Source organism: Phoca vitulina, unplaced genomic scaffold (assembly GCF_004348235.1).
Source record: "Phoca vitulina isolate PV1807 unplaced genomic scaffold, GSC_HSeal_1.0 scaffold34, whole genome shotgun sequence".
Taxonomy (NCBI): Eukaryota; Metazoa; Chordata; class Mammalia; order Carnivora; family Phocidae; genus Phoca; species Phoca vitulina.
The window spans coordinates 1215106-1359284 of record NW_022589737.1 but is presented as its reverse complement, the minus strand read 5'-3'; the positions used below and the strand labels follow the sequence as shown (position 1 = coordinate 1359284).

At 40.7% G+C, this 144179-nt stretch overlaps 4 protein-coding genes across 10 annotated transcripts; 1 reads left to right on the top strand and 3 right to left on the bottom strand.

Annotated features, from left to right (window-relative positions):
* The first annotated feature begins 4676 nt into the window (after nt 1–4676).
* Nucleotides 4677–10349, top strand: ACRV1 (acrosomal vesicle protein 1). 5 transcript variants are annotated; one of them, XM_032426376.1, is made up of 6 exons: nt 4760–4811; nt 7132–7200; nt 7441–7485; nt 7561–7737; nt 9086–9205; nt 9954–10204. In XM_032426376.1, the coding sequence occupies exons 1-6, from the start codon at nt 4760–4762 to the stop codon at nt 10076–10078; spliced, it is 588 nt and encodes a 195-aa protein (XP_032282267.1). In that variant the 3' UTR covers nt 10079–10204. The 5 variants fall into 5 exon arrangements, with proteins under 5 accessions (XP_032282262.1, XP_032282265.1, XP_032282264.1 ...); XM_032426375.1 differs by having other exon boundaries at nt 7396–7485; XM_032426374.1 differs by having other exon boundaries at nt 4699–4811; nt 7132–7455; nt 7546–7680.
* Nucleotides 10350–36537: 26188 nt separating this feature from the next.
* On the bottom strand, nt 36538–68129 carry CHEK1 (checkpoint kinase 1). Its single transcript, XM_032426315.1, has 13 exons — nt 68068–68129; nt 67252–67336; nt 66218–66441; nt 65058–65122; nt 64894–64963; nt 48668–48856; nt 47925–48029; nt 45409–45504; nt 41763–41871; nt 41398–41575; nt 40997–41128; nt 38589–38690; nt 36538–37360 (listed from the first exon to the last, which is right to left on the bottom strand). The coding sequence occupies exons 2-13, from the start codon at nt 67314–67316 to the stop codon at nt 37265–37267; spliced, it is 1431 nt and encodes a 476-aa protein (XP_032282206.1). The 5' UTR covers nt 67317–67336; nt 68068–68129; the 3' UTR covers nt 36538–37264.
* A 2726-nt stretch (nt 68130–70855) lies between these two features.
* On the bottom strand, nt 70856–103196 carry STT3A (STT3 oligosaccharyltransferase complex catalytic subunit A). 2 transcript variants are annotated; one of them, XM_032426320.1, is made up of 19 exons: nt 103114–103192; nt 101806–101882; nt 100506–100632; nt 99370–99430; nt 95890–96011; nt 95388–95533; nt 94098–94188; nt 93147–93253; nt 91764–91928; nt 90159–90339; nt 89004–89159; nt 87603–87694; nt 86572–86727; nt 86153–86341; nt 85027–85143; nt 84805–84907; nt 75054–75242; nt 74118–74233; nt 70856–73515 (listed from the first exon to the last, which is right to left on the bottom strand). In XM_032426320.1, the coding sequence occupies exons 3-19, from the start codon at nt 100591–100593 to the stop codon at nt 73477–73479; spliced, it is 2118 nt and encodes a 705-aa protein (XP_032282211.1). In that variant the 5' UTR covers nt 100594–100632; nt 101806–101882; nt 103114–103192; the 3' UTR covers nt 70856–73476. The 2 variants fall into 2 exon arrangements, with proteins under 2 accessions (XP_032282211.1, XP_032282210.1); XM_032426319.1 differs by lacking the exon at nt 101806–101882 and having other exon boundaries at nt 103114–103196.
* A 6326-nt stretch (nt 103197–109522) lies between these two features.
* On the bottom strand, nt 109523–121972 carry EI24 (EI24 autophagy associated transmembrane protein). Of its 2 annotated transcripts, none has more exons than XM_032426389.1 (11): nt 121767–121972; nt 119410–119522; nt 116917–117062; nt 116362–116422; nt 115257–115323; nt 114648–114772; nt 114198–114317; nt 113726–113837; nt 112924–113035; nt 112461–112535; nt 109523–110659 (listed from the first exon to the last, which is right to left on the bottom strand). In XM_032426389.1, the coding sequence occupies exons 2-11, from the start codon at nt 119449–119451 to the stop codon at nt 110497–110499; spliced, it is 1023 nt and encodes a 340-aa protein (XP_032282280.1). In that variant the 5' UTR covers nt 119452–119522; nt 121767–121972; the 3' UTR covers nt 109523–110496. The 2 variants fall into 2 exon arrangements, with proteins under 2 accessions (XP_032282280.1, XP_032282282.1); XM_032426391.1 differs by lacking the exon at nt 121767–121972 and adding an exon at nt 119628–121588.
* Between the last annotated feature and the right edge of the window lie 22207 nt (nt 121973–144179).

The window sequence follows — 144179 nt, the reverse complement described above, 5'->3', positions numbered from 1 at the left end:
TAGGATGGGAGACCATGCATCATTTTCATAAATATATTAATATAGTTAACATAATACACTTGAAAAAAAGTGAGTAAAACTTAATTGCTTTCATTCTTCTGCATGTGGCTGTCCAATTTTCCCAACACCATTTGTTGAAGAGACAGTCTTTTTTCCATTGGACATTCTTTCCTGCTTTGTCGAAGATTAGTTGACCATATAGTTGAGGGTCCATTTCTGGGCTCTCTGTTCTGTTCCATTGATCTGTGTGTCTGTTTTTGTGCCAGTACCATACTCTCTTCATGATTACAGAGATAGTAGGAAGGGAAAAATGAAGGGGGGTAATCGGAGGGGGAGACGAACCATGAGAGACTATGGACTTTGAGAAACAAACTGAGGGTTCTGGAGGGGAGGGGGGTGGGGGATGGGAAAAAAACTTAATTGCTTTCTTGGTACAAATTACATAAAGCTTGATAAAATCATCACAGCACATGGAGGTATCAAAAAGCAGTCAACCCCCTTTCCATCATTGTCAAGGAAGTTTAAAGGAGGCCTCCTTAGGGTGTAGTAAGAATTTAGATGTTTACCCAAAAATCATGTGCTTTTTTTTTTTAAAGATTAAGAAACCTTGCTCAAATTTAAGACTGATGAATCACAGACCTGTACCTCTGAAACAAATAATACATTATATGTTTAAAAAAAAAAAAAAAAGAAGAAGATAGTAGGAAGGGAAAAATGAAGGGGGGGAAACTGGAGGGGTAGATGAACCATGAGAGACAATGGACTCTGAGAAACAAACTGAGGGTTCTAGAGCGGAGGGGGGTGGGGGGATGGGTCAGCCTGGTGATGGGTATTAAGGAGGGCACGTTCTGCATGGAGCACTGGGTGTTATGCACAAACAATGAATCATGGAACACTCCATCAAAAACTAATGATGTAATGTATGGTGATTAACATAACATAATAAAATAAAATTAGAAAAAAAGAAAAAAGAAACCTTGCTCAGATGCTTTCAATGAGTGGTTAAGGATGAAGGGGTAGAGGTAGGAATGAGCTTGACATTCAGCACTGGTCTCAGTAGACAGTGTCCCCCAGATCCTGACCCCCACAACCCCATGTGGCCGCCCCCCCCTCCGGGATGCCTCTGAAATCTCTGCCTTATGTCTTCCCTCTTTCCTGAATGCAGGGAACCAAGTAACTTGGGATCCTCCCAGCCAGCCCGGTGTTGCCCATAAAACAACTCTGCGATGCTCTTCTCTGTTCTGTGACATAAATATAAGCATGGGTACACACGGTGGTAACCTAAGGAGATATTGAGTCTGTATGCTATTGGCTAATATCCCTCCCTGCCCTCAGTTATAAGAAGGTGGCCTGGTTCCCTGGCAGAGTCCCAAGGAGTGAGAGGAGGAATGGCTGTGGGTGCATACAGTGAAGGCAGAGTCCTGGGCATCAGGGTTCCACCCTCTGGAAACATTCCAGAGCAAGACACTATACTTGGCACAAAGGTGGCAGAATTCCCAGGCTTCAGGAGAGAACAGGCCCTTGTATAAAGGTCACTAATAACCTTTATCAATAACCAGCATGGGGTGGGGGGGGCACCTGGGTGGCTCTGTCAGTTGGGCATCTGACTTTGGCTCAGGTCATGATCTCAGGGTCCTGGGATCGAGCCCCATGTCAGGCTCCCCGAGTCTGCTTCTCCCTCTCCCTCTCCCTCTCCCCCTCTCCCCCTCCCTGCCACTTGTGCTCTCTTGCTTTCTCTCTCAAAAAAGGAGAAAGTCTTAAAAAAAAAAAAATAATAACCGTTGGGGACAAAAGAGTGCAGAGATTGGATACAATCATTAGTTCAAACTATCATTCTTTTTTTTTTTTAAAGATTTTATTTATTCATTTGAGACACAGAGATAACAGAGACAGAGAGAGAGCATGAGCAGGGAGAGAGGCAGAGGGAGAGGGAGAAGCAGGCTCCCGCTGAGCAGGGAGCCCGATGTGGGGCTCGATCCCAGGACCCTGGGATCATGACCTGAGCCAAAGGCAGACGCTTAACCGACTGAGCCACCCAGGCGCCCCCAAACTATCATTCTTTATCTGGGTTCAACCCCAGCAGAATTCCTGGCTTCTAGTTTGATCAGTTGTCGTCCGGTCAGACAGGAGTTCCTATGCTGAAGAAGCGTGCAAGGTCTCAACGTCCTGACAAGCTGGCCATCTTCCCCAGGTTACAAGTACATGGGTTTAGCCCCCTGGTGTGCTGGTAAACGTTTAACAACTGGCTTGTGGGGCGAGGCTGGATGGGAAGAGTCCTGATTTGTAGGATTTGCAGATTTCCACGGTGCAAATGGCAATTTGCAGCTACCATCCTGACATCACTGAATAGGGAATTGAAGAGATGTGCCCACCATTATAGAGTATTTCTCGCACACAGATACAGCAGTACTAAATAACCTTATGAGCACAGATAGTAAATAGTAAAATGTCATAAAATTATTAAGAAGTGATGAGGTTTTGAGTATTTCTTACCTTTGTTTCTAATATAATCTGTCAGTTTATATGTTAATTTTAATAATATCTGTGTTCAACAACCAGATTGTGGAATTCCTGAAACTTTACCAATCAGCTGCCCTCAGCCAGTTCAAGTCAGTTCCCAGTACATCATGGATTAAGTCACCACCACGCAAAGAAGCTGGTCCAGTGAAAGGTTCTCAGCTCTCTATACATATGACTATTCCTAGGGAGCCTAGCTGCCTCTCTCTTTCTGTGTTCCCACTACAAGCCCTTGGGAGAAGACTGTTTGGCTCAGCTCATCTTTTTAAACCAGGCTGCAAACATTACCAGGGCTGACCTAGCAGGGTCTTTGCTTCGCTTTGGGCTGTTAGAAACTGGAGCTTCCCCTCATCTAGGATGGCAGAGATGGGCAGAAGAAGGACACAGGGACTGGAGCACCTCCGGACATCTTAGCTCCAGAACACTTCTGGTCCCACGGCAAATTCTCCATCACTCCATGTTTTTTTTATACAGTGTGCTCAGATACTCAGTGCAGGTTTGACTCCGAAGTGCCAGACCACTGGAAACAGGGAAAAAGTTTCCAAAGTAGAGCCTAAGGAAAGCCAGACTGGGTGGGATTCAGATACAGTCCCGTAACACCAACCTTAGGAAGAAGAGGGAGGAAAAGTTGGAGGCTGAGGTTTAAGGAGTGATCATTCAGGCTTTAGGTCCTGCCTTTCAATACCGTGACTCCTAGGGAGGGGTGAGGCTGCGATATTCCAGAAAGTTGCAAAAAAAGGGTGCCACCAAACTTAAACAACTGGTGGGTGGTATACATAGTGCCTCTCCCTTTCCATGCATTTCCACTGCTTCTATCAACAAAAGTCTAACTCAGTATGATCCCCCAGCTGTTTCTCCAGACTCTCTCCACATGGAGAAAAAATTATCAACAACATGCTCCTTCATGCATTTCTCCACTCCACAGAAGCCCAGCCTCAGACCCACAAATCCTAGTTTTGTCCTCCAACACATGCCAAGTAGGGTAGGCCTCCCTCTGCAACTTTTTTTTGACCCCTGGAAATCCCACTTTCTCCAGCTGACCCACAATCTTTATAAAGCCAGCCCACTCTAAGAGCTCTCTATAAATTTTCCTCTGTGAGGCAGAGAGAGGCCCAGAAAGGGCAATTCATCCATTCCTTCATTCAGAAAGCATTTATTAAGTATGTATTATGTGGCAAAGCAAAACTGCCACTAGGTAGTGGGGATACTACAGTGATCAAGACAGACAGGGACCGTGCTTTCAAGGAGCTTAGAGTCTAATGGAGGAGATAAATATTAAACAAATAATTAAAAGAGTGATAAATGCATCTATTCTGGATCCAGCTTTCAGTATTACATGAAACAAAGTGGTCCAAGGGAGGTGGGCAGGGAAGAAGTAGGAGGTAAGGGCCAGAGCATCTCTGCCATGCAACCCCCAAGAATTCTAGCTTTCTACCAGGTGGATGCCTCACTGCATCCACATTCTACCCCTTGAGAGAAATTACAGCTCAAGGCACAGCTTTCAGCAACCCCTTGTTGATCCCTTTTTGGGCCCATATCATGCATTTGTCATTTGTTTCCGGCCAAAACCAACATGTTAGCATAGCCTGGTTGAGAACAGGAGCCACAGAGGATAGGACACCCAACAGAAGCTTTGTCATGTCAAGACCCAACCAGTGTTAAAACCATGGCAGGAAAGAAAGTAGAATAAATATAGAGCAAATATTTTGATCTCAATCTGTGTGTGTGTGTGTGTGTTTCCCCCTCCAATCTTCCACTGGCTAAATCCAGTCTGAAGCCAAACACAACCAGCATTCAGGTGATCAAGTCAACAGAGATTAGGCTACAGGGCCAAAAAAAAAAACAAAGAGCCAAACACAAAATAATCAGCCAATCATACCTCACTGTCAAGAACATTTCAAAAAGAGAATAAATAGCTTTTAAATTTTATTACAAAGAGAATATGTTATTTTGGTAATAGGATTTTTTTTTATAGATAGGGCAAAGAGCCCCAATACACCATGTTATACATGGCAAATTTAGCCTTCACCTGCACCGTTTGCCCTGAGTTGTTAGAGAGCCATCCTGCCCAAACAGCCTGTATGAGAACCTCAGAGCTCAACCCATTGTGAGGCACATGGGTGGTCTCTGAGGTTCTAGAATTCCCAGGAGCTGTAGCTTAGCATTGGGAGCTTCTGCTCACAGTTTTCCTTCACAGCTCTTGGGTGCCCTACACCAGGGTCTCCTCTTTCCCAAAATCCAGATGAAGAAGTTTCTCTTACTAATGAGTCTTTATCTGATTGGATGTGCCAGAGGTGAGTCCCCTATCTTAGCTCTGGGAGACTTCTTTCAGGTCTTTGAGCCCTTGAAGAAGGAAGACCAGAATATTAGTTACCCAAACCAATCTAACTCAGAATCAGGAATAGCTAAACCAGTTCAACTCTGAGAACTCCTGAGCCAGTTGATTTCTCCTTGTAATGGTTTTACCATCAGAGAAGCCTGCTGGCTTAGCACTGTCTCATTCCTACTACTTTTTTAGCCACTCACCATTTGTACCTGATGCTCTGTGAGATGAGAAAACAGGTCTAAGGGTTCTGTGGAAGTCCAATGAAGGTTTGTCCCAATGAACTGAGTGCAAGGGATCCTTATGTAGTTAATGTAGCAAGGAAAGATAGAAGGAGATAGGAATGTGATGTACCCAGAAAGCCATCTCAGAACACAGCAGGGCTATGGGCAAGAGACCTTATGAGCCTCTCCTTCATGGCCAGGTTCTACCCATCCAGTTGTCTGTATTTCCTCTTTCAGGGTCCTCATTCATGGTGGGCTGTGTTCCCTCATTCCTCCTAGAGGAGAAGAGAGAGACCATGAGCTCTGAACTGTTGGCTAAATGACAAAGTGTTTTCTATAATGTTGGTTGTCCGAGATTTTGTTTTTTGCTTAGACTTTCAAAAGTTGACTCAGAAATTTAGATACATAGCTACCAAATGGTAGTATATGCCAGCCATGTGGCGAAGCAGTGAGTTGTCAACTCTAAGAATGACTAAGAAATGAGTATGCTTTTTCAAACCTTTCTACATCAGAAATCTCTTTATTATAACTTGTTAACTGTTAAAGAATCAATCAAGCAAATAATATTCAGTAACAACTTTTAAAAATAAAAACCTCCCCATAGCCTTTCCAAACCTTACCTTTCCTTATCAACATATTCTAAGCATAGTCTTTCAGAAAGTCATTGATTATAAGGACGGCAAATCACCCAGAATATACGTATCTATTGTAGGACTCTTACAGAGATAAGGGTAATTTGGAGCCCTAGGCTACCTTGTCCTCAACAGATCTTGTCATTCCTCTCAGCTTTTGGCTAGGATTAATAATTCAGTTCTTGTAGTCTACCCACCCTACTCTGGGTTACTCAGTCTAATCACAGAGTAATAATCAAATTGTTTGGTGCTACTTCAATAAAATGAAAAGTACTACCTAAAGAATATTTGTCTAGTAGTCATTGGTCAGATGGATTAAAGGTAGAAGGGACTGGCCAGAAGAGAATGACCGGCTAAGAGTTTTTTTAAGTCCCAGTGTAAAGTGGGGAGGAGAGAAAAATAAAATTAATTGAACACTTAGGCAATAAACTAGGCACGTCACAATTTATGTTACTGAAACCTCATGCAACTACATGAAGTAGGTATAATGGTACATCACAAGGAATCTCAATTCAGAAATAAATAAGCAAAGAATGCCTTTATCTTAATAACTGATCCCAACTTTGAGTCTCCAACCCACATGGATTGGGGACTGAGTGTAAGAAAGAACTTGAATTTGCCAAATAAAAATGTCTTAAATCCCGTCGAACATTTTTGTGGGTTCATTAGATATTTGTCATCTCTGGTTTAAAATTTGTCCTGTCCAAAGGGTAAAATCTTCTACCTTCAATTTCAGCAAGAATTACTTAGCTATTGAACCGAGTCGCTTTCTCTTCCCCTTTTGTATTTTCATCCTTCCTGCCTTTCACCCAGAGAGGAACTGGAGGGAGGGCTTGTGGTAGACTTCCGATCTTGTGATTGATGGCATATTGATTTCCTGATGCTGGCTTTGTCAGGGAGGCACACCATTTTCCCTCTGGATGCTTTTGGTACATGGGCTAGTGGGCTCCCCTGTACATTTCTTAATAATGTGGATCTTAAAATTCTTCCTTTAAATGCCAGAGGCGGTGGGAACACCTGGGTGGCTCAGTCATTAAGTGTCTGCCTTTGGCTCAGGTCATGATCCCAGGGTCCTGGGATCGAGCCCCGCATCGGGCTCCCTGCTCGGCGGGAAGCCTGCTTCTCCCTCTCCCACTCCCCCTGCTTGTGTTCCCTCTCTCGCTGTCTCTCTCTCTGTCAGGTAAATAAAATTAAAAAAAAAAAATTTAAATGCCAGAGGCGGTCTCCGTGTATTTCATTAACACCTCTGCCCTTCATGGTCTCTTGGGTAAGTAGTTGATTTCCTCCAACATCTGCAATATCTTCAGATGCCTGACCAGGCCCACAGGAAACCCAGGAATCCCACGTTAGCCTTATTGCATAAGAAAAGCAGTCTTTATCCCGGACATTCTTTCTCTCACCTTCCCTATCTCTCTTTTGTTCCTCTCCATCCCAGGAGCATCAGGTCAGCCTGATGAGCCTCCTGGCTCTATGGATCATCAAGCTTCAGTTCAGCAATTTTCAGGTGAGTACTTTTCACTTGGAAACCCTTCAGATGGTGAGGCTTTATATGAGACTTCTGCAGGCGAGAGCACTTTAAGTGAGCATACTTCAGGTGAGCACACTTCAGCTGAACATGGTTCAAGTGAACACACTTCAGGTGAACACGCTTCAGGTGAACGCGCTTCAGGTGAGCATGCTACGGGTGAACATACTTCAGGTGAACATATTGCCAGTGAGCACGCTTCTGGTGAACAACCTTCAGGTGAACAGCCTTCTGGTGAAAAGCCTTCAGATGAACAGCTTTCCAGTGAACAGGCTTCTGGTGAAAAGGCTTCCAGTGAACAGTCTTCTGGTGAAAAGCCTTCAGGTGAACAGGCTTTAGGTGAACAGGCTTCAGCTGAAAAACCTTCAGGTGAACAAGCTTCCAGTGAGAAGCCTTCCGGTGAACAGGGTTCAGGTGAACAAGCTTCAGGTGAACAGGCTTCAAGTGAACAGGCTTCAGGTGAAAAGCCACTGGGTGAACAGTCTTCAGGCATTCCACCATCAAGCACATTTTCAGGTGAGGCACATTTTCAGGGGAATTGCATCTGGATGGGTGCTAGTCCTTGACTTCAGGGGAGAAATAGGGAACACATCAAGAAACCCAACTTTTAAGGAGAGCATATAGAAGAAAGACTAGTTCACAAACACTTCACAGACAGCTCTCTCAAAGACATTCTTTACATCTCTTTACAGTAATACCAGGAGGCAGGATATAGGTTTTGTGTAGCCCTGAAGGTTAAACAATTTTGAGGGCCCTTTAAAAAAATAACACAAATACAAAATGCCAGCAGTGCCTCCAACTTCACTCTATGTAAGAAATTATAAATACAAATGCCCACTGCTCCCTTGGAAGGGGCTCATGGGACACTAACCTTCATGAGCTTCATGCTAAATCTGCCTCAACAAACTATGTTAGAATGCCTCGCAAACTCTGTAAGGAGATGACTAGCCCTCGAGCTGGTGGCTCCGTTTTGTTTGTTTGAACATGGAAAATAAAGCATGAACACACTTTTGTCTGTTAGATTCATAAAGAACTTCCCAGCACAACTGCAATTCTTTGGCTCTTACTAAAAAGGGGTTGTTCAAGGAAGGACAACAAGATCCAGAGTTTGATGACCCCTCAAGATATTACCGGACATAAGCACTTCATATTTCCTCCCATTGCCTAAGTAGTAGTATTCCAAATCTTCAGATGAGAGAAGTGGGGCTGACATCACATAGCTAGAAAGTAGCAATGCTTGGATTCAAACTTAAGTTGGTCTGATTCCAAAGCCCACATCCTTCCTATTTCTTTATGCTTCCTTAACTAGGGAATTGGCAATGGAGATAGTAAAAGAGGCAACATAGAAGCATTTCACAAAGAATGCCCTTTGTGACAAATTGACATTGTTGAAGGTCAACTTGAAAATGGAGAACGATCACTCTTTACAGAGTTTGCAACATTAGAGCATTCTAACATAGCTTACTAATCAGCCAGTTCTTACTCTAAGTGTGCCTTGTGGGTGAGAGTATGATGGGGGAGTAAAAAGGGAAGCCAGTCATGTGATTAAAGCTCTACTTTGCTCCTATGGAGTTAGACATGGCAGAAACCAGTGGGGGATATGAATTGGAGTAAACATCAGTATTATAGAGAGAAATTTGGGATTCTTCAGCAATGAAAATTATAGATGAAGCAGTAAGAATGAAGGAATTTCCTCTGGTCCAGAAGAGAGACTCTGCTCTATCAGATGCAGGGCCCTCAAATGCCCAACAAGAACCAAACAATGAAATGTGTTGTATCCAGGCCCATCATTCCTCTCCTTGTGATTTGTGGTTCCATGCCTGGTCCATCAGGAAATTTCGTCAGGCTTCTCTTAAATTTGCAGGCCCAATATTAAATTGCCACACATGCTCATATATGAATGATCATGGAAAATGTCTTCGTGGAGAGGGAGTCTGCTCCACTCAGAATTCCCAGCAGTGCATGTTAAAGAAGATCTTTGAAGGTATGTGGGGACTTCATAATACAGTCTTTGCCAGAGAAACACATCAATTAACAAGTACTCTTGGGAGCAGCTGGGGTGGTGGGAGCCTGAGGAGGGGTCAAGCTGTGATTTCCCGGGAAGTTGGAGATTCAGGAGAAACTTATCCTAAATTAAGAGCAGAATTCTAGCTACTGATGGGGAGGTAAAGGTCCTTCCCAGCAGGCCTATGATGTCTTAAAAGGAGACAGGGAGACTGGCTCTCTTCCTACAAAAGAAATGTATGAGTTGCACCTTGAGATGTTGAGACATTGACAATAAGCTCAGGACTGTGTCTGTCCTGTTCATGGTTATATATTCCTAGCACTTAGTACAATGTTTAGTACATGGTAGGCATTTAGTAAATCCTGAATAAATGAATAAACAATTGTCTATCAGTCAGTGTTCACAGGTTGCCAGACGTGTCTTGCTATATTCCCATACTCTCTACCCTTATACTCACTCCTCATCCCCAAAATAAAGGATCTTGGTTACTGCCATCCCGTGAACCACATTGCCTGACTTCCCTTGTGGTTTGTCTAGTCCCTCAATAGAGGCAGTGGGCAACAGATGTGGGGAAGGGCCCAGAAAAGACAGATGGAAGGAGAGGGGGAGGAAGAATACACAAGCCGGAGGTCTTGGTCATGCCTGCATGGGGACACTGGGGACCATGGTGAAGGCGAAGGTCGGAGGAAGCCTTCTGCTCACTACAGTCTGTCTCTGCTTCTTTCAGGTGGAAAACTCCAATTCATGGTTCAGGGGTGTGAGAACATGTGCCCATCTATGAACCTCTTCTCCCATGGAACCAGGATGCAAATTATATGCTGTCGGAACCAATCTTTTTGCAACAAGATCTAGAAGCCTGTGCCTTTGCTTCCTGCCCTGACTCAGGCAGCAGAAATTCTCCATCACCCTAAAGGGCTTAATTTATATTTTGTTTCTTCCCCAGTCAATAAGTAATCACGTCTGTCTCTGCCTGAGTGTCAGACAGGATGTTCAAATACCTCACCCTTCCTCTCCTATCCATGCCCTGTGACCCATTCTTCTCTGTCTTCTCTCTTCCCTTACCCCATCTCTCAACATGCTTTGCTTTCTCAATAAATTCTGCATGGTCAAGAATACAGACTGGAGATGGACTTCTTTTCCCATCAGCCAGTTGCAGGATCAGCCTGAGCCTGCTTCCTCCACATACTAAAGTGGATGTGTTTTAAATCACTCCACATTCGTCAAAATGGAGGGGTCCCCCAGGGCAGAGATCACAAGAAATGCAGGGTAGCTTAAACAATACTGTGGGACCTTCTCTGACCCCCCCATTTCCATCCCAATAGGAACCCTACCCCCTTCTACCACCCATGATGGTGTCCAAAACTCACCCCTTCTTTGGCTCTTGAGTTTTCAGTCTTCAAGAGTCTGCTCTTAACAAAATTATAACAATAAATGACTCTTTTTTATTTGCTATATAAATATGTAGTAGGTGATACTGCTTAAATCTTTTCCTCACACAATGTTACCAGATCATCTCAGTATAGAGGAGCAGGTGGAAATACTGTAATAGTCCCTCTCTCACCTTGTATTAGTGTTATATTCTTTAACGTATTTGCACATACATGGTCTCATCTGATCCTCAGAAAAGAGCCCGGTAAGGCAGACAAAAAAGACAGAATCATCCTTAGTTTACAAATACATAGAATTTATTTATTAATATACCATGTTGTTCCAAACTGGCCATGGTTACAGAGTTAACATTGAGCCAGGGCTGGATTTCAAAACCAAATCTGCATGATTTCAATTTGAGTTGCTTCTACCACATGATAAATATTAGGCAGAATGGTTCTTTCAAGACCAAAATCAATCCTCTCTTCCAACACAAGCCCATCTCCTTTTAGCCACTGCTCTCCCACACCTCTATTTAAAACTGCCTGAAACCAGCTCGGTGGTCTTAACAGTGTCTTGTGCAGAGCAAAAGCCTTCAATTTTAATAAAATCCAATTTATTTTTTATTTTATGGACAGGGCTTTAGATTTCATGCTTAAGAACTCTTGGAATACTACATCAAGAAACAGATTTTACAGGCACCTGGGTGGCTCAGTCAGTTAAGCATCTGCCTTCCGCTCAGGTCCTGATCCCAGGGTCCTGGGATCAAGCCCCATGTTGAGCTCTCTGCTCAGCGGGAGCCTGCTTCTCCCTCTCCCTCTGCCCCTGCCCCCTGCTTGTGCTCTCTCTCTCTCTCTCAAATAAAATCTTTAAAAAAAAAAAAAAACAACAGATTTTCTGTTTGTGAGATTTAAAAAATTATACACACACACATACACATATCATGGACCTCCCAAAAACATTGGTAATAGATTCTTCATTGGCAGTAACTGTTGGCTAGAAGACAATGGAACTTCTCTCCAAATTTCCTTTTTTTTTTTAACAATTATTATTTTTCTCAGTATATAATTTTAATTTCCATTGTCTATAACTCAGTGACGATTACATTCATATTTATTTGTTTTTATATGGGAATATCCAAATTGACAACGCATTAAACATTTTTGTACTTTAATAGAGAAATATAAGCTGTGGTTGATTTAGTATTTTCACCTATGGATTTAAGTATGTATTATTTGCTGAAAACCAAATGGGCTGGGACTTTGGATAACTATTTCCATGAAGACATTCATCATTGTGAAGAGAGTGGTAAGTAGCACTTACAGAATATATACTCTATGCCGTGTGATGCATTTAGCAGTTTTGTTTATACTTTCTTTTTTATTATTTATTTTTTTATTATTATGTTATGTTAATCACCATACATTACATCATTAGTTTTTGATGTAGTGTTCCATGATTCATTGTTTGTGTATAACACCCAGTGCTCCATGCAGAACGTGCCCTCTTTAATACCCATCACCAGGCTAACACATCCTCCCAGCCCCTCCCCTCTAGAACCCTCAGATTGTTTTTCAGAGTCCATCGTCTCTCATGGTTCTTCTCCCCCTCCGATTTCCCCCCCTTCATTCTTCCCCTCCTGCTATCTTCTTCTTCTTTTTTTTTTTTTTTAACATATATTGTATTATTTGTTTCAGAGGTGCAGATCTGTGATTCAACAGCCTTGCACAATTCACAGCGCTCACCATAGCACATACCCTCCCCAATGTCTATCATCCAGCCGCCCCATCCCTCCCACCCCCCACCACTCCAGCAACCCTCAGTTTGTTTCCTGAGATTAAGAATTCCTCATATCAGTGAGGTCATATGATACATGTCTTTCTCTGATTGACTTATTTTGCTCAGCATAACACCCTCCAGTTCCAACCACATCGTTGCAAATGGCAAGATTTCATTCCTTTTGATGGCTGCATAATATTCCATTGTATATATATTCCACATCTTCTTTATCCATTCATCTGTCGATGGACATCTTAGCTCTTTGCACAGTTTGGCTATTGTGGACATTGCTGCTATGAACATTGGGGTGCACGTGCCCTATCTTTTCATTACATCTGTATCTTTGGGGTAAATACCAAGTAGTGCAATTGCTGGGTTGTAGGGTAGCTCTATTTTTAACTTCCTGAGGAATCTCCACACTGTTTTCCAGAGTGGCTGCACCAGTTTGCATTCCCACCAACAGTGTAGGAGGGTTCCCCTTTCTCTGCATCCCTGCCAACATCTGTCGTTTCCTGACTTGTTAATTTTAGCCATTCTGACTGGTGTGAGGTGATATCTCATTGAGGTTTTGATTTGGATTTCCCTGATGCCGAGCGACGTTGAGCACTTTTTCATGTGTCTGTTGGCCATTTGGATGTCTTCTTTGGAAAAATGTTTGTTCATGTCTTCTGCCCATTTCTTGATTGGATCATTTGTTCTTTGGGTGTTGAGTTTGATAAGTTCTTTATAGATTTTGGATACTAGCCCTTTATCTGATATGTCATTTGCAAATATCTTTTCCCATTCTGTCTGCTGTCTTTTGGTTTTGTTGACTGTTTCTTTTGCTGTGCAAAAGCTTTTTATCTTGATGAAGTCCCAATAGTTCATTTTTGCCCTTGCTTCCCTTGCCTTTGGCGATGTTTCTAGGAAGAAGTTACTGCGGCTGAGGTCGAAGAGGTTGCTGCCTGTGTTCTCCTTTAGGATTTTGATGGACTCCTGTCTCACATTTAGGTCTTTCATCCATTTTCAGTCTATTTTTGTGTGTGGTATAAGGAAATGGTCCAGTTTCATTCTTCTGCATGTGGCTGTCCAATTATCCCAACACAATTTGTTGAAGAGACTTTTTTCCATTGGACATTCTTTCCTGCTTTGTCGAAGATGAGTTGACCATAGAGTTGAGGGTCCATTTCTGGGCTCTCTGTTCTGTTCCATTGATCTATGTGTCTGTTTTTGTGCCAGTACCACACTGTCTTGATGATGATAGCTTTGTAATAGAGCTGGAAGTCCGGAATTGTGATGCCGCCAGCTTTGCTTTCCTTTTTCAACATTCCTCTGGCTATTTGGGGTCTTTTCTGGTTCCACACAAATTTTAGGATGATTTGTTCCATTTCTTTGAAAAAAGTGGATGGTATTTTGATGGGGATTGCATTGAATGTGTAGATTGCTCTAGGTAGCATTGACATCTTCACAATATTTGTTCTTTCAATCCATGAGCATGGAACGTTTTTCCATTTCTTTGTGTCTTCCTCCATTTCTTTCATGAGTATTCTATAGTTTTCGGAGTACAGTTTCTTTGCCTCTTGGGTTAGATTTATTCCTAGGTATCTTATGGTTTTGGGTGCAATTGTAAATGGCATCGACTCCTTAATTTCTCTTTCTTCTGTCTTGTTGTTGGTGTATAGGAATGCCACTGATTTCATATCCTGCCACTTGACTGAATTCCTGTATGAGTTCTAGCAGTTTTGGGGGAGTCTTTTGGGTTTTCCACATAAAGTATCATATCATCTGCAAAGAGTGAGAGTTTGACTTCTTCTTTGCCGATTTGGATGCCTTTTATTTCTTTTTGTTGTCTGATTGCTGTGGCTAGGACTTCTAATACTATGTTGAATAGCAGTGGTGATAGTGGACATCCCTGCCGCGTTCCTGACCTTAGGGGGTAAGCACTCAGTTTTTTCCCATTGAGAATGATATTCACTGTAGGTTTTTCATAGATGGCTTTTATGATATTGAAGTATGTACCCTCTATCCCTATACTCTGAAGAGTTTTGATCAAGAAAGGATGCTGTGGGGCGCCTGGGTGGCTCAGTCGTTAAGCGTCTGCCTTCGGATCAGGTCATGGTCCCAGGGTCCTGGGATCGAGTCCCACATCGGGCTCCCTGCTCAGCAGGAAGCCTGCTTCTCCCTTTCCCACTCCCCTGCTTGTGTTCCTGCTCTCGCTCTCTGTCAAATAAATAAATAAAATCTTAAAAAAAAAAAAAAAAGGAAAGGGTGCTGTACTTTGTCAAATGCTTTTTCTGCATCTATTGAGAGGATCATATGGTTCTTGTTCTTTCTTTTATTAATGTATTGTATCACGTTGATTGATTTGCAGATGTTGAACCAAACTTGCAGCCCAGGGATAAATCCCACTTGGTCGTGGTGAATAATCCTTTCTGTGTAGTGTTGTATCCTATTGGCTAGTATTTTGGTGAGAATTTTTGCAACCATGTTCATCAAGGACATTGGTCTGTGATTCTCCTTTTTGATGGGGTCTTTGTCTGGTTTGGGGATCAAGGTAATGGTGGTCTCATAAAATGAGTTTGGAAGTTTTCCTTCCATTTCTATTTTTTGGAACAGTTTCAGAAGAATAGGTATTAATTCTTCTTTAAATGTGTGGTAGAATTCCCCTGGGAAGCCATCTGGCCCTGGGCTTTTGTTTGTTGGGAGATTTTTGATCACTGCTTCAATTTCCTTAGTGGTTATAGGTCTGTTCAGGTTTTCTATTTCCTCCTGGTTCAGTTTTGGTAGTTGATACATCTCTAGGAATGCATCCATTTCTTCCTGATTATCTCATTTGCTGGCATATAGTTGCTCATAATATGTTCTTATAATTGTTTGTATCTCTTTGGTGTTGGTTGTGATCTCTCCTCTTTCATTCATGATTTTATTTATTTGGGTCATTTCTCTTTTCTTTTTGGTAAGTCTGGCCAGGGGTTTATCAATCTTGTTAATTCTTTCAAAGAACCAACTCCTAGTTTCATTGATCTGTGCTACTATTCTTTTGGTTTCTATTTCATTGATTTCTGCTCTGATCTTTATTATTTCTCTTCTCCTGCTGGGTTTAGGCTTTATTTGCTGTTCTTTCTCCAGCTCCTTTAGGTGTAGGGTTAGGTTGTGTATTTGAGACCTTTCTTGTTTCTTGAGAAAGGCTTGTATTGCTATATACTTTCCTCTTAGGACTGCCTTTGCTGCATCCCAAAGATTCTGAACAGTTGTGTTTTCATTTTCATTTGTTTCCATGAATTTTTTAATTCTTCTTTACTTTCCTGGTTGACCCATTCATTCTTTAGTAGGATGCTCTTTAGCCTCCATGTATTTGAGTTCTTTCCGACTTTCCTCTTGTGATTGAGTTCTAGTTTCAAAGCATTGTGGTCTGAAAATAGGCAGGGAATGATCCCAATCTTTTGGTACTGGTTGAGATCTGATTTGTGACCTAGGATGTGGTCTATTCTGGAGAATGTTCCATGGACACTAGAGAAGAATGTGTATTCTGTTGCTTTGCGATGGAATGTTCTGAATATATCTGTGAAGTCCATTTGGTCCAGTGTGTCATTTAAAGTCTTTATTTCCTTGTTGATCTTTTGCTTAGATGATCTGCCCATTATTGTATTGTTGTCGATGTGTTTCTTTGCTTTTGTTATTAATCGGCTTATATAATTGGCTGCTCCCATGTTAGGGGCATAGATATTTACAATTGTTAGATCTTCTTGTTGGATAGACCCTTTAAGTAGGATATAGTGTCCTTCCTCATCTCTTATACAGTCTTTGGTTTAAAATCTAATTTGTCTGATATAAGGATTGCCACCCCAGCTTTCTTTGGACATCCATTAGCATGGTAAATGGTTTTCCACCCCCTCACTTTCAATCTGGGGGTGTCTTTGCATCTAAAATGAGTCCCTTGCAGACAGCATATCGATGGGTCTTGTTTTTTTATCCAATCTGATAGCCTGTGTCTTTTGATTGGGGCATTTAGCCCATTTATATTCAGAGTAACTACTGAAAGATATGAATTTAGTGCCATTGTATTGCCTGTAAGGTGACTGTTACTGTATATTGTCTGTGTTCCTTTCTGGTCTATGTTGCTTTTAGGCTCTCTCTTTGCTTAGAGGACCCCTTTCAATATTTCTTGTAGGGCTGGTTTCGTGTTTGCAAATTCTTTTAGTTTTTGTTTGTCCTGGAAGCTTTTTATCTCTCCTTCTATTTTCAATGACAGCCTAGCTGGATATAGTATTCTTGGCTGCATATTTTTCTCATTTAGTGCTCTGAATATATCCTGCCAGTCCTTTCTGGCCTGCCAGGTCTCTGTGGATAGGTCTGCTGCCAATCTAATGTTTCTACCATTGTAGGTTACAGACCTCTTATCCCGAGCTGCTTTCAGGATTTTCTCTTTGTCTCTGAGACATGTAAGTTTTACTATTAGATGTCAGGGTGTTGACCTATTTTTATTGATTTTGAGAGGGGTTCTCTGTGCCTTCCCCAAATTAGGGAAGTTCTCTGCTATAAGTTGCTCCAATATACCTTCTGCCCCTCTCTTTCTTCTTCTTCTGGGATCCCAATTATTCTAATGTTGTTTCAACTTATGGTATCACTTATCTCTCGAATTCTGCCCTCGTGATCCAGTAGCTGTTTATCTCTCTTTTTCTCAGCTTCTTTATTTGCCATCATTTGGTCTTCTATATCAGTAATATTCTCTTCTGCCTCATTTATCCTAGCAGTTAGAGCCTCCATTTTTGATTGCACCTCATTAATAGCCTTTTTGATTTCTACTTGGTTAGATTTTAGTTCTTTTATTTCTCCAGAAAGGGTTTCTCTAATAACTTCCATGCTTTTTTCAAGCCCAGCTAGTATATTTAAAATCATCATTCTGAACTCTAGTTCCAACATCTTACTAATGTCCGTATTGATTAGGTCCCTGGCAGTCGGTACTGCCTCTTGTTCTTTTTGTTGAAGTGAGTTTTTCCGTCTTGTCATTTTGTCCAGAGGAGAATAAATGAATGAGAGAACAAAATGCTAACAGGGTAAGAACGTCCCCAGAAAATACACACTAAATAAATCAGAAAAGACCTGAAACTGGGGGAAAAGAAAGGGAAAGAAAGAAAAAAGAAGAAGAAAAAGATAAAAACAAACAAAAACAAAAAAAACAGAATATGATCGAATATGATCAGGCTGGTGCAAAGATCAGTGCCACACACTACATTTTGGGTGTATTTTGGTCTGTTAGAAGAAAGTGCCTCCCAAAATTTTAAAGAAAGAAAAACTTATATATGTACAAAAATAAGGGTTAATATGATGAAGGGATGGAATATGACTATAAAGATGAAAATTATAAAAGATTTTATAAAAGGAATTGATAAGATAAGAAGTTGGTTGAAAAAAGAAAGAAGAGGTTTTAAAAAAAAAGGGGGGGGGAGAGATTGTGATCAGGCAGGAGACTAGAACAAAGCCATACACTAGAGATTAGGGTATATTTTGATCTGTTAGAAGAAACTGTATCTCTAAATTTTAAACAGAGAACTTATAGATATATACCAAAAATAAGGGTAACTACTATGAAGGGATAGAGTATGACTCTAAAAATGAAATATAAAAAATGTTTTTTATAAAAAAGGGATTGATAAGATGTTGGCTGAAAAAGGGAAAAAGAAAAATTCAAAAAAAAAAACAAAAGAAAAAAGAAAAGACAGTTAAAAAAAAATTAACTTTGAAAGACTAAAGAATCATGGTAAAAAAGCCATGAAATTCTATGTGCAGTATTCCCCTAGCGCTGGAGTTCTGCCGTTCTCATTGATCGGTAAGCTTGGTCTTGGCTGGCTGTTCTTGCTGATTTTCTGGGGGAGGGGCCTGTTGCCGTGGTTCCCAAATGTCTTTGCCGGAGGCAGAATTGCCCCGCCCTTGCCTGGTCGGGGCTAAGTAATCTGCTCGGGTTTGCTCTCAGGAGCTTTTGTTCCCCGCAAGCTTTCCGTACAGCTTTGGGGGACGAGAGTGAAAATGGTAGCCTCCCAATCTCTGCCCCGGAGGAGCCGAGAACTCGGGGCCCCGCTCCTCAGTGCGCCCCCAGAGAAAAGCAGTCAGTCACTCCCGTCTCCCTGGTCTCCGGCCGCACTCCGTGCTCACCCGGCCTGTGACTGAGCGTTTCCATCTCTGGCACCCGACCCCGGGTGGAGTCTCCAAACCCAGCAGATCCCTGCAGTGCGCTCCTGCGCCGCTCCTCCCGGTGGAGGAAGGGGAGTCTCCCCGGATCTGCTGCTTGCTGGGTCCCTGCTGGAGGAGCAGTGGCCCGACTGTGCCCTGGATCACGGTTTATGGCAACCCCGAGCTGAGAGCCCACGGCTCGACTCTGTCTCTGCAGCCGGCTTCCCCACTCCAATACCTGGGAGCTCTGCCACACTCAGGCACCCCCGGTCTTTCTGTGACCCCGAGGGTCCTGAGACCATACTGTCCCGCGAGGGTCCCACCCCCCGCTTAGCCACTGGAGAGATGTCCCTCAGCAGCCTACTTCTACAAGTTCCGATTTTGTGCTCCGCTGCTCTATCACTTGCCAGAAGCGGCCAATGGAGGCCCCCTCCCCCGCCGTCTATCCTCCCGAATATCACCTCGGATTCACTTCTCCACACGTCCTACCTTCCAGAAAGTGGTCGCTTTTCTATTCAGAGAGTTGTTGCTATTCTTTTCTTCGATCTCCTGTTGAGTTCGTAGATGTTCAGAAAGGTTTGATCCCTATCCAGCTGAATTCCTGGGAGCAGACGAAATCCAGGTCTCCTACTCCTCCGCCATCTTGCTCCTCCCCCCTATGCTTTCTCTTTTAATACTGAAAACAATTTTACAAAATTATTAAGATTAGGGGCGCCTGGGTGGCTCAGTCGTTAAGCGTCTGCCTTCGGCTCAGGTCATGATTCCAGGGTCCTGGGATCAAGCCCCGCATCAGGCTCCCTGCTCCGCAGGAAGCCTGCTTCTCCTCCTCCCACTCCCCCTGCTTGTGTTCCCTCTCTTGCTGTGTCTCTCTCTGTCAAATAAATAAATAAAATCTTAAAAAAAAAAATTATTAAGATTACAGGATCCTAAGCAAGACAAACTGGAGAGTTTTGTCATAAGCCAAAATAAATGGTGGTGGTCCAGACACTCCTTCAGGCTCCTTCTCAAATTTCTGAATGAAAATTATTTTGGATACACAGTACTATCCCTTCATTAACTGCCATTCAAAAATAAAGGCCCCAAACCTTGGAATTCCAAAAGAATTCTCAACTTGAAATATGGTCTACTGGGGTGCCTGGGTGGTTTAGTCTGTTAAGCGTCTGACTCTTGGTTTTGGCTCAGGTCCTAATCTCATGGGTCCTGAGATCAAGACCTGCATGGGGCTCCCCATTCAGGAGGAATTTGCTTGGATATTTTCTCTCTTCTCTGCCTCTTCACCTACTTGTGCTCTCTCTCTCAAATAAATAATAAAATCTTAAAAAAAAAAAAAAAAAAAGGTCTACTGAGGGCAAGAAGAAAAATGAAATCCTACTAACATTATTGCCATATTTTTTTGAGGGAAGGGGATAAATATTAGCTAAATCTGTTCTATAAATATAGCTACATATGTTGAGGAAATAAGTTCAAACATGTGGTTAAAATGTAATAGAAGGGAAGTTCTGGCTTCCATTAATAGTGGAAGAGTCTGGTTGAACTAACCCTCCTTTAGATAACAATTATAAACAGGGTGAAAAATAAGAAAGAACTATTTGAAAGTTCCTTGAAAGGTACTGGAAAGAAGTCACCCCTAAAAAGACAGGAACAGCGCCGAGTGAGATTTGCAAGTCTGTGGCCTTATGCCTGAGAGGACTTCTTAGTTCACATATCAAGGGAGCGCAAAAATCCAGAGTTTACTGGTTTGAGGATTCAGAGAACTAAGATTAGAGCAGGCAGGGAGTTGTAAAATTAGGGAAATCCTGGAAAGAAAGAAGCCACAATTAAACCTCAAAATGAGTATAAACTGTGACCAAATTCTTGGCTGATCACTGACTCCAGGAGGTCTGACAATAGCAACTAGAAGCTGAAAGAACTGAGCAGAGATGTGTGCTGCTGTCTATCTCAAAGAAGACAGAGTTTGGCCTACAAGTCAACCTAGGAGAACACAAGTCAACACTCTGCAGAGGAACACAGAGTCCAGAACTCTGCATCATTCACTATGCATCATTCACTATGTCCACTATATAATAAGAAATTAGTAGACATAGAAATAAAAATGTGACCCATAGTAAAGAAAAAAAGGTTAATGACCCCAAGATGTACCAGACATTGGAATTAGTGAACAAAAGCAATAAGCGCTGCTTATTAGAGATGTGTTCAAGAATCTAAAGGAAAATAGTGTCATATGAATGAAGAGATAAGGAATCTCAACACAGAATCTAAAACTATAAAAAAGAACCAAATGGAAATTTTAGAACTGAAAAGTACAATAACTGAAAAAAATCACTAGATGATCTTAACAGCATAATGGGGACCACAGAGTCAGCAATTTTGAAGAGAGCTCAATGGAACTTATCCAATTTGAAAAACAGAGGAAAAAGAAGTATTAAAGAAAGTGAACAAAACCTCAGTGACTTGTGGGGCAGTATCAAGTAATAGAACGTATAATTAATTGGAGTCCCAGAAGAACAGAAGAGAGATAATGAGACAGAAAAAGCATTAAAAAAAATAATGGCCAAAATTTTCCCAAATTGGGTGAAAAACATAAACTTACACATCTAAGAAGTTCAGTGAACTAAAGGTAGGATAAACACAATAGAAAACCACATAGGCACATAATAGTCAAATTACTAAAATTCAAAGATAAAGAAAAAAAAACTCAAAATTGGTCCAAACAAAAGATACATTGTAATATGTATATAGGAGAACACTGACACAATGTCAGCTGACTTCTCATCAGAAACAGGAGAGCAGAAAACAAGAGAATTATATGTTTAAGCCATAAAAGAAAAAAATCTGTCAGTCAAAATGTTACAAACAAGACAATTATCCTTCAAAAATGAAGGTAACAAAGACATTTTCATATACCCAAACAGGAAGAGAATTCACAACCAACAGACTTGTACTACAGGGAAGAAAAAAAAAAAAGGCGCTAAGGTAATTTCTTCGTGCTCAAGGAAGCTAAAGGAAAATGATGCCAAGGCAACTCTGATCTACAGGAAGAAATGTGGAGAACAGATATAATGTGGTAAATTTAAGACATGTATACTATTTCTTCTAATTTTAAAAGCCATGCCTGCTTAAAGCTAAAATTATTTTTAATGTAAAAAGATATATATAACAATAATAGCACAAAGGAAAGAGGAGGTAACTGGAACTATACTTTCAAAAGTTTCTTATTTTGGGGGCGCCTGGGTGGCTCAGTCGGTTAAGCATCCAACTCTTGATTTCAGCTCAGGTCCATGATCTCAGGGTTGTGAGTTCAAGCCCCATGTTGGGCTCCATGCTGGGCATGGAGCCAACTTAAAAAAAAAAGTATTTTTTTTAAAGATTTTATTTATTTATTTGACAGAGATAGAGCACAAGCGGGGGGAGTGGCAGGCAGAGGCAGAGGCAGAGGGAGAAGCAGGCTCCCCGCAGAGCAGGCGGAGCCTGATGCAGGGCTTGATCCCAGGACCCCAGGATCATGACCTGAGCCAAAGGCAGTCGTTTAACCAACTGAGCCACCCAGGCGCCCAAAAGTTTCTTATTTTTAAGTGAAGTAGTACAATATGAATTTAATTCAACTGTGAAGAGATATAGTAATCCTTGGAGAAAAATCATTTTAAAAAATACACAAAGGCATAGCTAAAAAGCCAATGGAAAAATTAAAATGGAATACTAAAAAGTATTGATTGACTCAAATAAAAGTAGAAAAGTGTGGCTGTGGGGGAGTGTTTTCCATTTTCTCTCTTGACTGGCTGGTTCCGCCCTTGGAGTACACTTTAATAAAATTTTGCTCTGCTTTACTTTTTTTTCGCTGTCCTGTAATTCTTTACTGTGGCAGTAAAAAGAACCGAGGCTTCTTTCTGTTTCCATCTCACTCTCGGTAACAAAGGGAAGGCTCATGCACTGTTGGTGGGAATGCAAACTGGGGCAGCAACTGTGGAAACAGTATGGAGGATCCTCAAAAATTTTAAAATAGAACCACCCTATGATCCAGTAACCACACTGGGTTTTTACCCAAAGAATATGAAAACACTAATTCAAAAGGATGCATGCACTCCTATGTTTACTGCAGCACTTTTTATAGTAGCCAAATTATGGAAGCACCCCAAGTGGCCACTGATAGATGAATGGATAAACAGGATGTGAGATACAAACACACACACACACACAGGAATATTACTAAGCCATAAAAGAATGAAATCTTGCCAGTTCTAACAAGATGGACGGACCTAGAGAGTATAATAAGCAAAATAAGTCAGTCAGAGGAAGACAAATACCATATGATCTCACTCACATTTGATGGTTACCAGAGGGGAGGTGGATAGGGGGATGGGTGAACTAGGTGAAGGGGATTATGATGAGCACTGAGTACTGTATAGAACTGTTGAATCACTATATTACACAGATCCAAAGAAGCTAAAAGAATCTCACACAGATGAGTACTGAAAACACCACCACAATCATCAAACTGCTTAAAACCAAAGAGAAAGAGCAAATCTTGAAGACATCAGGAGAAAAAGGCACTTTAAGTAAATTGTGTTAAATTAAAGGTGTACACCATAAGCCCTAAAACAAGGTATGTCTCTGCATGATAGGAGGGGATTGCTAGTGAGATCTACTTTGGCCACTATTTTATACTTTTTTCTAAATTGAATATTTTACTTATATAATTTAAACATAAAAACAAAAATTCCAAAACACCAACCTAAAAAGATACAGGATTTATAAGAAAAAAGCTACACAGTAGAAAGGGGGAAAGACTGAGGAAGAGTGTGTGTGTGTGTGTGTGTGTGTGTGTGTGTGTGTGTGTGTAACTGAAAGCCTGGTGAAGGAGTCCCCTCCAGCCCTAAGTTCTATGAGTAAGAGGGAGGAAAGATATTGGAGCCATTGTGACTCTGGTCAGCCTGGCAGAAAAGAAGCCTCTACACGAAGGCACATTGAGGGTCTGTTTTATTCACTGTTCTAAAATCAGCATCTAATTACAGGGTCAAGCTGGCAGAAAATATGCATTGAAGGAAGGAAAAGAGGGAGTGGGGAGAGCTTGCTATATGGCGGCCAGTGACAGGAGAAGGGAGGGAGGGATGGAGGTACAGAGAGAGAAATGGAGGGGACAGGAATCGGAGGCAAAGAGCAGCAAGGGCGATGGGAAGCAGAAAGCCTTGATCTGGTGGGTGAAGCTGTGCAAATGTCAATACCCAGAGCTGAGGAGGAGCAGGCTTCAGGGCTTGAACAATGCTGGGGCAGGGGGGCCCCATCCTTTGAGGCTACAGGGGCACAGAAAAGGGCTAAATGAGTAACTGAGCAGGTCAAAGAGGGGCCAACTCTCTACAATCGTTTACAGTGTCATGGTGGGATTCAAAACCAGTTTGAGCCCTTGGTCTCAAGAAGGGCACGGAGAGGTCCCCACGGTCCTGGTATCCATACAGGAGACTGTCATCTGGAGAGAAAGACAAGAAAAGAGGATCTCTGATTTGTGGCCTCCAAGATCAAGTGTTTCCCACATTCGAGATAGATGATACATATTTGTTGAAAGAATGAGTGATTCAGCCAATGGGAAGAAACAGTACATGGTCCTGAGGACTCAGGTTGCCAGGTAAGAAGGGACATCAGCCACCCTGCAATGAGAGAGGGGGGGCCCTAGTGGGCCATCTTCCCCTAACCCCTCACCTTGCCCCCAAGGCCTCAAGTTTCTTTCTCCATCCCCAGAACCCTCTCATATTTTCTGTCTGCCAGGCATCCAGGCTCCAACACCGGTGTGCCCTCAGGGGACACCCTCTGAGCCCTCCTTGCTCCTTCCTTCAAAAAACAGTAGAAGTCTGTGGGGATGCCCCTCTCATCTAATATTTTTCATTTCTTTGGGGACTGGAATCCTCATTCTCTCAGCCTCCATCATGGGTCAGACCCCCTTAAAGCCCCCTCGCGACATTCCTCTTGGATGTCTTATCCATAATATCCTTGGGCCTGACCTCCAGCATTAAGCCAAAAACATCTCATTTTCGATTGCAATATGGCCTGGCTTCAGTACGAACTAGATAATGATAATCGCTGGCCAAAAAATGGCACTTCTAATTTCCAAATATAGTGTGACCTCAGAAACTTCCTCCAACACAACAGAAAATGGTCTGACTGAGGTCCCTTATATCCAGGCCTTTGTCCACCTCTAATCTAAACCCTCCCTCTCTCTGTCAACCCTATTGCCCTGCCAAGTCCTTCTCCTCAAAAGAAAACCCCACTCCTCCCCCCTTCCCTCCCAAAAGAACCTTCTGCCTGCAATTTCAGGCAGACGCATAGCTCCCATTACCACCTCCCACTTCTCTGCCCCCATCTCTAGCCCATCCCTCGGTGCCTCCTCCCCCACCCCCCTCAAAAAAAATCTCATGCCCCTGCCAACATACTCCCCTCCTCAGGGAGGTGGAAGGGGCCAAAGGCATTGTCCGCATTCATGTGCCATTCTCCCTCGCTGACCTTTCCCAAATTAAAAAGTGCTTAGGCTCCTTCGTCACCAACCCTACCACCTTCTGAAAAGAATTCCTATACATCAACCAGTCCTATAATCTTACCTACTACATCTATGTCACCCTCTTGTCCACGCTCTTCCCCAAGGACAGGGAACATATCTGGGCAGCAGCTCAAATTCATGCAGACACCCTCTAGCAACAGGATGCCACCCACAACCCCATTGGCACCATCACTGTCCCCAAAATTGATCACAAATGGGACTACCTGCCCAATACACCCGATAAACAGAGGAGGGGCCACATGATTATCTACGTCCTGGCTGGTATGGATAACACTGCCCTCAAGGCCATCAATTATAAAAAGATAAAAAGTCACCCAGGGCCCTGATGAAACCCTGCCCCCTTCTACTCCTGGCTTTCAAAAGCTGTAACGAGACATACTACTCTCACTGCCAACACAGACAAGGAAAGGATCTATCTTCACTTACACTTCATTTCACAGTTGGCCCCAAATATCTGTAAAAACCCCAAAAACTGGAAGATTGCCCACAAACCCCACAACGGGATTTAATTAAGGTGGCCTTTACGGTGTTTGATAATAGAGAGGAGGAGCAAAAAACCCAAAAACCTCAAAAGAGATCAGGCAAAATATCAGACACTGGTGGCTGCCATCAGGCAAGTCTCCCAGGGTCCTCAAAAACCTAATGCCCCACACATAACCCCACCAGGACCACGCTTTAAATACAGCCAGGAGGGCCACCAGGCAAGAGCTTGCCCCAACCCCAAACCACCACCAAAGCCTTGCCCTATCTGTGGCAAAAAGGGGCACTGGAAGTTGGATTGTATTCTGCGAGACTGTTTCCCATCCAGCCACTTCCAACTCCAACCAACCCCCTCACCCAAATCTAGGCCTGCTGAACCTACTGGTTCTGGCCACCAAAGACTGACAGGGCCCGGGGTCTGTTGCCCCCACCACCATCACTGCCTCAGAATTCAGGGTAACGCTGTCAGTATCTGGTAAGCCCATCTCTTTCTTATTGGACACGGGGGCAACATTCTCAGTCTTACCAGAGTTTTCTAGCTCCTCCATCTCTACCGTTGGGGTGGATACCCTCCACACATAAACGACTGGCCCTTTACTCTGCAACCTGTTTGGCACTCCCTTCATTCCTTTTTAGCTACCCCACAATGCCCCACTGCAATCTTAGGGAGAGACATCCTAAGCAAATTCCAGGCCTCCCTCCAGTTTGCACCCTCCAATTCAACCCCCTTCATCCTACTTTGCCACCTAGACGCTTCTCCCTCCCCTCTATCTCCTCTATCCACCCTCCTCCCCCAAGTGGATCCCACCATATACTGTGGAACCCACTATAGCCACTCACCATATGCCTGTCACAATCAAACTCCAAAATCCCTCACTCTGTTTCATCAGCCACAACATCCACTAAGTCCTGCAGGCCTTCAGGGATTAAAGCCCATTATTTCCAAATTCCTTCAGGCTCACATCCTAAAACCCACCAAATCCCCCTACAACACTCCTATCCCAGCTGCCGTCAAAAATTCGGACAAGTCCTATTGCCTTGTCCAAGACCTCCAAATTGTTAATCAGGCTGTAATTCCTATTTACCCCATTGTGCCTAACCCCTACACCCTGCTCTCCCACATCCCCCATACCACTAATGTTTTTTCAGTGCTCAACCTAAAAGATGCATTTTTTTTACAATTCCCCTAGACCCCACCTGCCAGGATCTTTTCTCCTTTACATGGATTGACCCTCCAAAACTGCCTAACACCAAATCTCCTAACTACCCATGCTGAGGGAACATACACTTTCCTTTTTTTTTTTTTTTTAATTAAAAGATTTCATTTATTTATTTGACAGAGAGAGATCACAAGCAGGGGGAGTGGCAGGCAGAGGGAGAGAGAGAAGCAGGCTCCCCGTGGAGCAGGGAGCCCGATGCAGGGCTCAATCCCAGGACCCTGGGATCATGACCTAAGCCGAAGGCAGTCACTTAACCAACTGAGCCACCCAGGTGCCCCAGAACATACATTTTCCTAAAGGAGGAGTGCTGCTTTTATATCAGTAAGACTGGACAGGTCATCACTCACCTAAGTAACTCAAATAACCTCTTCTCAATGGAAGGGGTTCACGGATGGTGGGACTCATTATGCGGCCAACAGTTATGCTGGCTATGGCCCCTCTTGCCTTTTTCTGCATAATTCTGTTGTTGGGGCTTTGTTGCATACTTAACGTCCTATCTAGCTTATCTCCCAAGAACTAAATTCCTTTTAACAGACAGCTATCCAAAAACACATGGTCAGCGTCTTCCTCCCGTGCCAAATGAGATATCTTCTAAGCCAGAAAAACACCATAACCTCAATGCCCCCACTAAGCAGGAAGCAGCCAGATGACTCACATTGCCCTCAACAACCCAATCCCATTTCTTTTTTTAAGGAAAACGGACTGAAAGATTAGCCAAAGGCACGCCATTTTCTACCAGCTGCCACCTCAGACAACTGGACTGGAAAATTACCACCTAAACCCGGGGCCCAGAGTACATCCTGTGTGACAAAAAACAGTTTAACTGCAAAGCAGTCCTCCTTAGCAACTCTAGCAATGGCTAGCTGCAAAAATTTTTCCCACCCCAAGACAGCAGTACTCACCTCCTCAACGGGAACCTATAACTACCCCTAAGCCTTTAAGCAACACGGGCTCCAGCCTTAGCTGGTGACGCCCTCTGCAGGTTTCTGTTGCCACAATAGCATCTGAGTTTTCCATAGAGCTGTCGTCTCCCTCTCTCTCTTCTTCACCCCTCATCACAGGGGTTAACCTAACACGACCTAGCAATTACACTACTAGGTATTTACCCAAAGGATACAAAAATACTGATTTGAAAGAACACATGCACCCCAATGTTTATAGCAGCATTATCAAATAGCTAAATTATGGACAGAGCCCAAACATCCATCAACTGATGAATGGAGTAAGGTGTGGTGTGTGTGTGTATATATATATATATAATACACATATATATATGCACACCCACACAACGGAATATTACTCAGCCATCAAAAACAATGAACAATCTTGCCATTTGCAATGATGTGGATGGAGCTAGAGTGTACTATGCTAAGCGAAATAAATCAGAGAAAGACAAATACCATATGATTTCACTCATGTGGAATTCAAGAAACAAAACAGATGAAAATAGAGGAAGAAAAAAGAAGAGAGGGAGGCAAACCATAAGAGACTCAACTATAGAGAACAAACAGGGTTGCTAGAGAGGAGGCGGCTGGGGGAAGGGCTAAATGGGTGATGGGGATTAAGAAGGGCACTTGTTATGATGAGCACTGGGTATTACATGAAAGTGATCAATCACTAAATTCTACTCCTGAAACCAACATTATACTATATGTTAACTAGAATTTATATAAAAACTTGAAACAAAAAAGAAATCTACATTAAGAACCATCATAATTAAATGTCTAAAAACTGGGGCGCCTGGGTGGCTCAGTCGGTTAAGCGGCTGCCTTCGGCTCGGGTCATGATCCCAGGGTCCTGGGATCAAGCCCCGCATCGGGCTCCCTGCTTGGCAGAGAGCCTGCTTCTCCCTCTCCCTCTGTCTGCCTCTCTGCCTACTTGTGCTCTATCTCTGTTAAATAAATAAAAATCTTTAAATAAATAAATAAATAAATGTCTAAAAACTAAAAACAAAGAAAAAATATTTTAAAATTTTTTTATTTTTTTTTCAATTTTTTTTTTTTTTTAAAGATTATTTATTTATTTATTTATTTGAGAGAGAGAGAATGAGAGACAGAGAGCACGAGAGGGAAGAGGATCAGAGGGAGAAGCAGACTCCCTGCTGAGCAGGGAGCCCGATGTGGGACTCGATCCCGGGACTCCAGGATCATGACCTGAGCTGAAGGCAGTCGCTTAACCAACTGAGCCACCCAGGCGCCCAAAATTTTTTTATTTTTAATTGAAGTATAATTGACATACAATCTTATATTAGTTTCAGGTGTAAACATAGTGATTTGAAAATTATATAGATTATGAAATGCTCACCACAGTAAGTACAGCTACCATGTGTCAGCATAGACAGTTATTAAATTATTGACTATATTCCCTATACTGTACTTTCATCCCTGTGATTTATTTAGAGCTGGAAGTTTTGTACCTCTTAACCCCCTTTACCTATTTCACCCATCCCCCCACCCTTCTCTCCTCTGGCAACCACCAGTTTCTTCTGTATTTTTGAGTCTGTTTCTGGGCTTTTTTTGTTTTTTTACTTTCCACATATAAGCGAAATCATGTATTTGTCTTCCTCTGACTTATTTCATCTAGTGCAATACCCATAAAGGTCCATCCGTATTGTCACAAATGGCAAATTTTCTTTTTTTTATGGTTGAGTAATATTCCAACACACACACACACATACACACACACCTTATCTTCTTTATCCATTCATATATCAATAGACATTAAGTTGCTTCCATATCTTCTTGACTATTGTAAATAATGCTACAATAAACATAAGATGAATATATCTTTTTGAATTAGGGTTTTGGGGGGGGGTTTGGTAAATACTCTGAAGTGGAATTACTGGATTGTATGGTATTCCTATTTCTAATTTTTTGAGGAACCGCCATATTCAAAGAAAAAAAATATTAAAAACAGCCAGAGAAAAATGAAGCCTACGTATAGGGAGAAAACAATTAGAACTCCACTTTTGCACATGATTTGAAAGATAAATGCATAAAAATAATTGTAAATCTATGTTAGATGTAATTTGTGACATCAGTAAAATAAAATGGGGAAGGGTAGAAGCAAAGCTGTGGAGGACTAGAGTCCTTTCATGACAAAATTAAGATGGTGTTAATTTTAAATATATTGTTATAACTCTAGGATGGCAGGAATGTAAAATGGTACAGCCACTATGGCAAGCAATATGGAGTTATCTCAAAAAATTAAAATAGATTTACCATATAACTAGCAATTCCACTTCTAGATATATGCCCAGAAGAACTGAAAGCAGAGACTCAAATAGATTATTTGTACACCCATGTTCACAGCAGCATTATTCACAATAGCCAACAAGTACAAACAGTTCAAATGTCCATCAAAGGATAAATGGATAAATAAAATGTGTATTATAAATACAATGGAATATTATGCAGCTTTTAAAAGGAATGAGGGGCGCTTGTGTGGCTCAGTCGTTAAGCATCTGCTTTCGGCTCAGGTCATGATCCCAGGGTCCTGGGATCGAGCCCCACGTCGGGCTCCCTGCTCAGCGGGAAGCCTCCTTCTCCCTCTCCCACTCCCCCTGCTTGTGTTCCTGCTCTTGCTGTCTCTCTCTCTGTCAAATAAATAAATAAAATCTTTAATAAATAAATAAAAGGAATGAAATCTGATACATGCTAAAACATGGGTGAACCATGAAGACAAATGCTGATTGAAATGACCCAGACACAAAAGGACTAATATTATATGATTCTATAATATGAAGGACTAGAAGTTTTCAAATTCATAGAAATAGACAGTAGAATGGTGGGTGTCAGGAGCTAGTGGGGAAGGGTAAATGAGGAGTTACTGTTTCATAGGTACAAGAGTTTCAGTGCAGGAAGATGAACAAGTTCTGAGAATGGATGATGGTGATAATTACACAACAGTGTGAATATACTGAACACTATTGAACCGGCACTTAAAAATAATTAAAATGATAAATTTTATGTTGTATATATTTTACCACAATTAAAACTAAAACCCAGGGGCGCCTGGGTGGCTCAGTCGTTAAGCGTCTGCCTTCGACTCAGGTCATGATCCCGGGGTCCTGGGATCGAGCCCCGCTCAGGCTCCCTGCTCGGCGGGGAGCTTGCTTCTCCCTCTCCCACTCCCCCTGCTTGTGTTCCCTCTCTCTCTCTGTGTCTCTCTCTGTCAAATAAAATTTATGAAAAGAAAATAAAAATTAAAAAAATAAAAAATAAATAAAAAAACTAAAGCCCAGCAAATTTCTTTTTTTAGATTCAGACAACATTATTCTGAAATGTATATGAAAAGACAAAGGACTAGAATATCTAAACCAATTTTGAAGAAGATAAACTGGAAGGAATCAATCTACCAAATTCACAATATATATGCATAGTAATCAAGGCTGTGTGGTATTATTGGACAGACAGACAGACAGACACAACAATGAAACAGAACAGAGAACTCAGAAAGAGACCTACAAATACACCCAACTGATGTTTTTACAAAGGTCTGAAAGCAATTCAGTGGAGGAAAGATAACCTTTTCAGCATATGGCAATGGAACAACTAGATATTGAGAGGCAAAAAAAAAAAAAATAAAAAAAATTAAACTCGACCTAAGGCTCATACCTTACATAAAAATTAACTCAAAATGCATCATAGCCTTAAATGTAAAATGAAAAAACAAAAACTTTTAGGAATAATATAGGAAAAATCTTTGCGATCTAAGTCTAGACAAAGGATTGTTAGACTCTGTGTTTAACAGATCCCAAAAATGTCATTCATAAAATGAAAAATTAATAACTGGACTTCATTGAAATTTAAAACTTTTGCTGTTTTCAAACCTGTTAAGAGGATGAAAAGGCAAGCTACGGAATGGGAGAGCATATTTGCAAACCACATATCCAACAAGGAACTAGTATCTAGGACATATAAAGAATTTCCAAACCCAATATAAAAAATTCCAATTAGAATATGAATGAGATGGGACACCTGGGTGGCTCAGTCGGTTAAGTGTCTGCCTTTGGCTCAGGTCATGATCCCAGGGTCCTAGGATCAAGTCCCATGTCTAGCTCCCTGCTTTGCAGGGAGTCTGCTTCTCCCTCTGCCCCTCCCCCCACTCATTCTCTCAATCTCTCTCTCCCAAATAAATAAATAAAATCTTTTTTAAAAGTGTCCTGTAAAAAATAAGAACTGGAAATCTGAACACTGAATGGATATCAGGGGGAAAAGGATAATCTTTTCAATTAACCAATGTTAAATTGGATAGCCAAGTGGGGGAAAAAATGAACCTTGACCTCTTCCCTCACACTATACACAAAATCCACTTTCAGGTGGATTATAGATCTAAACATGAAAGCCAAAACTATAAAGCTTTTAGAAAATAATATACAAGAAAATCTTCATGACCTTGAAGTAGAATAGGAAACAAAGCTAGCCAGGAGAGATCTTAATGGAACTACATTAAAATTACAAACCTCCATGAAATTTGAAACAATAAGCCACAGAATGGGACAGTGTACATGCTATACATGCAGCTGACAAAGAACTAGTATGCTGAGCATATAAACAACTGAAATCATTAAGAAAAAAAAGACAACAGAAAAATGGGGAAAAGACTGGGGGAGGCACATCATAAGACACTCAACCTTATTTAAACTTAGGTATGAGCAAATTAATACCAAAAAATATGACACCAGTAACTTGGCAAAAATTAGACTGACAGCATCAAATGGAGGGAAAGTCTGAAATACTAGAAGCACATATTCTGCTATTAAAATTCTGATACTTTAATAGATCATTCCAAACTGTTTTTCCAGCAATTGCATCCTCTTTCATGGCAGTATAAATTGGTACAATCACTTTTGAAACAGTTTGCCGTTATTCTACTTAAGTGAAGATATGCATACCCTAAAACCCATCCATTCCACTCGTAGGTATACACACTAGTCTCCAGGACCTAGAGAAATTCATGGACATGAACAATGTTCTTAGCAGGTGTTAATAATAGTGTCAAACTGTAAACAACGCAAACATCCATTAGCAGTAGAGAGAATAGATAATTTTAGTGGTATGTTCATAAATGGCATCCTATACAGTAATTAAAATCAATGAATTCGATACATGCAAGCTATTCATGCTAATGAAAATAAAAAAGTAACACATAAAAATTACATACAGCATAATTTCATTTATATGAAGTTCTAAAATAGGCAAAAGTAAACTATGTCATTTAAAGATGCATAAATAGGGGCGCCTGGGTGGCTGAGTAGGTTAAGCGTCTGCCTTCAGCTCAGGTCGTGGTCCCGAGTCCTGGGATCAAGCCCCACATCGGACTCCCTGCTCAGCAGGGAGTCTGCTTCTCCCTCTGCCCCTACCCTGTGTTCGCTCTCATGCTCTCTCTCTCTCAAATAAATAAATAAAATCTTTTTTAAAAAATAAAATAAAGATGCATAAATAGCTGAGAAAACTAAAGAAAACCAAGGAGAGGATTATTATAAAAATAAATTTTATGGGCGCCTGGGTGGCTCAGTTGGTTGAGCGACTGCCTTCGGCTCAGGTCATGATCCTGGAGTCCCTGGATCGAGTCCCACATCGGGCTCCCTGCTCGGCAGGGAGTCTGCTTCTCCCTCTGACCCTCCTCCCTCTCATGTGCTGTCTCTCTCATTCTCTCTCTCAAATAAATAAATAAAATCTTAAAAAAAAAAAAAAAAAATAAATTTTATGATTACTTCTGGGGGAAAGGAATGGGTTCTGAGTGGGAAGGGGTACAAGGGAAGGCTTGTGAGGGTCCAGAAATGATCTTTCTTCAACTGAGTTTGGTTAAACAGATTAACTTTACAACTGCTTGTTAAACCATACACATTGTACGTATTTATATTTATCTCAACAATCATACCCACTTCACACACCACACTATGCATACACACAATGCAGCACGCATTGACTTTCCATCAAAATTTTAGCTGTTATCTTTGGGTTATAATTCCATTCCCCCCATTTTTACATTTTGCAAATTTTCATTGCTAAGCAAACATTACTTTTAATAATGGGAGTAAACACATTCTCCCAACAGTATAATGAACACTGCAGAAAAATTATGGCAGCTTATGTTTATTGAATGCCTTTTGTGCAACACTGTATACTATACTCCTTATACACATTAACTCATTTAAGATTAAAAACAACTCTAAAATGTAGTTATTATCAGTCTCTTTACAGAGGCGGTTGCCAATGCTCACGTAATTATAACTGTGAGAGCTAATCTGTCCAAGTCTGAATGGAACTTCCCCCCCATTCTACACAAATTCCAATAGCTGAGAAAGTTTGTTTACTATCCATCTATTCACCTTCCCCTTACAATATTCTGTAGCATTTTCTTCATCTGATACTTAATTCATTTATTCAACAAATATTTATTTAGGGCCTACTGTATTCTAGGTACTGTTCCACATACAAAATATACAAAGGGGCAGGAAGGAGGGGGGAGATATACAAAGGGGAAAAGAAATGACGAAGTCTAAGCTTACATTTTGGTGGGGGAGACAGACTGTAATTTCAGATAGTAATCAGTTCTATGAAGAAAACAAAACAGTGGGACAGTGATTGGGGATAGTAGAAACATTTGGGCTGAGATCTGAATGCTAAGTAAGTCATGCAAACTACTGGAAGGGATTCCAGGTGGTGGGAGCTGAAAACATAAAAGGCCTGAAAGGGGAATGAGTTTTGGCATGCTTAATGAATAGAAGAAGTAGAAGTAGAAGGCTACTCTGCCTATAGTATGACGAACAAAGAGAACAGATGGTGTATCTTGCAGTCCAAGCAAACAATTTAGATTCCTTTTTTTTTTTTTTTAAGATTTTTTAATTTTATTTTTTTGACAGAGAGAGACATAGCGAGAGCAGGAACACAAGCAGGGGGAGTGGGAGAGGGAGAAGCAGGCTTCCCGCAGAGCAGGGAGCCCGATGTGGGACTCGATCCCAGGACCCTGGGATCATGACCTGAGCCAAAGGCAGACGCTTAACGACTGAGCCACCCAGGCGCCCAGATTCCATTTTTGATGCAGTGGAAAGTCACTGGAGGTTTTTAAGCAAGGGAGTGTCAGAGTACAATTTATCTTTAAAAAAAAAACAAGTTAGGACCTATGTCAAGAAAAGACTTTGAGGGAGAGAGGGTTGGGAAATGGCAAGAGTGGAAGTGGGAAGACATTAGTTTTTAGTAAGAAATTTGGGGAGGAGATGAAGGAGCTTGAACTAGAGTGGCAGCAATCAAAATGGACAGACGTCTTCAGCTCCCAGATATATTCTGAGGATAGACCGGATCAATGGAGTGTCTATTTCTTCATTAAACAACTATTCATTGCACGCTGTAATACATTAGGCACTCTTCTAGGTGCTGGGGACACAGAACTGAACAGGACATATAGGATCCCTGACCTTAAGGAGCTTACATATTACATACTGCAATGAGGGAAATGGACATTTAATAGATAAATAAAAATATAATGTCAGATAGTGTTATGATGAAAAATAAAGAATGACAGAAGTGGGGTAACATTTTAGATAAGCCAAGGAGACTTTGCATAATGGGTGACACTTAAGCAAGGACTTAAAGTGAAGCACAAGCCACATGAATGTTTGGGAGTAAAGCACTCCAGGGAGAGGGAACATCAAAGGAAAAGATCTTGAGATAAGAATGTGTCTGCTCAAGTAAACATGAGCAGAACAGCAAAGCAAATGCAGCTAGGGTAGGATAAGTAGGAAGAGTGGCAGAGGAGGCCCAGGCATTGGTAAGAGGCAGATCCCATTAAGCCAGCAGGTGAGAGAGAAAATTTTGAATTTTGTTTGAAGTGTGATGAAAAGCCATGAGAGTTGAGAACAGGGGAAGGATAACTGATTCATTCACATTTTAGAAAGATCATTCTGATTGTCTTTTTGCACTGTTGTAGGGTAAGTAATAATGAAAAGAGAGGTAACAGTGCCTTCAACTAGAGTGCTTCTAGTAGAGGTGTGAAGTAGGATAGATTGTGGATAAATTTGCTAAATGGAACAGGATTTGCTGAATTAAATGTACAATATGAAAACCAGGTCAAGGAGGATTCCTGGGGTTTTGGCTTAAGGAACTAGAGAGCTGAATATAGCATTTACTGGGATTGGGAGAAATTAGGGAAGAACAGGTTGGAAGACAGGGACCAAAAGCTGGTTTTGGTCACGTGTTCACTATTAGTCAAGTAGAAATGTCAGCTTGGCTGTGTCTGTAAAGGTCTAAAGCTCACAAGAGAGGTCAAACCCTGAGATAACTTTGTTTTTGAGAGTTACTAAATCACAATTCTCAAGAACAAAATGTTTCATATTTGAGAATTTACTGGCTCAATTCTTAGGAGTCACCTATTGCTTCAAATTTATTTCTCCTATGGATATACTGCAGTGAACACAATTTACCAGTATATACTAATAAGCGATAAACTCTAACCATAAAATTTCACATGTTCTTAGCTTCAGACTAAAATGATTAATTTTATAAATTACCAAGAAAAAGGAATACAGGTCCCAATCTAATACGTTCAAATATTAATATAAATTTTATCAGAAGAACAAAGTCTTAGTAAATCTAATAGTAAAAGAATTAGGATCAGATCTATTTCTATCACAGCTTCCTTACTTCTTCTCCCTCCTCTTTTATTCCCTACTACCTAGAAGCTTGGTCACCAAGAAGTCCACAGAGTTAGCTATTCATTTTCAAAATAGAATTTATTTCTGTAATAAAGAATTAAAATATGGCTGTGAAAGTAGAAAATAATATAGAAAAATATTTAAAATGTGCAATAGTAATTTTAGAGTAAAGGTAGTTAAGGACTAGAGTCCATGCTCAACTTCTACTTGAAAGACAACCAGTATTTTATATATTATTAACTACAATGGAGAAAACATACCTACTTGCAATTTTAAGTAACAGTTATAATTCAAAAACAGATTTATATACTTGGTAAGGCCCTTGTGAAAATATAAGTACAAATCTTGGGGATATATTTTTTGAAGTTGGCTTCACTTTATAGACTGATAAATCTACTGTCCAAAAGTCACAAGATTGCTTTATTACTAATCCATCCATGTAATTAAATCAACATAGGAAACACCTACTTTTTGGATGAAACCAAATGTTTTGTTAACAATGCTACAAGAATATCATCTTTCATTACGTTGGTATAAAAGGTGGTAAGCTCATGTATCCCCAAAGCTTGATTTCCATCACATGGGTCTTTAGACACTAAACACAGGATGAAGAAATATCTAATGAATTCTATCCATCCGTTCCCCAAAGCTTTACTTACAATGAAGATATAGGTATTATTTGTATGAAGAACATACAAAAAGAATTGGAAAATGTTTGGCTAGAGGGAAGACAACTCTTCAGAGACTATTGTTTGCAGTTTGCAGAATAGGATAATCTTCTCTAGGAAGAATAATGTCAACATAGCAGCACTATATTCACCAGGAATCCAGTGGATCTCTCATGTGGCAGGAAGCCAAACCTTCTGGCTGCTCACAACATCGCTCAGCTTCCCTTTAATCTTCAGGAAGTGTCTCTTGAATTCTAATCCATCACCCTATATTAGGAATAATATCCAAAAATAATATCAAAAAAGAGACTGCCATAAAATCAAACTCTCTTTAGTGGTAAGTAGAGACAAACATCCTTAGCTATGTCCACCTACAATTCTCTTCAGGTCCTCTTCTGAGGACCAAATGTCTTAGAAGAAATGGCTACATAAGTAATTCCAACTTGCTTTTGGGCCCATCACAGTTCCCACCACACTGGGCTCAGAGAGCAGAAACAATGGCATCTTGTCTATTTCAAGCATTGGTATCTATGGACCTAAGTCACTGTTTTCCATAGGCACTGGGGGTTTGTAAACTAAAATTAAGCTACACGGCTACACTGAAATCTTGCCAAAATACTGTGGCAACAAAGCCAGTGATTCAGTTATGAGAAGAATTTCATTACACTAGGATCTTAATAATTTAATCCCATACTAAGCATCTAGACAATGGTAATGGAGCAAATTTCCAATTTTAGAATGTGACTTATTTCTCCAACCTCCTTTAGAGCCATATACAATCTCTCAGCAAACAGATAAAATGCTATTTTGGTCTTATATACCAGGGCCAAACTATAACCTCAGAATCAGTAATTTCTAAAGAAATAACCAGAAATGTGAACAAGACTCTACGTATATAAATATTAATCATAGACTTACTTATGACAGATAAATGTTCATTAATTATATTGTACACTTGGACAAACGTAATTGTTATTAAAAAGATATATATGGATTAAATAAGTTTAGAATGCTTTAAAATATTCAGGGTAATTACTGTTGGACAGTATAATTTAGGATTATTTTTATTTTATTTTTACTTATTTACATTTTCTACAAAAAAAACTTCTATATTAAAGGAAAATGTCATTTGAAAAAACTATGTTTTAGAAGGATAATGACAAAAAACAAATGTTCAGAAGATTGAATGAAATCAATGTTACCATATATTTACAAATGCCATGTATATACAAATATAATGCCATTGAAAAAAAATCTCTACATATAAGAGCATTTCCATATAGCACATACTAAAGAAGTAGTAAGACTACCATAATGAAATACAGTATAAAATAGGTCTCTGTTCTCTCTGGATGATTAGATTAAACTTGATTCATATCTTCTCCTTTATATGTTTTCATATTTTTTAGGTTTCTACAATGAACACGTAATACTTCTTTAATAACAGCAAAACAAAGTTTAAAACAAACAAACAAAAACATGTTGTTATATGTACCTTAGAAAGCCGGAAGTCAACCAAGATCTTCTCATCCATTTCTACCAAATTTACTTTGAAAATCAGTTTATTGTTTCTCCTATCAGTTGTTGATACAGTAACCTAAGACAATATAAATAAGTTTAGCCCAAATTACAAAAACATTTGTAATACTTCTCATTTCAAGGAATGACTAAAAAATACACTGGTATACCACTATTGTGCAAAACTGGAACCTCATGTTCTGGGAAAGTACAAGATGCTTAACACATACACTGCTGGTGGGAATGTACAATGGTGTAGCTGCTTTGGAAAACCACTTGGCAGCTCAAAAAGTTAAACAGAGTTACTATATGCCTTAGCAATTCCATTAGCAGGTATATACCTAAGAAATTGAAAACATATTGTTATGGGTTGAATTGTATTCCCTCAAAATTCATATGTTGAAGCCCTAACCCCTCAGAACGTGACTGTATTTGAAGACTGGGTCTTTAAAGAGGTAACTGAATTAAAATGAAACCACTAAGTGGGTCCTGATCCAATATGACTGGTATCTTTGTAAGAAAAAAAAATTAGGATACAGAGAGAGACAGGTAACAGGTACCCATGTGCACGGAGCAAAGGCCAGATGACGAGGCAGCAAGAGGACAGCCATCTGAAAGCCAAGAAAAGAGGCTTCAGAAGAAACCGAACCTGCCAGCACCTTGATCTTCGACTTCTGTCTCTATAATTGTGAAAAAATAAATTTCTGCTGTTTAAGCACCCAGTCTGTGGTATTTTGTTATGACAGCCCTGGCAAAGTTCGTACAAAAACTTGTACAAAAATGTTCGTAGCAGCATTACTCATAATAGCCAAAAAGTAGAAACATCCCAAATGTCCATCAACAGGTAAATGGATAAATAAAATGTGGTCTTCTATCCACATAATGGAAGATTATTTTCCCATAAAAAGGAATGACATACTGATAAATATAAACAATGCGGATTAACCCTGAAAACATTATGCTAAGTTAGAGAAGACAGACACAAAAGGCCATTTATATGATATTATATAATTCCATTTATATGAAATATCCAGAATAGGCAGTCCAAAGAGACAGAAAGTAAATCAGTGGCTGCCAGGAAATGAAGGGAGGAAAGAATGAGGAGCGACTGTTAATTGGTATAGTTTATTTTTGAGGCAATGGGATGTTCTAGAATTAAATGATGATGGTAGCACAATCTTGTGACTATACCAAAACCACTAAATTATACACTTTAAAATGGTTAAAGTGATGATTTTTAGGTTACATGAATTTCCCCTCAGTAAACCTACCTGATTAAAAAAATAAATAAATTACCTACACAAGTGAGAGGAAAATGAGGCTGGCCTCAGATTTCTGCATAGTAACAATTTCCCCCAACTTTTAATTTGGAAAGCTTACAAATCTACAAAAAAAACCCTGAAAGAATCTACAATAATAACTATATACCCTTCACTGGTCTTATCAACCTAGATAAGTATATGTTCACTTGTCTTTTTTTATGTGGTTGTCTTTTTTTTTTTTAGTTTTTCAACCAAGCTATAGAAGACAAACACTTCAACATGTTTCTCCTATGAACAAAGACATTCTCCTACAAACCACAATATTATAACACTCAAGAAATTTGGCACTGATACAGAAACATTATCTAATACAAAACCATATTCAAATTTCCCCAATTGTCCCAATAACATCCTTTATAAAGCTTTCTTTTCTTTAAATCCATGATTTAGTGAAAGATCACGCATTACATTATCAGTCTTCTTTAATAAATAATATTCACCTTTAATTGTTTTTTATGACATTAGATTTTTGAAAAGCCTAAAGACAGATTAGAATTTCAATGTTACAAATATGCTATAATAATATAAACAACAAAAACTGGTAGGTGGGAGCAGGGGAGATGGAAGAAATATGGGATTGTTAATGTATAAGGGAATCTTTGTTAGTTACAATTTAAGTATATATAGTTTTTAAGAACATAATGATTTTCCTCTCTTGATATTTTTAATAACCTTAAAGAAGACTTTCAATATTATTTCTTAAGGTAAAGAACATTTTACTTAAGTCTGTTCAATCTCAATTGTTTCTTTTTCTTTTTTTTTAAAGATTTTTTTTTTTTTTGGTCAGAGAGAGCGAGCGAGAGGGAGAGGAAGAGAGAGAGAGAGAGAGAATACACAAGCAGGGGGAACAGCAGGCAGAGGGAGAAGCAGGCTCCCTGCTGAGCAAGAAACCCAATGCGGGAAGCAATCCCAGGACCCTGGGATCATGACCTGAGCCAAAGGCAGACGCCTAAGCGACTGAGCCACCCAGGCATCTCCCAATTGTTTCTTTTTCAAAAATATACTGATAATGATCGTTTTTTACTTATTTACATTTTTCTTCAGGAAAATCAATGAAACATACCTGATTCATACAACTCTTTTTCCACTGATAGCCCAATTTCTCACAAGTCTCTTTTAGGCATTGATAAGATTTGTCTGCATCCAATTTGGTAAAAAATCGTGTCATCCTTTTAACCAAGCGCTGCCAAGGGTTCTACATGCCAAAGAGAGGAAACCTGAATAAATCTGGTATTACCAAAAGCAGTCATATCATAGCTATTTGTTCTGAAAATTCTTTTCTGTGACTTAAGATTCTTATACAGGAAAGCATCCTCTAATTCTCTCCTCCTTGTTAAAAAAAAAAATCTGTATACACTAAAGTGTTAATACTATATTTCTAAGATTTATACATTTAAAAAAATGGCTTTATGACAAAAACTAGAGGTTTTTCATTACTTACTTGAAAAAACTAAATTCCCTTACCTGTGAGGATCCTGGGGTGCCAAGTAACTGACTATTCAAGAGCATATGATCAGGACATGTGGGTTGGGAAAAACTGATCCCTTGTACCAGTTTATCAATATATGAAGGGCTGGTGTCCCATAAAGAAAGACCTGTCCGTGGTTCTGGCTGGGAACTGGAGTACTTCACATTTTCTTCACTGGGGCATTAAGATATGGGAAAAAAATATATCTTCAGATAAAATCAATCAGGCCCTTCTTATATGACATTACCATTCTCACACTGATAAAAATCACATTCACGATTAAGAAAAAATATATACATGCATTCTTTCTTATGGGAACATTACATTCAACAACTATTTGATCTTTATTGATTAATCTTACCTAGAGGCACTGTTCACTGGAGAGAAGTCCAAATTGGATTGAATGTGCTTAGAAAATCCACTAGGAGACTCTGATACACCACCTGAAGTGACTCGGGGCCTCTTTGCCCCTAAAAAAGAAAACATAAATACAAATGTTTTAAAACCACATCTAAATCCATTTATCCAAAACAAAATAGTTGCATGACAAATAGTGGCTCCTTGTACATGATTACCTAAGAAATGTGGTCATTATAAACTTAGGAGGACTCATTTGTCAAATTATACATTTCACAAATCCTGACTTGTAAGTATGTTCCAAGTGTGGGGTTTCACATAAAGGTCATAATTTTAATGGTACCATTTATAGTAATAGACAGTGGCCTATGAAGACAAAAAGACCTAGCTAAAAAATCAAAACTTTTTAAAATAAAAAATAATTTATGTTAATGGCAATAAACATTATGAATCTACTCTATCCAACATTCTTTGCTCCCCTGAAAAAGGTACCAAGAATAATTATTATATAGAAAATGATGCCACTATAAATTCATGGTTACTATCCTTAACTGGATCCTCAACACTGACAGTTAGTCTTGTGTTTCTCTAGTCAGTTTCATCTCTCTTTCTCCAAATGATTACTTCAAAACTTCTATACTCTTGTGAAATTCCCATAACTACCCATCCTTCCTTCCCTTCCATGCTCCTATCCAATGCCCATCCCTCTACTTGTATGTGAGCCCCATACCCGCCTTTCTCTTCAGCGGTCTTGATGCTCCTTCTCTCTTAGACCTTCAGCCTTTTCCTCTCAACTGGAACTGTCTCGAAACCATTTAAACACACTTTTATTTAGCCAAACATTTTATTTATTAATTCATTTATCCAAATATTTAGTAAAGCTACTATGCATCAGGCAGTAAGATGAAAGAACATCATGCTGGTATGCTGATGAGAAAGTAGGAGAGAGAGAAAAATTAATGATGCAGGAGGAAGACAGAATAATTGCCAAGGTCCCTGAGTAAGCAAAGGAGAACTGGGCATCGTGCACAAGACAAAGTTGGCTTATATCTGGAGCAGACAATTTATTCCTAGCAACTGAGGAGAAAGCAGAGTATATGAGCACAGAGGCAACTGGTTAGGTGAGTAGAGATGGTGATGGGAGCTTGTGGAAGTTTCCTTATGATTGTTTCTATTTCTCAGTGAAACAGGAAGTACTGTCACCAACTGAGAGTGAGGATGGAGAAGGAGGTATTAGAAGTTGAAGAAAAAAGAAAAGGCATACAAATGTGATTTAGGAGAGTGAGGTTGTGAAAGAAGTAAAGAAATGCATTATAATTGCCTGGCAGAATTAAGGGCTCACTTGAGATTAGTGAGCCTGAATTTAAAGTGAACACTGTTATATATTTTGGTCCAAATGTGATCAGCTATGCAGGTGTTAAGTGTAGAGTAGGCAGAAGACTGGATTAAACTTGGGTTAGGTTTTGACCAGTAAGCATGATGAAGAGAGAATAGGGCTGGAAAGCTGACGCTGAATGTAAAGAAGTCATTATAATGACTGACCTTGGGATTTAAAGTAGTGAGGATGGAAATGAGGACCTAGGGAGGGAGGAGATAAGAGAGAATGAAAAGGAAGTAGAATTAGTGGATTACATATCCAAGTAGGGTCAAAGGATTGCTGGAGTCAGGGTACTAGAGGAGGAAACCAGAAAAAAATATACCAGTAATCAAAGAAGGATGCTTGAAGAGAAAATCACTAGAGGAGAGAAGGTCAAGGAAATATGAGATCAGGATATTGGAAGGATCATCCAAATGAATATTTAAATCACCAAGAACCATGACAAAATGTACATCAAGAGTCATGTTGGAGAGAGTGACAATGTGGCAGGAATTTTAATTGGGGGTTCAGAACCTGACTGTAACAAGGATGGAACTGTGGGTGGTAATCTGATAATATGAGATTCAAAATGAAGCGGGGGAGAAATGTGGGAAAAAGGGAAAAAGTGGCAATGAAGAACAAAAAGGATGTCTGCCCCACCCCATGTTTCAAGGGTAGGAGCATGTGGGAAAGAAAACATCTACCACTGAAGAGGAAGCCTGTGTTCTCAGGAGAGAGTTGGATTCCTATTAGAACACAGTGAAAAGTAAAAAACACATTCAGAGAAGAGTTAAAAACTCCTCATTCATCTCTCGCCATTGTCGTCTCTCCTCCCATTCACAGCCACACTGCTTGAATGAGCTGTCTACACTCGCTTCACTATCTCTCTTTTAGACTATAATCACTGTACTTAACAATTACTCCCAGCTCTCCACCAAACCTGTTCCTGCCACAATCGTGAATAACTATTGGGAAATTTTAGGGTTCATGTTATTAATTCACTTAACAGTATTAGCTAGTATCATGCGTTTTCTTCTCTTAGCCTCAATTCCTCCATATTCTCCTATTAATCCTCCCATCTCTTTGGCTATTTTTCACTGTTTCTCTGGCCTCTACCTATCTCTTAAATGTTAGAGATTTAAGTTTCCTTAAAGTTTCATACACTCAATTTCATCTACCAGTTTAAATTACTGTCTATTTGCAGAAAACACCTAAATATCGACATCTCAAGCCTGGTCCTATCTCCTGAGTTACACACATACACACATCTCTTTATTAGACAGTTTTACTTCTCAAATTCAGCATGTCCAAAATCAAATAAAATTTCCCCCCAATTCTGTTTTTCCTGAGTTATATTCCAGTAAATGGCACCACCATTTTCTGAGTTGGTCAACCCAGAAAGGAGTCATCCTGGACTCCTCATCCTCCTTCATTTTCTACATATAAACAATCACCAGTCCTATCAACTCTAATTGGTAAATTTCTTTGGAATCTACTTCCTCCTTCCAATCCCACTGCCACTAACCTCATCCAAGGTACCATCTTCTCACATTCAGGATCAAAAATGTCAAAAACAATGGGGAAAAAAAAAGTAGCTAGAAAGATCTTTTAAAACCGAACATATGATCATGTATTTCCTGGCTTAAAATCTCTCAAAGGCTTCTTCAGTGGCCTCAAGTTAAAGCCCAAAATCCTTAATGTGGTTTACAAGGTCCCCCTCCACAATTTGGTCACTGTCTCCTTTCCACCTTCATCTCAAACCTCTCTCCCTCTCCCCCTTCTTTATTCACTCATTTATTCAATAAACATTTACTGAGAGCCTACAATGTACAACACACCATGCTAACCTCTGGTGACAACCGTGATGAATAAGCCAGACACGGTCCATGCCATACTGGCCTTCTTTCAAGTTCCTCAAATGTACCACCTTCCAAATTCCAAGACTCTCCAGATGCTGCTTCTTCTGTTCAGAATCTGCCACTCATCTTGCTAGTACTCATCTAGCTAGCTCCCCTTTAACCTTCAGACCTTAGATTTAATGTGATTTCCTCAGGAAGACAAGATTTCTCTGCCACTTAAGACTTGGTCAAATACTTAGCTATAGTACTCTGACTTTCCACTTTATTAATAAACTTCAAAATTAATTTTTGTATTTCTGTTTTCCCTACTAGACATTATAACCAACCTACATGAGGACTGAGACCACAGGTATCTTGTGTTGTTGACTTATAATACCGACTGCAAGTGTCTTTTCTTTCACAGAAAAAAATACTTGTATTTTTCATGATATTACCTTTCTTGAGAGGTTTGTTGTACCATCTATCTTTTTTGATGTCTGGGATGGTAATCCTTACTGATGGATTCTCAACTAGGATTTTATGCAGCAAAGCTGAAAATAAAATATTAATACAACATTTACAAAAGAGTCATGCAGATTAGAAACTTGTGCTGTGGAACATATTCTCTATTAGTCTCCTTATATCCAATATTTCTGGGCAAGAGAAAGAATAAAGCTACTACATTATTGCTTTAATTTCATGTAGTTGCTCTTTGCTACTGTCTATATCTTAGAAGATCATTCTCAGATCTAATTCTCATCTGTCTACAAATAAGTAGAACAAGAGCCTGGTGGAAATGTTTCTCCCCATGTGACAACATTAACAAAAAGATACAAAAACCCTCATCCATTTTCAATACCAAACTTCATTGTTCCAATATGTCATGTTACATCCTCATTCACACAGTTTTATAAGGAAAATTTACTTTCCAGTAACTTTTTAAGAGACAATAATGTAAGCAACTATCATCCTAAAGTATCTTAATTATCCTGATAAAAAATTCATACATCTCCGAAAGCCAAAATTATTTTCTAATGGACCAAAGATTTAAATGAAAAACTGAAGCTATAAAAACACGAAAACACAAGGAATTCTTTTCTAAAGTTAGGGGTAGGGAAGACCTTTCCAAACGTAACAATATAGTCAGAAAACCACAAAGAACAAAATAATAGATTTGAATAAAAATATAAAACTTCTGCATGTGAAAATAACATAAAATAAAAATGCACAGCAAATTGTGAAAAATATTTGTAACAAATGCAAAGATCTAATGACATTAATGTTAAAAAAAAAAATCATACAAAGTAGTAAGAAAACCTCACTGCCACAAGTGAGCAAAACAGATCATCCACAAAAATGGATAAAAAGCTAGCAATGGATGTACAACCTCACTGGTATTAAATTAAAAATAAAAATAAGAAAACAGTGAATACAGGGGTGCCTGGGTGGCTCAGTTGGTTAAGCAACCGACTCTTAGTTTCCACTCAGGTTGTGATCTCAGAGTCCTGAGACTGAGCACCATGTTGGGCTCCATGCTCAGTGCGGAGTCTGCAGAAGACACTCTCTACCCCTCCCCACTGCATGTATGCACCATGTGTGCTCTCTCTCTAAAATAAATAAATCTTTGGGGCGCCTGGGTTGCTCAGTCAGGTAAGCGTCTGCCTTCAGCTCAGGTCATGATCTCAGGGTCCTGGGATCGAGCCCCAGATCAGGCTCCCTGCTCAGTGGGGAGCCTGCTTCTCCCTCTGCCTGCCGCTGCTCCCCCTGCTGGTGCGTGCACTCTCTGGCAAATAAATAAATAAAATCTTTAAAAACAAACAGATAAATAAATAAATAAAATCTTTAAAAAAATTTTTTTTAAATATTAACTAATGAGATTGTGATGAAATGGTACAAACTTTCTAAGAAAGCAATTTGGGGGGGTGGGGGGATGAGTTAGCCCAGTAACGGGTATTAAAGAGGGCACGTATTGAATGGAGCACTGGGTGTTACACGCAAACAATGAATCATGGAACACTACATCAAAAACTAATGATGTAATGTATGGTGATTAACATAACATAATAAAATAAAATTTAAAAAAAAAAATTATAAAACACACAAGAAAAAAAAAAAGCAATTTGGCCAAGTAAACCATAATAATTAAAAACTGCATACATCCTGACACTTCTGGATTTTTTTTAATTAAATGATTTAAAGGTATGTGCATTACGTGGATGATCACCATATCTCTTTCATAAGTGAAAAATTAAAAAAATATATAAATCTCTAAAAAAGTGAATTGGATGACTATAGTAAAACATAACCACATAGCAAAATTCCATCACAGCCTTTAAAAACAATGATGTAGGGCACCTGGGTGGCTCAGTTGGTTAAGCAACTGCCTTCGGCTCAGGTCATGATCCTGGAGTCCCAGGATCGAGTCCCGCATCGGGCTCCCTGCTCAGCAGGGAGTCTGCTTCTCCCTCTGACCCTCCCCACTCTCATGCTCTATCTCATTCTCTCTCTCAAATAAATAAATAAAATCTTAAAAAAATAAATAAATAAATAAATAAAAACAATGATGTAGACCTACAATTACAGTCATGGAAAAATGTCCATGACTACAGCATTAAGACAAAAAAACAGGTTATAAAATAGCATGTGTACTGTGATCTCATTTTCTATAAAAACATACATACTTATAAATAATATACATACATAACAAACACATATATTTGTTATACATTTTTACAACAAAGTGTAGAACTGCATATCAAAATATTAAAAGAAGCTATTTCTGAGTGCTGGAATTATATGGTTGGTTTTTAAAAAAAATTAATATTTTCTAATCTCTCTGCAAGGACCACATATTACTTATGTGATTATTTAAAAGTTAAAAAGAAAAAAATATATATAAGAAAAAAATTCAAACATCACTAAGCTTCATTATCCAAGAAATCAGTACTTTCAATCAACATAACCCAGTTACCTAGAGGAGCTGAATCAATTTTTTTCCAAGGGTTGAGGTATGTCTTTTTTTCTTTCCAATCAGAATATTCCTGACAACTGTCACTGGGCTGGTCCCATGGCAATTCTAAAAAAGAAACAAGTCCCGGTTTTCTGAGTGTTCACATTATTATATAGTAAAGTTTTAAAGGAAAATAGTCAATGATACAAACCCATTAAAAGTTTCCTCCAAATTAATTCAATATGGTTTTCAAACTAAGAATCCCAACTCACAGAAATAGAGGCATTTCAAAGATAAACTATCACTTCTGCTCTACTGTTTCCAAAATTATTCACATGAATCTTAAGAGACTGCTATTGTGATATTTCATTTAATAGCTATACACACCTCATTTTTAAAGTTTTGGGATTCAAAGTTCCAACTTAGTTATAAATAAGTTCACTATTAAAATACAATCATATAGGGGATGCCTGGGTGGCTCAGACGGTTAAGCATCTGCCTTCAGCTCAGGTCATGGTCCCAGGGATCAAGTCCCACATCGGGCTCCTTGCTCAGCAGGGAGCCTGCTTCTCCCTCTGCCTGCCACTTCCCCTGCTTATGCTCTCTCTGACAAATAAATAAATAAAATCTTTAAAAAATTAAAAAAAAATACTATCATATAAATATGGATTTCCTTGGTTTGTTTCATTTATTTTGGTATAACAAATCTGGCTTTCCATAGGACAGGAGTTTCCATAGGACATGATTAATTAAATAGCTCTTACCTCCAGCCAACATTGCCGTAAGTACTATTCCACAGGACCAAACATCAACTGGTTCTGCATGAAATTCTTTTCTCTTTAGAAGTTCTGGAGCAACATAAGGTAAAGTACCACACATCTTGCTCAATAAACGTTCACGATTATTATGCCGAAACACTGTTGCCAAGCCAAAGTCAGAGATTTTGAGGTTATCTAAACCAAAGGAAAAATGAATGGCACTGGATAAAAATGTTCTATAAATAGATATACTTAAAGTAATTAAGTTTTATTGGAAAATCACTGGTGTTACTTAAAGTGTGTAGCACTTTTCTACCTTAAAATTACAAAAAAGAAGTTTTTTTAAAGATTTTATTTATTTATTTAATAGAGAGAGAGCACAAGCAGGGGGAGAGAGGCAGGCAGAGGGAGAGAAAGAAGCAGGCTCCCCACTGAGCAGGGAGCCCAAAGCGGAGCTCTATCCCAGGACCCTGGGATCATGACCCGAGTGAAGGCAGACCCTTAACTGACTGAGCCACCAAGGCACCCCAAAAAAGAAATTTTAAAAAAGGAGAAATAAAAGATATCATCACATAACTAAAACTAGAAAAAGGCCTCATTGCTTCTATTAAGAGAAAAATCATCAATACACAAAACAGTTTGGACCAGGTTCAAGAAAGACACTGGAGTCAAAAGGGGTTGCCCTTCTGGAAAAAGGACACTCTAGTCTTAGGTTGAAAGCAGAGCCAAGACCTTCATCAACTTGTACAGACGGCAGGAAGGAGACATCAATAACATGACAGGCATAATTTTCTCAGCAGCAAACAAACCCAGCTGGCAGGAAGAAAATACATAAAGATGTACCAAAGCTAAAGATCCACAAACCACTAGAACTTCTTGTCTAAGTGGCTAAGTTTAGAAAAGAAAGAGAACTCTGCACAAAAAATAAACCAGAGGAGCAAATTTCCTCTAACTTCCCATCTTTAACACACAATTGCAGGCAAAACTTTCAACTTATCCTGTCCTTAGTGCATATCCGCCATAACTGAGTGACACTTTGCTAGCCAATGCAGGTAAATAAATTACTGAAGATTAACAATAGCCAACTGCTACGAAAGTTATAAAAATACAAAGCATTATAAGATCTTATAGCAAGGGAATCTAATCTAATCTGAGGAGTGAGGGAAGTCCCCCTATTACCAAGGTGTCAAATGGTATAACCTTTTTAGAAGGCAATCTGACAACCTGGAAATTTGAAATATTCACTCTTTGAACTAGCAATTTCCATTTCCGGGACCACAAACACAGAAATACCCCCTAAAATTCACAAATATAAGGATATTCCTAGCAATATTATCTGTAGATAGCTTAAATATCCATCAATAAAGAAATGATAAAATCTTACTGCACATGTATACAATGAAAACTATGTTGGTAAGTTGTTATTTAAAAAAAAAAAAGAAAGAAAAAAGGGCGCCTGGGTGGCTCAGTCAGTTGAGTGTCCAACTAGTGGTTGTGTCTCAGGTCATGATCTTGAGGTCCTGGGATCAAGCCCTGCGTCCGCCCCACATTCAGTGCAGAATCTGCTTGTCCCTCTCCCTCTGCTCCTCCCCCTGCTTTCTCTCTCTCTGGAATAAGTAAAATCTTAAAAAAAAAAAAAAAATCTATCTATAGTACAGACATGGTATAGGGAGTAAGTGAAAAAAAAATGACAAGTGCCATAGCAAATATCCATTATAACATGACCCAATTTTTATATTGGGCCTGTGCACAAATTTATAGAACAGACATTGCTGTTCTAACTTTTTAAATCTAGAAACAACTTTAATGTCCTAAAATAGAGGATTGATTCTTTGAAAATCAAGTATATCCACACAATATAATATGTAAGGCACTGATGATGTTTACCTGCATTTGAATTGGGAGGTAGCTACTGTAATTATCCTTTTAATAGCTATACATGACACAATCTTGACAAACCACTGAGATTAAGAGTGCCAAGTTACCAGTGAAAATGCTAATGAATAACTGTAACATTCCTTGTATTTTGTTGTTTCCATAGTCTGCAACATAATACTCAGGTTAAAGACCTGCATATAATAAATTCTAAATTGAGGACTGTGGTTATCTCTGAGAAAAAGGGAATACATTTGTGAAGGAATACACAGGACTTGGACTACATTCATAATGTTTTCTTTTTTAAAAAAACTATTGTTAAATATTGAATAGGAACAAAAGAATATTTATATAATATGCAGGATATGAGGAATATAATGAACATCCACTTATCCAATACTCAATTTAAGAACATTCTATTTCCTTTGAAATCCCCTATAATTACTTCTCTCAATATAGTCCCTTCCCTACTTTCTCAGAAGACCACCATTCTGATTTTTGTTTTAATATGCTCTCTTTTCTTTGTGATTTTCCTCATATTTGTATCTCTAAATGATATATTCGATTTTACATATTTCTGAACATCATTTAATAGAATCATACTTGTATGAATACTTCTATGAAACATATCCATGTCATTACTTTCACTACTTGTACCTATCAACAACAGAATAGACATTTAGGTTGTTTCCAGTTTTTTGCTATTATAAACACCGATGCTTTGAGCAATGTAGATATGTATAATGTGTTTTGTTTTATTTTTAAGATTTTATTTATTTTTGCGAGAGAGCGCAAGCATGAGCAGAGGGGGGCAGGGAGGGGGCAGCGGGAGAAGCAGACTCCCCGGGGAGCAGGGAGCCCGATGCTGGGCTCGATCCCAGGACCCTGAGATCATGACCTGAGCCAAAGGGAGACACATAACTGACTGAGCCACCCAGGCACCCTAATGTTTTATTTTTTAAGCCAGACTGGTACACAGGTAGTTACTGTATTTTTATTTTATTATATTACATGTATTTTAAATAAATTTTTATATGCCTGAACTTTCTTAAGTAAGCTCTACACCCTGGGCACCTGGGTGGCTCAGTACGTTAAGCGTCTACATTCAGCTCAGTTCATGATCTCAGGGTCCTGGGATCAAGCCCGATATTGGGCTCCCTGCCCAGCAGGGAGTCTGCCTCTCCCTCTCCCTCTGCCCCTCTGCCAGCTTATGGGCTCTCTCTCTCTCAAATAAATAAAATCTTAAAAAAAAAAAAAAAAAAGTAAGCTCTACACCCAACATGGGGCTCAAACTCACAACCCAAAGATCAAGAGTAGCATGCTCTACCAACTGAGATAGCCAGGCACCCCATGCCTAAATTTTTTTTTTAAGTTTTAAGTAACCTAAATGTTTTTATACACTATAAATACAAAATAAAATGAAGTCCTGAAAAATAAAGTCCACATGCACATTAAAAAAGCATATATCCTATGGTCCATGCCATGCCAGGTCCCTAAAATTTGGAGTTTTAAAACTCAGCCAGCCTACCTGGGATAGAACACAGGTGCACTACAATGCCGGCAGGCAGACAGTCCAGAAACAGACAGGGTGAAGGAAGCAATCTGAGGGATGCCTGGAACACATGCTCTTCTGGGAGGGCTTCCAGGACAGTGGCGGGTACAAACTCCCCTCTCCAGGGACAAGGGAGGGGGCTGATGCCATTTCTCTCCCCTGCCCCTCAGCATAAACTAACTTCAGTAAGCAGCACAGCACCAACACTGGTGGCCTGAACTGCTTATACCAAGCCTCACCCACCCAGTGCTCTGAAGGTGCTGCTTTTCTCAGACAAGTATGCCTGAGAACTGGTGCAGCAGACCGCTCCCTCAGAAGACCACCACAAATCCCCCACATGCACCAAGGCTACTGACAAGAGAGTTCTGCAGAGCTTCAGCACTAGTGGAAATAGCATCAGGTCTCTTTTAACAAGCAGACCAGAACACACCTAGTTAAAACTCAGCACACTCTGGCCAAGGTCCAAATACTCCCCACTGCAGGCAAGGAGAAACTCTGCAGAGGACTAACCTGAGGGAAAGAGCAGCCAAAATACAGCCAGAGAGTACATACAACATTTAGAGACGCTTCTTAAAGCACCCGGCCCTAGACAGTGTAGGACCTCTTCTTTATAAAGCCATTACTCCCAGGAGCAGGAAACATAACAGGCTTTCCTAATACACAGAACAAAATAAAGACCTAGACAAAATGTCAAGATGGAGGAATTCATCCCAAAAGAAAGAACAAGAAAAGGTCAGAGCCAGGGATCTGATTGAAACAGATATAAATAATATGCCTGACCCAGAACTTAAAGCAACAATCACAAGAATACTAGCTGGACTTGAAAAAAGCACAGAAGACACGAGGGAGTCTCTTACCTCAGAGATAAAAGATCTAAAAACTAGTCAGGCCAAAATGAAAAATGTAATAACTGAGATTTGAAACCGACTGGATGTAATGACCACAAGAATGGAAGAATCGGAGGAATGAATAAGTGATACAAAAGATAAAATTATGAAAAACAATGAAGCTGAAAAGAAGAGGGAAAGAAAAATATTAGATCACAAATGTAGACTTAGGGAATTCAGTGACTCCATCAAACATAATATTCATATCATAGGAGTCCCAGAAGAAGAGAGTGAAAAGGGGACAGAAGATTTATTTGAGGGATTAATAGCTGAAAATTTCCCTAATCTGGGGAAGGAAACGGATATCCACATCCAGGAGGCACAGAGAACTCCCATCAAAATCAACAAAAGCAGGCCAATACTAAGACATAACACAGTTAAATTTGCAAAATATAGAGATAAGGGAAAAACTCCTAAAAGCAGCAAGATAAAAGAAATCCCTAACTTACAAGGGAAGACAAATAAGGTTAGCAGCAGATGTCTCCACAGAAACTTAGCAGGCCAGAAGGGAGTGACATGACATATTCAATATACTGAATGGGAAAAATATGTAGCCAAGAATACTTTAGCCAGCAAGGTTGTTATTCAGAATAGGAGGAGAGATACAGAGTTTCCCAGACAAACAAAAACTAAAGGAGTTTATGACCACTAAACCAGCCCTGCAAGAAATATTAAAGGAGACTCTTTGAGTGGGAAAGAAAGACCAAAAACAACAAAGACTAGAAAGGAACTGAGAAAAATCTCCAGAAACAACAAATTTATAGGTAATACAATGTAACTAAATTCATATCTATCAATAATTACTCTGAATGTAAATGGACTATATGCTCCAATCAAAAAACATAGGGTGTCAGAATGGATTAAAAAAACAGAATGGATATGCTGCCTACAAGAGACTCATTTTAGACTTAAAGACACCTGCAGATTGAAATTGAAGGGATAGAGAACCATTTATCATGTTAATGGAAGTCAAAAGAAAGCTGGCGTAGCAATATTTATGTCAGACAAACGAGATTTTATTTTATTTTATTTATTTTTTAAAGTAAGCTCCACACCCAGCCTGGAGCCCAACACAGGGCTTGAACTCACGGCCCTGAGATCAAGACCTGAGTTAAGATCTAGAATCAGATGCTTAACCGATTGAGCCACCCAGGCACCCCGAGCCAAATGAGATTTTAAGCCAAAGACTGTAACAAGAGATGAAGAAGGGCATTATATCATAATAAAGGGGTCTAACCAACAAGAGGACCTAACAAGCACAAATATTTATGCCCCTAACTTGAAAGCACTCAGATATATAAAACAATAACAAACATAAAGGAACTCATTGATAATAATACAATAATAGCAAGGGACTTTAACACCCCACTTACAGCAATGGACAGATCATCTAAGCAGAAAATCAACAAGGAAACAATGGCTTTGAATGACACACTGGCCCAGATGGACTTAACAGATATATTCAGAACATTTCATCCTAAAGCAGCAGAATACACATTCCTTTCAAGTGCATATGGGACATTCTCCAGACTAGACTACATACTGGGTCGCAAATAGGCCCAACAGGTACAAAAAGACTGAGATCATACCATGTATATTTTTTGACCACAATGCTATGAAACTTGAAGTCAACCACAGAAAAAATTTGGAAAGACCACAAATACATGGAGATTAAAAAACATCCTACTAAAGAATGATTTGAGAAACAAGGCAGAGGATCATAGGGGAAAAGAGGAAAAAATGAAACAAGAAGAAACCAGAGAGGGAGACAAACCCTAAGAGACTCTTAATCTCAGGAAGCAAACTGAGGGTTGCTGGAGTGGCGAGGGATGGGAGGGATGGAGTGGCTGGGTGATGGACACTGGGGAGGGTAAGTGTTGTGGTGAGCACTGTGTATTGTGTAAGACTGATGAATCACAGACTTGTACCCCTGAAACAAACAATACATTATATACTAATAATAATAAAAAAAAAAATTCAGCTCAGTCACAATAGGCATATTTTGAATGCTCAATGGCCACATGAGGTTAGCAGTTACTCTTTTGATGTACAGAGGTATAGAACATTTCGATCATTGCAGAAAGTTCTATCGTACAGTACATTAGTCTAAAGAAAACTCACTGCTATACAATTACAATAAATGAGGTATTTTTACTACTCATTTTGGCATATAAAACAAATATGCTACTAAAGAATGAATAGGCCAACCAGGAGATTAAAGAATAAAAAACCACATGGAAACAAATGATAATGAAAACACGAAAAAGCCTTTGGGATACAGCAAAAGCAGTCATAAGAGGGAAATATACAGCAACACAAGCCTGCCTCAAGAAGCAAGAAAAATCTCAAATAAGCAACCTAACCTTACACCCGAAGGAGCTAGAAAAAGAACAAATGAAGCCTAAAGCCAGCAAAAGAAGGGAAATAAAAAAGATTAGAGAAGAAATAAATGATACAGAAATAAACAAACAATCAAAAAATCCAGCAGAACAGATCAGTGAAAACAGGAGCTAGTTCTTCAAAAGAATAAAATTAATAAACCCCTAGCCAGACTTACCAAAAAGAAAAGAGAAAGGACCCAAATAAATAATGAGAATGAGAGAAGAGAGATCACAACCAACACCACAGAAATATAAACAATTATAAGAGAACAGTATGAAAAATTATATGCCAACAAATTGGGAAATCTGGAAGAAATGGATAAATTCCTAGAAACATGAAAACGTGAACAGACAAATAACAAGCAAAGAAACTGAATCAATAATCAAAAATCTCCCAATAAAAAAAAGTTCAGGGCCAGATGGCTTGCCAGAGGAATTCTACCAAACATTTAAAGGAGAGTTAATACCTATTCTCAAACTGTTCCAAAAAATAGAAATGGAAGGAAAACTTCCCAACTCATTCTACAAGGCCACCTTACTTTCATTCCAAAACCAGACAAAGAACCACTAAAAAAGAAAACTACAGGTCAATATCCCTGATGAACATGGATGCAAAAATTCTCAACAAGATACCAGCAAATTGAATCCAAGAGTACATTAAAAGAATGATTCACCGCAATCAAGTGGGATTTATTCCTGGGTTGCAAGGGTGGCTCAGTATTCACAAATCAATCAACATGATACACCACACTAATAAAAGAAAGGATAAGAACCATATGATCCTCTCAATAGATGCAGAAAAAGCATCTGACAAAATACAGCATCCATTCTTGATAAAAATCCTCAACAAAGTAGAGATAGAAGGAACATACTGCAACATCATAAAAAGCCATATTCAAAAGACCCACGGCTAATATTATCCTCAGGGGGGAAAAACTGACAGCTTCTCCTCTACAGTCAGGAACAAGACAGGGATGGCCACTCGCACTGTTATTTCACATAGTACTGGAAATCCTAGCCTCAGCAATCACACAACAAAAAGAAATAAAGGCAACCAAACTATCAAGAAATAGTCAAACTTTCACTATTTGCACGACATGATACGCTATGTAGAAAACCCAAAAGACTCCACCAAAACATTGCTAGAACTGATACATGAATTCAGCGAAGTTGCAGGATCCAAAATCAATGTACAGAAATCTGTTGCGGGGGAGGAGCAGGATGGCAGAGGAGTAGGAGACCTAAATTTCGTCTGCTCCCAGGAATTCGGCTGGATAGGGATCAAACCATTCTGAACACCTACAAACTCCAAAGGAGATCGAAGAAAAGAATAGCAGCAATTCTGTGAACAGAAAAGCGACCACTTTCTGGAAGGTAGGACGTGTGGAGAAGTGAATCCGAGGCAATATTCGGGAGGATAGATGGAGGGGGAGGGGGCCTCCGTCGGCTGCTTCTGGCAAGTGATAGAGTAGCGGAGCACAAAATTGGAACTTTTAGAAGTCTGCTCAACTGAGGGACGTCACTCCAGTGGCTAAGCGGGGGGTGGAACCCTCACTGGGACAGTGTGGTCTCAGGACCCTCAGGGTCACAGGAAGACCGGGGGTGCCTGAATGCAGCAGAGCTCCCAGGTATCGGAGCAGGGAAGCCCGCTGCAGAGACGGAGCCGAGGCGCGGGCTCTCAGCTCGGGGTTGCCATAAACCGTGATCCGCGGCACAGTCGGGCCACTGCTCTTCCAGCAGGGACCCAACGAGTGGCAGATCGGGGAGACTCCCCTTCCTCCACCGGGAGGAGCGGCGTAGGAGTGCACCGCAGGAATCTGCTGGGTTTGGAGACTCCACAGGGGGTCGGGTGCCAGAGATAGAAATGCTTGGTCACAGGCCGGGTGAGCACGGAGTGTGGCCAGAGACCGGGGAGACAGGAGTGACTGACTGCTTTTCAGTGGGGGCTCACTGAGGAGCGGGACCCCGAGTTCTCGGCTCCTCCAGGGCAGAGATTGGGAGGCCGCCATTTTCACTCTCAGCCTCCAAAGCTATACGGAAAGCTTGCAGGGAACAAAAGCTACCAAGGGCAAACCCAAGCTGATTACTTAGCCCGGCCCCTGGCAAGGGCAGTGCAATTCCACCCCCGGCAAAGACATTTGAGAATCACTACAACAGGCCCCTCCCCCAGAAGATCAGGAAGAACATCCAGCCAAGACCAAGTTTACCTATCAATGAGAACTGCAAAACTCCAGCACTAGGGGAATACAGCACATAGAATTCATGGCTTTTTCCCATGACTCTTTAGTCTTACAGTTACTTTTTTAAATTTTCTTTATTTTCTTCTTTTTCTATTTCCTTTTTTAAAATTTTTCGTCCTTCCTTATTCAATCAACATCTTATCAATTCCTTTTTTAAAATATTTTTTCATTTGCACTTTTACAGTCATATCCTATCCCTTCGTTGTATTTAACCTTATTTTTTGTATATATGTTTCTCTTTCTTTAAAGTTTTGGGATACAGTTTCTTGTAACAGACCAAACTATACCCTAAATCTAGTATATGGCTTTGTTCTAATCTCCCGCCTGATCACATTCTCTCCTTTTTTTAAAATTTTTTTTTCTTTTTTCAACCAACTTCTTATCAATTCCTTTGTTAAAATCTTTTTAAATTTTCATCCTTATATATCATCACTTCATCATACTTACCCTTATTTTTGTATATATGTAAGTTTTTCTGTCTTTAAAATTTGGGGAGGCAGTTTCTTCTAACAGACCAAAATACACCCAGAATTGAGTGTGTGGCTCTGTTCTATTCACCAGCCTGATCATATTCTTCTTTTTTTTCTTTTTCCCCTGGTTTCGGGTCTCTTCTGATTTGTTTAATGTATATATTTCTGGAGTCGTTGTTACCCTGTTAGCATTTTGTTCTCTCATTCATCTATTCTCCTCTGGACAAAATGACAAGACGGAAAAACTCACTTCAGAAAAAAGAACACAAGGCAGTACCAACTGCCAGGGACCTAATCAATACAGACATTAGTAAGATGTCAGAACTAGAGTTCAGAATGACGATTATAAAGATACTAGCTGGGCTTGAAAAAGCATGGAAGATACTAGAGAAACCCTTTCTGGAGAAATAAAAGAACTAAAAATCTAACTAAGTAGAAATCAAAAAGGCTATTAATGAGGTGCAATCAAAAAGGGAGGCTCTAACTGCTAGGATAAATGAGGCAGAAGAGAAAATTACTGATATAGAAGACCAAATGATGGCAAATAAAGAAGCTGAGAAAAAGAGAGATAAACAACTACTGGATCACGAGGGCAGAATTCGAGAGATAAACGATACCATAAGACGAAACAATATTAGAATAATTGGGGTCCCAGAATAAGAAGAAAGAGAGGGGCAGAAGGTATATTGGAGCAAATTATAGCAGAGAACTTCCCTAATTTGGGGAAGGACACAGGCCTCAAAAACCAGGAGGCACAAAGAACCCCTCTCAAAATCAATAAAAATAGGTCAACATCCCAACATCTAATAGTAAAATTTACAAGTCTCAGAGACAAAGAGAAAATCCTGAAAGTAGCTTGGGATAAGAGGTCTGTAACCTACAATGGTAGAAACATTAGATTGGCAGCAGACCTATCCACAGAGACCTGGCAGGCCAGAAAGGACTGGCAGGATATATTCAGAGCACTAAATGAGAAAAATATGCAGCCAAGAATACTATATCCAGCTAGGCTGTCATTGAAAATAGAAGGAGAGATAAAAAGCTTCCAGGACAAACAAAAACTAAAAGAATTTGCAAACACGAAACCAGCCCTACAAGAAATATTGAAAGGGGTCCTCTAAGCAAAGAGAGAGCCTAAAAGTAACATAGACCAGAAAGGAACACAGACAATATACAGTAACAGTCACCTTACAGGCAATACAATGGCACTAAGTTCATATCTTTCAATAGTTACCCTGAATGTAAATAGGCTAAATGCCCCAATCAAAAGACACAGGCTAGGGGCGCCTGGGTGGCTCAGTCGTTAAGCGTCTGCCTTCAGCTCAGGTCATGATCCCAGGGTCCTGGGATCGAGCCCCGCATCGGGCTCCCTGCTCCGCAGGTGGCCTGCTTCTCCCTCTCCCACTCCCCCTGCTTGTGTTCCTGCTCTCGCTATCTCTCTCTGTCAAATAAATAAAATCTTTAAAAAAAAAAAAAAAGACACAGGCTATCAGATTGGATAAAAAAACAAGACCCATTGATATGCTGTCCACAACACACTCATTTTAGACCCAAAGACACCCCCAGATTGAAACTGAGGGGGTGGAAAACCATTTACCATGCTAATGGACATCAAAAGAAAGCTGGGGTGGCAATCCTTATATCAGACAAATTAGATTTTTTTTTTTTTTTTTTTTTAAGATTTTATTTATTTATTTGAGAGAGAGAATGAGATAGAGAGAGAGCATGAGAAGGGGGAGGGTCAGAGGGAGAAGCAGATTCCCCGCCAAGCAGGGAGTCCGATGCGGGACTCGATCCCGGGACTCCAGGATCATGACCTGAGCCGAAGGCAGTGGCTTAACCAACTGAGCCACCCAGGCGCCCGACAAATTAGATTTTAAACCAAAGACTCTAATAAGAGATGAGGAAGGACAGTATATCCTACTTAAAGGGTCTATCCAACAAGAAGATCTAACAATTGTAAATATCTATGCCCCTAACATGGGAGCAGCCAATTATATAAGCCAATTAATAACAAAAGCAAAGAAACACATTGACAACAATACACTAATAGTGGGGGACTTTAACACCCCCCTCACTGAAATGGACAGGTCATCTAAGCAAAAGATCAACAAAGAAATAAAGACTTTATTTTTTTATTTTTTTTTTTTTATTTTTTTTTTATTTTTAAAGATTTTATTTTATTTATTTGAGAGAGAGTGAGAGAGAGAGCGCAAGAGGGGGTAGGGTTAGAGGGAGAAGCAGACTCCCCGCCGAGCAGGGAGCCCGATGTGGGACTCGATCCCGGGACTCCGGGATCATGACCTGAGCCGAAGGCAGTCGCTTAACCAACTGAGCCACCCAGGCGCCCCAGAAATAAAGACTTTAAATGACACACAGGACCATATGGACTTCACAGACATATTCAGAACATTCCATCGCAAAGCAACAGAATACACATTCTTCTTTAGTGTCCATGGAACATTCTCCAGAACAGATCACATCCTAGGTCACAAATCAGATCTCAACCAGTACCAAAAGACTAGGATCATTCCCTACATATTTTCGGACCACAATGCTTTGAAACTAGAACTCAATCATTAAGAGGAAAGTAGGAAAGAACTCAAATACATGGAGGCTAAAGAGCATCCTACTAAAGAATGAATGGGTCAACCAGGAAATTAAAGAAGAATTTAAAAAATTCATGGAAACAAATGAAAATGAAAACACAACTGTTCAGAATCTTTGAGATACAGCAAAGGCAGTCCTAAGAGGAAAGTATATAGCAATACAAGCCTTTCTCAAGAAACAATAAAGGTCTCAAGTACACAACCTAACCCTACACCTAAAGGAGCTGGAGAAAGAACAGCAAATAAAGCCTAAACCCAGGAAGAGAAGAGAAATCATAAAGATCAGAGCAGAAATCAATGAAATAGAAACCAAAAGAACAGTAGAACAGATCAACAAAACTAGGAGCTGGTTCTTTGAAAGAATTAGTAAGATTGATAAGCCTCTGGCCAGACTTACCAAAAAGAAAAGAGAAATGACCCAAATAAATAAAATCATGAATGAAAGAGGAGAGATCACAACCAACACCAAAGAAATACAAACAATTATAAGAACATATTATGAGCAACTATATACCAGCAAATTAGATAATCTGGAAGAAATGGATGCATTCCTAGGTATCAACTACCAAAACTGAACCAGGAAGAAACAGAAAACCTGAACAGACCCATAACCACTAAACCACTAAGGAAATTGAAGCAGTCATCAAAAATCTCCCAGAAACAGAAGCCCAGGGCCAGATGGCTTCCCAGGGAAATTCTACCACACATTTAAAGAAGAATTAATACCTATTCTTCTGAAACTGTTCCAAAAAATAGAAATGGAAGGAAAACTTCCAAACTCATTTTATGAGGCCAGCATTATCTTGATCCCAAAATCAGACAAAGACCTCATCAAAAAGGAGAATTACAGACCAATATCCCTGATGAACATGGATGCAAAAATTCTCACCAGAATACTAGCCAATAGGAACCAACAGTATATTAAAAGGATTATTCACCACGACCAAGTGGGATTTATCCCTGGGCTGCAAGGTTGGTTCAATATCCGCAAATCAATCAATGTGACACAATACATTAATAAAAGAAAAAACAAGAACCATATAAGCCTCTCAATAGATGCAGAAAAAGCATTTGACAAAGTACAGCATCCTTTCTTGATCAAAACTCTTCAGAGTGCAGGGATAGAGTGTACATACCTCAATATCATAAAAGCCATCTATGAAAAACCCACAGGGAATATCATTTTCAATGGGGAAAAACTGAGAGCTTTCCCCCTAAGGTCAGGAACATGGCAGGGATGTCCACTATCACCACTGCTATTCAACATAGTACTAGACGTCCTAGCCACAGCAATCAGACAACAAAAAGAAATAAAAGGCATCCAAATCAGCAAAGAAGTCAAACTCTCACTCCTTGCAGATGATATGATACTTTATGTGGAAAACCCAAAAGACTCCACCCCAAAACTGCTAGAACTCATACAGGAATTCAGTCAAGTGGCAGGATATAAAACCAATGCACAGAAATCAGTGGCATTCCTATACACCAACAACAAGACAGAAGAAAGAGAAATTAAGGAGTCGATCCCATTTACAATTGCACCCAAAACCATAAGATACCTAGGAATAAATCTAACCAAAGAGGCAAAGGATCTGTACTCAGAAAACTATAGAATACTCATGAAAGAAATTGAGGAAGACACAAAGAAATGGAAAAACGTTCCATGCTCATGGATTGGAAGAACAAATATTGTGAAGATGTCAATGCTACCTAGAGAAATCTACACATTTAATGCAATCCCTATGAAAGTACCATCCACTTTTTTCAAAGAAATGGAACAAATAATCCTAAAATTTGTATGGAACCAGAAAAGACCCCGAATAGCCAGAGGAATGTTGAAAAAGAAAAGCAAAGCTGGTGGCATCACAATTCCGGACTTCAAGCTCTATTACAAAGCTGTCATCATCAAGACAGTATGGTACTCGCACAAAAACAGACACAGAGATCAATGGAACAGAATAGAGAGCCCAGAAATGGACCCTCAACTCTATGGTCAACTCATCTTCGACAAAGCAGGAAAGAATGTCCAATGGAAAAAAGACAGTCTCTTCAACAAATGGTGTTGGGAAAACTGGAGAGCAACATGCAAAAGAATGAAACTAGAGGGGGCGCCTGGGTGGCTCAGTCATTAAGCGTCTGCCTTCGGCTCAGGTCATGATCCCAGGGTCCTGGGATCGAGCCCCACGTCGGGCTCTCTGCTCAATGGGGAGCCTGCCTTTCCTTTTCCCTCTGCCTGCTGCTCTACCGGCTTGTGTTCGTGTGCACCCGCTCTCTCTCTCTGTGTCAAAAAAATAAATAAAATCTAAAAAAAAAATAGATGAAAGACCTAAACATGATATAGGAAACCCTCAAAATCCTAGAGAGGAACACAGGCAGCAACCTCTTTGACATCGACAGTAGCAACTTCTTACTAGACACGTCTCTGGAGGCAAGGGAAACAAAAGCAAAAATGAACTATTAGGATTTCATCAAGATAAAAAGCTTCTTCACAGCAAAGGGAACAATCAACAAAACTAAACAGCAACCTTTGGAATGGGAGAAGATATTTGCAAATGACATATCTGATAAAGGGTTAGTATCCAAGATCTATAAAGAACTTATCAAACTCATCACCCAATAAACAAATAATCCAGTTAGGAAATGGGCAGAAGATATGAATAGACATTTTTCCAAAGACATACAGATGGCTAACAGACACACAAAAAGTGCTCAACATCAGTCATCATCAGGGAAATGAAAATCAAAACTACAATGAGGTATCACCTCACACCGGTCAACAACACAGGAAACAACAGATACTGGTGAGGATGCAGAGAAAGGGGAATCCCCCTGTACTGTTGGTGGGAATGCAAACTGGTTGCAGCCACTCTGGAAAACAATATGAAGGTTCCTCAAAAAGTTAAAAATAGAACTGCCCTGGGGTTCCTGGGTGGTGCAGATGGTTAAGCCTCCCACTCTTGATTTCCACTCAGGTCATGATCTCAGGGTCCTGAGATCAAGCCCCAAGTCGGACTCTGCGCTCAGCATGGAGTCGGCTTGCCCCTCTCCCAACCCCCCCCCCCACACACTCTCACTCGCTCGCTCTCTCTCAAATAAATAAATAGATAAAATCTTAAAACAGAAAAACAGAACTACCCTACGACCCAGCAACTGCACTACTAGGTATTTACCCAAAGGATACAAAAACACCAATTTGAAAGGACACATACACCCTGTTATTGATAGCAGCATTATTAACAATAGCCAGATTATGGAAAGAGCCCAGGTGTCCACCGGCTGATGGATAAATAAGTTGCGGTATATAATGGAATATTATTCAGCCATAAAAAAGAATGAAATCTTGCCATTTGCAATGAGGTGGATAGAGCTAGAGAGTATTATGCGAAGAGAAATAAGTCAGTCAGACAAATGCCATATGATTTCACTCATATGTGGAATTTAAGAAACGAAACAGATGAACATGAAGGCGGGGAGAGGCAAACCATAAAAGAGACTCTTAACTATAGAGAATAAACAGGGTTGCTGGAGGGGAGGTGGGCAGGGGGATGGGTTAAATGGATGATGGGTATTAGGGAGGGCACTTGTGATGAGCACTGGGTGTCATACGTAAGTGATGAATCACTAAATTCTACTCCTGAAACTAATATTACACTATATGTTAACTAACTGGAATTTAAATAAAAACTTGAAACAAACTACCTACCTACCTAATTAAATAAAACAAGATAAGGCTAAAGTCCAGGGTATTCCAACAGAAACTTTAATTCACTGAAAAGTCGTTTAAGACTATTCATACAGCTATTCATTTAGTGAGCATCTAGGTTAGATTTCTCTATCTCATCCACAACTATATCAGGAAGGACTTGTGAAGTCTAAATATATGGAGTCTCTCAAACTTCCTAGACTTTTCAGATTTTCTGCCCTAAAATTTCAATAATGCAAAAGCTCTGAACCTGCCTTGTATGGATTAAAATAATTTAGGCAGGGACGTCTGGGTGGCTCAGTCAGTTAAGCAGCTGCCTTTGGCTCAGGTCATGATCCCAGGGTCCTGGGATGGAGTCCTGCATTGGGCTCCTTGCTCAGCAGGGAGCCTGCTTCTCCCTCTGCCTGCTGCTCCCCCTGCTTGTTTTCTCTCTCTCTAGCTAAGAAATAAAATCTTTAAAAAAGTTAAAATAAAATAAAATAATTTAGGCAGTAGTGACAAAAAGCTCAACTTACCCCTTTCATCCAATAGGAGATTTTCTGGCTTAATATCCCTATGAGTTATCCCAATACCATGCAGATAAACCTAAAAAAGAAACAGAACGAAACATACCAAAATTTGGTAACTTACTTCATTCATAATAATTTTAAGCAAAAGGAAAAGAGACAACTGTACCTACCACCCCTGCCATGAGTTGATGGAAAAACCTCTGAGCATCTTGTTCAGGCATGCCTATGTCTGGCTCTGTAAGAATTAATAATGAAAGTTAGTTTGCCAGGTAAACATAATAAGGTATCAACCACAGTCTCCTAATTCAAAGGTTAGACTTTTGTGATGGTACTCTGGCAAACAGAATCTTATGGTAACAATTAAGACTCTGGTGTCCACTAACTCGTACAATATTTAATAACTCACATTTCCCCATCTGTTATGTGGCAAAAATAAATTAACATCACAGGAAAGTTACAGAGAGAAACAACAAACTACTATCAAAATCAAGAATGGAAGCCATACCTTGAAAACTTCTGCTTATCATACACTACCCATCATTCATTTGGTATCTTTCAAATTCTCCCCTAATTTCTTCCAAATGCTGACAATATTTTCCCCACCCCTGAAATGTAATTGCCAAAGTGTAAGCCTGGGCAAATATAAACGAATTTCACTAAATATTTAAATTTTGATCTCCCTCTTTACCTCTTTGTTTCTTTTACACTGAACTCTTTCCTGAGATACATACTGGAGATTCTAAAATCAGTTTTTAAATATGAACACAACAGCTTTAAATAATAAATTTAGATCCACATAATATTATTCTTATGTACTTCTCAGTGTCCTGCAATACCAAGCCTTTGAATCTACATAGAACACTGAAGTAGCAAGTACAGAATTTACTAAATACAGGCAAAGCAATTCTAGAAAATTCTCAAGTTAATTTCACCTAAATAAATAAAAAATATAACATGCTATTATTTTGGCTCTGTAAATGTATGTAATGATTTCATGTAACTGGAATGTCTATAAAGAAAAATCACTGTATAGTGAGTATACATTGCACTAATGATACTTCACCATAAGATTAGTTTATCATCCTTAAACTCTACAAAACAGCAATCCTAACCAAAATCACATACACAATTTGGGGAAAAGGTTTTCCTTGATGATTCCATATATGCTTTAATGTGTTAACATAACTTGTAAAAACAAGAAAACTTACTCCAATTTCACTGTTGTATAAGCAGTTCTGAATGGACAATGACCAAATAGCAGACCCAAGATTAAAAAATAAATTTAGAAACTTATTTAGTAGAATAGTTATCTTAAAGCTTATTTCCATACCAATTCTGTCAAAAAGTTCTCCTCCACTACAGTACTCCAGAAATAGATACTGGATATTGCCTTCTCTCCTGTGACCATAGAATTTCACTACATTCTCATGATTTAACATTTTATTGATACAGATCTCTTTCTTAATATTTTCTGGACAGTCTATGGCACGCTTCATGTCTACAATCTTGACTGCAACTGCTTCTTCAGTTCTTCTATTCACAGCAAGTTGAACCCTAAAAAGGAAAAGGAAGACAACTGAATTCTATTTCTTTGAAAACTTCAAAAGATTAAATATGACTCAACCAACAATTTTACCTTCATTACTTTCTCTACCCAGCAGAAACCAAGGAAATAGTTTCTGCCATGTTCTCAGCAGATACTACTCCTTTCTGAAATGTGAAGTATGATGAATAAAGCTCTAAAGAAGTCATTATGTGGTACATCCAAAGGTTATTTAATAAATACTTGACAAAATAAGCTAAAATGGAGTAACAGTAATTCCATGCCACATCACATATACACATGCTCTATTCATTTAATTTTAGTAACACTACTTAAGATTTATTAACCTCATACTACATATGTCTGTGGTAACTGTTCTAAGGGGTAGGTACTATTATTGTCACCTTAGAGCTGAGGAAACAGAGGCACACATGAAGAAGTTTGCCTAAGAACACAAACCAGTGTGATAAGTGAAGATCTGAAACCAGGCAGTCTGACTCAGAGTCCGTTCATTTGCTCATTTAACCACTATGCTTAAACCCCAGGAAGGAATATGTGGGAGGAGAAATTGACTTCACAGGTTTCTTCCAGCTCTTTACAGAGAAAATGTTTTTTTTAAAAAAAAGGGGGGGGGAGGGGATTAATCCTTACAAAAGTGCGGCTCTAGTTCCCAAAAATCTTAAGACTTCAAACGCAAAGATCTGTTCTCTAAGATGCCACTGTATTAGAATAAACAATTCCAAAACAACAAATATGTACTCAAGACAACAGATAGAAAACTAAAGCAAGTGTGAAGGCAGGGTAAAGGGACTCGAACTCACTCTCCATAGGCACCTTCTCCCAGGGTTTGCACCAAGTCCCAGTCTTCCACAAAGGGCACTGCCATGACTCCACGATGGACCACGGCTATAAAAGGCAGGAACCCAGAAAAGATGGGGGTGAGGATAAGCTTCAACCATCTGCCATGATCCCTCAATATAACTAACAGTTTGGTTTCCCCTTACACCTCACCCGTATTTTATCCAAGGCTTTAAACCACAAGCAAGTATTCTAAATTCTGGCATTCTGTGGTGTAAATCACCATCCCCATTCCTACGCAGAACGAAGCAGAAACTGCCTTCCTCAGGCCTCTGAGAAAAGGCAGCAGCTCTGCTGAGGAGCTGGGGGCACAAATGCTTTGAGGGGAATGACTGGGGACGGGCAGGGGGTGAGACCGGCGAGGGGCTGCGAGTTAGCGGAGAAGAACAGAGTTTAACTAGGACGCCTGCAGCCCCTCCTCCCCCTTGCTCAGCTCCAATACCCACCCCACGTCGTCCCAAAGGCCGGGAGGAGCCTGGGGCGGGGCCAAACTGCCCCAAGAAGCGGAAGGAAGGGTTGGCAGGCACTCTAGACGGCCGGCGCCCAAACCTCTGGGGTCCTCAGCCGGCAAAGGGGTAGTCTCTCCAATCCCCCCACAACGGGGTCACCCGGTCCCACACTCCTCCACCCTCCGAAACCGCCCCCCCCTCAGCGGGAGTCTCCCCGATTCCCTTCGCTCGTCACCGATAACTTTCTCTCGCTATGCCCCTCCCAACTAATGTAGACCCCGAACACCTTCTACAGGCTCCTTTCTCACCCTACCGGCCGCCCCTCCTCACCAGGCTGTCCTTTGCCCGCCACCACAGGAATCCAAATGCAGCGCTTTTCCCGCCAAAACTCTGCCGGCGTCACGCTGTCGCAAACCCGCGCACCCTTGCCGTAAAGCAGGAGAGCGCGCGTCCCTTCGTCCCGCCGCTTTAAAGGATGGCCACAACGCGCTGCCGGCGCCGAGAGTTTGCCCCCGGTGCGTTAGCCGGCCAGGCCCGGGTTAGTTTGGAGTGGAGGGGAGATCCAGGCTGGAGAGGTTTAAGAACTTTCGAGCGCATCAGCGCGAAGGATCTCTGGGCCCAAGCGCGAGCCAGTATCCGGCGCGTGGCCCGCAGCCTGGCGGCCCTCGCGCTGCTGGGCGGAGCCGAAGCCCCCTCCGACGCCGGCACACACTATGTGGGCTGCGGGGTCCTCGTGTGTCCTCCCCGCCGCTCTGGACCTGCACACCCCCCTGCCCGGCCCTCTGAGCCCCTTGCCCAGCGGCCTGGCAGCATTGTGCGAATCGTACTCAGAAATGCTGCTTCTGAAACTTTAAAATGCGGTACAGCTCAGAGCCGAAAAGCTAGGAACAGCTGTTGGCGAACCGATCCTGTGAAAAATGAAAGAACTTTGTGGCGGGAGCGAGAAGCACCCAAAAAAGACTGGCAAGACTGGCTGTGCTGCAGTGTGGGTGGAAGGCATCCAGCTGAAGCAAGCTAGTTTTTTGTAGTATGAGAGCGTGTCAGGATAACCAGTTTTGCCCTGTCTTGTGTCCAGGCTCCAAAACCATACCTTATCCCAACCTTTTTGAGGGAACAGCACCTCCATAGCCGAGTCCTACCCGCTTTTTCATTCTTAGTATGTAAGAAACAGGTGGAGGCAAAGGACTGTTTTGCCTCATTTTACGATGCAGATTTTAAACGCAGAGTAACCAGTTTAAATGGGAAAGAAAATTCTGGGGAAAGGGACTTGCTTGAGAACAAAATAATGTGGAAAAACTATAGGTATTCCCCCTTTGACAATGAACTAGACTGGGAACTCAAGGTGCAGTCAAGATCATCTCCATTAAATTCTCCAGTTCTTAAAATTGGGCCACATATCTTGAGTATAAAGCTCTTGATTGTGATACTAGTAAGAGAGTAAAATGAGTGTACATATTATCAAAAAAGCACACATTTGTTTTAAAGCAAAGTCAGGGACCAAAAAAAAAGGCCAGAGCACTTCAGAGTGCTTACTGGAGAAGTTTTTAACCATGATGTCAGCACTAGGCTTCATGTAATAAAGTAAGTTTTCCAGGTCATTTACTCCGTTTTCTCTCATTTTCACACTGTGCTGCAAGAATATGAAGAAAGGAAGAGGAGGGCCTGCACCGTTCCTGTGTCTGAGTGGAATGAAGGTATCTTAGCCTGAATAAAGAATAAGGTATACAGATTTCAGGCAGAACACCAGTTAAAGATGGCATGTGAGAGAATCAGTGCACACAAAAGCCTCTCTTCCCTTCTCAAACCTTACTAGAATAGTAAATATTAAAATAACGATTTAATAATAAAAAATAGTAAATTTGTAAAAGGCAATAGCCCACAAGAATGGAATATGAAAAACAAAATTTTGGAAATTGAAAAATTTCAGATAAATGATAACTTAAATGATGAATCTTAAAGCCATCAATAGGAAAGGAAAGCAACTTGGTTTATATCACAGAACTCCCAAAAGGCTCAAGTTTGATTAGTGACTCAGGTAACTGAATGTGGAGATGAAGGTGGGGCTAAAAAGAGGATAGGTTGAAAGACTGTGTAAGAAGCCTAAAGAACCTTGGAACGCCTCTCTCCTTTGTGTACCCAATGAACTGCTCCTCCCCAAAGCTGGTACAAGACTTCAGAGGGTAAACCCAATCCTAACTGGAGAGTATCAGGCACAGTTAAAGGCTTGGTAACCTTACTGAAAACAAAGGTATTAAGTTTATGTACTGAAGGCTGAAACTTGAAGCTTGCCCCACCTTACTCCCAGAAATCTGCCAGCTGGCCTTGTATCCCTAAGAGGATATACAAGCCTTCTTGAGGGAATCTTACCTATATAAAAGACCTAAAAATACTAATATCAGGAATTTCCTATGTAAACAATTATATAACAACAGAAATATGTTCCTATGTAACAATATGATAGCTCAGCCAGATCACAGGAGAGAGGCCCACGTTTAGTGAGCCCAACCCCAAACAGATCTTCCAATCCACTTTTTGGGCCCCACTCTCTAAGAAGAGCAGACAACCAAGAATTTGAAAAGGTCTTTAATACGAAAAATATTAAAGGAACATTTTTAAAAAGCTTTTGGACATTAAAAAAAAAAAAATAATGACAGCAGAAAAAAAGGAAACCAGGTTAGAAAAAAAAAGTTTAGGAAATGTCCCAGAAGGAAGGATAAAGGTGGAAAACAGAAAAGTAAATATAGACTATCAGGAGACTAACCCAGTAAGTCCAACATCCAAGTAACTTCATTTTCAGAAAGAGAAGCTGTGGGAATACACAATTAAGAAAAGAAAATTTTCCAGAACTGAAGAACTTGATTTTCCATACTTAAAAGTTTAAAGTACCCAGCACAATGGATGACCCATTTCCAAGTGCATTTTGGTAAAATCTCAAAACATTACATAGATAGAGAGGATCTTAATAGGTCTGGGGTGGGAGTTAGAGGAATGGACACATACAAAAAAATTAAGAATCAGAATAGCACTGCAGAGGCACCTGGGTGGCTCAGTCAAGAGTCTGCCTTCAGCTCAGGTCATGATCCAGGCTCCCTGCTTACTGGGGAGCCTGCTTCTCCCTCTCCTTCTGTCCCCTGGCTTGTGCTATCTCAAATAAATAAATAAAATTAAAAAAAAAAATAATAGCACTGCACTTCTCAACAACATTTAGAAGACACAAAACAATGGGCCAATACCTTCAAAATAATTCTAAGGAAAAGTTATCCCCAACCTGGAACTCTGTATGTAGCTAACCTATCATCTGAGTGTGACAAGGGACATGCAAGATCTCAAGAAATTTATCTCCCACCTGTTTTTTCTCAGGAAGGTAGGTAGAGGTGATAAGAAGGAAGTTAGGAGATTAACACAATATGCCAGTGAAAGGATACACCAACCCAACAGGTTGGGTAGCAAATCTAGAATGTAAACCAGTCCAAACTAGAACATATCAAAACAGAAGACCTCTCTAAGAATGAATACCTAACAAGTCCAAACATATTGAAAGGATGCTGTTACAAATGAAGGAGAGTTTGGGGAAAAATGAGCATCAGGTACAAAATACAAATGAAAAACAAAACAAAACAAAACAAAACCCTCCCCCAAAAAGCTATGTCAGAAAAAAAAAAAGAGTAACCACATGGCCTAGTTGTAGAAAACCATAAGGTAAGAAATACTGATCTAATCTAAATCGTAACTATGATAGAACCGTAAGATGGTAAGAATATGTGTGTCCATGGGAATCACAGACTGGTGAAAGAGCTACACCCTCAGTTTCCACACCACCAAGTCACCAGATGATACCTAAAATTAAAAAACCAACACATAGCAAAATAAAGCAAATTATTTAATGATATGGAGGTAAGTAATATGAGAATCAGCAGAGTTGAAAGTGGTTGTCTCTGGGGGGTGGAAAAGTGTTGCTTTTTTAGAGCGATGTGATTTTTCTTACACTAAATGCACTAGGACAATGAAAGTGAAAAGTAAATTTTTAAAAAAGATATCTTCATGTAGCCTAGAAGGTAACAAAATTAAAATCATTAAGACTAACAACTATAGTGATTATCCCATATATGCTTCTGAGGAAGATCACTAACAATCTTAACCTGGTATTGCTCATATTGGTTAAAAAAAACAAGCTCAGAATAACCTCTTCCACTAGGGAGAAACTCTGTATATAAATCAAGTAATGTATTTCCATATAGTAAATTAAATCTTACACCAATCTAAATCTCACCCACAGGTCAAGCACTTAGTATATAAATTGGTTTGGAAGGTTACGTTTCCTGGGTACACAAGAATACCTGAGCATACCCTTTAGGGGCACCATTATGACTTATCTAAAAGTCATGTAATTGCTCCTGTTTCTTAAACAGGTAACACTAAACAGTTATCTTGTATGTTTAATGACTTAGGGTTTACATACATCACTGATATATGTCTTATGTTGTAAAATACATAGTGTCCTGCTGTACTGAATATAAGGCTATTTGTCCTGACATTGAATATTGATGCAACTACTGTGCTTTGAGTTAAAATTTTTTTAAGTTTCTCTTCCCCCTTACTGCAGTCAGGCTAGCACTGTCTCCGGGTACTTGCTGATAGCAATTCCGCCCCCCTTCTAATTTGTAGCTTATTTGGCAAGGGCTTCAAAACCAGGTCACTGAGTTTATTAGTGGTATATAATAACAACATGGGCCACATATCTAGCTGAGACTGAGAAAGAAGCTCACCCTTAAATAATCACAAGAGTTTTAGCATATAAGCTAAAGGAAATGAGCAAAGAGATGTTTACTGTATCATGGATAAGTGAGTACTGACTGAAAAGCTGGATTTCAAATAGAAATGTATGATTATATTTCAGCTGATTCGAAAACACCTGACCATCAAATTCTATAAATAATATTGGAGGAGTTTAATCTTCTCCATTGAGAACAGTTTCACTGTCTGCCTTGAGTCTTCAAAACTTCAAGTGATTGAGTCTCACTTGATTTACTCTTGCTGAAAAAACAAAACAAAAACAAAAAAGCTAGCTAGTCCCAAAGAATACTGGTGACATCAGGTGTGGCTAGTCCCCTTCTGTCCCTCATAGAAGCAAAGAGCCTCTAATGACAAGAGATACTGAAACAGAGACATGATGGCAAACAGCGGACTTCCCTGCCCAGAAACAGCACTCCTCTAGATCCACAAACATTTATTCATTTAATAAAAGCTTACTGAGCACCCACTATATGCAAGGCGTTGTGTTAGGTGCTGCAATTTTTGAAATGACGAAACTGTTTGTACAAGTGGGATGTGAGCTAGTCCTTGACAGTGTTCCTGATTTGAGAGAGACAGAATGCCCCCACATGGCTCATTTAGGGAGCTAAAAGCATGGATGAGGTTTACTTTCTGTCCTTCTATCAGCCCAGCACAAATTTTTGCCTTTCTCAAATCAGTCATAAGTCAAAACAAATAAGGCACATTTGAAAAAAAAAAGGTCCCCCCTTTAATTGACCAAAGTAAAGCCATGACATTTCATTTGGTAACCTGCTCAGAATTATAAAAAATCATTCCATTTGGCCCAGCCCATACTGCCCAGGGCAAAACTTCCAGACAATACTAATCCCATCGTGCTCTGTTCTTATAAACTGCATATTTAAAAAACGTCTTCAGCGTCCTAAATGTGACGCTCAGTGCGAAGCATATCAGAGGTGGACGTAACATTTATGTCCGTGACAAGCCTCGATTATCCAGGTCCTTTACCTGCAACATAAAGATGTCATTTTAATATTTACAATCAGGTCAAGCTGGAAGAGCTTTACTAAGTTGGGGTCTGCTGCCTGATTTGGCTTTGTGACTAAATGAGCACTGGTTTGAGACTAGCTACTCTCTGCTTAGCCTTTTGGAGTACCTCTGAGGAGCAGTATAAATGATCTACCTGCCAAATATATCAAGGGTTCTCAATCTTTTCTTATGTAAGAGATATAACACACTTCTGTGTGACTCTATGCCATAAATTCTTCAGTGGGAGAGAAGAAAATGTAGCGTACACACGTGCACATACACGTGCACACACGTACACACACACACACATTCTTTTCTTCCCCCTCCAGGCCTGAAAATCACAACAAAATCAAGTACAACCCCAACTGGAAAAATATCACTGTAACCACAACTAAAATGACAGCAGACTAGGGTGTCTACTCTTGAAGAACAATCTAAAATAAAAATAGTAACATTCTGAGTTGTAAGCTACTTCTCTAACGTTAGAAATGTCCCTATATTAGAAATATGTGGCCCATTTTTTAGCACTAGAACCAATCCACAAACATGAGAGTTGCTTTCTCAGTGTAGCATCTACTCACCTTATATATCCTGACTAGCCAATGTTCTGTGGTATATGCTTCCTCCAGGACATCAAGTTCAAAGTCTTTATTCCCAATCTCAGCATTCCGGACACGGTCAAAGCCTGGTGGACGCTCTAGAAGGGACCAAAAAAAAGGAGAAACACTTCTTTCTACAGTGCTGATTTCCTAAGGAAAGAGTAAATCAATCTGGTAAATCATCTACTAACTGGAATGTTACTTCTCAGCCTGAAGTTTGTTTAGAGAGTAGGGCCTACAGAAAAAGACATCAGGTAGTTAGGACAAATCAAGTGTTACCCTGACTCAAGTCCTCTCCAAGCTGATGTTTGACAAAGACCATGGAGGCTACCTCTTCTAAAAGACAGGGGGCTGATCTCCCAGCCCCTCATTCCCGAGGATTGCTACCTAAAGGCCTCTGTGTTACACTAGTAACCCCTCCATGGATCAGAGAAGAACCCATCAGAAATCAGACCTGCATCCACTTCAAGCATTGTCCCTAATGCAATACCAAGAAATTAAAATCAGAAGGAAAGACTTAACCTAATCAGATTATTCTCCAGGCATTTATTTAAAGAAATGAAAAGACCTTTATATCACTGTATCCCCATTTCATTCCTCTCTCCACTGCAATACCTTTTACTGAGAGGCAATAAAATGTAATGGGTAAAATCACAGAATCTAGAGCCAGACTGCCTGAGTTTAACCTAACCCTGCCACTAGTTACGTGACTTTGGGCAGGTAAGTACCTTATTTGTACCTCAAATTCCTCATATATAAAATGGAAATAATATTCGTATCTATGTTTGGGTTGTTGTAAGGATCAAACAAGTTAATAGATGTAAAGCACTTACAGCAGTGCCTGGCATATGAAAAAAACTATAGGTATTAGCATCAATGTTCTTACTGTTATTACTAATGTTATCATGAGTCACTCACTGGCTTCTGTGTAGACCTGTCCAAAGCGGTAGTAACACATCTTGTACATAAGGCAGTTGAGCAGCACTGGAGAACCCTCACGGTCCACACGGAACTCCCCAGTTGGAGTATAATAATCGTGTTCCTTAATATGTTTGCCTGTGTCTGTGCTCCCTCCAATCCGGACCATCCACAGAAACTTGTTGATGTCTACAAAAAAGCAGAAAGAGAACGGCTGTGTCACAAAGGTTGCTAGAGCTAAATCACCTAATGAAAGCTATTATTTATTTCCTTCTTTTTTTTTTTAAGTATAGTTGACATACAATATTAAAGTGTACAACACAGTGATGTGACCTTTGAAAAAGTCACTATTACTAAGAATATCCCTCAAAATATTTTTCTAATGAGAAATGGTACTATTTAAGTCTAATTTTTTAAAATAGGAAATACAATGTGGGGGCAAAACTTTTCCCTCAAAATTTACAACTTTTCCTATAGACTTCTGAAAGCCTGTGCTGTTGGTCCAGACTTAAGTCACAACAGAAATTATTCCCAGGTATTAGTTGGTCTGAGCTGTCCAATATAGTAGCTGTATATACTAGCCACATGTAGGTACTGAAACTTGAAACGTGGCTAGTTCAGGGGCGCCTGGGTGGGTCAGTCAGTTAAGCATCTGCCTTCAGCCCAGGTCATGATCCTAGAGTCCCGGGATGGAGCCCCATGTGGGGCTCCCTGCTCAGTGGGGAGTCTGCTTCTCCCTCTCCTGCTGTCCACCCCCTGCTTGTGCTCTGTCTCCCTCCCTCCCTCTCAAATAAATAAATAAATAAAATCTTTAAAAAAAAAAAAAGGTGGCTAATCCAAACTAAGATTTGCTGTTAAGTATAAAGTTCACACTGGATTTCTAAGACTTAGTCCAAAGCCAAAACAAAACAACGTGAGTAAAATATTTTGGTTAAATAATGTTTTGGATATATTCAGTTAAATTATTAAAATTCACTTCTTGTTTCTTTTTACTTATTTTGATGTGACTAATAAAAATTTAAAATAATATATGTGGCTCCCATTGTATTTCTATCAGACAGCACAGACCCAGAAAGTAGCAACTTTATCAGAACTACCATGCTACCTTCTTGACCTACAGCTGTAAAGTTACAAACCTCCAAAACATATCTATGAGAAGTCAACATTTCTATGTCAAACACACTACCAGGGTCCATATATACTGACACCACCAGCAACTCGGGTTCTCTCTCTTAGAATGTCACTCTCTGTATCTCCTCCACGAGTGTTAGGGAAATGGATGGTTAGTATAAAAAGTATTATTGATCTGGGGGCGCCTGGTGGCTCAGTTGTTAAGCGTCTGCTTTCAGCTCAGGTCATGATCCCAGGGTCCTGGGATCGAGCCCTGCATCGCCAGGAAGCCTGCTTCTCCCTCTCCCACTCCCCCTGCTTGTGTTCCCTCTCTCACTGTGTCTCTGTCAAATAAATAAATAAAATCTTAAAAAAAAAAAAAAAGCATTATGGATCTGTAGGAAAAAAGGTTCCTACTGCACTACAGCAAAGGGTTCCAGGGGATATCTCACTGCTTAAGAACACAGACTCTGGATCTAAACAGCCTGGGTTTGAATTCTAGCATTGCCAGTTCTAGGTGGGTGACCCTGAACAAGTTACTTAACCTCTCTTGAGCTTCAGATAGAAAAATGAGAGTATGTACAACAGGGTTATGAGTAAGAGCATGTACAGCACTTCACGTATCATTTGTCACATAGTAAGCATTCCATATATAATACTGCTTTCCTCATGCACTGTAGTGTAGTGTCTGGAGTACTGAGATTGTAGCTTCCTGAACGTTATGTCTGAAGCAAAAACCTGACAGGCTGTAAGAATGCAAAAGTGCACAGCAAAAGAAACAATCAGCAACATGAAAAGGCGATCTATGGAATGGGAGAAAATATCTGCAAACCATGTATTAACATAGGGGATTAATAGCCAACATATATAAGGAACTCATACAACTCAGTAACAAAACCCCTAAATAATCTGATTAAAAATGGGAAAAGGACCTTAATAGACATTTTTCCAAAGATATTCAGATGGCCAACACGTACATGGAAACGTGCTCAACATCACTAATCATAACGGAAATACAAATCAAAATCACAGTGAGATATCACCTCATACCTGTTAGAAAAGACAAGAGATAACAAATGCTGCCAAGGATGTGGAAAAACAGGAAACCTTATACACTGTTGGTGGGCATGTAAACTGATACAGCCACTATAGAAAACAGTATGCAGGTTCCTCAAAAAATTAAAAATATAACTACTATATATATTTATCTCACATATGTAACATGGAATACCATCCAGCCATAGAAAAAAAAAATAAAAAGGAAATCCAGCCATTTGCAACAACACGGATGGGCCTTGAGAGCATTATGCTAAGTGAAATAAGTCAAACAGTGAAAGACAAATACTGTAGGATCTCACTTATAAGTGGAATCTTAAAAAAAAAAAACCAAACTTAGAAACAGAAGCCAGATTCTGTAGTTGCCAGAGGCTGGGGGTGGGGGATTGGGGGCAACTGGGTGAAGGTGGTCAAAGGTGATAAACTTCTAGTTATAAGATTAATAAGTTCTGGGCATATAATATACAACATGATGATTATAGTTAACAATACTGTATTATATATTTGAAGTTGCTAAGAGAGATTTTAAAAATTCTCATCACAAGAAAAAAAAATTTATGTGAGGTGACGAATATTGACTAAACTTATCATTACGTTGTAAACTTTAAGCTTACATAATGTCAAATGTCAGTTATATCTCAAAACTGGGGAGAAAGATAATACAGAAATGAATGGGTATGGCTGCAGTCTAATGGAGCCCTGGTCTACTGGATCATCAAAGATATGTATCTCATCTTAAAATCTCCATATAATGGAGTATCTCAGAAAACATTTAAAATCCCTCACTTGGGGGCACCCGGGTGGCTCTGTCAGTTAAGCATCTGACATCAGCTCAGGTCAAGATCCCAGAGTCCTAGGATCAAGCCCCAAGTTGGGATCCCGGCTCAGCACGGAGCCTGCTTCTCCCTCTCCCCGCTGCTCATGCTCTCTCTCACTATCTCTCTCTCTCAAATAAATAAATAAAATCTTTAGAAAAACAAAATAAAATCCCTTACTTATTTTCTTTCCTATTAAAAATTTCAAAAATTCGGGGCGCCTGGGTGGCTCAGTCGTTAAGCGTCTGCCTTCGGCTCAGGTCATGATCCCAGGGTTCTGGGATCGAGCCCCACATCGGGCTCCCTGCTCAGCAGGAAGCCTGCTTCTCCATCTCCCACTCCCCCTGCTTGTGTTCCCTCTTGCGCTGTGTCTCTCTCTGTCAAATAAATAAATAAAATCTTAAAAAAAAAAAAAATTTCAAAAAAAAAAAAAAGGGGGAAGTAAAAAGTAACAGCAACTGCATGAAGGACAGGCCACTGCTCAAAGATTCTGTTGCCTACACAAAAGGGGAAAGTTAAAGGGCAGTGCTGGGTCAAACTCGAACAAGAGAGTCTGAACTATCATCAGATCTAAATATTTTATTTTAGATCTGTATAAGCATTTAATAGAAAATGAGTAACATGAAATAAACATGACTTGCAAAAGGGCAAAATCTTGTCCATGACACAACATCTCAAGGAAGTTTAAATTAAGAACATTTAAGAAACATGAGATATGACCATGAAATAATGAAACTTTTAAAAAAAAGCAGTACATGGGGCACCTGGGTGGCTTAGCCGAACCTGCTTCTTCCTCCCCCTCTGCCACTCCCCCTGTTGTGCTCTCTCTCAAATGAATAAATCTTCTAAAAAAATAAATTAAATAAATAAATGCAATACAATTTTTATACCCAAATGCATGTTAATCCCTTTAGAAAATGTTGTTTTTGGAACTGGTACTCACTTAGCATAAAAATGCTCACAAGAGAGGTGCCTGGGTGGCTCAGTCAGTTAAGCATCTAACTTGGCTGGCATGATCTCAGGGTCCTGGGATTGATCCCCTTGTTGGGGGCTCCCTGCTAAGCAGGGAGTCTGCTTGTTCTTCTCCCTCTGCCCCTCCCCCTGCTTGTGCTCTCTCTGTCTCTCTCTCAAATAAATAAAATCTTTTTTTTTTAAGATTTTTATTTATTTGATAGAGAGAGAGAGACAGTGAGAGAGGGAACACAAGCAGGGGGAGTGGGAGAGGGAGAAGCAGGCTTCCCACGGAGCAGGGAGCCCGATGAGGGGCTGGATTCCAGGACCCTGGGATCATGACCTGAGCTAAAGGCAGACCCTTAACAACTGAGCCACTCAGGTGCCCAATAAATAAAATCTTTTTTAAAAAATGCTCAAAACATTTTAGAATCATCTTCAGTGCCCAAATTTTGTGTGCATTTTTTTTTTTTTTAAGATTTTATTTATTTGACAGAGAGAGACATAGCAAGAGAGGGAACACAAGCAGGGGGAGTGGGAGAGGGAGAAGCAGGCTCCCTGCCAAGCAGGGAGCCCGATGCAGGGCTTTATCCCAGGACCCTGGGATCATGACCTGAGCCGAAGGTAGACGCTTAACGACTGAGCCACCCAGGCGCCCAGTATGTGCTTTTTAAAAACCACTTTATTGAAGTATGATTGATATACCAAAAGCTGTACATATTTAACATATACAACTTGATGAGATGTGGTGTTTTATTTTTTTTTTTTTAAAGATTTTATTTATTGGGGTGTCTGGGTGGCTCAGTCGTAAAGCATCTCCCTTCGGCTCAGGTCGTGATCCCAGGGTCCTGGGATCGAGCACTACATCGGGTTCCCTGCATCACAGGAAGCCTGCTTCTCCCTCTCCCACTCCCCCTGCTAGTGTTCCCTCTCGCTGTGTCTCTCTCTGTCAAATAAATAAATAAAATCTAAAAAAAATCTTAAAAAAAAAGAGTATTTATTTATTTGACAGAGAGAGAGAGAGTGCAAGCAGGGGGAGTGGGAGAGGGAGAAGCAGTCTCCCCACTGAGCAGGCAGCCCGATGTGGGGCTCAATCCCGGGACCCTGGGATCAGGACCTGAGCCAAAGGCAGACACTTAACCGACTGAACCACCCAGGCACCCCATGATGTGGTGGGTTTTTTTTTTTTTAATAGACTCAGGAGAGGCAAGAATAATGACTGAAAATGAGTTAGGGCATGGGGGAAGAGAGGATTAGCCATCAAGGCAATACCAGTAGCTGTTCTGGGGCACATTTGTCCATGTGTCTGTGTGTGTTTGTAAAAGACTGAAAGAGGGAAAGAGAGAGGGAGGCAGGAAGGGAGAAGAAGGGAGGGAGAAGCTACTTTAAAAATGTTAAAAAGTATTCACAGAAGGCACCAGCTGGAATGTTACCATGTTTAAATAGTAACAATAATAGCAACAATCTCTGGATTTGGGGTTCACTCCTTTTCATCATACCTCTTGAGTTTTTCAGAATTCCAACTAATGCAGCCTAATCATTTGACCTTGAGAAATAAATTCAATATGAGAAAATTAAACAATGCTTCTTTCATGATTTTCACATGCATGTTTTCATAAATTTAGATAATGACAGTGTTCTTTTTTCAGTGGTTATCTTATTTTTTTTTAAAGTCTAGCTTCCATATATAGATCAGAGAAATTGTCAAATCACTACTCTTGCAACAATTCAAAAACATAGCACAATGTCCAAAGAAAGCTTTTCTCTGTTAAGGTGTTCTGAGTCTTTCTTTACATAAACTTAACCTATGCTATCATTCTCACAATTAGGCATCAATTTGACCTAACTAAATCTCTGATTGTCACGTTTTTATAGTCCCACATAACTAAGTGATTATGAAGGAACAGTTTCTCCATCTTCATTAGAACAGTTTCTTCATCTTCAATACATCTGTATTACCACCACATACAGGCACAAATGAAAAAGATTTGTAATACCGAGTGTTAGGCAAGAATGCAGAACAACCAACAACACTGTTGGTAGGAATGTAAATTGGTACTACCACTTTAGAAATCTCTTTGCCAGTACCTATTAAAGCTGAACACATACATTCCTTCTAAATTAGCAATTCCATTATTAACATTATATATATGTTCACCAGAAGACAAGCACAATAATGTTCATAAGAGCATCATTTGTGACAGCCCCAAACTGAACCCATCAACACTAAAACGCACACATTGGGGCACCTGGGTGGCTCAGTTGGTTAAGCATCTGCCTTCAGCTCAGGTCGTAATCCCAGGGTCCTGGGATCGAACCCAATATTGGGCTCCCTGCTCAGCCGGGAGTCTGCTTCTCCCTCTGCTTCTACCCACCCCCGCCCAGCTTGTGCTCTCTCTCTCTCTCAAATAAATAAAATCTTCATGAAAAATAAAAAATAGGGGCACCTGGGTGGCTCAGTCCTTAAGCATCTGCCTTCGGCTTGGGTCATGATCCCAGGGTTCTGGGATCGAGCCCTGCATCGGGCTCCCTGCTCAGTGGGAAGCCTGCTTCTCCCTCTCCCACTCCCCCTGCTTGTGTTCCCTCTCTCGCTGTGTCTCTCTGTCAAATAAATACATAAAATCTTTAAAATAAAAAATAAAATGCATATATTATGCTATATTCACACAATGGAATACTACACAGGAATAAGAATTAAGAAAAATTTTTTTAAGATCTTATTTATTGGGGCACCTGGGTGGCTCAGTCGTTAAACGTCTGCCTTTGGCTCAGGTCATGATCCCAGGGTCCTGGGATCGAGCCCCGTGTCCGGCTCCCTGCTCCGCGGGAAGCCTGCTTCTCCCTCTCCCACTCCCCCTGCTTGTGTTCCCTCTCTCGCTGTGTCTCTCTGTCAAATAAATAAATAAAATCTTTAAAAAAAATTAAAAAGATCTTATTTATTTATTAGAGAGAGAGAGAGCAGGGTGAAGGGCAGAGAGAGAAGCAGACTCCCCGCCAAGCAGGGCGTGCAATGCGGACTCAATCCTGGGACTCCAGGATCATGACCTGAGCGGAAGGCCGATGCCTAACCTACTGAGCCACTCAGGTGCCCTGAGAATTAAGAAATTATTATGACCTGCAACATGAATGAATCTTACAAACGCAATACTGACCAAACAAGCCAGAAACAAAGAGGGTACATACTGTACTACTGCATTTATAAAATTCAAAAACAGGCAAAACTACCCAGGTATGTATATATTAATGTCAAAACTTACCAAATTACAGATTTTAAATATATGCAGTGTACAATATGTTAAAATGCTTTAATAAATCTGTTTAAAAAACAAACAAATGGCATTAGAAGCCAAGATAGTGGTCACCCTTAGAAGACCGGGGGGGGGGGGGCAGATGCAGGATGTATGAAGAATTATTCTAGGACACTAGTAATGTTCTGTTTCTTGATGGGTGCTAGTTACATGGATATGTTCCCCTTGTGAAAATTGATCACGCTATATACTTACAAATCTGCATTTTTAAAAATGTTCAATGCAAAGTTCACTTTAAAAATGTGTACAATTGAGGGGCGCCTGGGTGGCTCAGTCGTTAAGTGTCTGCCTTCGGCTCAGGTCGTGATCCCAGGGTCCTGGGATCGAGCCCCACATCGGGCTACCTGCTCAGCGGGGAGACTGCTTCTCCCTCTCCCACTCCCCCTGTTTGTGTTCCCTCTCTAGCTATATCTCTCTCTGTCAAATAAATAAATAAAATCTTTTAAAAAAAATATTGGGGCACCTGGGTGGCTCAGATGGTTGGGCGTCTGCCTTCGGCTCGGGTCATGATTCCAGGGTCCTGGGATCAAGCCCCACATCAGGCTCCTGGTTCGGCGGGGAGCCTGCTTCTCCCTCTCCCTCTGCCTCTCCCCCTGCTCATGCTCTCTATCTCTGTGACTCAAATGAATAAATAAAATCTTTAAAAAAAAATAAAAAAAATATTTGTACAATTGAAACCTCTTCATCTTAGCACTTTCTTTTAATGTTAAGTTACTTTGTCATGTGTCTCACATGCTACTTTCCTTAATTTCACAGAAAAAAACTACAGTGTAATCCAAATAATGACATTCATTTTTATGCCAGCATTAAACATACTTCTGTGTACCTTTGTGGGCAATAAAAGGTTGACTGACTGAAAGTGGTTACTTAACAGTGGTTAGTGCTAAGATTTTGAGAAATTATCTCTTTCTACCACATATAATGTATATTCATATATATAAAAATACATATACATATATACATATACAAATACTTTTCTGTAGTATTTGGCTATATTGTGACTACTAGAAAAACCTATAAATGATTCTACACAAACAGTGCTGGTACAATTGTGCAAGTTTAAGTCTGTGGACACACGTCCCTACCATCATCATTCTTCCTCTGCTTGTACAAGACACACATGGAAACCAGTCTTCTAACTTTATACTTGGCACTTTATATGTACTGTATATAGAGACACATAATCTAAAATTTAAACATCTCTAAGAAGCAGTCATATATTCAAAGAAAATTAAGATAAAAATATGAGGTAGTTATTAATTGCAGGAAAACAAAAGTTATTTTAGGTGAGAATGTAACCATGGTATACGGGCTGACTCAGCAATGAATGTTTACATAGTCACGATTTTGAAAATACTTTATCTGGATTTAACCAAAAATTAAAAATTGACCCCACTAAGAAGAATCAAGAGCAAAAGGAGGAAGTGGGAAGTGATAAAAAGGACGAAATTTCTTCTCTACAATTGTAAGTTGATATGGCATATCTAAAATGATCAACGAATAGAGGAATATACGTATTTTTAGAAATAAGAACATAAGTACTAAAAGAAACAAATGAAGAAATAATTGCCTTTGGAAACTGATATCATAGGGAGTTTAGGTTTGGGGACTGGGTAGTATCTACCACTTTTTATTATAGACCTTCAAAAGTGGGGCGCCTGGGTGGCTCAGTCGTTAGGCATCTGCCTTCGGCTCAGGTCATGATCCCAGCGTCCTGGGATCGAGCCCCGCGTCAGGCTCCCTGCTCGGTGGGAGGCCTGCTTCTGCCTCTCCCACTCCCCCTGCTTGTGTTCCCTCTCTCGCTGTGTCTCTCTCTGTCAAATAAATAAGATCTTTAAAAAAAAATAAAAAAATAAAAAATAAATAAACCTTCAAAAGTGTTTCACATTTTCAAGTAAAAATGAGGTATTGCTTTAGTTTTTTTTAAGTTTTTTTAAGGCAGAGAACCACATTTTGACAAGTCTTCTAAAAACATGGTTTTGCTATTAATCATAGGGAACATGGTAACATATGCCACACACACACACACACACACACACACACACACACACACAAATATAAAACATTTTAAACTGGCATATGAATCTATGGCTTAAACCCACTAAAAATGCTAATTCTTAAGTTCATTTCAGATGCCTTATGTTCTTTTTTTTCACATTGTATTTTACTTTGCTATTACTTTTTGTCTGTTTGATTTATATATATACTGTGAAATGAACACCACAATAGGTTCAGCTAAGCTTTATGTTCTTTGTTTACTGGTTATGGAACTACTCCTAGGTCTTTAGACAATTACAGCATGCCATACCTATATGAGAATTATTTACTTTTACCTCTTACTTGTTGCCAAAAAAATCAAAACATATAAACCCTAAAGTTGCAAATATTTAGGAACTTTCCCAACCAAGAAAATATGTTGATATTATTTAAAAAAAAAAAAAGACCAGAAGAATAGGAGATTCATCTAGTTTTCTTAGACTCTATGACCTACAGTTAGAATCAAGTACATACCATCAGAAGAATACCCAGTAAGGCCTCCAAAAATGACCAGCACATAGCTTACATCAAGCTCCCTCATGATCTCATAGGCTTTTTCTTCTGTGGACGCCATTGCCTAGAAAAATAAATGCACATTTCTCAGAGCAAAATTCCAAGTCATATGATCCCTCAGAGAGAAATATTCCCCACTAGATCCTGTGTGCCAAACACTCAAATGACCCCCCTTCACTTTACCTGCCCTACTCGAGAAATATGGGTATTATTCCATGTGTTATTGTCCACTAAAATTGTCCGATTCGCCATAGCTGTAATCTGGTAGCCATAATCCCACCATGACATGACCTTCGCATCCTGAAAGAAGAATGGGAAATGAAAATAAGCTCGCTGCCTCCAAAATTCAAATACAAGAGAAGAACTGGAAGGGCATCTGATAATCAGTGAGGCACTGCCTAACCAGAAAATACATCTTGGCACTTGGTCCTACATTTATAATATAATCATGGAATCTCAGTGCAAATTATACAATTCAACATTCCAAATCCTTTCATCTCAGATCACCTTATATAAACAAGCATAAAACGATGGTAGGTATAGGGGACTGGGTAATATTTCCAAATAAATAATCTGGTGTCATCAGATAATTTTATTAAATAAATGATCTTTAGCAATACACAAAAAGCAGTTAATATCAAGATGGGGGGGGAATATAAACCACAGAATATAATGGACGAGAACTAAGAAATTCTTAAAGCTTTTATCAAGTGCCTAACTCAGAAGGGCTATTGCTACTGCAAGAAAATCACTTCAGATTCTTAAAAGTTATAAACCAAAATGTTAAAAGTGCTTATCATCAGGTGATCACTTTATGGAAAAAAAAATTTTTTTTTTAAAGATTTTATTTATTTATCTGAGAGAGAGAGAGAATAAGAGAGAGAACATGAGAGGGGGGAGGGTCAGAGGCAGAAGCAGACTCCCTGCTGAGCAGGGAGCCCGATGTGGGACTCGATCCTGGGACTCCAGGATCATGACCTGAGCCGAAGGCAGTCGCTTAACCAACTGAGCCACCCAGAAGCCCCTATATCTTTTCTCTTGTTTCTATTTTCTGATTTCTTTTATAATTGGGGTGGTCTATCTCATGATAAAATCACCACGCTGTCAAGAGTGTAGATGATTACCAGTAAGGATACAGAAGAAATCCTGAATTGAATGGAGGCTGACCTGTAGGGCTCATTCAACACCAGGGTTCTATAGTTCCAATTTCTCCAGGCTTTCCACCCACCTAAAAGCTATTGATTCACTATCACAGCGAACGTCTCCCACTTCCCCATACCCCTCAATCCCACCCCTCCCAAATTTTTACCTCTGGAGTATTGTGACGAAGCCAATAGTATGCTTCTCGAAAGTCATCAAAAATGATCCTACTGCCATCCCCACCACGGGCAGACAGCACAATGGAGGGAGAAGAGTAGGCCTCGCTGGTCACCCAGGTTGAATGAAAGGTATAGGTGATAAGAAAGAAAGCCATGACCAGTATCATCCCACTTGCCACCTAAACAAGGAAGAATATAAAGCAAATTAAATTTCACGACTCAGAACAGCTTCTTACACACAATATAGATGAGATGAATCAAAACAAGTCAGGGGCTATACGAGTTCACTCTGACCACTGTGACAACACTCTATTCTCTCACTCAAAAAACAGATACACACACACACAAACACACACACATATACACACAGAGTTTCCCAAGCCTGTTCTTAGCATTGCTTAATTCTCACTTCATTCTTAATAGGGTAAGTGGAATCCTGTTGCTTCTTGCTCTTTTTGTCTGGACGACTTATGTCCAAATTCTTCATGTAAGTGGACAGCACCTGGGAGACTCCAATGCCAGAAAGAATGCACATAACAGGTGCCAACACTAGCATTAAACGGACCTACAAGAGACAGGAAGCAAACAAAAACACAGTCCAATCAGTGTTTTACAAATTACAGATTTCAACCTATTAGTACATCATGACATCAGTTCAGTGGTTTTCAACAAACATGATTTCTCAATAAAAAAAGAATATGAGAAAATACTTGATGTATCTACAGTAGAAGTATATATTCCTTAAACTATTTTCAGTTATATATGTATATATGTATATGTGTCCCCAAATAACTATATGTTAAAGAATGTATTTAACTATGGGGGGCGCCTGGGTGGCTCAGTCGTTGGGCGTCTGCCTACGGCTCAGGTCATGATCTCAGGGTCCTGGGATCGAGCCCCATGTCAGGCTCCCTGCTGAGCAGGGAGCCTGCTTCTCCCTCTCCCACTCCTCCTGCTTGTGTTCCCTCTCTCACTGTGTCTCTCTCTGTCAAATAAATAAATAAAATCTTTAAAAAAAAAAAAGAATGTATTTAACTATGGTTTAAGAAACACTGTTTTACTACAATGTATAAAATCTCTCCTCTTTCAACAATCTAACACTTGGCAATCCTCCCAGGGCTTTAAGGAAAAAAATGTCAACTCCTTAAGACATGCAGAAAGAGAGGGGAAGAAACCTGCCCACAGTCACTTTCTCCAACAGAGTATATGTGCCCCTTCCTGATACAAGGTTATGAATCCAAGAAAGCTGGGCCACACAACCAGAATGTATGAGCCCATTACACATCCTTGAGAAGGAGCAGCAACAGTGGGCAGCTTTACAACTCAGCCCCTCAAGTGCTCCGAGGGAAGCATTTGCACAATCATCAGTACATTCTGAATCCTGCCATGGCCCTCAGAGTCAGGAGCAGAACTGATGCTATGACTGAGGGCATTCCTCACCATGACAGCCGAAAAGTACATGCTGGTCACACCATACATGATGATGAAAATCCGGGCATCAGACAGGTTGCTAAAGCAGTAATAGAGACCAACTACAAAAGTAAAAATAAAAAGAAGTAAGCAATTAAAATAAATAATCATAGATACGTGCAAAGATGTTTACTACAGGACTCCTTAAAAGAGCAAAAAGTCAGAAACCACCTAACATCCAACATAAAAGAGGTAGTTTCTATAGTATGTTTATATAATAGAATACAATACATCAATTAAAATATTGCTACAAGATAATATGGACCATTTGCCTTCTTTACACATCTCTGTACTTAAAAAAACAAATAATATATTTAAATATCATAACTCTAAAATAATACTAAATAACATAAATTATGATTCTTCATAAAATGAAAAAAATTGGGGAAAAACTATATCATCTCATTTTTATTCAATAAGTAACTGGATGAGGGGGGCCTGGCTGGCTCAGTCAGAAGAGCACATGACACGATCTCGGGGTCATGAGTTTGAGTCCCATCCTGGGTGGGTGTAGAGATTACTAAAAAAAATTTTTAATTAAAAAAAAAATAACTAAGGGGTGCATGGGTGGCTCAGCTGGTTAAGCATCTGCCTTCAGCTCAGGTCACGATCCCAGGGTCCTGGGATCAAGCCTTGCACTGGGCTCCTTGATCAGTGAAGAGTCTGCTACTCTCTTGGCCCCTCACCTCGCTTGTGCTCGCTCTCTCTCTCTCTCTCTCAAATAAAATCTTAAAAAAAAAAACTAAAATAAATAAATGAATAAATAACTAGATGAACATACATCAAAATGATAACAGTAGCAACAGATGCGTGGTGAGAACTCCTGAAATTTTTACTTTTTTTTTAACTTGTCTATATTTCATAAGAAAAAAAATAGAAGTTATATTATTATTAAAAAAAAAAGAAAAAGGAAGCACCCCACCTCTAGTAAATCCAAAAACATATCTGGATTGGCTAGAAGATAAGTAGCTGTGTCTTTACAATCAGCCATGCCTATTCTCAAACTTCAGTTACTGCCAAGAAATAAATAGGGAGCAGTCATGGATGGGGGATGGGAGAGAGGTACTCTGAAAGTACTCAAAAACAAAAACAAAAACCTGAATTCAAATTCGAGTTGAATTCTAACTTATAACACAAATGAACAGAAAACTATGAGGCTCTGAACTTGCCAGCATCTCTAACTGTTCAACTTCTGACTCCTACTCTGCCTCAAATATTAGAAAAATGCTTAGCCATCCTTTGTATGGCATAGGGTAAACAGGCAAAAAACAAAAACAACAACAAAACACAAGATGAGGGTAATTTACTTATTTTGAGTCAAATGGTGATTCTTACAAAAGAAGGCCACCTAAGAACACAAAGCAGACAGACCTGGAAACATGAAGACCAGAAGCTGTAGATCAAAATAGTATGAGGACCAGGTCGTGGGCTGGTGTTCAGACACAGAAGCAATGATGGGGATGTTGTTCTTAGCATAAGAAGGATCCAGCAGTGAGTAGAAACGCCCCGTCCAGGGAGATATTTTTCCTGGCAGCAAAGAAGCAACAAACATTTCACAATCGCTCCTGAAACAAAATAACCTCTGACCCTAACTAATCACAATTTTCCATTTTAATAAGAGTCTGAGACAGAGAAGGATTAGGTTTTTGTTAAAATGCCATCAATAGGGGCGCCTGGGTGGCTCAGTCAGTTAAGCAGCTGCCTTCAGCTCAGGTCATGATCCCAGGGTCCTGGGATCAAGCCCCACATCAGGCTCCTTCCTCGGCAGGAAGCCTGCTTCTCCCTCTCCCTCTGCCTGCCGCTCCACCTGCTTGTGCTCTCCCTCTCTCTATCTCTGTCAAATAAATAATCTTTAAAAAATAAATAAATAAAATAAAATGCCATCAATACTTTGAGGATTTCACTCCATCCTTTCTTTCAAACTTGAGAGTACTTTTGTCAGCACAGCTAGCAGAATAAAGTCAGGCTGTACATAAACTCAGAGATGGGAGGCAAAAGTGCTTCGTTCAAAGGGTTTTAGGTCAAATTTGGCCAAACCATGGCCAACTCTATAAACTCAGTCAGCTACATCCGCCAGTGCTGCTCCAAAGTAGACAACACACAGGGACTTGGGCAGAACCAGATCAGCCTCTGAGAAGTGAGGAAAACGTGGCATGCTAAACAGCCATGGGTTAGTGCATATGGGATTAGACAAGGCCGTATTTGTAGGGTACAGCCAGCAGTATCGATTTCTTCCACCCTACCAATAGGAAAGAAAAAAAAAAAGAGGAGAAAAATTAGCAAAGTGAGATACAGTCCTTTCACCAAGTGTGATATTTCTGACATTAAGAGCTACTCTAATGAGACATTCTTAACTACGCAGAATCCAAACACTGGGCTGACAAGTGGACTGAAATGTGAAGAAGCAGGCCTTTATACTCTTAGGAGGAAAAGAATGAATCTTTCTGTGGTCAAGAAATAACCCATATTTTTGAAGTTTTATTATATGTTCCATACCCATTTACAAAAGCTATGAGCCTTCCCTACCTGTCAGCATGAGGAGAGCTCCCACAGTGAGAAGGACAAAGCCTACCAGGGAGATGACACTTCGGAAAAGAACTTCAAACTGCTGTGGATTCAACTTGCTGCGCAGATAATCCACAAAGGCATGGATCTGGCAGAGCCCAAAGACCCCAAAGGCCGCCATGTGCTCTGATGAAAGGACAGGCTGTAGGTAAAAGCATATATATGACAATGCTGGAAAACAATGGATCTAGCCTAGACCTGAATTATCCTGACCTAGTTTGGACCAAACAAAGGGTCAAATGAGTTCTGAGGCCTCAGAGGAATTAGGGCCAATGGAGGGGAAGGTCTAATTCACCTGCTGCATTTTCCAAGGAGTATTTGGAATCCTCCAAAGCATCTCATATTGTATCATTATCATACCTCTGGCCTTTACTCAGGCTATTTTTTTAGCCTAGATAGCAATTTTCTCATTTTCCCAAAATTCACATTCACAGAATTTCTCATCACTCAAGGCCCAATGCAAATACCATTTCCTCCTAATCTGCCTAAACTGAAATCCATTATTCTCTATGTTCCATGCACTTTAGATCTCCTATATTACTTATAAATTCCTTCTTTGCTTAGACCAGTGGTTCTCAAACTAGGGAGCACCGTAACCATGGGGAGGGCAAAGAAGAGAGGGTGTTAAGACACAGATTTCGGAGTCCTCCCCTAGAGTTTGATTCAGTGAGTCTCTGATAAAGCCCCAGAATTTGCATTTTTTAATAAAAAATTTGGAGTTCATTTGCTTCTTCAGAATACTGAAATTTGTTACTATTTTTTATAATCTTTACACCCAACATGGGGTTCAAACTCACAATCCCAAGATCAAGTCGCATACTCTACTGAGTCAGCCAGCTGCCCCCAGAATTTGCATTTCTAACAAGTTCCCAGATGCTGCTGGTCCAGGAATTACATTTCCAGAACTGCTGTATTACAGAATATAGACACCTGCATGTATTTCCTTCCCTGCAAGACTGTAACTCCCTTAAAGACCCCTTAAGGACCAGGATCATATTTTTCATTTTTATATTTCACTGATTAGTAAATTGCATACACTAGATGAACAGTAAGGAAAATACTGCTGACCTCTGAATAAGGGTTCCATTTCCATCAGAATTTTACGTGAGAAATCAAACACACCACACATTACTCTTTGGTTTCATAGTTGTCTCTTAACCCTACGAGTAATGTGGTTACAACATTTGTGTTTTGCTTCCTAAAGGACTTTCACACAGGCCCTATCAAGAAGGTCAGGAATCATTACTAATACATAGACTCATCAACATTAAAAAGGACTGCAAATAACTTTGCATTTATATCAACTCAGATCAAAGTATCTCTCCTCCAATAAACCTAAGCCCAATTAACAGTCATTCAATTCAAACTTTATGGAACAAATATTAACGCACCCTGGAAGGAGACTTTAATGACCAATGATTCTGTTGCTTCAGTTAGCACAACAGTCCAAGGTTAGACTGTGAATAAGTCTTACTCTCTTCATCGGAATCCAAGATAAATCAAGCTGGTTGGAGCTGTTTAGAGAAAGTAGAAGTAGCTAAGAACTCTACTCAGTCTAGGGCTCACCTGAAAACCCACAAAGGAGATCTGCATGGAAAGAATGGTGCCCAGGCAGTAAACAGTACAGTAGGCCACGTAGATCCGGTGGGAGAAACGGCCTGTGAGCATCAGCACCAGTACATGGAGAGGGATCAAGTTGATCAAGAACACATAACCTCCCCATGAAGAAACCTATGACAGGATAAAAAAGAAGAGTTCCTCAGGGCGCCTGGGTGGCTCAGTTGTTAAGCATCTGCCTTCGGCTCGGGTCATGATCCCAGGGTCCTGGGATCGAACCCCACATCGGGCTCCCTGCTCGGCAGAAAGCCTGCTTCTCCCTCCCCTACTCCCCCTGCTTGTGTTCCCTCTCTGTCAAATAAATAAATAAAATCTTAAAAAAAAAAAAAAAAAGAGTTCCTCTAAGCATTCCTCCTCAGGCCCCCACTATACCTTAGGATATTACCTGTGACCTTGCAAAGAATACCTCTTTATACTAACTATAAACTTCATTTATGCCAAGTGGCTTAAAGAGTTTAAATAACTGATTTCTTTAAATAGGAAAATCAAATTCACACCTATTACTGTAACTCAATCCCCTATTCCCTATGCCTCCTGCCATCATGATCACAAAAGAAGCACCCAACCCTGATAGACACTGGGGAGGGTATGTGCTCTGGTAAGCGCTGTGAATTGTGTAAGACTGTTGAATCTCAGATCTGTACCTCTGAGACAAATAATGCAATATATGTTAAGAAAAAAAAAAAGAAGAAGATAGCAGGAGGGGAAGAATGAAGGGGGGGAAATCGGAGGGGGAGATGAACCATGAGAGACGATGGACTCTGAAAAACAAACTGAAGGTTCTAGAGGGGAGGGGGGTGGGAGGATGGGTTAGCCTGGTGATGGGTATTAAAGAGGGCACATTCTGCATGGAGCACTGGGTGTTATGCACAAACAATGAATCATGGAACACTACATCTAAAACTAATGATGTAACGTATGGTGATTAACATAACAATAAAAATTAAAAAAAAAAAAGAAGCACCCAACCCTCAGGGTTAATCTAGATGCAATCTATTATAACATTATATGGAGGATTTAAGGATACATGTTAAGCGAAAGCAGTTAAGGGGAGAAGTGAATACATAAGATTGAACAGGAAAAAATATAACCAATATGTACCCATAGGACGTATGGTATTTGGAGAACTTTAAAAATTAAAAACATTATCTCTACTTTGCTATTATACAATGGATAGATATCCACACCTGCCTTGGATTGGGCTTTGTAGGGACACAAGACAATAAAGACTTCTAGCCTCCAATCCATGGTCTCAAAGCCCAAGAGCTATTTCCAGTTTATATCAGTTGATCCCAATAGAGACACTCGTGGAAGAAAGGAGTGAAAAGTTACCATGTAGAAATAAGCAAGGGCACACTTGGCTGCCCAATAGATGGAACCAGTCTTTACTGCTTTGATCCACATGTAGTAGGTGAGTAGCATGCAAAAGATGGCAATCCCTGCAGAAAGAACAGAACAACAATTCATAAAAGGCCATACTGGCATAATATTTAAGAATACTATTCTGGGGGTGTCAGGGTGGCTCAGTCGGTTAAGTGTCTGCCTTCGGCTCAGGTCATGATCCCAGGGTCCTGGGATCGAGCCCCGCATCGGGCTCCCTGCTCGGCGGGGAGCCTGCTTCTCCCTCTGCTGTCCTCCTTGCTTGTGCGCTCTCTCTCTCTCTGACAAATAAATAAGTAAAATCTTTAAAAAAAAAAAAAAAAGGAATATCCATTTCTCAGGGTGCCTGGCTGGCTCAGTTGGTTAAGCATCTGCCTTTGGCTCAGGTCATGATCCCAGAGTCCAGGGACCAAGCCCCACATCAGGCTCCGCGCTCAGCAGGGAGTCTGCTTCTCCCTCTCCCTCTGCCCCTCCCCACCACTCGTGCTCTCTCTCTCTCACCCTCTCAAATAAATAATAAAATCTTTAAAATAAATAAATAAATAAATAAATAATAAAACCTTTAAAAAAAGAATATCCATCTCTCTTATCTAGGAAAAAAAAGCAAACGATTACAATGTTAAAATAACAGTAACATTCAACACTGAACTAACTCGACTTTTATGAATCCAGAGAAGAGCAAAAGACCTTATATAAGGAAAATTACCAGCTACCTTTCCGGAGGAGATGACAGACAGATTATAAATTTGTCTGAGGTCCCTTCCTGCCCATTTCTAATCTCCTCACCCAGATACCATTTTTGCTATTGCTAAACATCAGATATGAACTCAGATTCTACTGCATTTCCTGAAGATCTACTGAATAATGAAATGAACAGATCATCTTCAGCATTTTAAGTCTTACCTTCATTATCATAGGAGCCAGCCACAGATCGGGAGATATACCCAGGAACTACAGCAATCATGGCAGCAGCAAGAAGCCCAGCCCCTGCGTCCTGTAAGAAAAGAGGGGTAACAGGAAGTTAACACCATCCACTCCTGAGAGAAAAGAGAGGACCTACTAGTCCATTCTACTTAAAATGGGCCCAGGGAACAGTCCAACACTTTCCAAGGCAGAAGTGATGCTAGAAATGCTAGAAATGTTTGCAGCACAAGAAAGCTAAAAACTTCACAACCAATTCCCCATGATGAGACCAGTTTCTCTGAAACTGAATACACATATGCTAAGGACAGACAAATCATGTAAGCTGTCAGACATCAGACACTGCCCCAGAATGGGCTGTTTGGCTGGAGTATTCCCAGGCTTATGAGTCCCAAATCCCTAACAATATCTGCACACTGCCGAACAGTCACAGCTCTAAGAGGTGTGCAAGGATAATCAAAGGAAGACAATTATTATTTAAGTTAAAAAGCCAAAAGGTGATCATCTATCTGGACTAAAGATGCCAGGAGCTTGGATAATAAAGTTGGAATATCACAAGGCAATCTGTGAGCTCGGAAGAGAGGAACAGCGAAATATAACTCACACTCCAAAAGAGAGTAAGGACTTGTCTGTTGGAAGAGTCAAATTTGGAACAAGGGCAGCAAAGAGAAGGCTGAAAAGGTTTCCAAACTAAACTCAAGTGTCCCAAGACCTCCTACTAGTTTATCACCTCTCAGGTATCTCCCTGACACCATAGCCACAAACTAAGAATAGCATCCAAGGAACCAGGATCAGCAATGCAGAAACCTAGAAATAGAGAGTCAGTATTATGGAGCCTACTACAAAAGTGGTTTAATAACTTTTAAATAAATGTTTAAAAAAAATCAACAAATAATTGCTAAATGTACACTGCCAGTAGGAAAAATTAACCATTTTGGAACACTTCCTGTAGTTATTTTTCCTCTCCCTTAGATTGTGAGAACTTCAAAATCTAAAGCTCACATTTTACATTTTAAATGTTTTTTTTTTTCCTTCTGTAGAAATTTATATTTGACCTTCAAATGTTCTCTTATAAGGACAAACAGTTGCTAATAAAGAGAAACCACATATTCTAGGAAGGGGCTGGAGTGAACCCAATAATTTAGCCTAGCCAAAGTTGTCTTTAGTCTCTGGCTCCCTGCCCTTCTGACGCTCTCAATCCCCCACCCTTTAGCACCTGGTGGAGAGGTTCAACAACATTCATTCCCAAGCCTATCACCCCAAATCCTTCACCTTGAGCTCTTTGGTAAGGTGGTACGTGACGATGGTGGTGAAGGAAGAGAAGAGAGGGGCCAGGAACACACAGACATTCCGAATGTCGATGGTGATGTGGAAAAAATGGAGTACATGGTAGATTGCAGCAGATGTGATCATTAAGCCTGTAACAGGAAGAAGAAACCCCATTAGGTTATCTTAGTAAGACAAGAACTTAAGGGAAAGAGAAAGAGAAAATCAAAGTATCAATAAAGTGATAACATAACTCCTGAAAAACCACCATAAATACTAACACCTTGCAACTGTGCTAGGCCTATAAATTCCAGAATTTATGAAAATCCACCCATCCCTATCTCCCATATATATTCTCCTGTATATATAAGATCCATTTTTAGGGATCTGTAATCAGAATGAAGTTACAATTGTCACAAAATAAAGATATTTGAAATAAGAGAAATTGTTCCATAATATAGAATGCCTGATATCTCTTAAAAAAAAAAAAAAATCCTGTTCCTCTCACCTGGATAAATTGTTCCTCCAATGATTCGTCCCAAAGGGTACCAGGCCCGGTCATCAAACCAGTTATGGAATTTATAAAAACCCTCTTCAGCCAGGAACCGGGTAGTCCGATAATTAAAGTACCTGTGGCAAGAAAGAAATGATCTATGTCTCCTCCTCTTCATACTCAAATACTTGTACCAATTTGCAGAGAATTTTGTTCCTCAGGTTTCATCATTGAGGAACTTACCATTACTCCAATAAAAATCAATTTGGTACCAAAAATTATGCCAAGTATGAAAATCATTTTATATTACCATAAGTCTGCTCATTTCTAGCTCCATGTTTGTCTCAACTAAAGCACTGCTTCTCTAAGAAGGAAATGCAACTGGAGCCTAACTCAAGCAGGATACTTTACCAGCCTGGCAATTAGTAGGCATTAGCACCAGTCAGAGAATTCAAGCACCAAACATAAAACAGCTGAGATGTAGGCGCCAATAAATTTGGCCCTTTCCAAGAAACAGGAACATAAAAAAGAACATTTTGATACCACAGAGGAGGACACAAAGATAACTTCAAGTGATGAGCATCTCTAAAGATGTTGGTATAACATCTATACACCTCACGATTTTCTTAATCAACTCAGTAACACAAACTTCTTAATGAGTGTTTAAACTTAGAAGTCCTACTCATGTTATTTAAAATAGTTCTGGATGCCACCTACATAATAGCATAAAAATATAAATTACATAAAAATATTTGAGGGGCGCCTGTCTGGCTCAGTTGGTAGAGCATGTGACTCATGATCTCAGGGTTGTAAGTTTGAGCCCCACATTGGGCGTAGAGATTACTTAAAAATAAGATCTTTAAAAAAATATTTGATACAAATTCTTGGAGTTATACAGGGAAGGACACAATTCTTTAGGTCCAAGGTATGTAACCTCTTAAGTTTCTTATTTTAAAAGAAGAGAAAACAACAATTAAAAAAGTTAAAAATAAAAATAAGAATGACCAACAGACATATGAAAAGATGGTCAACATCACTCATCATCAGGGAAGTGCAAATCAAAACCACAATGAGATTATCACCTTTCAGAATGGCTAAAATCAAAAAGACAAGAAATAACAAGTATTGGTGCAGATGTGGAGAAAAAGGAACCCTCATGCACTGCTGGTGGGAATGTAAATTGGTACAACCACTGTGGAAAACAGTACAGAGGTTCCTCCAAAAATTAAAAACAGAGGGCGCCTGGGTGGCTCAGTCGTTAAGCGCCTGCCTTCGGCTCAGGTCATGATCCCAGGGTCCTGGGATTGAGTCCCACATCGGGCTCCCCGCTTAGCGGGAAGCCTGCTTCTCCCACTCCCCCTGCTTGTGTTCTCTCTCTGTCAAAAAATAAAAAAAAAAATCTAAAAAAAAATTTAAAACAGAAATACTATATGATCTAGTAATTCCTCTACTGAGAATTTACCTGAAGAAAATGAAAACACTAATTTAAAAAGATATATGCACCCATATGTTTACTGCAGCATTATCTAGAGTAGCCAAGATACAGAAGCAACCTAAGAGTCCATTGACAGAAGAATGGATAAGGATGATGTGGTGTATACACACACACACACACACACACACACACACACACACACACACATATATATATACGATGGAATATTACACAACCATAAAAAAGATGAGATCATGCCATTTGCAGCCACATGGAAAGACCTAGAGGGTATTATGCTAAAAGAAAGTCAGACTGAGAAAGACAAATACCATATGATTTCACAATAATAAACAAAAAGCAGAATCAGACCTGTAAAAACAGAACAAACTGATGGTTACCACAGGGGCAGAGGTTGAGGGGATGGGCTAAATGGATGAAAAAGCATGGGAGACACAGGCTTCCAATTATGGAATGAATAATTCACGGGAATAGAAGGCACAGCATAAGGAATATAGTCCTAACACTGTATGGTGACAGATGATAGCTACATTTGTCCTGAACACACCATAATGTACAAAACTTGTCCAATCGCTATGTTGTACACCTGAAACTAATGTAACACTGTGTACCAACTACATTCAAATAAAAATTTAATTAAAAAAGTAAAAATAAATAAGAAAAAAAAAAGGAAAAATATAAATAAATAAAAGGAATTTTTAATTACTAAAGGTAATGATGACTAACCACCTTTCCTGCCCATCCCTCTAACCCTACTTCCTTCTTGGTCAGTCAAGTTTTAGCAGCTGAAGTAAGCAGAAGTAGCAGATGGCAGAAATCTCTATCCTTCTGTTTGTTGCTAATGAATGTTATTTTGGTAACTGTCAGAGAAACAAAGGAATGAGGGTAGCAGGCAGTCAACATGTATGAGAACTATGTCCTTTACCTACGGGCAGGCAGGGCAAGGCAGAGGATGTATAAATTAGTGGGAAGAGGTCTGGACTGGGGTCACAACCCAGGCCTCAGTTTCCTGCTCCACAAAAGAAAGCATCAAATCACAAGATCTTTACAGTTCCTTCTAGGTCTATGGCCACAGAGCAGATAGTCTCATTTACCCTGACCATCTTGCCTCAATGTTTGTCATCTAGAGAATCTGAGAAAAAGCCTTAACAGACTGGTGATCAAGAAACAAAAGGATATGTTTTCTCATTCATGAGAAAAAAAATATAAATTGATTTGAGAGGCCCCAAAGAATATGCCTCCAAAGTGCTTTCAAATACCTACACAAAATAACAAATTTGCAGATCAACTTTTGAATCAATGCTCTATAAGCTAAAATGTGATATTTTTAAAATATTAATGACACTTAAAGAACCTATGATTCTGGCTTTCCAAATTTTTAATTAGGCCTGAACTTTAGGCAATACAACATAGTGACTCTAGTGTCTAGAGATGGACAAACCTAGATTCAAATCTTGGCTCCTCTAAACATGTAACCTTCAATAGCCTCTCCTAGCCTCAGTCTCATTTATATAAAGGAGAAAATAGCACCTCCATCTCACAGGGTTGTAAGGATTTAGAGATAATCTGTAAAACAGTGCTTAAAACAAAATGAATACTCACCTAAAATCCCTAATCAAACTCATGGCTTTAAATGTTCCCCAATATCTTAGAACTTAGCCAATAGGCCCAATTTCTATCATATAAATTGTTAAACAAAAAGTCATAAATCTCAAGTTCATGACTTGTGATCTTCTTCTGAGCCTTAAACATACACCAGGCCCCTTTCCCTCAATTTGTATCACTTAACTGTGGACCAAGCTGAGTAGCCAGACTTCTCTTAGCCTAGCCAGATAACGAGTTTGAGAGACTTACTTGGTTAATTCCAACAGAAATGTCTCAAAAGGAAGCAATTATCTCCTCTGGAAAACTTGAGGGTTTTTTGCCCTAAATATATAGGAAGCACCCATCCCCATCACCAAGAGCTGATTAGAATTTGACATTTGAAACCCATGAACCTGAAGCTTCCCAAAGCAAATACCAGACCAAGCAAAAGTACTCACGGATCAAACTCATGGATGACACTTTCAAATCTCAGGACAGCAAAGAGACGGGTGGAGAACGCTGCGTAAACCAAAGTTAATATTTTAATGGTAGTCTGCCATGAAAAATAATAGTAGATTATAGTATCATAGAGATAATAATATTATCCAGCACAGAAGTCACAGGAAATGTAAAATGATCCCTAAACAGGGGTGGCTGGCTGGCTCAGTCAGTACAGCCTGTGACTCTTGATCTTGGGGTCATGAGTTGAATCCCATGTTGGGGGTAGAGTTTACTTAAAAAAAAAAAAAAAAACCCTGGGGCGCCTGGGTGGCTCAGTCGTTAAGCGTCTGCCTTCGGCTCAGGTCATGATCCCAGGGTCCTGGGATTGAGCCCCGCATCGGGCTCCCTGCCCGGCGGGAAGCCTGCTTCTCCCTCTCCCACTCCCCCTGCTTGTTCCCTCTCTCACTGTGTCTCTCTCTGTCAAATAAATAAATAAAATCTTTAAAAAAAAAAACAAAAACCCTGAATAAAGTATTTATCCATCTCTCCCACACAGGAGAAACAAAAACAAGTTCACTTTCCCTTGACAATGACACCTACACTTTCCACATAGGTAGGACACATTTAACTACTTATTATCAAGGCCTGTAACAACGCATTCACCTATTAATACTGCACTCAACTTACATGCTCACTTTTTTTATATGTTGACCTCCCCTCCCCACAACTAACTTTTACTTTGGAGCAAACTAAGAGACTATACTTATGACTCATCAAGAGCTAGAAAATCTAAAAAAATAGAATAAGTTCTGAAGAGATTTTCAGAAATACTAAAGTAGGCAACTAGACTGAAGACAATTATCTTTTATAAAATTCAGTGTCCAAGGGTCCCCAGTATATCTTCCAGCCCTATGAGAAAACAGAATTAGCACAGCATGCTTCCCATTCTTTCTCAGATGATCTCTACCCCTGACTTTTATAATCCTGTTTCCTGTATTTTGTCTTCATAAAATTATACTGTTAGATAACAGTAAAAAGAACACATCACAACCTACTGAAAAGAACAAGGCATCTAAGAAAGCCATTCTTGAGTTTTTTTCAAGATTTTCTCCTTTCCATCCCCAAAGAAAGAGAGGTCCACATGCACACTCACATAACACAGCAGCCATCGACAGAATGAGAAGCTTCAGAAGTGTGTCCTGCTTCTCATAGGACAACCGCAAAAATCCCAGCTTAGTCATCTTGACATCAATGGGTAGCAGCAGATGACACTCAAATAGCTGAAATGGAAAAGTCAACAGTGTAGGATATTAAACACTTCCAATTTATCTAATTCATTTTCATATTTTATGGTGGCAAAAAAACCATAAAGGAGACAGGAGCTAATGAACACGCCAGAGAGGGTCAGAGCTAATACTAACACCCAAGCCTTGCCTGAGGTATGACTGACTGGCAAGGAAGTAGGCATAAGTCAGGTCTATGGGTCAAGACTCAAAAGGAGTGACTGGATTCTATCACCATAATTCTGCTTCCTACTCCTTCACAGCTAACAAGTACATAATCATTACTGACAATAGCATGGTACAACAGGAGTAAAGAGCAAACATGGGAATAGAAAAAAGGTGGTTAGGGAAGAGATGCAAAGAAAATAAGAAAGACTGGAAATAGAGAAAAAAAATAATTAAATGGAGAAAGAGAGCGTTCTATTTTTTTTTAAAGATTTTTTTTTATTGGGGCGCCTGGGTGGCTCAGTCGTTAAGCATCTGCCTTCGGCTCAGGTCATGATCACAGGGTCCTGGGATCGAGCCCCGCATCGGGCTCCCTGCTCTGCGGGAAGCCTGCTTCTCCCTCTCCCACTCCCCCTGCTTGTGTTTCCTCTCTCGCGGTCTCTCTCTCTCTCTGTCAAATAAATAAAATCTTAAAAAAAAAAAAAAAGATTTTTATTTATTTGACAGAGACACAGTGAGAGAGGGAATACAAGCAGGGGGAGTGAGAGAGGGAGAAGCAGGCTTCTCAGAGAGCAGGGAGCCGGATGTGGGGCTCGATCCCAGGGCTCTGGGATCATGACCTGAGCCGAAGGCAGACGCTTAACGACTAAGCCACCCAGGTGCCCCAGAAAGAGAGCATTCTAGAAAAAAGCAGGAATGTATGAAAGAAAGCAGGAAATGAATATTAAGTACAGAGATGAAAGTAGAAATCAGAGAAATAAGTCATGACTGAATATGCCCAATTTATGGCCCTACATTTCAGCAGCAACTGACTGGCTACAAGCTTCTTTCTGTTCCAAATCCCAACAGGGTCAAAGGGTCAACTGAAGAGCATGACTGATCACTACTGCAGGTAGTGATGCACTCAAGAGGGAAAGACAGACATACACAGATCACTGCACTTTCAATCCCATATTATCACACTGCAACTACTGCTCAGATCTACAGCCACTTCCAAATGCCTACCTCAAGACTTGTCTGTAATTGACACTGCTGATTTAAGCCACTGATCTCAGAGACAGCTCATGGAACTAGATGAAAATCTGAAGGGAAAATAAAATAAATTTTTCCTACTGAAGCACGGAAAGCTCAGGGAAGAAAAAACAAAACTAGATTAAAACAAAATGCTGAAGGAAGGAGGTTAGCTATTTCTGTTTAAGATAGTGCTACCTTCTTAAACCATAAGCTGATCAAGGGCCAAATGATAAAGAATATAGTAATAAAGGATATGCAACATTGTTCAAGACTGCAGGGGGAAAAAAGGAACCTGCATCCCTCCCAATCTTCTTCTCACTGTAACTGGAGGAAACGAGGGGAAAAAATAACACCGGACTAGGTGGAAGGCATTAAGAAGCACCCATTCCTAGCCCCAACAACATCTTTTCCATAATTAACTGTCCCAGAGGGACAGTTTTACATGTGTTTTTAAATTACAACCCCAAAATTTTACCCTATCTTGCAATCAAAAATAAACACCTAACCCTAGGAAGTCAATAATCCTGCCACACCCCACAGGTTTGTATGTTTTTCTGGAATGCCTGAAACAGAAAAATGTTTACACCACTGAGTTGATATGAGCCACATACCTAGAAGAGTCAACAGAGGAAATGAGAGTACTAGAACCTCTACCTGAAAACTGAGTACAGGAACTGGTAATTTAAGTCAGGACCTTAAGGGAGTTTTCCTAGTGTGCTCTCTGGTCATTTTAGCACATCGCTAAAGCAAATAAGGGCAAAGACACTTTTATACACTTAGCATCTGCTCTCCTCGACGGTGCCTGTGAGCTGTGGCATCCTAGTCCCACCCTCGTTCTAGTTTCCAAGACTGCAACCTCCCCAGCCCAGTTTGCCTGCACACTTTCTCGCACCCTCTCACTCTTTTACTCCCCTCCACGCCCCTCTTCTGCTCACTCTAGCGGGTCCCAACTCCCTGCCTCCCACCTCACATAACTCAACAGCTCTGACACTACCCCTCGCGGGCACCCCACCACTTAGCGTCCTGAGCGCCTTCCTCTCCAGGACTAGTCCCAGGATCCGATCTTTCGCACACCCTCCTGGCCTAAGCGCACGCCCCACTCCGGACCTTCACATCCTTCCATTCCAGGATGTCCCCACCCCACATCCCACGCCCCCTCCTCTGCAAGACCCTAGACTCCGCTTCACACACCCCACCCGCCGCCATTAGAGCCCCACCTCCTGCTCTTCGTTCAGCGCCACCAACAACCTGGGCTGCACCTGCAGCTAATTCTCAAGTTATAGCCTAAGGCCTTCTCACCTGGCCAGCGTTCCTCAAGAATCCGCTCGGTTGTCTCTGCCATCCGTTCAGCGGCGCACCCAACCCTGGCAGCGGCCTGTCCGCCTCCTGGACCGCTCCTCATTGGCTGGCTCTGGTTCGATACCACACTTCGAAAGAACGATAGGATTGCGGAGCTGTCTGTCAGAGCCAGAGGCGTGGACAAAGCCGCGCTCCCACTTCTTAACTGGACAATACAGATATCACTTAGCAGCCAGGAGGCGGGACTTCATGCTCCCGCCGAGCTGTGATAGGCTCGCTCGTGAGAGCGAGAGCGCGGAAAGAACATGCTTGGGGCAGTTTGGTTGAGAGCCGAGGAGTGACGTGTCGGTCTACGGACCGAGAAGGAGGCGCCGGGGTGAAGGTGTGGCGGGTTCACCCCAGTCATGTGACCAGAAGCGGAAACTACGCGGAGCGATAAACTGAATCTACAAATCCCAAAAAGCCGGGCCAGGAGACTTATCGTCTCGGTTTGGGAGAAAGTGCAGAAATTGACCGTTACCTAACATAAGGTTAAAGAAGAGGAAGGAGGACTATTCTGCCTATCCTCGATGAAAACTGAAACGCTTTCTGGTTCGGACCGCTACATCTTGTACAAGATTTGTCTGAGAATTCGCTCAAGAGCTGTTTTTGACAATGCTCCCGTAAACTGCGATAGACGAGAGAGCCCTGCCACATTTCTGAGGCATATCCCTTTCTTAAGCCCCGGACTTCGATAGCGAGCATGGCTCGGCCTAGAGGGATCGTGGGGGTTAAGCTGGCAGGGTCTGCCCTGCCTGAGAAGTAAGGGTCAACGACTGCCGCAGAGGCAGCCCTTCCAAGCGGTAGATAGGCTTTATCCGGAGCCCCAGCACGCAGCCTTGCTGTGCCTGGTCAGCTCACCCCTTTGTGAGATATCTGCCAGTGAAAGCTGCCCTAACCACTTTCTCTCCTCCCTCTCTCCCCCTTAACCACACCCCCCTCCCCCCCAAAAAGAAATGCTGAGGGTAGGGAAGATGGCGAAGTTCAGCAGCCAATTGCATCGCCTCAAACACGCATGTACTCTCTCTCTCTCTCTCTCTCTCTCTCTCTCTCTCTCTCTGCAGTGGGCAAAAGCTACGCTAAAGAAAATGGGAGCGTCGGTAACTTCAAAGTCTTACTATTTACGGTGCTATGAGTGCAACCGACCAAACATGCTACTGAAAGCACATTTAAATCTGTGCTTCAAAATCAGTGCTTTTCACAATTCGCATGACCAGGTTGACCCTAGGACGTTATGATTCAACAGCTCTCTGCTTTTTTGTTTTGTTTTTACAATGTGTTCAATGTAATTTTATTAACGCAAGGAAACTAAAGCTGAACCTAAAGGAATTGCAGAACTTCAAATAAATGCTTCTGCAAAACAGGAATTAGGGCTTTTTTTCCCTGTCAAAAAAGAAAAAGGAATTTTTTTTTTTTTTGGTAAATTTTGGTAAATCTTCTTTTTTTTTTTTTTTTTTTAAGATTTTATTTATTTGACAGACAGACAGACAGTGAGAGAGGGAACACAAGCAGGGGGAGTGGGAGAGGGAGAAGCAGGCTTCCCGCTTACCTGATGCGGGCTTGATTCCAGGACCCCGGGATCATGACCTGAACCAAAGGCAGACACTCAACGACTGAGCCACCCAGGCGCCCCAGAAAAAGGAATTAAAATTAGATTCCTTTGAAGTTAAAAAAAAAAAAAAAAGATACTGTTTGAAGAACATAAGATCTTGGGTTTTCATTAATTTTTTAAAATAATTATTGAACATGTTTCTTAAAGGGAATCTCTTAAGTTTCCAGGTGGTAAAACTAAGTCAACTTTTTCAAAAGTCAAAATATACTACCAAAGAACAAAGTTTAAAACTGAAGCTGATTTTTTAAAGATTGTATTTATTTATTTGACAGAGACAGAGAGAGAGAGAACACACAAGCAAGGGATGCTGCAGGAGAGGGAGAAGCAGGCTCCCCACTAAGCAGGGAGCCTGTCCTGGGGCTCTATCCCAGGATCATGGGATCATGACCTGAGCCAAAAGCAGACGCTTAACGGACTGAGCCACCCAGGCACCCCATGAAGCCAATTTTTAGGTGATTCTTTACTACCAGTTGATAGGGAAAGTCTTATCTATAATTAAATAAAAGTCAGCACAGCAAAGTCATGGGGGAAATTATTGTAAACCCAGAGATTGTACATGAATTCAGCATATTAGTTAATCCTTCTCCTTCCTGCTTTATTGGACCAAAAGTTTTGAGTTGGTTCTTTCAGAAACACTATTTTTACTATTCCTCACTTGCTTAGAATAATGCTATTTTTGCTTGCTTTGTACAAGTCAGATCATTCCTATGGAGCTCCTGGCCTTTCCTGAAGTGTCGACTTACCTCTTTTACATGCCTTCATCTCATCTGAGGCACACCAGAGTAACAGTATTTATTTTCTTCTTGAAGATTCTCTCCCCAGAATCTTCTTTTCCAAATGTGCTGCAAAGCTACATTATCAAGATTTCTTCCTAATGCATCTTTTTCACTGTTTCGTGTTTGGTTGGGTGCTTTTTGTTTTAATTAGTCATCTATTTCTTGGATTTATTTTTCCCTTTGATAGATTTTTCATGTAACTTTTTCAGAAAAGCTGAATGGAAAGCAAACAATGCCTTTGTTTTGCCCTTTATAAGATAGCTAGAATTATGGGAACAAAATGGGGACCCACACATCTCCTATACACATGACCACACAAAAAAGCATCCTTTTTAAGGCATTACAATTTTACCTTCTGTTATCTAGAGTTGTTCTTGAGAAGTCTAATGCCCATGTGAATCACAGTCCTTTGTAAGTAACCTGTTTTTCTCTCTGATAAATGACTTTTCCTTAGAGATCCCATCCAGGTGTGTTTTCCTTTCATTTTTGCTCTCATTTTCACCTTTACTCTCTGCAGACCCTTTCTATCTGAAAACACCAATTTCATCACCAGTCCAGGAAATTTTCTTTGGTTTTATTCCTGTCTCCATGTTCCCATTCTCATTTCTGAAGGTGCTATTTAGACAAGTGTCAGACCTCCTGATTCTTGGACATTTCCATGAATAACTTTTTCCATGTCTTGATCATTATATTCTGAGAAATTTCCTCAGTTTTATCTTGCAATTCTCTAATTTAGGCTCTTCAGTGTCACTTTTTTATATACTTTATCACTTAACCTTTTTCTCATGATGCGTATTCTTTAATCCCCTTCCCCTGTCTCCCCCCAGCCCCCCACCCACCTCCTCTCTGGTAACCATCAGTTTGTTCTCTATAGTTAAGAGTCTGTTTCTTGGTTTGTCTTTTTTCTATGCTCATTTGTTTCTAAATTCCACATATGAGTGAGATCATATAGTATTTGTTTTCTCTGACTTATTTCACTTAGCATCATATTCTCTAGCTCCATCCATGTCATTGAAAATGGCAAGATTTCATTCTTTTTGTGGCTGAATAATATCCCACTGTATGTATGTATATATATCCATTCACCTATCAAAGGACACCTGGGCTGCTTCCAGAGTTTGGCTAATGTAAATAATGCTGCAATAAACATTAGGGTGCATGCATCCCTTTGAATTAGTATTTTTGTATTTTTTTTGGTAAATACCCAGTAGTGCAATTACTGGATATCATAAGGTGGTTCTATTTTTAAATTTTTTGAGGAAACTCCATGCTGTTTTCCACAGTGGCTGCACCAGTTTGCATTCCCACCAACAGAGCACGAGGGTTCCTTTTTCTCCATCCTCACCAACACTTGTTTCTTGTGTTTTTTATTTTAACCATTCTGACAAGTGTGAGGGGATATCTCATTGTAGTTTTGATTTGCATTTCCCTGATTATGATGTTGAACATCTTTCCATGTGTCTCTTGGCCATCTGTAGGTCTTCTTTGTAGAAATGTCTGTGCACATCTATCACTTTTATAAGCCATTTCATTTACTTCCACAACTGTTTTAAGTTCCGAGAACTTTCCTATTCTGTCCCCTTTTCACAACAATCTGTTCTTACTTTACGGATGCAATAGTTCCCCAAATTTCTATGAGAGTAGTTATTAGAATTTTTTTTTTAAGATTTTATTTATTTGACAGTGAGAGAGGGATCACAAGCAGGGGGGAATGGGAGAGGGAGAAGCAAGCTTCCTGCCGAGCAGAGAGCCCGATGTGGGGCTCGATCCCAGGACCCTGGGATCATGACCTGAGCCGAAGGCAGATGCTTAACGACTGAGCCACCCAGGCGCCCCTAGAGTAGTTATTAGAATTTTTGAAGTTACTTTTTGTTCTGGAATTAAATTTCCTCCAGGGTCAGGTAGTATGTGTATTTAGGGAAAGCTCCAGAGATAATTCTGATGCTGATCCAGAACTACTTATCTAAAGCACTACAAAACATTTAAACTTGAAATCAGATGATGAGTACAAGAATAGGAGGCTGAATGTATAGCCTGACCTCTCACCCTGAGATTCCCTGAAATCTAATGTTTTATATCTAGCTTTGAGACCTAGGGAAAGTAGCAGCATTTGATCGTGTTATTTTTAAAAATTTGCTTTATCACTTGTCACTCTCCCTGTGTTTAGGTCCAAGAGGATAGTAATCATCTTTCTGGTTCACCCTTGAATCCCCAGTGCTTTGCAAAGTGCCCAACAGATAAGGCACTTAAATGTTACATGATGAAGTCATCCATTCCCCACTTGATCCTTGACTGGCTCTATGGACTCACTTTAGGTCCATCCAAAATACCTCAGTGATGCATGGCTGTCATTGTTTAAAAGGCATGTTGCACTGACCTGGAGTCAACTTCATTTTAACTTCTGTGGGTCATATAGCATAGGAGGAATATTAATGGGGAGGAGGGAAAGGTCTATTCCATTGTACTACTGAGCTGCTAACCTTTACCAGAGCAGTCCTGATGGAGGTAAACATGTGAATATAGAAGATGAATGTCCTACTTCTATAATCAGAAAATACAAGAGGATGGAAAATGAATAGACAGTGAACAGACAACTGTAATTGCCTTTTTATCCCCACACCTGTCATCCTTTTAAGGCTGTTCAAAAACCTCTAGCCACTGACTGCCCTCTTCTGGGTTTGCTCCAGTTTGTCACAATTCCTCTTCAACTTTATCTTAGCTCCTTACTAAGTGCAGAGCAATGAACAAGTCAGTACATGAACCTGTCCACTTCAAAGTTTCCAACAGACTTAGCAAACGTACTCAGGTCTGAAGTATCCACTTTCCAATTTTTCAAGTTGCTATCATAGACAACTGAGCTCTAGATGGGATAAAAGGGCAGTCTTTTGAATCCCATACACCTGTTCAAGCTGACGCTTATCCCTGAAAAGGACTTTTGTGAACAGGATGTCTTAGATCCTCCTGGTTGCATGGTTAAAACTCAAGCTCTCTCATGTTTAGCAGGACGATCTCCCTTCCTTTCAGTTACTGTCAGTTTGCCTCCAATTGCCATTCTGAACTTGGCAAAAAAGGAGCCTACTCTCCCTTTGCTCCTAATTTCCCAACCATCACCCTAGTGAAAATGTAAGAGGAATTGACTCTGCTTTTGTGGACATCTCATTTGAGATGGTTGTCAGATTTTTACTGCACATATGCCTGGCCTTTCAATTACACCAATAAAACTTTGCAGACTCCTCACTTTCGACTTTGCGCATTTTTCTATAGCGAGGCACAGTGCTGGATAAGAATCATGTGCCTTCATCCACGTAACAACTCACCCTTCTAAAGTGAGACCAGCTTAGTTGGTACAAACACAAATTTCAGGCAGCTAAGATGTGGGCCCGTAAAGAACAAAGCCAGTTGTAAAAACTTTACACTCACCTTAAGGTAATGGCTGCTGAAATACTGAGGTCTTCTTCAAACCACCCCACAGCAACGTGGCCAAATGACCAGAGGGGTCACAGAGGAATACTGGAACGACATCTTATTTTAACTCTGTCTTTTGCAATTTCTTGTGCACAAGCTGCTAACAACACCCACTTCCAAGATGCCCACTATTCTAAAACCTGTACTTTGAACTTGCTTGTAGGTCTTCCAGCAAGGATTTTTATATCCTTATCATCTTGTAAATAAGGGTTTCTGTTAACCAAATGTCTAATCTCTTCCCTAATGCGAATGTTCAACACACTGAAACCTGAAAGGACCTCTCTCCCTTCATAAATACACAGGAGACATACATAGGGACTTTAAAACAATTCCCAATTCTATCATAAGATGTAAACATGGTTATAATCCCATAATCCACACTTCCTCACAGAACACTTTTCAGGACTAATCTCCCAAAACTACAACCAAATTGTCTGAGGCAAAGTCGTGGTTCCACTTAACCCTTTTAACGTTTCCCGAGGTGATGATTTTTGAAAATTCAACCACTACACGCTTGTCGGAAACCAGCTCACGTTTAATTGTGACATTTTAAAATTGGACAAGTGTTTTGACATCTGCCCCCCCCCCATATTTAGTCCCTTTAAAATGACAGGAAAACACCAACCAATCACAGGCTTAATGGGTTTAATAAGTGTACCCCTTCAGTTCCTATTTGCAGCACCCAATATTCCTTTGAAATACCAGACAGACCCAGCAGTGGCCAGCAGTACACTTCAGACCTTCCGAGTTCCAAGTTCAGGGTCTCTGAGCATTCGGTGTTGCAGTGGCACTTGTCCAGAACTGGTACCTCCCTTTAGCTGGGGAACTTTAAAGGTACCAGTGAAAAAGCTTCTTCCCCTTCAAGGGGAAGAAAGAAAATCACTCCCCCAAACCCAGCAGATCTGGCTGTGAGGTCTTTCCTCCTGTCCCATCTCTTCAGACTTGTTTTTTTGCAGTGGAGCCAGAGAGACCCGAATCTAACCTGAGTTACAAGAAACACTAGACAGTGATGGCTATGAAGGGAGTGGCTGGGAGCAAGTGAGATACTCCTTTCTCTCCCACATCCAATACATGTGCTTCACAAAAAAACAACACAAATTAACAGGTCCACAAAACACAACAGCTAGAATTACAAAATCCATTCATCCGAGGGTGGTGGAAGGCAGGACGGGGAGCTGGGAAGGTCAATGGCACAGGGACAAAAATAGTATTCCAATCAGTCCAGGCACGGGGGCTGGCAAGTGCTAGAAAAGAGCTACAGAAAAACCTGTGGTCCATTCAGACTCACCGGTGTTAAAAATCCACACACTGGTGACAGGAAGATTTCTGCCTTAAGCGCACCAGAGACAAAAGTCCCAATTCCTCAGACGGGAATAGGCAGAGGGCCCTTGGCAGAGCGGGTCCTGCCTTCCCTGGCAGAGGAGGGTACGAGGAAAAGAGCTTCTACAGCCTGCTTCCAAACCCACCCATCTCCTCCGGATGGCAGGCGACTCAGTGGCCTGCAGCAGCCTTCAGTTTGGCAGGAGACGGATGCGGTGAAGGGAATTTCTCTGCAGAGGTCGAGCTACTCAGGGCGGACTGCAGGTAGACCGTCTTGTGGAAAAGTCTGTTGCTTAAGAAAACCACCAAGGAGAAGAGGCGCAGCTGGAAAAGGCTGGAAGGCAAGAGACCCGACTTGTTAAATCCCCAGTTCATCAAACTTAATGTTTTAATTACTTGACAACTTACCTGACTACATTAAACTTAAAATGACACAGGGGAAAACAAGACAACTGAAATTTGATCAAGGAAGTACTATACAGATTTTAGACACACGGGTTAACAGGCAGCAACTAAAGAAGGCGCTGGGTCCAGCTGCTGTCATGAGTGCAATGGAATCACCGTTTGAAGTATAAAGGCTCAGAGGAAATAAAGTTACATTTCAGATTAATTCTGATTGGAGAAGTACTTTTCTATGGCTGTTTATAAACCTCCAGCTCTGTCTGAAGATATACTATATGTGCTTCATGTTCAAGAGTTTCAAGGGAAAGCCAATTACACCAGAGACTGCCATTACACTAAGCACTGCTGGGTAGTTAAGAGTAAGCAAACACCTGAAATAGATCTGAAATTTCTAATACATGTATCCTCACTGACTCAACCAAAATTGATCAAAGATTAAACTTTTTTTAAAATGGTAAACTTGGGGCGCCTGTGTGGCTCAGTCGTTAAGCGTCTGCCTTCGGCTCAGGTCATGATCCCAGGGTCCTGGGATCGAGCCCCACATCGGGCTCCCTTCTCCGCAGGAAGCCTGCTTCTCCCTCTCCCACTCCCCCTGCTTGTGTTCCCTCTCTCGCTGTGTCTCTGTCAAATAAATAAATTAAAAAATATATATATATTAAAAAATAAATGGTAAAACTTTAGGATTGCTATTATTATTGCTAAAGAGTCACTTCATTTTGTTTTTTAAATTTGTTTTTAGAGAGAGAGCATGCACGCACAAACGAACGAGTGCTCGAGTGGTGAGGGAAGGTCAGAGAAAAAGGGAGAGAGAATTTCAAGTGGGCTCCACGCTCAGCACGGAGCCCAACATGGGGCCTGGTCTCACGACCCTGAGATCATGACCTGAACCGAAATCAAAAGTCAGACACTGACTGGGCTGCACCACCCAGGCACCCCGCTAAAGATTCATTTTAAAATATTTTGTTTTGGGGCACCCGGGTGGCACAGTCAGTTTAGCATCTGCCTTTGGTTCAGGTCATGATCTCAGGGTCGTGGGATCGAGCCCAGAGGAACCTGCTCAGCGGTGAGTCTGCTTCTCCCTCTCCCTCTGCTGCCCGGCCCCCTCATACTCTCGCTCAAATAAATAAAATATTAAAAAATACTTTGTTTTACTATCACTATCAATAAACTCATGTAAGCCAGATCACATGATCCACTATAAAAAGTTGACCATTCTTACAAAAATGGGTTTCACTACAGGTGTCTACAGTGCCTTATACTCAGTGACTTAAATTTTTTTTTTTTTTAAAGATTTTATTTATTTATTTGAGAGAGAGGATGAGAGGAGAGAGAGAGCACATGAGACGGGGGAGGGTCAGAGGGAGAAGCAGACTCCCCGCTGAGCAGGGAGCCCGATGCGGGACTCGATCCCGGGACTCCAGGATCATGACCTGAGCTGAAGGCAGTCGCTTAACCAACTGAGCCACCCAGGCACCCCTCAGTGACTTAAATTTTAAGAATATGTATAATAGCATCATTTTCTGAAACATAGGTGCATATGTGCCTGCGGAAAATTGGGGGATATATTCCGAAAGTGTTCTTCTCTCATCATAGTGTATATTAACGCTTTCCTACACTGTAAGAGATTATTTTTTTAAAAAGAGTCTCATTCCTATAATTGTGACCTTATAGTCCCGATCCTTTATACAGAGACACAGCTTACTATACTTTAGCTAATACCGGCTAGTACTTACTATGCTTTGCCAGGGGTCTTTGCTTCATTGGCGCTGATAATAAATAGAGGAAAGAGGATGGAGAAGAGGCAGCCACTGTAAACAGAAGAGAAACAGACACCTTCATGACAACCATGACTTTGGAGAAGAGATTAGAAACCCAGAGTTCCCTTGCCTCCAGAGCTAACATCATGGCTTGATGAAACCTTAATCTATCAAACACATCTTCAAAAAAAAACTTTTTTTGTTTTCCTAAGCACTAGCTACAGTAAACACTGCTCCGGGAGGCAATATAAAAGAATATGGCATTTAGCATCATGCAGACTAGATTTTAATGCTGACAAATGTCTATCTGTCAAAGAGAAAAAGTCTACAGGCCTCCTGATGGCCAAATAAGTGCCTACCATAAAACCAGGCATACAGAAGATGCTCCCTACACTGAGTATTTTTACTAGTCCCCATCAAGTCCCTCTGGCCAAATTACCTGATAATGTATGAGGACTGCATTGCTGTGAGGAAAGCCAAGGGCAAGCCAAATCCAAAGTAGTAAGGCCAATTCCTTTCTATGTTTGACAACCGCTGGTGCATTTCAATTCCTAAAACAAGACAGCCAATAGAATTAATAATTAGATTGCTTACTTCCTTTTAGTCAAATGACTACATATGGTAGATAAATTATTTGAGGTTTGAGTTTTTAGGTACACATCTGTCATTTGGAACAGTTAAAGCATATAAATTGGAATTGTCCAAATAATGATATAAGGCTTCTGTGTGAAGTTTTTCAATTCAATAATCACAACTTCAAAGCTGCTAGGAATTATGAATTACAACATCAGCATCCTTTGTCATGATTAGTCTCGAACAAAGTAAGGTATCAAATAAAAAGGCAGCCATTCTCTAGAAACCAAGTAACCTCTTCCAACCATAGACAACCAGACAAATATGCCAAGGTCTTTAAAACGTCCCCCAAAGAATATGAAAGCACTGACATCAAATTGATTTCTCGAATTCAAGAAAATGCGTGCTCCTTTATGCCACTGTATGGCTCAGTCAGAGCTGCATCACATTAAGCACCATGAAGGTAATGTTACATGGCCATGTCCCCCGGCATCAAAGTTACGGATTAAACCCCCTAAGCCAAGTGTAAATTCCCTCTTGTCAAAGAGGCTGCTTCCTTCCAAAGATGGTTTACCAAGGGCCTAAGTATTGAACAGTTCTCGAGAAGTCCGTTTAGCAGCACTTCCAAACTGGACCTCCTACTTCTGAGTTTCTTTAGATGGACTCACCTTTATTGAACCAACGATATTCAAAGCAGTACAGTGAGTAGAGAAGGGACATATGCAGAAGACTAACCAGCTGACCAACAAGGTGGATGGGAAAGAGACTCACGAACATCCCCTAAAGAACAAATATGGGAAATCAGAATCCCAAAGCTTCAAGACCGAACACTCTTCGCCCGCCACTATGAGTCATCCCCCTCTGCCTCTGTAATACAGCCTCATAGATGCTCCTCACGTTTCTCGACAGCAGGAGAGTGGAGAATGCCCATGGGCAGGGAAGAGGAGGTCAATTCATGTTGCTTATTATTTTACAATTTTTTAAATTTTCTAGTTGTTTCTGTGAAAAAATGATTTAAAAATCATTACCTCCCATAAAGCTTATCTGCCCCAGTTTAAATGCAATACTCTGTCTTTGTGAAGCTCATTTTAACGAACCTTTTTTCAAAACTTGCCCATGTACCCAGAAGGCCAGTCTCACCTGGATGAGGAAAAGAGCCTGCAGCAAAAGGTTGAAGAGCATGTCAGCAATTATTTTGCTGACACTAGGGAATGGATGAGGCTTCCTCCCTGATACCTCAAATGCCAGGTCAGCTATGTCCTGTAACAGAGAAAGTAGCTCACCAAAACATGAGTAAGATGGCTTCACCACCCATCCCCAAAGCTAAGGTCGCTGGTCTACCATTAGATCTGCCAGGTGAGAAAAGCTCCTGGACATCTGGCCAAGGGAGGCTTTTGTGGCCTGAGACAATAATTCCATTTTACAAGCGCACAAAGATCACCCACTGGCTGCATGAGCAAGAAAGGTTAAGGCTATGAAATCATTCCCTGCATGGCCACCGACCACCAGGCTAAAACCTGCCACCCATCAACCCACCACCCATCAACCATCACGCTGCAGGACCCAGACTCCATTCTGCCATGGACCTACTTGAAACCAAATGGCATTTACAACTTTGCTAAGCACAAACAGAGGGAGCACCCAAAGAGCACTGAAAATGGACGTAAGGAAGAATTCCAGCCACGACCAAACATCTCCATGTAGTGATGGATCACCTAAAAAAAGGGGGGAAAAGAGTTGTCAGTTTAAACACCAAACATGGAACTCCTAGGTGGTCACTCTTCCCCCCACCCCCCACCTATGTTTCCTGCCAGCGCATCACCATACGGATTTCAGACAACTGTCCTCTTCGGACACACACCCACCTCTAGTCACAGCTCTCATTCAGAGGAGCCATCTGTGCTGCTTACCTGGTGGTGACTGAGAGGTCTCTAACAGCACACGCTATGCAGGAAACTACCCGAGTTTCAATCCCAGCTCTGTCACTTACTAATGGTTTAACCTCAGTAACCAATTTCTATTTCCTCACCCATAAAAAAGCTATCTGTAACAGTACCCACTCAAAGGGTGGTTGAGAGGCTTGAGCTAAGAACATCTAAAGCTCCTGGTACGCAGTAGTGTTCCACGAAGCGAGGGAGACAGGGAAATACCTCCCACCCCCATCCCAGGCAGGTGGCACACAGCAATGCATATACTTACCAATAATTTGGGCTGTCACCGACTGTAGTACAGGAATAAACACTCGATAAAACAAGAGGAGACTTAACTAAAGGAAAGAAGTAATAAACATTAAAAGCTCTTCTTTAAAACAAGAGTTCCAAGTTTCAGTGTCATTATTTTCCAGATAGAGGTGACTTTTCAAGGAAGCTTGAAGAGACACCAAAACTGAGAGCTATTTCTATCTCCCAATACTCCCCTAAGGTACAAACCTGACATTGCCTGTGAAAACAGTGAGACTCCTGGGGACATAGATGAACGTTTCAAATATTGTTCAGACCAAAATACAGGTACATACTAAATACGTAGTAATACTTTTATTAAACATCTGGAAACATCTGTGAAATGTTTAGGTCAAGACAACTTGAGTTATATTGAATTCCAAGTCAAAAAAAAAAAAAAAAAAATTTAACTACCTGTTCTTCAAAGTACTTAAACTTCTCTTAAGTCTGTGTTGGCTCTTGATGAACTCTAGGTAACTTTTTCTGGTATGGGTTTTAATAGTAATCAATTCTAATAGATTGATAAGACCAGATGAGAGGATAACCATGCCCCTGTCCTTCTGCCCTTCCCTTCTGATCTCCCATAGTGGCTCTTAGCCAAAATGTCCAATGTCAAGAGGAACTCTTTTAACATTAAAACTGGTGAAATAGTCATTTTTTTTTAAAATAAAAGTGTAGAGGCGCCTGGGTGGCTCAGTTGGTTAAGCATCTGACTCCTGATTTTGGCTCAGGTCATGATCTCAGGGTCATGGGATCGAGACCCGCACTGGGCTCTGTGCTGGGCACGGAGCCTGCTTGAGATTCTCTCCCTTTCCCTCTGCCTCCCTGTTTGTGTTCTCTCTCAAAAAATAAAATAAAAAATAAAAATAAAAGTGTATATTTAGGGCTATCCCTGACATTTACATACAAGTGTTCTTTGTGTGGGAATAAAATCACCACTGGTGCACAGACTGCTCAGTTATGGTCTTGAGCATGTATCACCACGTGAAAACTACTTGTCTCAGTTTCAAGGCAAGAGTCAAGAACTATTAACATAGCAACAACCTGAAAATAAGGCACCTGGCATTTGAGGAAAAAGAACTTACCCAGAATACTCCACCATTCCAAGCGCAGCACTGGAAAATTCTACTAACGATACGTGGCTCACTGGAAAAGACCACATGTATTTAGCTCGTAAGATATACAGGCTATTTCCAGATCATCATTCAGTCACTCCCCACCTTAGACCTTTTGTTGGTTACTGTTATTTTTCTAGCACCTATTATTCTCCCAATGTTCTCCTAGTGTCAATGAGAAAAGTCTAAAAATATTTCTAGAGAAGCAGTTTTTCTTCTTTGTGTGTGTGTGTGTGTGTGTGTGTGTGTGTGTGTGTGGTTCTCAATTCACCATTCTGTCTTTTAAAACACCATGACATTCTCAGCAAGCATGATTGCTAGACCCTAGTTTAATTCAATGTGGGGCGGGGGGTGGAAGAGTCACCTGTAATATTTTTTGGAAAAAAATGCAAAAATGCAAAAAGCAAACAAGGGGGTACTGAAATTCCAAGTGACTATATAGGATCTTAATTCTATACTAAGGACCAGTCACTTCCTGAAGTCCCTCCCCCTCAGACATTTCCTGACATCAGCCCCACTCCTTACCTCTCTTGCTTCCTTTCTATACTTTGGGCTCTCCTCTGTGCCAGCACACTGCTTGCCCTTCTTCGACGCTGCTCCTCTCTCTTTTGCTGAATCCGAGCATCTAGCTTTGAGATGGTACAAATTCCCCAGATGGAGTCTTTGATTCCCTATAGACAAGGGTATTATTTTAAAGTATTTTAAAGTATTATTTTAAAGAGGAAGGATTATGGATCAGAGAAGACTTCCCTAAGTTACATAAAGTGAAGTAACAGTGGAAACCACTGAACTTATTTTGCCACAGGGCTTAAGGGAGCCTTGACAGCTTGATATAATTCAAAATTTACAGCAGTTCTAAGAATAGAACTTCTAAATATCCTTTCTCCAGATTTACCAATAATAAATGTGCTAAATTAACTTATTATTTACATGTATATATACACATTTTTTCCCGTATCAGAATGCGTATCCCTTTTTTTTTTTTAATTTGACAGAGAAGAAGAGATCACAAGCAGGAGAAGTGGCAGAGGGAGAGGGAGAAACAGGCTCCCGGCTGAGCAGGGAGCCCGATGCAGGCTTGATCCCAGGGTCCTCAGTAGTGAGTATAGTATAGTATAAATCACTACTAAACTCCAGGGATACAAGGACAAATTAAACACTGGTCTCTAGAAAGGACCAGAGGCTGGACCACAGTTAGGGAAGGACAAAGAAATTAATACTGTAACATATCCAGCAAGAGCTGGAGGATGAGAGCATGCCACATAAGACAGAAACAACATGGTAGTATAGCTAGAGGAAAGAATGTCCTTAAGGAGTGTATGAAGGGGGAGAGGGTTGTTAAGTCTATAAAGACAGTGACAGAGGCACTTGCCCACCATATTGAAAGAGCTCCAATAGCGTAAAAGTTAGTGCTACAAACCCCAGAATAGCCTATCACCCAGTTCCAAAAACTTCATTCATCCATTCATCCACCCTCATGTTAAGCATCCTCAGTGAGCTAGACATTGGTCACATGAAAACGCTCAAGAAACGGGTAGCCTACCAGGACAAGTATACAACCAAAAAACAACAAAAATAGTTTAAAATATGTGCCACAACAGATTTATGTCCAAAATGGATTGGTAGCACTGGGATATTCAACCTCACAAAGAATAGGTGGAAAAAAAACATTCTGGAAGCAAAGGCCAATCTGGACTAAAAAATGGCATTTTTACCTATTATTAGCTACTAACAAATTTTGGAGATAACTGCCAGGATACAGAAAAATGGGAATGCGCCAAGTGGTTATGTACTAACCATTGACAGCATAAATTGGCACAGTGTGCACTTGATCTTTTTATCTGCAAGTAGAGATTTATCTTGCTTTTAACTTCTAAATCTTCCACAAACTGTTTAAATATTTAAGGTAGCGAAGTTCAAAGGGCTGAGGGCCTTGTATGTGCTAAGACGATGACAGGATTCCCACCCCTGAATGCTTAGTCTAACTGGGTCAGACAAACATTAACAGTGCATTTTAGAACTGATCTAGGGTTGAAATTTTATAGCACAAGAATGGCAAGATGAGGTAAAGTTATTAAAAGTAGATCTCAGGGTGCCTGGGTGGCTTACAATTGGTTAAGTGTCTGCCTTTGGCTCAGGTCATGATCCCAGAGTCCTGGGATCAAGCCCCTAGAGCCTCCATATCAGGCTCCCTGCTCAGTGGGGAGTCTGGTTCTCCCTCTACTCCCTCCCCCTGCTCATGCTCCCTTTCCCTCTCTCAAATAAATAAATAAAAATCTTAAAAAAAAAAAAAAGTAGATCTCATTGCATGAAGTCTCTTTGACCCTTCTAAGATACTCCTTCAATTCCCCCTCTTTTACTCAAAGGTAATAAACTTTTAAGCATTCCCACTGAGGAAGGAGCCCCCTGCTCCCAAGGATATAGCTACAGGGGCTACAACCAGGGCATTAAACCTCAGACACACACTATAATGGAATTTTCTGCTATTGGTTAATTTGGGTTACTAAGTCCTAAACAGATCTTTACGGGACATTTTCCTAGAGCATCGTCATCTGCACCATGCAGAATGGGGAGAAAGTAGGTTCTGTAATGTAAATAGGAATAAAGTAGATCAGGTAATAGTATTCTATCAATGTTCATTGTTTAATGTTGGCCAGCGGACCATGGTTGCATAAAATAACTTGATGCTGGTGAAGGATATAGGGCAACTCTTTGTACTATTTTGCAACTTTTCTGTAAGTCTAAAATTATTCCAAAATAGAAACTTTTTTGAAAAAAAGGCTCTGGAGTCAAACTAACCAAGGTTCCAATACTAGAGACACTCACTAGACAGCTTTCCCAAGCTTCTGGAAGATGCAAGATAATACTTAATCTCCTGAGTAGTATGGATGAGAATGAAAACCTATAGGTGAGGGACCCAACAAATATAACAAAAATTGCCCTCCCAAAAAACCTAAAGGATTTCCTAGTCAGTTCCTGCAGCAAAAAGATTAAGAGATGACACAACGATGTACTCACCCTGGCAAGGTCCTGGAGAAAGGTCTTGACACTGTCAGCCATCTCTTCACCACCCGAACTACCAACTACACAGAGGAGGAAGAAGCGTCTCAAAATCTTTCATCATGAAGGACCTAGAAAGGGATGGAGCATAATGGGGCAACAAATAGGTATCTTACAGGTAAGTTACTTCACGTACATTTCTACGTAAGGACTTTTCCACATACTTGCATCTCTACCTGAGTGTAGCAGATTCGGGCACTCCCAGAGATGGGAACACAGGGAACTAATGCGGAAACCTGAAAGCAATACAATTTTTAAGTCACTTCCCACTCTTCCACTTTTACGTGGGGGTAAATGTGCTCTCAGTCCACGAGTCTCCTCTCTGGGCCTTGATGTCCCAAACCATCCCTCCTACACATCCCAAATACTTGCGTATTTGGAAAGGAGTGATAATTACATTTCAGTATCCTCGTAAGCGGTAGTTATACTTGATGTAGAACCTCAAACACTTGAATGAAAATACAAGAGCAAGATGAAGGTTCTGGCAAAAATGACTAAATATGCACTTCACACACAGGGTCCTTTGGCACACAAGTAAGCTTAAGGTACAATGTGAAATCGCCCACCTAGACTATCAAATAGGCCTCCCCATGTTTTCCACTTTAAATATATACATATATACACACACAATTTTAATAAACATGCAAGAAACAGTGGAATATAAATTAGGTCAAAAAAGTTCCGTGTATAAATATTCCTTAAAACACTACAGCTTTCTCATTTTAGGTATTTCTCAGGTGAATGAGAAACCTAGCTTCAAAAATTATGACAGAGTTTCACAAGCACCTTGTATACAACTCCCATTTCAAAACATAAGCACATTTTCCCTCACACATATAACCACCTCAAACTGTACCTTGACCCAACTGGACTCCTGCCACCCAGAACCAGAAGAGCAGAGAATATTGCAGCAGGAAGGTACCTGGACAACTTGCACAACACCGTATATACCATCTGCTCCTGGGGTCACATCCTATTACTTCAGATAAAGAAGTTTCTAGGGTTCAGAAACTTCTGTGAATACTCCACTTAAAAACAAAAACACCTCAGGGTGACAGGGTAACTCTGTCAGGTGAATAGTAACTATTCAGTACAGGATACCAGTTTCTGAAGACTATCACGGATTCATTCTTAACCAGCTACTTCCTCCTCTGTAAATTAAGGATATTAAAATTCTTCACAGGTCTTTTGAATAGGTGTAGTAACAGAAAAACAGTAACTTCTATATAAACACAATCCCACTAAAGACTGAGCTAGCTTGGGAGTTTGAGGAAGCCAATCACTGAGTCTGGATTTCTCACAGGACACTGACAAAGAGCGTGAAGCACTGCAGTCCTAGTCCCGCAGAACAGCTGGGTTATCTGAACCGTGGCCATTAACACCTGGCTTCCGCACGTACAAGGGGCAGGTTACCTACTAACCAACAGCGGCCGTCCAAGGACAAGTCACTCAATTCTGTAGTGAGACCCTAGCAGCCTTCCTTCACGGATACTTGATGAATTGCCCGGTTTAACAAAAAGCTGAGGCATGGAGAAAAATAGAACTTGCCACAATTTAAGACCACACAGGGGGAACTTTACAATTGAGTTGGAAGGAAATAGGATGCATCTGGTTCTCATCACTTTACAGATGCAGGAACTGGAGTCTCCGAAGTTAAATGCCTGCCCAAGATTACAGCAAATGAAAGGCTACTGCAAACTTCAAAACGCTGGTATTCTAACAGTCGGGACTTCCTTTTACTCAAACTTTGCAATGAGTTTGTTTAACCCGAGCATCCCATGGGCAACTTCTCTTGAACCTAGAAATACAGGTGGCCTTTAGATGCCGAATAGTCATTAGAGCTTGTTAAGCATCTTCTGAGGCACAATCCTGTTCTTTCATTTCTAAGCCACCAAACCCAAGTCCGGAAAGGAGGAAGCTGTTCTAGCCCACACCAGGTGCAGAAAGGGTGAGCATCCTCGCTTCTCTCGAGGGCTCCACAGACGGCTTCAAGTCCACCGGTCAGCTCGGACCCGTCTCCGCCGTAGCTCCTTGCCAATTTCGACCGGAAACATAGTTTCCCCCCAGGAACCCAGCCGTGCACGAGGTGCGGAGCACGCTCACCTCCGGTCACACGCAGAGCTAAACATAGACGCGCCGCACCTCGGGCGCCGTCTCGCGCGGCGCTGCGAGTCGGGCCAGAACCTTCCTGCTAGGGTTCCCCTCCCGAAGCCCCTGCCCGGAACCACGCACCCCCGCGCTCGGGCCCTCGCAGGGCCTCGCAGGGCCCCAGCCGCCGCGGCGCCAGTGGCCTGGCTCGGCCAGTCTGCACTTACCCGGCCGCTCCGCCGCCGCGGCTCCGGCCCACCCGGCCCCTCGTCCACCGCGGGCCCACTCGGCTCCTATTGGACCCTCCGCGCCCGGCCGCCAGCTCCCGCCCGGGCGCTCCCAGGGCCGGGGCCGCTGCGCCCGCACTGGGCATGCCCGGGCCGCACGGGGCCGCTGGGAAGTCGGGCGGGCGCCGAGCCGAGCGGAGCCGAGCACAGCCGCGCCGCGCAGCCCGGGGTGGGGTGGGGTGGAGGGGGCGGGGTCGCAGCGGCGGAGGGGGCGGGGCCAGGCGGGGCGGCGGAGCCTGGGAAATGCAGTCCGTGCGCCAACCCCGCCCGTCCCGCGCCGAGTCCGGGGACGCCCAGGAACGCCCAGCGCGCTTCGCGGACCGCCTTCCTCATCCAGTCCTGCCGCATCCCTCATCCTGTTTTTTGCCCTCCCCGTTTACTCCTGCGGGGTTGCTTGTCCTTCTAAAACCCTACGAAACCTAACAGGAGAACAAAATACAGAGGTCACCTTGCTTTATCTACTTGGAAATTTTCTGTAACCAAAGGGTACTATACAACGATGGGCTTAAGTCAAGATCATTAAGAACAGGACACGGCGCCATGCAGTTCGGCTGCATTAGGTGTGCACTCTGCCGGCAAAATGATGGTTGAGATTAAAATTCTAAAAGTGAATAGAAGTAAAGCCTTTTCATCTCCATCCCCACCAATCCATTTTTACCCCAGGGATGGCAACTCCTTAGCATCCACATTAAGCCTCACCGAGAACTTTTTCTTTTCTATTCCCAGCCTCTTATATCTCACCATTTCTTTTCTTTTAATATTTCCCTTTACCTCTTGTGTTTAGAACTGCTAGTGCTAGGGCCACCTATAGGATCAGATTTTTACCACGGGAAGCTATTTAGTGCAACCTCCTATTTGTGGGACAGGAAGCCTGGGTGTCAAGTGATTCACTCAAGGTCATTGGCAGAGCAAATGCCCAGGCCTCCTGACTCTTCCAGTTAAGTGGGCTAGGAGTTGTTCTTGACCTCTTCTCCCTGGCTCAACATCCAGCCCCATGCCAAAATAAACCAGCCCCCTACCTTGAGCCTGCAGAAACCTTCCCTTCCCTTCAAGGAAGAGGATCACTAGAAATGACCAAGATCAGAGAAGGGAATGAAGCATTCAGAATAGAAGCCCTGAAGTAAAGGGCCAACCTAGGATTTATATGTAAACTCCTGGAGAGGTTGGGGGGAGGGAGCTGAGATGGGACATTTTTTCTTACTTGTTTCAATAATCTCATTGTCACTGAAAACAGATCTAGGAATATCCACTCAAGTTTCCTTTTCTCATGAAATCTATTGATGAAGGATAGGTGGAAGAAAGGGGTGCACGGACAAGCTGCCCCTGCCCTAAGAGGAAACCACCCTTAAAAGGATTTTACATCCCCTGGTAGGAGCCCTCCACCCTTGCCCACGTGATAGATAGATGACAAAAACCTAGTTGGATGACAGGCGTAGGGAGGGTTAATCAGATTAAAACAGCCCTCCAACAAGCCCATTAAAAACCCCTAGACTGGGGCGCCTGGGTGGCTCAGTCGTTAAGCATCTGCCTTCGGCTCAGGTCATGATCCTAGGGTCCTTGGATCAAGCCCCGCATCGGGCTCCCTGCTTGGTGGGAAGCCTGCTTCTCCCTCTCCCACTCCCCCTGCTTGTGTTCCTGCTCTCCCTCTCTCTCTCTCTCTCTCTCTCTCTGTTAAATAGATAAATAAAATCTAAAAAAACAAAACAAAACAAAACAAAAACCCCTAGACTTAGAAAGCTGATGGCAGCCCTCTCAGGTCCCCTCTCTCTTCCGGAGTTCTGTACTATCCCTTTACTATCAATAAACTTTGCTTTGCTGCCCACTACTTGGTCTGGTCGACCTCTTCATTCTTCAAAGCGGTGACCAAGGACTGCAGGCACCAAAGGAAAGGAAATCCTGCAAAACTATTGCTTTATTTACTCTAGCACTCAAGTCATTACAAAGAGGAGACATTCCTGTGCATTCCTTTTGCCCCCATTCAAGTAAAAATCTTAAACTGTTTATTACATAAAATAGCTTCTTTTTTCTTTTGGAATTTTTTTTTTTTTAAGATTTTATTTATTTATTTGAGAGAGAGAGAGAGAGAAAGCACATGAGAGGGGGGAGAGTCAGAGGGAGAAGCAGACTCCCCGCTGAGCAGGGAGCCCGATGCGGGACTCGATGCGGGACTCGATGCGGGACTCGATCCCGGGACTCCAGGATCATGACCCGAGCCGAAGGCAGTCGCTTAAGCAACTGAGCCACCCAGGTGCCCCTGGAATTTTATTTTGATTAAAGTAAGCAATCCATCCTCTGAGGCTTAGATATCGTGTTATAAAGAGATTTAAGTGGCTTAATGATAGACTGAATATTGTTAACTATCAGAATAGTAGCCATTCCTCCGAACTCTATCCTTTTTCAAAAGTGTGAACTTAGAAAAGAATTTAATACATATTAATCTCTAATTTGCTTGATGGAAGGAAATCTTACGAATCCCAACATGTATAATATGATCTAGAATTAAAAAACAGTAATAATTATACTTTGCACTTTTAAAGAGCTCTCACAAACAAAAGATTAGATGCAACCTATGAGACAAATAGGAGAGGGTATTATTTTCCTAATTTTACAAATGAGGAAGCTGTATGGCAGAGCACTAAACTCGGACAACTTGACCTCCAGTCTAGCTGTGAGTCTTAGTTTCTGTATCTGTAACACAAGGTTGCTAAAATAAATGGTACCTAGGGGTGCCTGAGTGGCTCAGTCATTAAGCGTCTGCCTTCGACTCAGGTCATGATCCCAGTGTCCTGGGATTGAGTCCCGCATTGGTCTCTCTCCTTGGCGGGAAGCCTACTTCTCCCTCTCCCACTCCCCCTGCTTGTGTTCCCTCTCTGGCTATGTCTCTCTCTGTCAAATAAATAAATAAAATCTTTAAAAAAATTAAAGAAAATAAATGGTATCTATGTAAATCTATACATAGATATCTTTACATAGATATGGCATATTTACATAGATATTTACATAGGTGGGGTTAGAGTTCCTTCTAACTCTATGTGCCATGATTTAGTGAATTGGTGACAATATCAGATCTAGAGGCTAGATCTCCCAGTTACCAGTCTTGGAATCTTCCAGGGGAGAGAGATACTCTGATTTATTAAACATCAAACATGTACCAAGCCTTTCAAACTTACTATTTCACAACAACCACTTAAGTGAGGTAACTAATAAAATTAAAAAAAAAAAAAAAAACCAGCCCGGTTTGTGGGATTCCCAGTGCCATGCCCTTTTCTTCACAATACCTGGCTTTGTGGATCACTACAAGGCCTCCTAGTTAAACTTCAGCTGTGTATTATCATCACTAAAGTAGTGCTCCTCAAATTTTAATGTGAAAATGAATCACCTAGAGACCTTGCTAAATAGAGATTGTCATTCAGCTCATCTGACGTGCAGACTAGGAGTCTGCATTTCTAAGAAGCTTCCAGGTGATCATTATACACATTTATCAAGTGCCTGTTATCTACCTACGTATCTTGGCCAGGTATTTGGTATATATCATGTTCTCAATATGCTTCTCTCCAGCTGGAAAACAGACGAGGCAATGCAATGTTATAAAAAAGTCTTGAGGGGCAATGCGGAATTAGCAAAAAGAAGAAAGGATGAGGAAGGAATTCTACACCGAGGAAGCAGCATATTTAGAGCACTGTAATTTGTTCATTAAGGCTGGAACTTAGAATGGGAGGAGAAATGGCAAGAGATAAACTCCCTATTTATCAAGTGGTTTCTGTTTGCCAGACTCTTTTGAAATAATAGGATTTAGTGATAAGCAAGACAGACAAGATGTCTGCATTAATGGGGTTGAGTAAATAGACAGGATGGCATAAAATAGAATAAGATAATTGTGATAAATGATGAAAAACATAAAACACGGAAGCATCCTAGAGAAGGCCGGCAAGCTGGCTGACCGTGGCTATGTGAAGGGTAGGAAGGGAAGGCATGTTAAGGAGCTGACTTTGTGTTGGGATCTGAATGCAGAGGAGACAGCCATGTAACCATCTGGGGTAAACAAGGGAAACCAAGTAAACAGCCCTACGGCAAGAACTTGGTTGGTATGTTCCAGGAACAAAAACAAGAACAGTGTGGCTGCAAATATGACATAGTCATATTTGGCTTCCTCTTCTTTACCTCCCACATCCCATCCATCACCAAGTACACTGACCCTTGAACAATGCAGACATTAAGGGTGCTGCCCTCCCCCACCCCAGCACACAGTCCAAAATCCACATATAGCCTTTGACTCTCCCTGAATTTAACCACTGATAGCCTCCTGTTGACTGGAAATCTTATTGATTACATGAATAGTCTATTAATACACATTTTGTATGTTATGTGTATTCTATACTGCATCGTAATAAACTGGAGAAAAGAAAATGCTAAGAAAATCGTAAGGAAGAGAAAATACATTTACAGTAATGTACTGTATCAAAGAAAATCTACACATAAGTGGACCTGCATGGTTCAAAGGTCAAATGTAGTTTTGATTCTACCCCCTAAAAATCTCTCAATTCCACCCTTGAATCCATCTCTACCACCACCACTGCTTTTCACCTAAATTCTTATAAAAGTCTTCCTGCCTCCAGTCAGTTCCCTCTAACCCATTCCCCACATAGCAGGCAGACAGAGCTTTTAGAAAATGGAAATCTGATTATTCCTCTCCCTGCCTAAAACCCTTCAGTGGCTCCTATTCCCATCAGGACAGAGTCTAAACTATTTACCATTATTATGGTTTACAAAGACTCTGGGGACCTGTGCCTACATATCTCTTTTACCATATGTCTCTCTGTACTCTGTATTTCAGTCATAATTCCTACAACACACCAATGTTTCTCTCTCTTCCAGGTCTTCAAATGGCACTCCGTCTGCCTCCCTCTGCGCCCTCCATGCACACACACCTTCCTCAGGCAGAGTCCTCCTCACCATCACATCCTCTGTGAAGCCCTTCCCAATTAGCCCCCAGCTCTTCCTCTGAGCTAACTTCCCTTATCATAGTACTCATCCTGCTAAATTATAATTACTTATGCAATTATGATTATAGTTGCATTTACAAAAGGCCACTCTGGTAACAAGAAGACACGTGGATTTGAAGAGAACAAACTTAGCAGTAGTGAATGTGGAGTTTGGAGGCTGGTTGTTTCCATTATTTAAAGGCGGAATGATGAAAGCCTGAATCTGCAGAAAACAATTTAGAGACAAGAAAAAAGCAACTTAAGGGCGCCTGGGTGGCTCAGTTGGTGAAGCGTCTGCCTTTGGCTCAGGGTCCTGGGATCGAGTCCCATGTCCGGATCTCTGCTCAGCGGGGAGCCTACTTCTCCCTCTGCCTCTATCCCTCACCCCCTGCTCGTGTTCTCTCTCTCTCTCTCTCTTACTCTCACTCTCGCTTTCTCTCAAATAAATAAATAAAATCTTTAAAAAAAAGAAAAAGAAAAAAGCAACTTAAGGACTTGGTGATTGGGCAAGGAGGTAGAGAGAAGGGCTCAAGAATGGCTCTTACAGGGCACCTGGGTGGCTCAGTTGGTTAAGCGCTGCCTTCGGCTCAGGTCATGATCCCGGGGTCCTGGGATCGAGTCCCACATCGGGCTCCCGGCTCAGCAGGGAGCCTGCTTCTCCCTCTGACCCTCTCCCCTCTCATGCTGTTTCTCTCTCGCTTGCTCTCTAATAAATAAATAAATAAATAAAATCGTTAAAAAATAAAAATAAATAAAAAAGAATGGCTCTTACATTTCCAGCGTGGCTAACCTGTTGGATAAGAAAGGTCATGACCTGAAATTGGAAATGCAGGAGAGGTAGGAATCATGGAGGAAGATAAATTCAGTTTTATGCGTGTTGAATTCCAGGTGCCTGCCATATACACAAATGGAGATATTTCAGTAGGCAACTGGATATGGACTCAAAAAAGAGATCTGGGTAACAATACAGATTTGGGAGTCGTTGGCATGTAGGGGATAGTTGAAATGATGAAAGTAGAAGAGAACAACCAGGGAAACACACAGAAATGAAGCAGCATTGGGGCACCTGGCTAGCTCAGTCAGTGGAGCATGTGATTCTTTATCTCGGGGTTGTGAGTTCAAGCCCCACGTGGGGTCTAGAGATTACTTATAAAAAAAATTTTTTTTTAAGATTTTATTTATTCATTTGAGAGAGAAAGAGAGGGCACAAGCAGGGGGAGAGGCAGAGGGAGAGGGAGAAACAAACTTCCCACTGCGCCAGGAGCCCAATGAGGGACTTGATCCTAGGACCTGGAGATCATGACCTGAGCCGAAGGCAGACACCCAACCAACTGAACCACCCAAGCGCCCCAAAAATAAAATCTTTTTAAAAAATTTTTTATTGTTATGTTCCAAAAATAAAATCTTTAAAAAAAGAAAAAGAAAGATGGGGCGCCTGGGTGGCTCAGTCATTAAGCGTCTGCCTTCAGCTCAGGTCATTGTCCCAGGGTCCTGGGATCGAGCCCCGCATCGGGCTCCCTGCTTGGCGGGGAGTCTGCTTCTCCCTCTCCCACTCCCCCTGCTTGTGTTCCCTCTCTCACTGTGTCTCTCTCTGTCAAATAAATAAAATCTTTTGAAAAGAAAGAAGGAAAGAAAGAAAGAAAGAAAGAAAGAAAGAAAGAAAGAAAGAAAGAAAGAAAGAAATGAAGCAGCATAAACTGAAGCCATGAGTATAACATAGCTTTTAATGAGTTATGTGAGTCCTTCTAGAAAATTATTGAAACTAGGGGAGGTCTTGGGGACTCCTGAACTTGCAAGTGGTGTCAGAAATAAGGGTGCTCTTTATACACTGTGCTCCCTCTATCTTCACAGTTTACCAATGTGAAAATGAAAGGCATACACAGGAATATCTATAGCAGCCCTTTTCCCAACTGCCAAATTCTGGAAACAACCAAAACATGTATCAACAGTAAATTGATCAAAAAATTTTAGCATATTTATAGAGTACTGTATGAATGAAAATGTATCAGTCTCATAAATATTAAATTAGGCAGAAGAACCCAAACTCAAGAGGATGCATACTGTACAGTTCTACTTACATAAAGGCAAAAAGCAGATAAAGCTAACCAAAGTGATAGAAATCATCTTAATGCTTATATTTGGGAAGAAGGGGGAAGGGACAGGAGGAGGACATCTGGGTTGCTGGTAATGTTCTATTTACTGATCTGGGTGGGAGTTACATGGATGGGTTCACTTAGAAAACTTCTTATTGAGCTCTGCACTTAATTTGTGCTTTTTCTTTATATATGTTACGTTTCAGTTTAAACATTTTCATTGGGGCACCTGGGTAGCTCAGTCGTTAAGCGTCTGCCTTCAGCTCAGCTCATGATCCCAGGGTCCTGGGATGGAGCCCCAGCATTGAGCCCCGCATCGAGCCCCGCATCAAGCCCCGCATCAGGCTCCCTGCTCCACAGGAAGCCTGCTTCTCTCTCCCCCACTCCCCCCGCTTGTGTTCCTGCTCTCTCGCTATCTCTCTCTGTCAAATAAATAAATAAAATATTTTAAAAAATAACAATTTTCAGTAACAAAAGCTTAAATGTGAAAGAATCAGGTAATTAGAACTAAAAAAGTCTTTTATTTTTTAAGCTGGGAGAAAATTGAATTTTTTTTTTTTTATAAGGAGAAAGAGCCAGATACAAAGGAAAGTTGAAGAAACCAGAAGGAGAAGCTAGAGAAAGATTCTTTTTTTTTTAATAAGATTTTATTTATTTGAGGGAGAGTGAGCATGATCAGTGGGGAGGAGGGACAGAGGGAGAGGGAGAAGTAGATTCCCAGATGAGCAGGAAGCCTGACCCCAGGACCCAGGGAACATGACCTGAGCTGAAGGCAGACGCTTAACCACCGACTGAGCCACCCAGGCGCCCCTAGAGAAAAGGTTCTTGAAGATATTTGAGAGAGGATAAAATCAAAAGTTCTTGTGGAGCCTTGTCTATTTCTTAAGGCAAGGTGTGGGATATTTACTAGAAGTACACATTCTAAGGAGTCAGACCAGAGATTTTGATTCAGTGTATCAGGGATGGAGTCCAAAAAATTTGCAGTTTAAACCAGCCCTCCGGGTGTTTGTGGTGCAGGAATTTTTGGACTTAAGGCAGAGAAACACTGCCCAAGGTAGTCATAAGGGAAGGAAGGGCACAGTACTGGGGAATCAGAGGATTTTTGCACGTTTCTTGATTTGCCACTTTACCTTCCATCAGGAAAGATTTGTATCTTTGTATCTTTTGCTTATTTGTTTTTTTTAGTGTCCCCAGGTCTTCTACCATGCAAACCTCTGGGCAAAGTTTTTTTGGGGGGGGGGTTTTGTTTTTGTTTTTTTAAAGAGTTGCTGACTTGTTGGGTTTTTTAAAGATTTTATTTATTTATTTGACAGAGAGAGCACAAGCAGGGGGAGTGGCAGGCAGAGGGAGCAGGAGAAGGAGGCTCCCCGCTGAGCAGAGAGCGGGACATGGGACTCAATCCCAGGACCCTGGGATCATGACCCAAGCTGACAGCAGATGCTTAACCGACTGAGCCACCCAGGCGTCCCTCCTCTGGGCAAGGTTATTCCACTTCTGCAAGCTTCAGACGCCTCATCTATAATGATATTATCTACTGCAGAGTAATCAAGAATTGAATTAAATTATGTGGAAGGGAGACTTCCTCTTCTGGCCAAGATGTAGTAACAGTAACCCTCCTATATGAAACAACTACAGAAACAGACAATATGCACACAACAATGGTTTTCAGATATTGGACATCAGGCAAAGCAGGACAGTGATCCCTGAGTGCCGCGGAAACAAATGAGATGAGCCTACTATTGATTCACCTTACTATATTCAGGCCGTAACACAGAGTGGAAACCCAGTTGAACCCAGCAGTCTCCGAGGATAGCAGCTGGAGTTGGGGGTCCTGGGAGGCACAGGTGACTAGAGTTCACAGGGCGGAGCTCTAGAGAGGGAAGAGAACAGAGAGAGGGGTAGAGGATCCAGGGAGCTGTAGAGAGGCTCCTCGCAGGTTCAGCTGAACACGCATCAGCACATAAATATGAGGAAACTACTCAAGTTTGAGAAAGAGCCACCCAAAAGGACTTGAGGAAATAATCCCTGAACCTGACAAAGAGCTAGGAATACTTGATGTTCTCACCAACCAGAAGGGAAAAAACTTGATAATTAAAGGACATAAGGTAGAATAATGCCCAGAAAGATATTGTCTCAGTAGTGGGAAAAACCAGCCCTTACCAAAGGCTGCACTAGTCCTACCTAAGAAAGCTTAAAAGCCATCCTCATCCTTGAAAGAAAGTACCAAAGTGTTGCAAATAAGTCTACTCTATCCCAGAAAGAAGCTCAAGAATATGTATAGGAATAGAAAAATGTCCAGCTCCCCACAAAGAAACATTCATAATGTTTGGCATTTAATCAAAAATGACCAGGCATGCAAAGAGGCAGGAAAATATAATGCATCATGAGAATAACCAATCAATAGCAACAGATCCTTAAATGATGCAATGATAGAATAAGTAAGAACACCAAGAAGAGTTATTGTGATTGTATTCCATATATCCAAGAAGGTAGTGGGGGCACAAGGGTGGCTTAGTCGGTCAAGCATCTAAGTCTTGATTTCGGCTTGGTCATGATCTCAGGATTGTGAAATCAAGCCCCCCGTCGGGCTCCGTGTTTAGCAAGGAGTCTGCTTGGGATTCTCTCTCTCCCTCTGCCCCTCCCGCTGCTCACGAATGTGTGTGTGTGTGTGTGTGTGTGCACTCGAGGCATGTGCGTGCATGCTCGCTCTCAAACAAATAAAATCTTAAAAAAAAAGGGTAGAGAAGAAACTGAGCAAGTTAAGTAGATGTATGAAAATATTAAAAAAGAACCAGATCAAACTTCTAGGGATTTAAACTACAATGTCTGAGATGAAAAATACATTTTATAGGATTACACAGCAGATTAGGCACTAAAAAAGAAAAAATGATGAAATTATAAGACAAGAACGGAAAATATCCAAAATGAAACAGAAGGAAACCGTGGATCAGTGGGCCAGGGGACATGTTCAAGGGATTTAAAGAATGCTAAAGCAGACTAAGGTGAGGAGGGGAAGAATGGCTGAAAAATGTCCACATTTGATGAAAACTATAAGCCCACAGATCTAAGACACTCAATCACAAGAAACAGGAAGAGCACTACATACACCAAGGCGCATCATAATCAAATTGCTTAAAACCAGTGATAAAGAGAAAATCTTAAAAGCTGTCAGAGAGGGGTGCCTGGGTGATTCAGATGTTAAGCGTCTGCCTTCAGCTCAGGTCATGATCCCAGGGTGCTGGGATCATGCGGGGCTCCCTGCTCGGCGGGGAGCCTGCTTCTCCCACTCCCCCCTGCTTGTGTTCCCTCTCTCACTGTCTCTCTGTCAAATAAATAAATAAAATCTTTAAAAAAAAAAAAGTTGTCAGAGAGAAAAGAAATATTATGTTTAGAGAATCAAAAATCAGAATGATGGAAATAATGTAAGCCATATGAGAATGGAGGAACATCTTTAACATATTCAAAGGAAATAATTGTCAAACTGAAATTCTGTGCCCAGCAAAATACTTTTTGAAATAAAGGTGACATAAAAGAACTGATACAGGTACAAAAATGTTCATAGCAGCACTATTCACAATAGTCAAAAAGTGGAAAGAGATTAAATGTGCATCAATGAATGAATAGATAAACAAAGTGTGATATATACATACAATATATTCAGTCATAAAAAGGAATGAAGTATTGATACATGCTACAACTGGATAAACTTCAAAAGCATTATGCTAGGGGCACCTGGGTGGCTCAGTAGTTAAGCATCTGCCTTCAGCTCAGGTCATGATCCTGGGGTCCTGGGATCGAGCCCCACATCGGGCTCCCTGCTCGGCGGGAAGCCTGCTTCTCCCTCTCTCACTCCCCCCTGCTTGTGTTCCCTCTCTCGCTGTGTCTCTGTCAAATAAATAAAATAAAATCTTAAAAAAAAAAAAAGCATTATGCTAAGTGAAAAAAATAGTTACAAAAGGTCACATATTACAGTAATTCCCTTTATATGAAATATCCATAAAGACAATGCAATTGGTGATTGCCAAGGGCTGGAGAAAGGAAGAATGAGAAGCTACTTAATGGGTACGGTCTTTTATTTTGGAGAGATGAAAATGTTTTGGAACTATATAGAGGTAATGTTGCAGGATTTTTCCTCCGTCGCTGCCCACAGTTCTTGGTCACGCCGCTTGGAAGAATGAAGAGATAGACCAGATAGAGTGGTCGGCAGCAAAGCAAGGTTTATTGAGTGATAGCAAAGTGATAGTACAAGGCTCCCAGGAAGGGAGGGGACCAGAAGGGGTTGCCCCTGGAGTTTCTAAGTCTAGGGGTTTTTATGGACTTATTGGTGGGCTGTTTCCATCTGATTAACCTTCCCTGAGCCTGTCATCCAATCAGATTTTTGTCACCTATCTGTCATATGGGAAAGGGTGGAGGGCTCCTTCCAGGGCGTGTAAAATTCCTTTAAGGGTGGTTTCCTTGTCCCTGCCTGCCTGCCTTCCAATTATCCTTCATCAGTAGTAGTTACACGACTTTTGGAGTGTACATTTAATTTTATGCCACTTAACTGTTTGCTTTAAAATGCTTTAAAATGATTTTTATGGTATGGGAATTTTGCCTCAATATAGTTTTTTAAAGGTGAAATAAAGACTTTTTCAGAGATAGAAAAGGTAAAAGAATTCATCACCAGAAGACCTACACTGCAAGAAATATTAAAGGAAGTTCTTCAAGAAGAAGGAAAATTATACCAGATAGAAACTCAGATTTACACAAAGGAATGAAAAGCTCTAAGAATGGCGTATATGTGTATAAAAGATTTAACACAATTTTTTTAGATCTCTTTCAAAAATAACGAGCTGTTTAAAGCAAAAATAATAATATATTGGAGGTTCATACCATGTGTAGAAGTAAAATGTATGACAATATTACAAAGCCCAGGAAAAGACAAATGAACATATATTCTTTTAAGCTTCTTAAAATACACATGAATACAATATTACTTAAAGGTTGAATGTGGTAAGTTAAAGATGTAGACTATAAACCCTAAACCACCTGTAATATAAGGAATAAGAGTTATAGTTAATAAGCCAACAAGGGGTATAAGATGGAATCATTAAAGAGACTCAGTTAATTGAAAGGAAGGTAGAAGGGGCGGGAAGAGACAGATGGAATAAAAAATAAGATGTTAGATTTAAATCTAGTCATATCAATAATTCCATTAAATGTAAATGGTCTAAACACCCCAATTAAATGCATGAATCTAATGAGAAAAATGCCTCTTTGGCCATCATTGGAATCTGGTATTCTAGGAGTCTTGGCCACAGGGTCCATAGCTAGATAGTAGGAAGGAGCCCAAATTCAGTTGGCAAAAATCCCCTACACAAATAAACCAGTGAAAATGTATTTCAGCCATTGAAAGATGTTATGAATAATAATGTCCTATCAGGCAGCAATTTACAAATGAAATAGAAGCTTTACTTTATTCACTTGAACTCAAATAATTTTTTTTTTAAGATTTTATTTATTTATTTGACAGAGAGAGACACAGCGAGAGAGGGAACATAAGCAGGGGGAGTGGGAGAGGGAGAAGCAGGCTTCCCGCCAAGCAAGGTGCCCGATGCGGGGCCGATTCCAGGACCCTGGGATCATGACCCGAGCCGAAGGCAGATGCTTAACAACTGAGCCACCCAGGCGCCCCATAAATTGTTTTTTTTTAAAAGATTCTATTTATTTATTTGAGAGAGAGAGACAGGGAGCATGAGCAGGAGGAGGGGGGAGCAGAGGGAGAGGGACAAGCAGACTCCCCGCTGAGCTCAGAGGCCCATACAGTGCTCAATCCCAGGACCCTGAGATCATGACCTGAGCCAAAGTCAGGTTGATGAAATGTCTGTGGGCCAAGAGGAAAAATCACCATTCTGGTTTAGGATGAGGAACGGGTAAGGTAACCACAAGCACAGAACCCATGGGAGGTGGAATAGGAAGGAGAGGCTGGTAAGGTGAGCAAAGACCATTATGGAAGGTGGTAAGATGGGAGCTCTGGGTGGCTCAGTCAGTTAAGCATCTGCCTTTGGCTTAGGTCATGATTCCATGGTCCTGGGATGGAGTCCCGCATCAGGCTCCCTGCTCAGTGGGGAGCCTGCTTCTCCCTCTGCCTGCCACTCTCCCTGCTTGTGCTTGCTCTCTCTCTCTCTGACAAATAAATAAAATCTTTGAAAAAGATATACAAATAAATAAACTGCTAAGGAGTTTTAGCTTCTTGTTTTTCCTTTTTTTTTTTTTTAAATCGGTTACAGCTAATTGAGCTCATTGTACTTCTCAGTTCACAGTATACTGCCATCATTGGGCTCTGGAAGGCCTCGCTTGTTTGTTTGTTGGTTGGTTTGTTTACATTTCTGCATTCCCCTGTATCACTAACCTCCACTCCCCTTTCCCCATCCTTTCCTACACAGATGTTCTGTGTGTTTGATATCATTTTATTTGAATATGTTCTTATAAAACATGAATCATCTTATAATATGTACATAATTTTTTAATTTACATAAATGATGTGCGATAGATGTCAGCCTGCTTCTAATTTTTTTTCACTCAGCACTGCTTTGAAGATCGCACCAAGGTGATATGGACATCTGATTCTTTCCCTATCGTTGCCTAAGGAGACAGTTTTGTCTTGACTTTTTCCTGCAGACCCAGAGGAACTGTTCAAACATGGCTTGTAAAGTCAGATGTCTATAGGCCCCGTGAAGCAGGCTGAGCAGCGTGGATGGTGTGGAGGAAGTTGTGACTTGGCTCTGGGAGTTGCTGCTATCTGGTGGCAATGCAGAAAATGTTGCTAGGTGATAAAATTCTTCAAGAGAGGCCAGAAATCAGGATTTCCATGTGAAATCTGATTTTTTAAATATTGGAAAAACTGAAAGATTCAGCCATGCACTGCCATTTCTTTACCTTTACATTAAAACATTTGGATCCGGGGGGCCTGGCTGGCTCCGTGGGTAGAGCCTGTGAGTCTTGATCTCAAGGTTGTAAGTCCGGGCCCCATGTTGGGGGTAGAGATTACTTAAGAATAAAATCTTTAGAAAAAACAAAACATTTGAATCAGGGAAGGAATGAGATCAGCTTTGTGTTTCAGAAATTAAGGGGAAGATGAAAGAGTAAAATGCAGGAGATTGCACCTGGTTTAGGTGCCTAGAATAGTGGTTACCAGAGGCTGGGAGCAGGGGAGAACAGGGGTTATTGTTACATAGTTATGAAGTTTCAATTGGGGATGATGAAAAAGTTCTGGAGATGGAATAGTGGTGATAGTTGTAACTAATGCGAATGTATTTAATGCCAAACTGTACACTTAAAAATGGTGAATATGCTAAGTTTTATCTTTATGTATATTTTACCGTGCACACGCGCATGCACGTGCACACACACACACACACACACACACACTGATTCTTAAACCAGCCTTTTCTGCTAGTAGGACAGAGCTGAGTTTAGTATGGAAAAACACACCACTGGGGGCGCCTGGGCGGCTCAGTCAGTTAAGCATCCTGCGTCTGTTGGTTTCTGCTCAGATCAGGGTCTCAGGGGCATGGGATCCAGCCCCACATGGGGCTCCATGCTTAGCACAGAGTCTGCTTGAGATTCTTTCCCTCTTCCCCTCCCCGCACTCGCTCTCTGGCCATGACTCAGAGGGGCAAGGTAAGTCAAAACGGACTGAGAACTTGAAGTTTGGTTTCAAGTAATTCTTTCAATACCGGGGACTTGATTGAAGGTAAGATTGAGTAAGAATCATGATACAACAGTCTAGGACTAGTGGAAAAAGCAAGGCAAGGATGTGAGAGGATGGATTTAGAGAATTAAACAAAAATGTAACAACTATAGTGAGATATAATTCCCACCTTATACAGTTCGCCCATTTAAAGTGTACAAATCAATGGCTTTTAGCGCAGTTTCTGCAACCATCATCACAATTTTAAAACATTTTCACTACCTGTAAAATACTCCCCTCCACCCATTAGCGGTCATTCCCCATTTTCCCCCAGGACCCACTCCAGCCCACCCCCGCTAGGCAGATACAGATACACTTTCCATCTCTATATAGATTTACCTATTCTCTTTGCCTGTGTTGGGAGGGAAATCTTTTCCTCTACCAAGTTTGGTTCAGTAATGGGGGCCTTTGAAATAACAATAGACAGCCGAACAGAAGAAAAGAAGTTTTATTTATAGGCATGTGAGACCAGCTGAAGAGGTTCTCTGAACAGCTAGAGATAGGGGTTTATATATCAATTTAATAGGGGAAAGGTTGGTGGGGGGAGACAAAGGGTTTCTATGGGAAGAATAAATGGTTTGGTGGGGTTTCTTGTTTGTTTTCAAGAAAGAAAAATGAGCTTTTAGGGAAGCAAAGGGCAAGTATGACAGTTTGTAATAAAGTTTGTTTATGCAATTTCTCTTCCCTGCGTGAGTGGCCCATCTTCTTCCTAGAAGTGAAGCACCCCAGGGGATATTTACGGCAGTTTCACTCTTGGAAGTCTTTTTCTTTTAGTTAGATAAGGGAACCTTTGAAGGCTTCTTTCTGCATCTGCTGTATCTCAAAGTCTTCAGTTTAAAATAATCTTTAAATGAGGGACCCCTGGGTGGCTCAATGGTTAAGCATCTGCCTTCGGCTCAGGTCATGGTCCCAGGGTCCTGGGATCGAGCTCCACATGGGGGCTCCCGGCTCGGCGGGAAGCCTGCTTCTCCCTCTGCCCCTCCCCCTCCTTGTGTTCCCTCTCTCGCTGTCCCTCTGTCAAATAAATAAAATCTTAAAAAAAAAAAAAAATCAACTCCAAGGTCTTGAAGTGGGTCTCCATAACCATGCTGTTTCGTATAAATGGAATCAATCATACGATATGTGATCCTTTTTGACTGTTTTTTTTTTCTTACTTAGCAAAATGTTTTCAGGTCCACTCATGTTGTCACAAAGAAATGAAAGTATGTAATTTCTTTTGATTGGCAAATAATGTGATTGAAAGAATTATAGTGCACAAACCATCATTAATGCTTTCCACTGAAGGGTTGATGGGAAATTCATGTAATGTACAATTGAGCCATTTGCTTGGGCGGGACAGTCCAGGACTCTCCCAGTAAGTAATGCCAACAAAGACCGTGAAATTGCAGTCCTGTGATGCTAAACGGTAAGGGAAGGTTTTGGTTCTCTGTGCTCAGGCTGAGTATAGGAGTAGAGAGTTTTGGTTCTCAGTACGTAGCTCAGAGGGATAATGCAAATAAAGTACTTAAAACGGTGCCGGGCACTCAGTACTCAGTAAATGTAAGCTCTTATGATCCCTAGACAAATTTCTTTTGATGTGATTACCAGAGGAATCGCTAAAAAATGAAGAAGGTTATGATGAAATCTTTAGTACAATAAATGTTTACCCTCTCAATTTGCTGGTAAGTTTCGTGATGCACTAGGAAAAGCCCCAACCAGAAACAGTTTCCCAACTAGAAACAGAAAGGCAAAAGTGTTTAAAAGGACAAACTTCAGGGTGCAAGGCTGGCTCAGTCGGTAGAGAATGTGACTCTTGAACTCGGGGTTGTGAGTTCAAGCCCCACCTTGGGAGTAGAGCTTACTTAAAAAAAACAAAGACAAATTTCAAAAAAAAAAAGGACAAATTTCTTCCACAGATTAAAAAACCACAACAACAGCACATGTTAAAAATCTAATTATTAGGGCGCCTGGGTGGCTCAGATGGTTAAGCATCTGCCTTCGGCTCAGGTCATGAACCCGGGGTCCTAGGACCGAGTCCCACATTGGACTCCCTGCTAGGCAGGGAGCCTGCTTCTCCCTCTACCTCTGCCTCTCTCTCTCTCTGACTCTCATGAATAAATAAATAAAACATTTAAAAAAAATTAAAAAATCTATTAATGTGGGACTCAGTAGAATGTTACAACCAGTTTAAAGGAGAAGTCAAAGAAACACACATTTATATAGAGTAAAGGAATGTCAAAATTAATTTACAAATGGATGATAATCTGACTTTTTTCTAAGGTTCAGGGAAGTGGGAATCGCACTGAACCTCCACTTCACAAAGTCCATTTGCATGTTTATAGGGAAGAATTGTTTTGCTTTTTTTTTTTTAGAATTTATTTATTTATTTGACAGAGACACAGCGAGAGAGGGAACACATGCAGGGGGAGTGGGAGAGGGAGAAGCAGGCTTCCCGCCGAGCAGGGTGCCCGATGCGGGCCAATTCCAAGATCCCGGGATCATGACCTGAGTCGAAGGCAGACGCTTAACGACTAAGCCACCCAGGCGCCCGTTGTTCTGCATTTCTAGGAGTTATTTGCAATTTACAAAATTGTGAAGTAGCTCAAGGGCAATGAGGGGCTCAGAACATGCCACCCCGAAATGAGCAGCTTTGGTCTACCCATTATTTCGAGCTGAAGAAGCTTGAGAAACTGCAGGTGCGGGAAGTGCTCTCTGACCTCCCCTTTCTACCTAAAAGCTGGTCAAAACATTTCCCATGAGAAAGGCGCCCTCCCTTACCAGCAAGACAACTCTTGTCACCAGAGACTAGAGTTGATGCTGAAATGGATGGGTACACACAGACCTACCAAAATAACCCTGATGTTCTAGTAGTTTCCCCCACGTATTTCCTAGTGACTTTCCCACAATTTACTGCCCCTACTTCAAACCCCTTCGTCTTTTCACTTCTTCACAAATTTATCATTTATTTAAAAAGTATATAAGGTCTTGGTCCTGACTGCTTCTTCTGGTCTTCATTTTCCTCATGAAAACTCCCATGGATACACAAAAAATATTAAATAAAATGTGTATGCTTTTCTCCTGTTAATTGGTCATTTAATTCACAGGCATAGACACAGAACCTAACAGAGTAAGTGGAAGTTTTTCCTCTCCTACAGCAATGAAACTCTTTTATTTTATTTTATTTTTTAAAGATTTTGTTTATTTGACAGAGAGAGACACAGCGAGAGAGGGAACACAAGCAGGGAGAGTGGGAGAGGGAGAAGCAGTCTTCCCGCGGACCGGGGAGCCCGATATGGGGCTCCATCCTAGGACCCTGGGATCATGACCTGAGCTGAAGATAGACGCTTAACGTCTGAGCCACCCAGGCACCCCTGAAACTCTTTTAAAGACGGATAATCCATAGGAGTGTGCTCTAAATGTGGCTGGTTTTCCACTGGAGACACCCAGTAAATCTCTTTTTCTTAGGCAAGCTGACAGGAATGATATTTATTTCTGAAAGAGGACAGCTACCTCTGTTTTGACCTCAGTCTGTACTTTCTAATTGACTAAGTTCTTCTTTCCAGCTTATTTCTTCACTCAGGCAAACAACCGTGTGTGCAAAGCATCCCCTGATGGGAACCTAGACTACCCCCTCAAGCTGTAACAACTCTCCTGACACCAGCAAGACTCCACGTGATTGACCCCAAGTCAATGATTGACCTGACCTTCACTGCCCACCTGCACGTCCCACGTTTTCCTTGTATAAACCTGGATGTATTTTCAGCACTTTGGAGACAGTCTTTGTGAGGAGAGTCCCTGTCTTCCCAGTGTTGGCCTCACTGTGTGGATTTCATCAGCTGCAAGTGGTTGAACCTCTTCCACCCCAGCACCTGGCTACATTATTGTTACCATTTCAGAAATGATGACATTGAAGCAAAAGAGAAATAAGTTGCCTGGGACAACACAGTGTAATGTTAAGTGTAATTTTAACTTAACAGGAAGGCCTGCTTCCTCTCAATGGACTTCCCTCTCAATGAATGCTTAGGAAAGAAGGCCCCTTTACACACACACACACACACACACACACACACACACTCACCCAGGCCCGCTTTACTTTGATGACACCCAGGAATTAAAGAAACAATACAGCTATGGCAGAGCTAAAAATAAAGGTCTGGACAGAATTTGCTGAGCCCAAGAATTAGAACAAACTTAAAAAGAATCCCTCCTTAGTTAACTAGAGATTCAGGCCAAGAGGCCTGCTTTTTTTGATTTTTCTTGTTAATCGACAAGAGCTATTAGAACCCAGCAATTTGCTAAGACCTAGGTGTTTCTTTTTTACTTTTTTTTTCAGTTTTTAAAACAGCTTATTGGGGTATAATTCACATAGCATACATTTCCCCCATTTAAAGTGTATAACCCAATGGTTTATAATATATCACAGAATTGTACAGCCATCACCACAATCTAATTTTGTTTTTTATTTTATTTTTATTTATTTATTTATTTTTAAAAATATTATTTATTTATTTATTTGACAGAGAGAGACACAACAAGAGAGGGAACACAAGGGTGGGGGGAGTGGGAGAGGGAGAAGCAGGCTTCCCACCGAGCAGGGAGCCCGATGCGGGGCTCAATCCCAGGACCCTGGGATCATGACCCGAGCTGAAGGCAGACACTTAACAACTGAGCCACCCAGGTGCCCCTTATTTTATTTTATTTTTAAAAAAGATTTTATTTATTTATATGCTAGAGAGAGAGAGAGAGAGAGAGCACAAGCAGGGGAAGTGGCAGGCAGAGGGAGAAGTAGGCTCCCTGCTGAGCAAGAAGCCCGATATGAGGATATGGGACTTGATCCCAGGACCCTGGGATCACGACCTGAGCTGAAGGCAGACACTTAACCGATTGAGCTACCCAAACACTAATCTTTCTATATCTGTAGATACCTGTGCTGGATGTTTCATATAAATGGAATCATACAATAAGTAGCTTTTCGTGTCTGGCTTCTTTCACTTAGCACAGTGTTTTAAGGTTCATTCATGTTAGAGCATGTATAGTACTTCCTTCCTTTTGTAGCTGAATAATATTCCATTGTGTGGATACACCACATTTTGTTGATCAATTCATCAGTTGATGGACTTTTTTGACTTGTTTCAATTTTAGGCTATTACAAATAGTGCTGCTATGAACGTTCCTGCACGTTTTATATGGACATATGTTTTTATTTCTCCTGGGCACATACCTAGGATTGGGATTGATGGGATGTATGGTAAGTCTATGTTTGTTTGGGTTTTTTAATTGTAGTAAAACACACGTAACATAAGATTTATCATGTTAACCTTTTTCACATTGCTGTGCAAACAATCTTCAGAACTTTTTCTTGTAAACTGAAACTTTATACTCATTAAATAACAACTCCCCATTTCCTTCTTCCCCCAGCCCCTGGCAACCACCACTTTACTTTCTGTTTCTTTGAATTTACTCTAGATATCTATAAATGGAATCATACCTATTTGTCTTTTTGTGACTGGTTTATTTCACTCAGCAAATGTCTTCAAGGTGCATCCATGTGTGAAAATTAATGAAAGGAAAACTTTTTTATAACCATGAATATACAGCCAACACTTCCTGGTAATTAAGAGCATGAACTTTACTTTCAGATGGACCTGAAGTTACTTTGTATAAGTTATCCAAGCTCTTTGAATCTCAGTTTCCCCATCTATAAAATGGAAAATAGGGGCGCCTGGGTGGCTCAGTCGTTAAGCATCTACCTTCGGCTCAGGTCATGGTCCCAGGGTCCTGGGATCGAGCCCTGCATCCGGCTCCCTGCTCCGCGGGAAGCTTGCTTCTCCCTCTCCCACTCCCCCTGCTTGTGTTCCCTCTCTCACTGTGTCTCTTTCTGTCAAATAAATAAAATCTTTAAAAAAGAATTAAAATAAAATGGAAAATTTAAAAAAAATAGTATCTACTTCATAGTAGGTGTGTGAGGGTTAAATGAGGTAATACTAGTAAAGCACACAGTACAGTGCCTGGCATATGGTAGTTGCTCAAAACAGTTGATTTCTTCTTTTTATTGTCCTCAAATACTGTATTTACTCACCCTTTTGCTTGCTTTCAAATAATATACCAGTGTATTATTTATTATATGTTATAATTGGAGACATCATGGACTTGTGGTTAAGAGTTCAGATTCTAAAATTTAAATGTCAGTGTTCAAATGTTAACTCTGTCAATTATATGCTGTATGACTTTGAGCATCTGTAAAATTAAAAGATAACTAATCCAAATAAATAAATACATAAATAAATAAATAAATAAATAAATAAATAAAAGGAAACCTTGTTTAGAAAGGAGTTGGCAGACCAGCAGGGGGAGCTCTCTTGCCCTATCACTCCTAGTTAATTGCAGACCCAACAGGAAGAGATGGACTTTGCCCATGGATACTACTTTACTACTCCAGTGAAGGATGGCAAGCTTTCCTCCTCCCTCAGCAACAGCCTGGCTAAAGAGAGAGAGAGAGTCACAGCTCAGCCAATGAAAAGCCGCTGTATTTCAGTCTTCCAAGTTACTCCAGTGGACTTTTTGTTTATAACAACTCTTCCAACTTCCCCCTTTCCTATATAAAAGAGACGTCCTCCCCTTTGTTCTGCAGACTTGCCTATAGTTTTGCCAGAGCTTGCTCATCCCAGGTGTCAGTTCTCTGCTATTCACGAATAAACCCATTTTTTTAAACTGGTAAAATAACTGACAGTTTTATATTTAAGATTAAAACATGTTATATAGCATGTGTCAGAATTTCCTTCCTTTTTAAGACTCAGAAACCTTCCATTATATATATGTATATATATATATATATTCCATATTTTGTATATCCATTCATCCATGGATGGACATTTGTGTTGTTTCCACTTCTTGTCTGTTGTGAATAACGTTGCTATGAACATGAGTGTGTTAGGAAGGAAAAAAATTTTTATCTACTCTGTCAAGTTCTGTACCTGGAGCCTGTGAATTAAATGGACAAAAGATAGATTAACAGGAGAAAAGGCACTTAGTTCATGTGCATGGGAGATCACAGAAAAGAAGTGAAAATCAAAGAAGCATTTAGATTGGGGAGCTTATATACTCTTTCAACAAAGGAAAGTGGGTTTCAAGGGAAAATACATTGTCGGGAAGTGACTAGGAAATATAGAAGGGAACTAATGGAAGATAAGGGCTATTTTAGTAAGGTCTGTTTATGCAAACTCATCTTGGTGTGGATTTCTCATCTTCAAAGGTAAGAGTCTCTTTTCTCTCACTGGTACTGGGGAAGAACACTTTCCTCAAAGGGAAATTTATGCCCTGCTTTTAGGCACTGAAGGTAACTATGTTTTTGTTTTGTTTTTAGGAATTTCCAGGTTTTTTTTTTTTGAACTGATAAATGCCAAGAGAAAATTCACCATGGCAAAATATAAATAAAGTAAATTGTATTTCAAAAATGATGTTCTACAACAACATAAGATAACCCCGTAGCAATAAAAAATGTATATGTTATTTATTATAATTTTTTAAGATTTTATTTTTAAGTAATCTCTATACCTAAGTGGGGCTT

Excerpts from the sequence above, each read along its gene's own strand:
- ACRV1 (XM_032426371.1), top strand. The coding sequence starts at position 4,760 with ATGAAGAAGTTTCTCTTACTAATGAGTCTTTATCTGATTGGATGTGCC. Across the intron at positions 7,738-9,085 it reads ACCATCAAGCACATTTTCAG|GCCCAATATTAAATTGCCAC; the intron begins GTGAGGCACATT and ends TTAAATTTGCAG. Across the intron at positions 9,206-9,953 it reads GTTAAAGAAGATCTTTGAAG|GTGGAAAACTCCAATTCATG; the intron begins GTATGTGGGGAC and ends TGCTTCTTTCAG.
- CHEK1 (XM_032426315.1), bottom strand. The coding sequence starts at position 67,316 with ATGGCAGTGCCCTTTGTGGAAGACTGGGACTTGGTGCAAACCCTGGGA. Across the intron at positions 65,123-66,217 it reads AGAACTTTTTGACAGAATTG|AGCCAGACATAGGCATGCCT; the intron begins GTATGGAAATAA and ends TAATTCTTACAG. Across the intron at positions 48,857-64,893 it reads TCTCCTATTGGATGAAAGGG|ATAACCTCAAAATCTCTGAC; the intron begins GTAAGTTGAGCT and ends CCTTTGGTTTAG.
- STT3A (XM_032426319.1), bottom strand. The coding sequence starts at position 100,593 with ATGACTAAGCTGGGATTTTTGCGGTTGTCCTATGAGAAGCAGGACACA. Across the intron at positions 96,012-99,369 it reads GTCATCCATGAGTTTGATCC|GTACTTTAATTATCGGACTA; the intron begins GTGAGTACTTTT and ends TTCTTGCCACAG. Across the intron at positions 93,254-94,097 it reads TGGCTCCTATGATAATGAAG|GGATTGCCATCTTTTGCATG; the intron begins GTAAGACTTAAA and ends TTCTTTCTGCAG.
- EI24 (XM_032426389.1), bottom strand. The coding sequence starts at position 119,451 with ATGGCTGACAGTGTCAAGACCTTTCTCCAGGACCTTGCCAGG. Across the intron at positions 117,063-119,409 it reads TTCTCCAGGACCTTGCCAGG|GGAATCAAAGACTCCATCTG; the intron begins GTGAGTACATCG and ends CCTTGTCTATAG. Across the intron at positions 114,318-114,647 it reads TAAATGCCATTTGGTTTCAA|GACATAGCTGACCTGGCATT; the intron begins GTAGGTCCATGG and ends TCTCTGTTACAG.